Genomic DNA, 144,179 nt, shown 5'->3' with positions numbered 1-144,179 from the left:
TTGTGAATGTAGCCTATGTTATTTTTGTCATTGAATGATGATTTCTTTACTCTACTCAGATGTCATTGCTTGGAAATAATTGAAAGGACATGATGATTTCGAAAACCCTGTAATCAGGGCACTCCTGTTCTTGAGACTAGCGTCAGCTTCAGAACTCAGAAATCCACCCAAGACGATAGGTAAACCAATCCTAGTCCAGACTCCACATTCCATTTTCTTTTTCAATGGCATCCAGTGAGGGGGGTTCAAAAACAACCATGAATTTAGTTCCATTGGTCCAGAGAGTATTTCTATTTCAGAGAACACATATTTATGACAAATTTTTTCACTTGTGAATTGTTCATTTCACTCCCCTTGGACTTTGAATGACATTGTAGAGCTGTGGTTGGAGCGGGCATCGGTGGCACTGCAACAGCTTACTTCGTAAGACAGGAGTTTGGGGCAGTGGTGAAGTTCGACGTGTTTGAGCCAGGCACTGTGGGGGGGCACCCAGAACATCGGGGGCTATGAGTACGAGACGGGGGCGCAGTTCTCCACCCCCTAAACCTGCACATGAAGTACTTCCTTGAAAAACTAGGTGAGACATGTTAGCCTATCAGAAATACACTTGTTTGTTCCTGAAAGAGTGCTGTACACATGCACAGATGGACTAATATGACACCCATCGATATTTCCCCCCTGTTTATCTCAGGTCTTTCCCAGAGATGGGATGTCCCATGGAAAGGAGCTTACCTTTGAAGAGAGTGACTGGTTTATTGTGAACTTCCTGCTTCAGCGGTACAGGTTCAACTTCCTGCGGATGCAGATGTGGGTGGAAAGTGTTCTGGACAAGTTCATGAGGTGAGACTTTAGTTTCTGCTACCTGTTTATTTATAGCACGGCAGTCATAACCTTTATTATGAAATAAACATGTTATTAATGAGAGAATGCTAATTGTAGGTATGTGATGTTTTGATTATTGTTTTTACAGAATCTACCAGCAGTTCAGCTACTCCTTCACCAGTGTGGAGAAGCTTCCTGCATGCAATGGGTGGTGACGGTTTCCTCACACTAGCCAATCAGATGCTGGAGGAGGCCATGTTGGGGGAGGACTTTTCTCAGAGCTTCCTCAACGACGTCGTGGCACCTGTGAAATATGGCCAAAGTGTCCGCATCAGTGTTTTTTTGGGTGCGTTCTTAACAAAAGACTTAAGTGCGATAAGTGGTTTCGAGTGCTCTTATGTGGCCATCCAATGAAAACTAGTGACAGGAAGTTCGGCCCTTTTTACTGACTCAAGTTCTTTCAAATTGTTGAGTCAAAAGAACGACTCTTTTAGTTAATTTGATTCAGTATTGCCCAGAACACGCAGGACCTTCCTGAGACAATCATGATTCTACAAGCCTTGTTCACCATAGCATGGGTTTATTGGAGCTGCCATTTTGGCCTGAGACTTATGAAAGTGTGCTTCTAACAATGTAGGCCTACATTTGTGATTGCTAGCCATACACATACAATATTTATTGATACCTTTGAAATGAAGTCTATAGATGTGTCAGCAACCGGACTAGATTGTGAAGGACTCTTGGCTGAATGCAATTGCTTGACTGCCGCGAGGGATTAGTACAATATCGTTCGCTGCAGCCCCCCCAAACAATGATTTGTTCTCGAGTTCAAGCTTGTTGAGCAGAGAGGCAGGCTCTATGTTTGGTTCTACAAAGTTGTGTCCATCATAACATTCAATAATAAATTAATTGCAGTCATTCTTGCACCATGCAATCAATTATCAGTGTCTTTTTTCTTCTCTATGCTGCCTGCTGCATGATACATTTTCCTGTGCGCAATGATAGACAGTTGGGTGGTCGGAGCACGTCTCTGGAGCCGCTGAGTCGTGGGAGCACTTATTAATCCTGCTGTATTCATTGCAGCCAGCAGGTCAAACAAACAACTAAAATGAACGATGAGTCAGTAAAAAGAGTATTTCAGAAATAACTAATTGTTCACAAACTCACATCTCTATTGAAAACATAAGGGAACTGAACTAATCTTGCGAAATGTGTGGTGTGATGTCTCCAGAGGTGGTGTCTCTAGCAGGGGCAGACCCATGCCTGTGGGCAGTGGATGGAGGTAATAAGGTGTGCTCAGGACTCCTGTACCACAGCAAGGAAGCGCTCATCCCAGCACGAGTCACTGCTTTCTCTGTCAAGCTGCGAACATTTAAAGCAGGTACACACTGTATATGCATATATAAATGCCTCAAATAACTAACAGCACAGTTCATTGTAAAATAAATATGCAAATTGTCTCAAATCTGTTCTGTAGATGCTAAGGCTCTACTCGCTCTCCCTTTTACCACAGCCAGTCTTTAGGAGGTGAACTATGTTTGGGAATCTGGCTTCACCCATTCCCTGATTGACATAGTGATTGTGGCCACACCTCTCCACCAGGGAAAGCGTGCAGGCTTCACCTCTCCACCTTTGCAGGCTTCTTCCCTCCTATCCCCTCCCAGTACCCTGGGCACCTCCACCAGACTGTCACCACCCTGGTCCCCGGCCTCCTTAACGTGCCCTACCTGGGGACCTCTGAGAAGCCCTCTACCTTCAGTGTGTCAGACATTCTCACCACAGACTCCATCATCAACAGTCTGAGCTCCATTGACCCAGTGCACATCCCACCAGGCTACTCATGCCCGCCAGTCAATGAGAGCAAGGTGTGGAAGGTGTTTTCTCCTCCGCCTCTGTCCCAGGAGCAGCTCCAGGACATGTTCCTATCATCGGAGACGAAGTATCCCGCTCACAGTCCACCCCACGGCGGGACCTCTCCGTTCATCCTTCATGAACGCCTGTACTACCTGAACACTGTGGAGTGGGAAGCCAGCACCATGGAGATGAGCACCATCTCAGCCAGGAACTTGGCACTGTTGGCACACCACCACGGGCAGGTTCGACCAGGAGGACCTGCACACGTCTGAGGGGAGAGCTATGAAGAGAGAGAGAGGGATAGCAGAGGCGGAGAAGAGTGAATCATGAGAGATGGCAATAATATAATTCTGATATATTCCACAGTAAAACACTCCTGTCAGGTGAATACTAGTCGGGGGTGTTCTGCCTCATTATGAATCTAACACTGAAGAAATCGTGATGTATTTTTTAATTGAAAAAGTTAACTTAAATAATATCAACTGCAACATTAGCGCACAATTTTCAGCAGATGATATTCTTGTACTGTACTGAATAGAATGATCACTGTGACAACAGCATAGGGAACTATGCTATACTACAGGGTAAAAGTAAAATGATTGAAAAGACAAGGTACTTGGGTTTTCAAATATATAGCTGCTTTAGATACTGCTAACTTTTAGAAATGAGTGTCAAATACATCTATATGTACCCTGTGACGAGTGAACCATCTAAACTAGTTTCTGTATGTCTTCCTGCTGTGTCTCAAGCGCTCTACCTCTGGTATAGTGTTGAAAAGGTTGTAAAGCAAATTGGTTGGTGAAATTTGTGATTTTGAAATTTAATTGGCCAACAGATAATTGGAAAAGTGTTGGTGTTATACAATGATGAAAACACCCATGAAGAACAAACCCCTGTACTTTTTCTAGTTTAAAATGTTTTCATTTTAGAAATGTAATTAAAGCAATTAACTGCATATTCGCATTGATCATTTGATGTCGTTTGAACATGTACTGTAGTGTATTTAGATATTTCAAAATTATGCCTTTGAAATTACTAAGCAATGCTCTTTACATCTGGGAATCAGCCTTTCTACTTGCTTTCAGAAAATATTTAGTCTCTGTTTTTGGAATGTTTTTGTCATGTATGCGATGAGCAAATTGTGCCATAAAACGAGTCTTCCATGGGGACCAAAGTGAAGTATAAGAACACAAAGTACATTTATTTTACTGTGAGTGACAAGTATCCTTCAGAAAATAATTGTCTTCTGTTCTGGGAGGTAAATTACACATTTCTCTGTCATTTGTCTAGAATTAGTTTGAGAATAACCGTAGTTGGTTCAGCCTTTCTAATGCACTTTTAGAAGTTTTTAGGGTTTCTTTGTGATAATGTGTGATACTGTACAACCATAGTAGATAGTGCACTTTGTTAGAATACTTTTACAGCAAAGTCCCTAATGTTTAGACGTGTAAAAACAATATTTGATGGAAGAGGGAGAGTATTTTGAGACCAGTTGATTTGAATCCCCAAAGTTGGCACAGATCAAATGCAAGCGTTTGTAAACAATTTTGAAATTAGAATTTGTAATTGTGATATGTTTTATGCTCTATTTGACATGGTTTTCTATGGCTTCTCAGCTAAAATAAAATTACTTCAATTTTGTTTTGTTCATTTTAAATAATGGGAGACTTGAAATCACTGTTTCCAATCATAATAAAGAGCCAACACACTGAAGAGATGAATGTCATCTGTAATTATTCAATACATGCCCTGCCAGGCCCGAAGATGCAAATCGCCTCTTGTTTTTCAACAAACTGGACATTGAGAGCCCAAACCACATTTTTCTATTTGCAGATGAGGCCATTTCCTCTGTCACATTTGCAGTGCTAGGGAGTAGTTCCACTACATGTAATTCAACCAGTAATTTAACTAAATTCAAAGCTTCGTAGTGTTTTTATTAGTTAACAAAGCCGTGTAGCTTGCTACTACAACTACCCACTAAATCTCTGGCTGTCACACAGGTCGCACTAAACTGTTAACATCTGACTGCAGAGTTATGTGTTCATGCAGTCATGTTTCTTAACTGTGTATTATATTACATTTCAGATTAGACATGATCATTTGTCATGAGGTAGTTTTGATGTAGTGAGCTACTTTTTCAAAGTAACTTTAGTTTAACAAACTAGTATATTTTTTATAAAGGGTAGCTTTGCTGTAGCTCAACTTATTCCAGTGTCAAGTATTTGGTAGCTAGGTAAACTATTTTTTCAGAGTAGCTTTCCCAATACTGGACATTGGTCACTAAAAGCTGGGTCATATTGCTTGATAACACAGATGTGTCACTGTGAAAAAAAGTAGCAATGATACTGCGAGAGATGACAGGGGGATTCAAATGTCATACAGATATCCTTCACTTTTCCCAAACAAATTAGAATAAAAACGGAATGCTCTGTACCAAAATTGACATCATCAGGTCTGTGTGCACAATGGATGAATTGTCTCACTGAGGTGGTCTGTATCCCACACCAGAACACAGCCTCAATGATACACAATAAAATACAAAAATGTTATTCCAGAAAGGAAATTAGATTTTCTTTTGACAACATGGAAAGACCGTCCTACAAACACCCCCCTTTCCAAACAAGCACCAGCACCCCAAATAAAGGGGCACCTGACAGAAGAGCCGACAATGGGTGGCATTCACACCCTGAATAAAGACACGTCTGTGTTGTGGCCGGGATGTGCCACCCAGCTGTCCCTAGGTAGGGAGGGACAATGGTACCATAGCCGCCTGTCCATGCAAAGCATGTGATGAAAGTGAAAGTATAAATGGGCCAATACCGACAAAAACACAATACCCAGTTTGGACTGACACTATAGCACCTTCTATAACCAACCACGGAACCAAGATGAGAGTCGGAGTGCCCATATTCCTCTTTTTGGCTGCAGCAGGATTCCATACTGGTATGAGAATTGTGTGGTCTATTTTCTCAATGTCATAATGTTTTAAACTTCTCCAATATATTTTTGTTTAAATATCAGTCAGCTGTGGCATTCGATGAAGCCCTGTACTGCTGAAACTAGTTGCAATGCTGTTTCATGATGTATTGTGCGATGGTAATGTAAATAAGGCCCTCAGCCTTTTTTATGCGATTGGCGTTCAATTGAATCCTTACATTTAATTGATAACATGGCCAGAGGGAAATGTGAGTTGGCTGGATATAATAGTAAAGAACAATAAGGCCCGCACACTCTTTAAGCTCCCAATTCAGCGCTTTCTTTGGTGGGGGTGTTGGATATAATCACATCTATGTTGTGTTGGCTAATATAATAATCAAATTTGACATTAAATTGCTTCTGACATCCCCAGCTCTGACCGCATCCTTGGAATCGGCAGAAAAAGAAGACACATTTGGTGAGGAAGGTGAGAAAGACCATGATGGATGAAGATGATGATGTTGATGTTTTTGAGCGCAATGCCTCCCTGACAACTCATGAGATAAAATAAGATAAGATAGTACTTTATTAATCCCCCAGAGGGGACATTTTATTGCGCCAGCCAATACATACAGTACATGACCAGTAAATACACCATAAAAACACAACACACAGACATTAAACGCAGCACATTATCAATAGACATAAAAAAGTGTTTGTGTTAACAGAAAACTCATGTAACTTTTTCACTTTTTCCAGTGGGGCTGGAGCAGCTAAGCAACCTGCAAAAGAGAGGTACAATGATCAATGTCTCAGAGACGCTCATAGAAGAGCTTTTGCTCCACGCACAACTGCAATGAATTTGACTGAAATCTAGTCCAACTGGAGTTTCTTTTTATCTACTCTGGGGCACTGATGGCTCATAGTGCTAAAGCTTGCATTAATCGAAATCATTTATCTGCCTTTCTCTGTCCTCAGATCAGGAGGAGTTTGAAGCAGCTCAAATGAGTGGTAAGACACACAGTGACACAGGCAACGATTCTGGTTAATGACCTGTCTAGAACTGTCCCAGCAAATAATTTGTAATCATTTTAAATAACACAATGAAAGAAAATCATTTCCATATTGCCATCCAGCCACAGATGATGCACACAGTGAGGATGTACAGTACTTGGGTAAGGGAATCCTAGCCTTCTAAAAAACGAATTAGGGGCCATTGTATTTTTTTTGCATTTAGCCCATTGATAGTGAAATAATACAATTTCACCTCTTGTTTTCCTTTAACAAATGTAATTTTTCTGTCTATGGTAGAGGCTGTTCAAGACGAAAATACTGGTAAGCACTGAAGTCTGCTGTTGACAAGCATAGTATTAATCAACCATACGTTTTTGTAAATGTAGGCCTATTCATCATTTATTGAATGTATTTTTTACAGAGGAGGAGAATGACACTCTGGAAGAGGGCATGAGTAAGAACAGATGGCACATGATATGACAACACTCACAGGAAAAGATTGGTTACTGACAGGCACGCGTTTTTTCATTGTTTGTTTAAATTACTTATAACTTTACTCGTGTCGTTTTCCAGCAGACAGAGACGGAAACGTTGAGGCAGACCAACATGGTAAGGAAAGGTTGAACGGACAGTGTTTAAAGACACCTGTAGATGGCAATAAAGTGTTAGAAGACCGACATGAGTGTGTCTTAGCAAGACATTCACTTGATGTTTGGTTCTTTAGTTATAACTATTAAAAAAAGTATATATTTTAGATTCATGCAGGTACATGTATAAGCCTAAATTTCCTGTTCTCCAACAGAGTCTGAGTCTGATGAGGATGTAGATTGTGAGTAATTACCTCTGTCTTTTTCTAAATGTCTCATGTAATAACACATACAGGACTTTTCCTAATACACCCTCACAACCTTGGGTTCTCTGTTTCCTTACAGGTATGAGGCAAAAGCGAGGTACGCATAGAACCTTCAGAGTCTCATGTTATCTCAAGTTACATTTGATAGAATCATCTTCTCTGAGTAACACAAAATATCCAAAGAACATTTGAAACTCACATGAAACACAATACCAGCCATTCACTCACTGGTATACAATTTTGTGTTAAAATAAGATGTTAACATCTTCTGTCCCTTCCTAGAACACCTCGAAGCCAACGTTGAAGAAGCAGATGAGACTACGAATTTAGGTAGGATATGAATATCTACTTGTTAGTAAATATTTTGAACAACTGACAATGGTCTTGTTGACTGCCTGTCTTGTTGACTCTGGTAGTAGATACAGTGGGCTCCAAAATTACTGGCACCCCTGACTGGCAATGCACAAACAATGCTTAAACAAATATAAACAATATAATTATAGAGATAAACTCAAAATACCAACATGTGAGAAATACTGTACTTTATTAATGTTTCAATGGAACCAACCAAAATAATTTATTGATTTAATTAAAAATCAATGTCCTCCAAATCAAGGTTTCACAATTAATGGCACCCTTAAAAATTATTGTAAATAACATCTACCAAAATTAAACCACAAATTAAATTCCACTTATTTAAGTTTATCTAAGTCTTAAGCAACTATATTGAGCCATTACATCACTTCCTGTTTCACTAGGGTATAAAAATTAGGTAACACACATGCAATATCCCGCTGTCATCCAACACCATGAAGAAAACAAAAGAACTAGCAGTTCAAAAGAGACAGATGGTCATAGACCTTCATAAATCTGGTAATGGCTACAAGAAGATCCACAAACGATTGAATATACCACTGAGCACTGTCAGGGCAATTATTAGAAAATTCAAAAGATATGGAACAGTTGAAAACCTCACGGGTAGAGGACGCAAATGCATTTTGCCCCCCAGGATAGGGAGGATGGTCAGAGAAGCAACAAAATCCCCAAGAATCACTGTGAAAAAATTGCAGGCCTTGGTGGCATCTTGGGGTCACCAGGTTTCAAAAAGCACCATCAGATGCCACCTCCATATCCACAGGCTCTTTGGAAGGGTTGCCAGAAGAAAGCCCTTTCTTACCCCAAGACACAGACACAAGCGCTTGGAGTTTACCAAACGTCATTTAAATTATGACTGGAAGAAGGTGCTCTGGTCAGATGAGACCAAAATTGAAAGTTTTGGTCAGATACAGCATCGGCATGTTTGGCGTCGAAACCGAGATGCATACAAGGAGAGGCATCTCATACCCACGGTGAAATATGGAGGGGGGGTCAGTGATGTTTGGGGCTGTTTTAATTCCAGAGGTCCAGGGGCACTGGTTAAGATTGATGGCATAATGAATTCTACCAAGTATCAGGCAATTTTGGCTGACAATCTGGTTGCCTCTGCCAGAAGGCTGGGACTTGGTCGTGGGTGGACTTTCCAACAAGACAATGACCCGAAACATACCTCAAGATCCACACTGAAATGGTTCTGTGACAACAAAATCAATGTTCTGCCATGGCCATCTCAGTCGCCCGACCTCAATCCAATCGAAAACCTGTGGGCTGAGTGGAAGAGGGCAGTTGATAAGTGCAAACCCAAGAATGTGAAGGATCTGCATAGAGGATTGGTCCAAAATCCTTCCAAATGTATTCCTTAACCTCGTCAAACATTACAGGAAAAGACTCCATGCTTTTATCCTTGCCAGAGGTGGTTGCACTAAGTACTAGAGTGCCAATAATTATGAAACCTTGATATATAATATCCCCCTTTTTTCTCTTCACAAATGAGCTCGAGGACATAGCTAGAAAGTGATAATTTCTTAATTTTACCCACCTAGTATCCATTTTCCATAAAAATGTGTTTGCTCTAGCTGTTGTTGAAATTGTTGAACATTTTCCATTGCTCATAAAATGTAAAGGAAAGGGCTTCATCAGGGCTTTCCCCTCAACATTTCCATCTGGTAAAACAGGAATCTTACAATACACAATAAACACATAACTTCCTTTACCACAGCTGTATAACAGCAGCCAGGCACATCCTGGCAGTAAAAACATGTTTTTATTACACTCATGCGAACAAGTAATGACATCTTTGTTGTACCAAAAACTATGCTTTGTAGTGAGCATATCAACATAACATGTTGTTTAATCATTTTATAGTTATTAACAAGCTAATTTTATGGACAGACAGCAAAAACACATTTTATGAACTATGCCAGTCAGAGTCTGTGTAAAAATATGAATGTAATACATGTTCATGGTCAATAGTTATTTTTGAGTTGATGAGGACAATCACATCATAGAGCTAGACTTTATTGACTTGACCTCATAACCAAAGCACTCCATGGAGAGACTTTGACCCAGACCATGGAGTCACTGATGTCAAACTAGTTGAACAGGACACCGGCAAAGGCAACGTGATTGATTGTTTGAATGCTGGCACCCTTGCTTTTAGTGTATCTAGGACAGAAATCCAGGGCACTCCAAGACACCTGTCCCCAAATGCTTATCTGTGCTTGATTTATTCTGTATCATCTGCTGTGTCCTGGGTTATTTCTGGACCCGAGATGCGCCGTTCCTTTCCTAGCCAGTATGAGCCAAGGCATGCACATTTTTGACAAACTGTATGACCAAGGTCAATAGTCAAGGTCCTTATCTGCATGTTCAGCACTTCATCTTCATAAGGCTCTGGAACCCTGAACACAAATTAATATTATGTCGTGTAATAATTTACAACTAGTTTCTAGATCACCGGGTTAACCTGAAAATGCACTTCACTGGGCATAAAAGGTGCCCTCGTGTTATTGAATCAATGGTTTTCACAGCCAAAGCAACTCTGTGCTAGAACTGTTTTGAGACTCCTGCGGGGAGTAGGATACTTGTGTGTAATGCTCATAAAACAAAGGAATCAATTCTCACTTTTTCTGCATCACAGCTGAGGTAGAGTGAGCCTGCAGGAGGCATCATGTGAGGAGGCAGCGCTTGCAGACCTACCCCCATCTTCTATTACAGAACCTGAAGAACATTGTGCAGCAGAACAGTTAACTGTCAATAAAGAGAATCATCTCTCCCCATTCTATTTCACTGCTGTGTGACTCCATCCTTATGCAATAGGCCATTGAGGTTGATTTAGAATGTAATGGTTTATGAAAAGTGAGTCTTTCAAGACATCTTGAATACATAAGAAAATACAAAAACGTGATAGCTTTGTATTTTTATTTTCTTCCCTCCAAATGTACTCCGTCTGTGCATAACAAACCAGTATTTTCTTTGGTGCCTAAAAAAAGAAAAAAAGCTATTTTAAGGCAACTATAACTCTAAATGAGTTTAGTAGTGCAGCAGCTCAGTACCGCAACTCTTGGTGGCATCACAGCAGCAATTGATGCCCGCCTCTCTCCAACAGAGCATCTGGGCAAGGTCCACACACACACCACCCAGGCCAAAATCATCCACCAGGTTCAGGGTAGTAACCTGATGTCTCTCACACTAATCTCATCAACCAGACATAAAACATATAGCTGTGAGAGGGTGGCAAGAGCAACCTGATGTGTTGGCAAGTACACATTCCACAAACCAACAGTACAGGCAAATCACAATTCTGCAGCTAAATTTCAAAACAGACTACAGAAGGCTTGAGCAGAAATAACACATTACACCATCTAGTTTAAAACAGGAAATCTAAGGACCTCATTTAAGTGTCTCTCCCCACATTTACCAACATTCCATCAGTACATTTATTCAGATTTACCTTGTTTTCAGGTAAAAGGTCTGCTAACACCATCAATAACACCAAAGCAGACCCAGAATAGATACTTATGGTACTAGATAGTATCATATTTTTCTTGCAGCAAAACAATTGGGAAAAGGTTGAGAAATATAACTTTTTACAATGATCCCATAAAAAAAAAAAATTGTATTTATCAACCTGCCAGATTAAAAATAGACTGTACTGTTTCAGACAACTTATAAACATGTCTTGAATACATTTTAGCCACTTTCCCAATTAAATAATGATGTCCCAAAAGCCAGGGTGGTGGGAGCTCAACTTTGTAAGGTGAGAGGTCAGGTCACCTAGTAACACCATCTATTCTCAAAACAAAAGCATTATGGTAACTGGATAGACAAAGGGGTCTAATCCACAGCCAGGTGTTGTGTTGTTGACCTACAATGAGGAAGGGATAGATTTGCCTGTCAAATGCAGCCTCTACTCAGTCTGGTTTCCTGTTGAGCAGGTTTCAGTTAAGAGGTTGTCTGACACTGCATAAAATTAGTAATTTCTTTAGAATAACTTTCACAAGAGCCAAATAGTGAAAGTACAGAACCTGAGGGATCATTGTAACAAGTTGAGAAAGCGGATGGGAAGCTGAGAGAACTAGCTCTGAGGGGCGTGCACATCATTTCCTGTACTGATCTACAGACCAAGGGCTCTGTAGAATGGCTGAGTAACAGTCAAACTCAGTTCGATCAGCAAATGGCAAGGGGAAAACTGAAACTCCCCTGCACAAAAGGAAAAACAAGGCAACCAGTTCCAAGTACACACAATTCTTAAAATTGTTTAGTGACAAGACAAACACACTCTCTTGACAATGGCATTTAAAGGTAGAGAAAGAACACCAATAACCTCACTTTCAACCTAAAAATATACGGTTTATTCTAAGTTATTCTGAGCATGTGTTATGTATGACAGGCGAAATAGATGCTTCACTAAAGGCTAATACTGCGTTGTAATTGTTGTTTTGTCATCCAAACTTGTAAAATAAGATTAAAAAAAACAGGAACATGGTATATGTACATAATTACACTGTAAAAAAAGTAAGTAGTGGAGTATAAGAAAAAAATTAAATTGTTGATTTGATTAGCTATTTTTACAAGATCATGAGCATTGAAAAAGAAATTCTGCCAAGTCAGAAAAAATACAATTACAAAGAAAACGATGTTCCCATTGGAAGTGATCTGGCGTATAAACGAACACAATCATCACTTAAGGTTGGAAATGATGCAGCCAAGAACCACAGGCCCATATCACAACGTCCTTTCCCCCCCCTTTTAACACGTTTTATGCATTTCCTTCCTTCGTGTGCTGGCATGGGGTTAGCAGGCTATAACCACCTTCCAACCCCTTCTCTTTCCGCCCCCCCCCCCCCGTCACGAGTGGGCACTTGTTCTCTCCTCCCCTCTTATGGGGTGCAGGCAGCCCTGGGCTCACAGGATGACGTAGGTGAAGAGGGCCATGATGGCAGCGCTGATCAGGCCTGAAATGGGCACAGTAACAAACCAGGCCAGAAAGATGTTCCGGAAAAGACGCCAGTCCACACCCTTCCTGGAGCGCAGCCAGCCAACCGCTACCACAGAGCCCACCTGGCAACACACAGACCTTTGTTAACCAATTAGAATCCATGACCCATTAATAAGAAATGGTCAACACTCCCCCTGACAGTAGCAGACTGGATTCAGTTTTTAATCTTTGTGAGTGTGTATAAAAAAATAAATTAAAAAAAGAGGGAAAAAAACGTGGAAATTAGAACCAGTTTGAACCACCAAATTCAGACATCCTGTTTACTGCTCCCTGCCTTCCACATTACTAAGGCATACTCCCCTTCATGTCTCAGCATCAGACCACAGTGTCTGAGTCAGAACAGCTTACCTTACAGTGGGTGGTGGAGACAGGCAAGCCAATGTTGGAGGCAACCACAACGGTCAGGGCTGAGGCAAGTTCAATGCTGAAACCACTATAGGGAACAAAAACCAGGCTTGAGTCACCAGATGGTTCTGCCTGTGTATGTGTCTAATTTCACAGATAGTGTGAAGTCTCATGTCTGTGGGGAATGTTACGCTGTAAGAGTGCCATTTGAATGTTTGATTTAGTAGGTTATGTGATGTCTGGCACATACCTGGAGGGAGTGATGGGGGTGAGGTCCTTGCCCATGGTCTGGATAACCCTGCGACCCCACACCCAGAGCCCGAGGCAGATGCCAACTCCTCCGTACAACAGCAGCCAGATGGGTGTCGGGGCGCTGGAGTTGACCGAACCACTATTGTAAACCAGCCACAGAGCTACCAAGGGACCAATGGCATTGCTGAAGGAGAAAAGGGACTGGGTTACTAAAATACTAAATCAGGTACAAAAAGTCCCTCTACATGAACATACAGAGGCAGCAACCCTATTGCTAGTCGAGAAATATATTTAAAAAAATAATTACTATTCATCCAAGATGGAACATCTCCCTACCTGACGTCATTTCCTCCATGGGCAAAGGAGCCGAAGCAGGCAGTGAGGATCTGGAGAAACCTGAAGAGCTCAGAGACCTCAGGGCGGTCCCGGTCCTGCCTATCCTCCTCCAGAGAGCTGCGGCTGCTGCCAGCGTCCTCCTCTCCCATCTCCAGAGTCACCTCTGCCTCCCCCAGGCCCTCAGGAGCCCCGTGCTCAGCCACAGCGTTGCAGTAGCTGGTGTAGCTGTCCATGCGTACACGCTTCTTCTTCTCCTCTGTACCCTTGTCCTCGCTGGCGTGGAACTCACCCTCTTTGGGCCGGAAGTCCCCGTGCATGCCGATGATGGCCATGGTGTAAGAGGTGTAGCTGTTGTTGCGGCGGATGGGTCTGTCGCCCGCCTCGCCCATGCAGTCGCCTACCTTGGCAAGGTGGAGCTTGTGCAGCAGGTCCTTGTAGAGGCCAGAGTCCTTGTGCACAGTGTGGTACTGGCTGTAACCGTTGCTGGGGACGTGGGCTGGGCCGTTGCTGAACTGCACTTTTTGGACTGAATAAAAATTTGTAAAAGTCAGGAACAATGCAAGCAAGCTCTGTAGTCAGTGAGTCATTGAAAATTAATTACTTAATATTTACATTTAAAAAAATCAAATTCTCACTTTACCAAGGCAGCCATAACCTCACCATGACTCACACTTACCATTGACGTTGCCATTCTCAGACTCCTTGCATTCCTTGTTGTCGCCATCATCAGAATCTCCAATGTCAAAGGTTACCCTGCGCTCCTCTTGGGGAAGCTGGGAGGGGGAGTCTGGGTCAGCAGGGAAGGGGGAGTCTGGGTCAACGGGGGAGGGGGGTGAAGGGGGCTCCTCAGGGACAGGCTTCAGGATGGTACAGGGTACAGGCTCCTCCCTCAGTTCCCTCTTATCCATCAGTGGGCTCTCAGAGGGGCTGGAAGACTTGATTTTTCCTGGAGGGAAAGAAGGTAGAATTAGACTGCCTGGACCAAGTCCAAACACGGTACAGTAAGGGAACATGAGATGGCACTAGGGATGTGCATCCTCCCCTTTCAAGACGATTTGATACATGGGCTCCGATACAGGAACAGTACATTAAGCAATAATTTTGGACTGATTTTGTCAAGAGCGAAACCTCTCGCAACGCCCACTCAGACCAAATCAAAGTTCGTCACATGCACCGAATACAACAACCTTACAGTGAAATGCTTACCTACAGGCCCTAACCAACAGTGCGATTTTAAGTTTAAAAAAAAAAAGGTATTAGGTGAACAATTGATAAGTAAAGAAATAAAAACAAAAGACAGTGAAAAATAAAAGTAGCGAGGCTATGTACAGGCATTGGTTAGTCAGGCTAATTGAGGTAGTATGTACATGTAGGTATGGTTGAAGTGACTATGCATATAAACAGTGTCCGAGCTGGGAAAAACAGGCGCAGTGATTATGGTCATTGTAGTTAATTACCACATTTACACACTGAACTAGGTTGAATATTTGTTTAATGAAAACTACAACTCTTCAGCCCAGCGTCCGAGATAGTTCTGGACTTCTCGTGAATTATTTGATTTCTCTGGAGAAACGGCACTTTGGGCTCACAAAAACAAACTAAATGGAATTCAAGTGAGTGAACAAACATTTACAAAAAATGAAAATGTTTCCCTCAGCACCATGAAATGACCAATTTCCCAATGTATATTGAAAAGAAAAAACAACTTATGCACAGATTGTGTAAATCCAAACTACCAAAATTGCTGCTGGTGAACCTGAACAATCTAAATAAAAATCTATTGTAAGCAGGTATAGCCAGATGAGTAGTCTCCGGTAGCTTACTTCTATTCCAGTAAAACAATTCAACAGCGCATAGATAACAACAAATTACCACTCAACTAATAAAGCACAATATCACACAGGCCATCTTAGTGTTTGAATGCTGAAGGTGCCATGCAGATGTGGAAGACCAGGAACAGGCTGCCTACCTTGCATTAGTAAGCGCGCGAAGCTGGGCGCAGTGCGCAGTCTGACTAGGCTACTGATGGTCCCTAGCGATGTTCGGCACGAAAAATGACTTGTCGATCAATGACTGTCAACACAGTTACATGCTTAGCTTGTCACCAAAGGAGAGGATGCATCAGTTGTCACAAAAGATTAGGTATTTTCGGAAGGTGGGGGGGGGGGGGGGGAAGTAATATGAGCAACAATCGTTAATCGTAACTTGTGTATACATTTTCTGACCGATGCATGCTACATTTGGAACAGTTTGGGGTCCACGGACTGATGCAGTTGTATCTTAAAAAAAGGTTTGAACCGGGGACCAATGCGCACCGTTACATCCCTAGACAGCACATATGGTTCTTATACGCCTCAGCATTTAAGGTTCACATAGGAATTTCACTACACCCGCAATAACATCTGCTAAATAGGTGTATATGACCAATAAAATTTGATGATGTATTTATATTTACATTGTGCTAGCGACTAAAACCTTTACATGTAGGCCTATGTAGAAAAGGTCTGAAATGTAATGTATCCTGCATGACTTTATGGTTTCAGACCAAATCAGATACTCAATGCAAACATATGGCCACCGCGTGGTCATCTGATCATTTGTCTGCTACCTAGCCAGTTGACCTGATTGCATAAGCAAAACTTTCCCAGAGACGCTAGCCGTTTATTTGAGCCACATCTGTCGAGTCACCCGCACAGTCGTAACCCTGTGATGCAGTGTTAACGTCACGTCAATACCTTAAGTCAAACCATGGCTATTCAAGGAGGTAAAGGCCCATTAGTGAATCGCTATGATCCAATTAGGCTGCCTCAGACTGCTGGACTAGAACCATCCCAGACAGTTCATTCATGGTCATCCAGATTGACCTCAGCATCCCATGCATTTCACCTTTCACAAGATGCACCATTGGCCCTTTATAGTGAAGTTAAGATAAAGGGAGGCTATTTAAGAAAGGGTTTTTAACTTCTAAAATCCTGGATTTCAGATCATCATCATGTGATGCAATTGACTTTCACTCTTAATAGAAGGGTCTACTTTTGACCAGCACAACTATCCGCCTGCATTTTAAGCTCATTGTCAATTTAAAGCCGATTAGTATAAAACAGTCTGACTTTAGAAGTTGTCATTTTTTGGGTTCCAAGATAAGTCACCACAAAGAATTAACGTGTAAAAGATAAAAACATCTGCAGCCCTGAATGCATTTGCTGGATTAAACAATTGGCATGAATGATAGAGGCCAGACATGTGCAGTATTAAAAGGAACATTGCAGTTTGTCTGCTTAATCTCCAGCACCACCCCAACATGTGTAAATGGAACATGTTTTGTATAAAAAAAGGACAGGGGAAGGTAAGCATTTCCAATGACATCAAGCAATTAGACAATTAGTAGGCAATGCCTACCCATAATTTGTTAAAAAGCAAACTTGTATTCCACCACCTTTTTTACTAAAAAAACAGGCGAATTTCACATACAGTATATGTTAATGTTGGGGTGACGCTGGAGATGAATATGAAGTTGAAAAATTGTGAAATTTCCCTTGAATCCTTAAAACTTGTTCACTTGTTAATGCAATGCATCAATCGAACCACACTCAAAACTTATTTTCCAGGTAAGACCATGGAATGAAATTCTCTAAAATAAAACACATCAACTTTATAACAAGGGTGCCAAAACAAAACAAAAACAAAATTGAGACTTACGTTCAATCTTCTTCTTGAGGCGTGGGCAGACAATGAACCAGACCAACAGGGCAGTAAGCACACCACAGGCCAAAGAGATGAGCAGTGTGCCCCACCATGGGACCTTGTCAAATCCAAGCACTGGAGTAACCAAGGAGTGACAGAAGGGTAAACGGAGAGAGGAAAGATAGTTTTGAAAAACAAGGCAGCAGGCACTACCTTTCTAAAGATTAAGAAAACAGTTGGCATTGTGACTAAATAGTCTGAATCCTCACCTATAAGTGGTAGAACTACAAAACGCCTGGTCTTATATTTACATTAAAATATTTCTAAATTATACAATAGGATTTTTTGGGGGGGGGGCATTGAGTACAGAGAAAAACAATTTAAATGTAGACGGTAAAATGCTAGAACGATCAATTGGAAGCAAAGTCTTTCATGAATTGCACATGATCATATTTCCAGAGAAAAATTAAGTACTACCTCAAACACATACACCACCACTAGCTACAAGGATGAGCCACAGCAAGTGGCAAATATCCCAGTCAAATATGGTGTGCCCATAGAACAGTTACGCAATGCAGCATGGAAGAGAGCATGTGAATGACAAGGGATGTCGCAGTGACCCAAATGGACCCCTGCCTCCAACTGCACACGCACAGTGAGTGATTGCCTTAGAAGGCTAGATGAGAGGACTTGGGTAGAAAAGAAAAACACAAGGGGGCCTTCAAATTTACTTTAACCGCTGGAGCATAAAGGGCATCTGGTGCCAAGCCTGCAGTAGTGTGAGGGGTTGTCAACGTTGTCTTGTGCATGCTGTTGGCAGGGAGAAGGACCATTACAGATCCCCCTTGGGGAACAGCAGCAAGCGACATGTTGGAGAGTTCGCAACATGGTCAGAGTAAAAAAAAACAAGTGCTGCGTGAAAATTCAAGTTGACCTTGACCACGCGTAATATAAATAAGTAACTCTAGACTGGGATTTGAACAACAAACAAAAGGAAATGAAGGCCAAGGCCCAGAGACAACAGTGAGTCTGTGTTGGTTAAAGGGCAGAGTGCGCAACACACTCTCCTGGGTAGTCTACTGACTCACCCTCACATTCTGCGACAGAAGACCACAGGCCGTGGCACATCAGCAATGTGAATTTAGTTAAGCAACAAACTCGCCCCCCTCCAGGAGGGACGAGGGAATGGGGTGGTATAATTTCTTTCACGAATGGCTGAGGCTTCTTTCATTAGACTAGTCTCGAATGACTGGCTGTTTTGGGACAGCCCAAAACAGGTGCGGCTGGTAGACATTTGTTGGAGGGGGGGCTGGTGCCAAATTAAGAGTGGGCAAAAAATAAGTGACCCCAGAGAGGAGAGAATAGGGTCTATTATTCAGTATGTGCAGAAGAACATTTTCATGTTGATGGCCTTTTGTGAATCACATCTCTACAGAGAATAAAATAAATAAATAGCAACGACCCAGTCATTTTAAAACAGAGCCACACAAAGGGGCGTCTACACCACAGCTTACGCAGTGGGATGAATGAGGGCTCAGGAAGTGGAATTTAACCACGTCTGCGTTCCAAACCCCTCCCTCGTAACCTCTGCATCCCGTGACCTACTTTACACAATAACATGGTTTGTTGTCATTTTCCAGCAGCGGTTCAGCCCCATCCCTCATGGCAGCGACAGTTAAATAACCATTTATGACTCATTGTATATTTGGGCTGGTGGCTTTGGCCAATTATCCTCTTCATTGTCCCCATCTATGTGTCACTCCTACAAACTAGTTGAATAAACCGAATGTTGACAGAGACTAAAAAAAGTAACAATGAAAATACTTCTGTTCAAGGTTAAGCGCTCAGCTTTTCCTAACTGTGCAAAAATAAAAAGTTGCCTACTCAAACTATTTCAGCGGCACTAACTTACTGTTGCTTGCCTATTAGGGTCTAATTAAGCTACAAGGCCTGAGAGGGTGTGGTATACTGGCCATATACCACAAATCCCCAAGGTGCCTTATTGCTATTATAAACTGGTTAAAAACATAATTAGAAGAGTAAAAAATAAAATGTCATACCCCTGATATACGGTCTGATACAGCACAACTTTCAGCATTCAGGGCTCGAACCACCCAGTTTATGAGTAATTTGAAGTACCATATACACCACGTGTATTCTGAATCACAGCTCAGTTTAATAAACCCCTTTCTCCACTGTTATCCGCATTTCTATTTTACTGATTGTTTAGTGTCCCCTAAGCAACCAAGCCACCAGCCGTTTGTTTTTCAAAGGGGAACCGAAGCAGAAAATTTACATTCCAGCTAACGCATACTGAAATGCAGGGACATGGGGGGTGACCACTGGATCACTCTTTTTTTGTTGTTGTTGAATGGATGTTGTTTGAAAGTACGCAGTTGGTAGTGAAGGACAGGCAGGTTATGTAAGTGAAGAAAGAGATTAGATTTTCTGTAACAAAACAGGACCAGTATTTGCTTGGTTTCAAAAAATCAAATGTAGTCAAAATGTTGACATGGTCATATACATGAGTGACATCACCCTTTCCTCTGTTGGCGAAGCTTTTCAATCTATGGCCCTTCTACAGGGATCATCAACTAGATTCAGCCGCGCTCTAATTAGCAGACTACAAATTGACCGCAAGAAGCCCAAACAGATATTGACTAAAACACTTTAAAACCTTGCTTAGATTTGTATACGATCACACGTCGCTATTATGCATGGCTATACTTTGTAACTGATTTCCAAAATTCAAGTCACTTGTAGCTGATGTGGTGTTTTTTTTAAAGTCTTACGTATAACAATACACACGTGTGTAAAATACACAATTTTTGCACAGAAAACATGGGGCACAAATAAGTTATCCACGGGACGAATCGCAAGTTGGGAAACCTTGCGTTACAGCACAGCTGCTGAATGACTAGAGCTTTGCTAAAATGAGGAGTCAGGGTATAAACAAGGTCTCTCCTCAAAATGATCCTCTCTTGACCTATGGCCAGAGTTATTCATTTTTCACTAGTTCCAACTGGGGTCTCTGGCACTAGGATTGGCTATATTGTGTATAGGAAAGTCATGTTATATTGTTTGTGCCTTTAAACCCCCATGTTAAAGTAAAACCAGCGGAACATGGAGTTCTAAAACAGGAGACCAAATGTACAGTTCTGTCTTGACACCACCCCCCTCTTCACCCATTGAATTTCATACTGTATTAGACTAGCAGATCAGTCACCACTAACTACACTGTTTTACAACTTGGGGTAGAAATGCAGCAAAAATATATATTTTTTGGTGTTAACCATTACTTATCCTGTGATTACAGTGGTTCCTCCAAGGACAAAATACTTAGTGAGAGCACACAGCTGAAATGTGTTCTGAAATAGTATAACCCACCGGAATGATCTGTGCCAGAAAATAAAAAAAATGGGGGAAGAGACTAACCATGGACTCCCGTCTCATTTTGAATTCTTAAATTCAGCCACTTGCATTCGTAAAGTACTCAGACCTTGACTTTTCCCACAATTTGTTACATTACAGCCTTATTCTAAAAATTTTGTAAATTGTTCTGTTTCGCTTCTCATCAATCTACACACAACACCCCATAATGACAAAGCAAAAACAGGTTTAGAAATTGTTGCACAAAAGAATAATCTGAAATAAGTATTCAGACCCTTTACTCAGTACATTGTTGAAGCACCTTTGACAACGATTACATACTTGAGTCTTCTTGGGTATGACGCTACAAGCTTGGCACCCCTGTATTTGGGGAGTTTCTCCCATTCTTCTCTGAAGATCCTCTCAAGCTCTGTCAGGTTGGAAGGGGAGCGTCGCTGCACAGCTATTTTCAGGTGTCACCAGAGATGTTCGATGGGGTTTGAGTCCGGGCCACTCAGAGACTTGTCCCGAAGCCACTCCTGCGTTGTCTTGGCCGTGTGCTTAGGGTCGTTGTCCTGTTGGAAGGTGAACCTTCGCCCCAGTCTGAGGTCCTGAGCAGGTTTTCATCAAGGCTCTCTCTATACTTTGCTCCACTCACCTTTCCCTTGACCCGGACTAGTCTCCCACTCCCTGCCGCTGAAAAACATCCCCACAGCATGATGCTGCCACCAGGCTTCACCGTAGGGATGGTGCCAGGCTTCCTCCAGATGTGACGCTTGGCATTCAGGCCAAAGAATTCAATCTTGGTTTCAACAGACCAGAGAATCTTGTTTCACATGGTCAGTCCTTTAGGCACCTTTTGACAAACTCCAAGCGGGATGTCATGTGCCTTTTACTGAGAAGTGGCTTCAGTCTGGCCACTCTACCATAAAGGCCTAATTGGTGGAGTGCTGCAGAGATGGGGAGAACCTTCTAGTAGGACAACCATCTCCACAGAGGAACTCTGTCAGAGTGACCACAGTGTTTTCGGTCACCTCCCTAACCAAAGCCCCCCCCCTCCCAATTGCTCAGTTTGGCCGGGCGGCCAGCTCTAGGAAGTCTCGGTGGTTCCAAACTTATTCCATTTAAGAATGATGGCAGCGATTCTGTTCTAGGGGACCTTCAATGCTGCAGAAATGTTTTGGTACCCTTCCCCAGATCTGTGCCTCGACAAAATCCTGTCTCAGAGCTCTACGGACAATACCTTCGACGTCATGGCTTGGTTTTTGCTCTGACATGCTCTGTCAACTGTGGGATCTTATATAGACACGTGTGTGCCTTTCCAAATCATATCCAAACAATTTAATTTATAACAGGTGGACTCCAATCAAGTTGCAGAAACACATCAAGGATGATCAATGGAAACCGGATGCACCTGAGCTCAATTTCAAGTCACACAGCAAAGGGTCTGAATACTTACGTAAATAAGGTATCTTTTAAATGTTTTAATAAATTAGCAAACATTTCTTTAGAAAACTTGTTTTCACTTTGTCATTGAGGGATTGAGGGAAAAAGTATTTAATCCATTTTAGAATAAGGCTGTAACGTAACAAAATGTGGAAAATTTAAGGGCTCTGAATACTTTCTGAATGCATTGTATAACATGAGGAAGTGACTGACCAAGTGTGGCTAAAGATCAGGATTAGCCTCGTAATAAGCTGGCTCCAGTTACAGGCAGTGACCAGAGTCTAAAAGTGTGCCAGTACGTGTAAGGATGCACGTCCTCCTCAGTGTGTGTGAATACCGTAGGCCAAAATGTTAGTATGTAATATCTGGTTCTACAATTAAATCACTCCCTGATCTCTTCTCAGTTGTGTGGGAATTCATTGAACAGCAGGATTCCTGCAATGCAATTGCTGTATGAAACTTCATGTGAGGTACCCCAGACTAAAATGTCCCCACGTACAGGACACTCACACGTAGGTGTGACTGACATAACAGTACAGTATGTGACTGATTGCATGTGGTTTCCTCTGAGTGTGCATTTATACATAGTGCATACTCTGGCCTATAGCCTTCATTTAATGGCCCAGGCCAGTTGACTTCTTGAACCGTTCGGTCCTGTAGGTAGAAGAAAACAAAAAGGAGCAAAAGTTGCTCATTTAATAAGAGTTACAAAACCTAAAAAGTGAACAATACAGCAGACCTAAACATTTGCAGTGCTCTCAATGACACTACTGAGACTCAAAAGACTGCCAATGGACGATTTAACGCCCTCTTAACTTCCATTTTCCTCCTCCGTGTGGGAAAGGGACAGACATTGAAGTAAGAGAAAACCTATTTCCAGCTCTGTTGTGCAGTGCTCCTCTCTGCAATTTCATTCTGTTATGACCCACACCACACTCAAGAAAAGTGCCAAAACACAACAGGTTAAAATAAACAGGCCTTCTCTGAGAACAGTAAACAGTTTGGAAAAAGTGTGGGGATCCGGTTGGCTGGCTGAGGGAGGAGTTTATTTTAGGCCGTGGCTGCAGGCAGGCATGCAAGGTGAAGGCAGAGTGTGCCAACGATACTCACTTGGAGCTCCAGTGAAGATGATGGAGAACATGTTGATCATCATGGTGACAGCATAGAAGACAGGCAGGGCCTTCAGACCGTTGGGCACTGGGTCTTTCTGCAAGGGGACAAACAGAACAGTCAGAAACACTATGCTCTCTATTGTACTGTCAGGTTACATTTGATGGCAGAAAAGGGGTGTCTGTAAATTTGATATGAATTGATGGCCCGTGAGATTACATGGAGTGACTTCTTTCCAAAGAACAAGGAATGGCTTTATTCTAATGACCTTGCTTGGGACATCATTTAAGGTCTGGCACATAGCCAACAACAATTTCCAAAAGGAAGCTTCATACAATTTGTAAGGACAACTAGATTTAGATAAGTGGATTTTACTCAGCTTACCTTGTGCAAGATGAACATACGTACAAAGTAGAAAAGGACGCCTGACATGATGCCAGACAGAAGGGGGGAGAGGAACCAGGAGGCAACTGCGGAGATTAGAACAATTAGCATTGCACCGTGCTCTCAGGAAGAACACCAGACACTAGCACCGAGCGATTAGTGTTTTAAACATTAAATGCATTATGAAACTAAAAAGAGATTATTAAAGGGAATTCCAAAGCCAAGAGTGAACATTCAATTGCTATAACTTTGAAAATATTCCATTATCTCTGTCAGGTCCACATTGGGTAGACATCAATAGAAATATTACTATGAAATAACAATATTTCTTGTAATTATTTCATTTTTAACTGGTACTCTATATAGCTCTATTCTGTGTACTTTATTTTATTCCTCATGTTTGTTACTATTACATTTTTTGAACTGCATTGTTGGGAAGGTTCATAAGCAAGCATTTCACTGTAAAATGGCACACACATACATTTGTTCATTCCTTAAAGTCATCATCTCACCTCTGCTTAGGCTGGAGCAACCAGCAAGACAACGTCATCTCTGCTCCACATACGTTACGTACTTTAGTCATCCTATTTAGCTAGGCTAGCCTGCCTAAGTATGCTGCAGAGCAGTCTGACAAATTCATTTGACTAGTTCTTCAAAATGTATAAGGCATACTTTGCAAACTGTCTATCCACCTCTCATCATTGTGTACATTCCTCTCTCATGCGGTCTGTGTGTATTCAACCTAACGTAGCAGGTGCCTCGGCAGAAACGGCACGTTGGGCTCACAAAAAAAAACGAAATAAAGTGGACTTGGTCAATTATTTAACTGAAACAAAACTACATTTTGGTTAATCGCTCAGCACTACCAGACACTGGCATTACTTGTACAAACATGTCTGACTGGAAAGCATGCGACATAACGCAGCGGTTTATTTTACTTAGACAATAATGTCAAAGTAAGCTGCGGACTCACCAATCCGGAGGAGTTCCAGCCACCTGACCCCATGTTGACCTTTGGCCACCAGAGAGAAGCCAATGGTAGCACCCACAATGCAGTGGGTACCTGAGATCGGCAGCTTGAGAAAAGAGGCCACCAACTGCCATACTGCAGAACCTGAGAATCAGCGACAAAGCATTGTTTCAACATTACATCCAAGTAAAATCATACAAGAAATCCAGATGGAATAAAACCCATGTTCTTACATACAAATGTATTACAAGACCCCTTTTGTAACACTCACCAAACATGGCACTGACAGAGCCAGCCATCAGCACGTGTTCAGAGCCGTTGTACATGCCAACATCAATGATGCCCTTGCGGATGGTCTCGCTGACCTTGGCTCCCAGAAGCACAGAGCCAACGGTCTCAAAGATAGTGGCCAGGATGCATGCCTGCCGCAAGGTGACCACTCCAGAGCCCACTGCCGTGCCAAATGAGTTCGCCACGTCATTGGCCCCCACAGAAAAGGCTAGGATGAAGGCGATGATAAAGCCAACTATGAGGAGCCACATGTAGTCTGTCAGTTGTCCACCAGTGACCTGGGCCATTATTCCTAGTGTGGTGCCCATCAGGGTGAGGGTGGCGAGAGTTGTCGAAACCATTGTGCGTGATTGATTTCTCTAAAGACTGATTTGCTTCACAATATAAGGGAATGTATATGAAAATAGATGTGATGTTTACTAACAGCAAAATTAAAAGAGGTATGATGTGTGTATACAGTAACTTCTCTTCAAGACCCGAACCCGTAGGGATATGAGGGTTAACTAAACTCACTGGGAGTAGCTTATGAGTTGTCCCTGACTGAACAGAAATAAATTATGGTGAGGTAAAGTGTGGGCGTATTGCTATCCTGTAATTTTACTATCTTTGTTAGGGTTTCTTTGGCTCTGGGCTATCATGCAGACTAAACGGTCACCCATTGTTCAACAGTCAATGTAGGTGAATGGCAGAACATCCTGAAAGACAACAGTTGGAGAAAGTCTTAGTTATGTAAACACTTCCAATCTAAAACAAACAAAATTAGTTCTTCCAACTTTAGCACATCAGTGTGCCTCAGAACACATCCATTCATGGCTATACAATAGGAGTCAGACCTGCTGCTGGTCAATGTATGATAGTCAAATCCCACAACGGCAACTACGGTTCAACTCTCGTGAAAAAAAAAGCAGAACTTAACTACACCACTCCACGCTTGGTTAACATTTTAGCAAAACTACTCAAAATAGCAGTCTGACCATGTCCTCCCTTTTATAGAAGTTAAAAGGGTGGCCAGGCCATTTAATTATGGGCAATCAATAAGAATTTCAGTATGAAAACAAAATCATTTTTAACGTCAACCCTTGCCCTGTAATGCATAAATACAACACTTGCTGTTGTCAAGCATAAATACAACTACATAGTTAGCAAGCTATGAGCTGCCGGTGTTTCACATTTTGTATTAACTACGTTACGACACTGAGCCAACTTCCTTCCCATAATCATGTCTCGCTGTGCAATGACAATGGTTACCGTACTTGCCTGACAAGATAAGCCAATAAAGGAAGCCATTTTGGGGATGCACTCGTAGGAAGAGAATCACCAAAGCTAACTTTAGCGAGATCACATAACAGAAATTGCCAACGTAACGTAGCAGAACATTGATATACGACGATGCAATACACACACAAGTTCGCTAGATATACATTTCACATGGTTAACAGTCATCCAAAGTTTGCCAGCTACCGAGAAATCTAACGTTAAACGACGTATACCACGTGTCATTCATTCAATCTTGACTTGCATTAGCAACATGACCAACGTCTAACGTTAGCTAGCTATCCACATTGATGTGTCTATGCGCTAGTTCACACATGTAATAGTCAATACGCGCCATACAAGTCATGCTAGCTAGCCATATTAACAAGCCATGTTTCGTAATTGCTATATATTGTTTACGTCACTGCGTTAATTATTCTAATGAATGATATTAGCTTTGCTAGCCAAGCTAGTAACGTTACAGCTAACGTTAGCTAGTCAGCGCTTGCTATCTGATTTCATAATCATCACGATGTAAAGTTAGCCAACCTACTGTCAATGTGATGGAAATATTCCCATAGTAACTTAGACATTTTGTTAACGTTAGTTATAGGGATGTTTATCATGAACTAACATTAGTAAGTTACCTAGTAATAAGTCAGTCAAAGTACTTAATACGAGCAAACGTTAGTTACAAATTGAAACCGCACTGTTTTTACAAACGTAACATACATAATAATTTGTGAATTTGAAAATAATGACAAGTTTAACTTACCACACGTCGCAAAAGTTGTCAATGATGAAAAGGAAGACTAACAAATATCTAACCCGCGCACAATTTCCTCAGTAGCGCGCGCGGGATCATGAAATATACAGTCACTGGAAACGATTAGTTTGAACTTTAACAAATTTAGCTAGCTATGTAAAGCTAAATAACTATATGAACGTAGCTACTCTTTCCGTTTAGTTATATTCCTATAAATTCAGAGTAAAAAACAGGCGCATCAGCTCTTGATAGTTCCGGTAAAAGCTAGTTTTGATTGAGTCACGAGCCGGTGCTTGTCTTTATGGAGAATCAGAGGGTGGTGCTTTGGTTACACCCTTTATGCCCATACTGGATATACCTGTCAATCATCGAGCTACAACGTATCCTTATTATTCATTGATGACAATTTTCACTATTGCACATTCCCACACAAAATGTAATGTCATAGATTGTAAAAACTCACAAACAGGCAAGCAGCACATTTTCCAGTAGCACGTGGTAGGCCTAGTTGAACTAATTTCATCTTGCAGTGAGTGGAGTATCTTTTTCAAAGCTACATCCCAAGAATTTTCGTTAAGATTTTTTGTATTCCGAGTAAACAATGCATTATTTCCCGTGACTGCGGATTGATAGGCTGATTTTGTTATGAATTCTCAATAAATTGTGTTGTGTTTTTAAAAAATGAAATAAACAAATTTTCCTCCGGGTTGATCTCTATTGGAGTCACATACCTTCTTTATCGTCTTATATTTAAGCTCTGACTAATATTTATTCAAATCTTACAGTATTTGTCATTAAGTGTACAGTATAGTGGGATGGCTAAACAGAAATTTCCACAATGACCAGTCATTTGATGATAAAAGCACCAAATGTTGCATCAAGGTTAATATGCCCCTTCCATTATGTATTTTTTTTTTATTCACCCTTTATTATGTGGGCCCAAAACAAGGGAGGGGATGTTCTGATCAGTGATATAGTGGATAAACAAATGTAAACACTGTTTATACAACTTTTGTTTTGCGCAAGCGTTTACTCAGCAATCGTAGGAAATGAATTGAAAATATAGGAAGCGTTACTTCATTCATAGTGAACGCCAGACATTGGCACTGCACTAGCTAAAGCATGTGGGCATAAATGCAGTTCACCAGAACTTGCTGCAAATATTGTGCATTGACAAATTTTCCCCTACAGTGGTGTAAAGTACTTCAGTGAAAATACTTTAAAGTACTACTTAAGTCATTTTTTGGGTATCTGTACGTTACTATTTATATTTGACTACTTTTACTATTTTTTGTGATTGAAACTTTATTTAACTAGGCAAGTCAATTAAGAACAAATTCTTATTTACAATGACGGCCTACACAGGCCAAACCCGAACGACGCTGAGCCAATTTTGCACCGCTCTATGGGACTCCCAATCACGGCCGGTTGTGATACAGCCTGGATACATTCCTGAAGAAAATAATGTACTTTTTACTCCATACATTTTCCCTGACACCCAAAAGTACTAGTTACATTTTGAATGCTTAACAGGACAGGAAAATGGTCCAATTCACACACTTATCAAGAGAACATCTCTGGTCATCCCTACTGCCTTTGTAAATTATGTCTCAGTGTTGGAGTGTGCCCCTGGCTAACCGTACATTTTTTTTTTTACTCAAATAGTTGGTGCCATCTGGTTTGCTTAATATAAGGAATTTGAAATTATTCATACTTGTACTTTTGATACTTAAGTATATTTGAGCAATTACATTTACTTTTGATACTTAAATATATTTAAAACCAAATACTTTTAGACTTCTACTCAAGTAGATTTTTCCTGGATGACTTTCACTTTTATTTAAGTAATTTTCTATGAAGGTATCTTTACTTTTACTCAAGTATGACAAATGGGTGCTTTTTCCACGACTGTTCCCCTCTGCGTTCCCAGAGGGATGTCCAGAAACACCCCTACTGCTTTCCAGTGTAAACATGGTTCTCCTGCCTTCCCAGTCTGACTCTAGTGACATTTTATCAGAACAGTCTGACATTTAGAAAATCTAAACAACTTGTGGGAGTTTGCATAATTCTTTATAATTATTAATAAAGGGATAGTTCACCCAAATTACATTGGTTTCCTTACCCTGTAAGCAGTCTATGAACAAGGTATGACAGCAATCCATGCTTGGATTGTCATACTGTAAAGGAGTGTGCGTTCACTGTATGTTGCTAGTCGTACAAAACGTATGATGTTTAATGGGAAATTATGTTGAACACCGTAAGTGTGTGGTTTCTGAAAGTACAGAATAAAGAGGAATGATTAGTAATTACAACAAAATATCTGGATATAACAATAAAACAATATTACAATAATGCAAAATAATAACACTGCCATAAGAATAGTAAGTAACTGGAAAGCTCCAATAGGGGGCAGAGTATAGCTATAGAATGAACAGGCCTAAGGCTTTAAGTGTAACAGTATAACTTTAAACCGTCCCCTCGCCCATACCCGGGCGCGAACCAGGGACCCTCTGCACACATCAACAACGGTCGCCCATGAAGCATCGTTATCCATCGCTCCACAAAGGCCGCGGCCCTTGCAGAGCAAGGGGCAACACTACTTCTAGGTTTCAGAGCAAGTGACGTAACTGATTGAAACGCTAGTAGCGCGTACCCGCTAACTAGCTAGCCATTTCACATCCGTTACATAAGCAAGAGGCCAAAAAGGCGTCCATGTTAGAGGTCGACCGACTATGATTTTTCAACGCCGATACCGATTGGAGGACCAAAAAAAAGCCAATACCGATTAAATCGGCCGATTTTTATATATTTGTAATAATTACAACAATACTGAATGACCACTTTTATTTTAACTTAATATAACACATCAATAAAATCAATTTAGTGTCAAATAAAGAAAGAAACATGTTCAATTTGGTTTAAATAATGCAAAAACAAAGTGTTGGAGAAGAAAGTAAAAGTTCAATATTTGCCATGTAAAAAAGCTAACGTTTAAGTTCCTTGCTCAGAACATGAGAACATATGAAACCTGGTGGTTCCTTTTAGCATGAGTCTTAAATATACCCAGGTAAGAAGTTTTAGGTTGTAGTTATTATAGGTCTATTTCTCTCTATACCATTTGTATTTCATATACCTTTGACTATTGTATGTTCTTATAGGCACTATAGTATTGCCAGCCTAATCTCAGGAGTTGATAGGCTTGAAGTCATAAACAGCGCAATGCTTGAAGCACAGCAAAAAGCTGCTGGCAAATGCAGGAAAGTGCTGTTTGAATGAATGCTTACGAGCCTGCTGCTGCCTACCACCGCTCAGTCAGACTGCTCTATCACATATCAAATCATAGACTTAATTATAATATAATAACACACAGAAATATGAGCCTTAGGTCATTAATATGGTCAAATACAGAAATTATCATTTCGAAAACAAAATGTTTATTCTTCAAGTGAAATACGGAACCATTCCATATTTTATCTAACAGGTGGCATCCCTAAGTCTAAATATTGCTGTTACATTTCACAACCTTCAATGTTATGTCATAATTATGTACAATTCTGGCAAATTAATTAGTCTTTGTTAGGAAGAAATGGTCTTCACACAGTTCGCAACGAGCTAGGCAGCCCAAACTGCTGCATATACCGACTCTGCTTGCACAGAATGCAAGAGAAATGACACAATTTCCCTAGTTAAAAGAAATTCATGTCAGCAGGCAATATTAACTAAATATGCAGGTTTAAAAATATATACTTGTGTATTGATTTTAAGAAAGGCATTGATGTTTATGGTTAGGTACACATTAGTGCAAAGACAGTGCTTTTTTCACAAATGCGCTTGTTAAATCACCCGTTTGGCAAATAGGTTGTGATTCGATGATAAATTAACAGGCACCGCATCAATTTATGCAACGCAGGACAAGCTAGATAAGCTAGTATTAACAACCATGTGTAGTTAACTAGTGATTATGTTAAGATTGTTTTTTATAAGATAAGTTTAATGCTAGCTAGCAACTCACCTTGGCTCCTTGCTGCACTCACGTAACAGGTAGTCAGCCTACCACACAGTTTCCTCGTGGAGTGCAATGTAATCGGACATAATCGGTGTCCAAAAATGCAGATTACCGATTGTTTTGAAAACTTGAAATCGGCCCCAATTAATCAGCCATTCCAATTAATCGGTCGACCTATAGTCCATATGCTTCCCAGTCGAAACAGTTCGGAAGAGTTTGTGCATATATAACATTTTGTGATGTTTGTTAGTTTTGGACTTCGTTAAGGGTTTTGTCAGCTGTTCGTGCAAACATGTTTTTTCCTCAAGGCCAGCCGAAATTCAGGAGCCTAAATCTATGCCCCTTTGTTGGTGATTGGTCAACAGGGATTCTTCAATAAAGTCTGTCTTCATTCAACGAGAGAACTCTTTCTCATACACATTTTTTCATTGAGAAATACATCACCAAACATCTTAGCTGTAAAATTGAGTGACTAATATCGCGTACGCCTCTAGGAAGAGGGAACGGAACACCCTGCTACAACAAAACTCCCCGTGGAGTGAAAGAGGTATGGGACTGTAGGTGCGAGTAAGGATGACAAAGGCAGAGAATTTATTCCTTCACATGGTAAATTTGGGGAGAAGGGGCTGGACAGAACCAAAGCAAAGAAAGTAAATGTCAAAGCCCCCTCTCCTACCTACCTAACTAACTAGCATCACCTGGAGCACTAACAAAAATACAAGGGGTGGTCCACCCAGGTCTTACCTAGTGTGCATAGACAGCAAACTACAACGGGTTATGTATGCCCGCAGCCCTCTTGCCTAAGCACTCCCTAGGTCCCTTCCCCCCTGGGAACAAATGAAACAAACATAAGTAAGCAATTTCAAGAATCAAAAACACTGCATCCTATTGACACACACATACCTCAGAAGTAGCAGCTACACAATACTTACCAAAAACTCTGAGCAACAACTAACACATCATTTACCCATCAGCTGTCTCTCGCTCAGCAACAACCAGCATAGGACATAACAAATCACTCTCTCTACAACAACCAACACAGGACATATCAATCATCTCTTAACAACAACCAACACAGGATATCACCCTCAGCTCCCTTCTGAGCAACAGAACACTGGCTTATATAGCTGGAGAAGGAGTTGGTAATTGAAGACAGCTGTTTCTGACGAGAGGGCGGGGTCAGCTACAATCATCAATGGGGCCGACCAATCAGCTGCTTGGGGGAATTTCAGGAAGCCATCCTGAAACACACACATACAAAACCACAACACAGAAACTGGGGAACGTAACAGACACCAATTACCGGGCATAGGGCCACCATGTGCAAGTCCATTAGCAATGGAAAATTGTCAATGGAACTCGGGTATGCTGAAGTTGAAAACATAACATAATATACAATAAAGGAAATATCATAATGCAAATGAATAAGGTACTTACTGTTGCATGAATGCACTCATGTACACAGGTATTATTGTTAAGGAGACAAGAGGCAGGGGGAAATGCACTGCTGCACTAACAAGTTATGGCAGGTTCTGACTGGAGAATATGCAGATGTATGCATGTGCAGAACAAGTGAGTGACATAGCAGAATGGCAGGGTTTTTGTAAACATAGTGTAACAACCCTGGGTTTATAAGCACGGATATCTCGAGCATGCTTTTGTTGCACAGTCGATAGCGCGCTGGACTTAGGGCTAGAAGGTCGAGGGTTCGAGGCCTGCTCCCTGCCCGTTTCATTACATTGGTGTCAGAAGTGGGATCGGACCTTGCATCCATGACAGTGCGTGTGCTTGGCCGGTGAGCGCGTTCCTATAAGACGTTGAGTCGCAAGCTAGTAGGAGGACAAGCTCTTTGAAAGGAGGGAGTAATGTAACGACCCTGGATTTATAAGGTGGCTAAAAACAGACCTCCGTCCTATGCTAGCTTGCTACCGATGGCCCGGCTAGCAGTCTGAATCGCCGTTACCCCAACCAACCTCACTACTCACTGGACCCTTATGATCACTCGACTAAGCATGCCTGTCCTTAACGTCAATGTGCCTTGTCCATTGCTGTTCTGGTTAATGTTTATTGGCTTATTTCACTGTAGAGCCTCTAGCCCTGCTCATTATACCTTATCCAACCTTTCAGTTCCACCACCCACACATGCGATGACATCACCTGGTTTCAATGATGTTTCTAGAGACAATATCTCTCTCATCATCACTCAATACCTAGGTTTACCTCCACAGTATTCACATCCTACCATACCTTTGTCTGTACATTACACCTTGCAGCTATTTTATCGCCCCCAGAAACCTCCTTTTACTCTCTGTTCCGGACGTTCTAGACAACCAATTCTCATAGCTTTTAGCCGTACCCTTATCCTATTCCTCCTCTGTTCCTCTGGTGATGTAGAGGTGAATCCAGGCCCTGCAGTGCCAAGCTCCACTCCTATTCCCCAGGCGCTCTCTTTTGATGACTTCTGTAACCGTAATAAACTTGGTTTCATGCATGTTAACATTAGAAGCCTCCTCCCTAAGTTTGATTTATTCACTGCTTTAGCACACTCCGCCAACCCGGATGTTCTAGCTGTGTCTGAATCCTGGCTTAGGAAGACCACCAAAAATTCTGAAACCTCCATTCCTAACTACAACATTTTCAGACAAGATAGAACGGCCAAAGGGGGCGGTGTTGCAATCTACTGCAAAGATAGCCTGCAGAGTTCTGTCCTACTATCCAGGTCTGTACCCAAGCAATTTGAACTTCTACTTTTAAAAATCCACCTCTCTAAAAACAAGTCTCTCACCGTTGCCGCCTGCTATAGACCACCCTCTGCCCCCAGCTGTGCTCTGGACACCATATGTGAACTGATTGCCCCCCATCTATCTTCAGAGCTCGTGCTGCTAGGCGACCTAAACTGGAACATGCTTAACACCCCAGCCATCCTACAATCTAAGCTTGATGCCCTCAATCTCACACAAATTATCAATGAACCTACCAGGTACCACCCCAAAGCCGTAAACACGGGCACCCACATAGATATCATCCTAACCAACTTGCCCTCTAAATACACCTCTGCTGTTATCATCCAAGATCTCAGCGATCACTGCCTCATTGCCTGCATCCGTAATGGGTCAGCGGTCAAACGACCTCCACTCATCACTGTCAAACGCTCCCTGAAACACTTCAGCAAGCAGGCCTTTCTAATCGACCTGGCCGGGGTATCCTGGAAGGATATTGGTCTCATCCCGTCAGTAGAGGATGCCTGGTTATTTTTTTTAAATGCCTTCCTCACCATCTCAAATAAGCATGCCCCATTCAACAAATTTAGAACCAGGAACAGATATAGCCCTTGGTTCTCTCCAGACCTGACTGCCCTTAACCAACACAAAAACATCCTTTTGCATTAGCATCGAACAGCCCCCGTGATATGCAACTTTTCAGGGAAGCTAGAAACCAATATACACAGGCAGTTAGAAAAGCCAAGGCTAGCTTTTTCAAGCAGAAATTTGCTTCCTGCAACACAAACTCAAAAAAGTTCTGGGACACTGTAAAGTCAATGGAGAATAAGAACACCTCCCAGCTGCCCACTGCGCTGAGGACAGGAAACACTGTCACCACCGATAAATCCACTATAATTGAGAATTTCAATAAGCATTTTTCTACGGCTGGCCATGCTTTCCACCTGGCTACCCCTACCCCGGTCAACAGCACTGCAGCCCCACAGCAACTCGCCCAAGCCTTCCCCATTTCTCCTTCTCCCAGTCAGCTGATGTTCTGAAAGAGCTGCAAAATCTGGACCCCTACAAATCAGACAATCTGGACCCTTTCTTTCTAAAATTATCTGCCGAAATTGTTGCAACCCCTATTACTAGCCTGTTCAATCTCTCTTTCGTGTCATCTGAGATTCCCAAAGATTGGAAAGCAGCTGCGGTCATCCCCCTCTTCAACGGGGGGGACACTCTTGACCCAAACTGCTACAGACCTATATCTATCCTACCCTGCCTTTCTAAGGTCTTCGAAAGCCAAGTCAACAAACAGATTACCGACCATTTCGAATCCCACCATACCTTCTCCGCTATGCAATCTGGTTTCAGAGCTGGTCATGGGTGCACCTCAGCCACGCTCAAGGTCCTAAACGATATCCTAACCGCCATCGATAAGAAACAAGTATATCTCTCTGGTCACCCCCAAAACCAATTCTTCCTTTGGCCGCCTCTCCTTCCAGTTCTCTGCTGCCAATGACTGGAATGAACTACAAAAATCTCTGAAACTGGAAACACTTATCTCCCTCACTAGCTTTAAGCACCAGCTGTCAGAGCAGCTCACAGATTACTGCACCTGTACATAGCCCATCTATAATTTAGCCCAAACAACTACCTCTCCCCCTACTGTATATATTTATTTTGCTCCTTTGCACCCCATTATTTCTATCTCTACTTTGCACATTCTTCCACTGCAAATCTACCATTCCAGTGTTTTACTTGCTATATTGTATTTACTTCGCCACCATGGCCTTTTTTTTGCCTTTACCTCCCTTATCTCACCTCATTTGCTCACATTGTATATAGACTTATTTTTCTACTGTATTATTGACTGTATGTTTGTTTTACTCCATGTGTAACTCTGTGTTGTTGTATGTGTCGAACTGCTTTGCTTTATTTTGGCCAGGTCGCAATTGTAAATGAGAACTTGTTCTCAACTTGCCTACCTGGTTAAATAATGGTGAATAATATATATATATATAAGCACAGATATCGACTCTGCTGCTCGAGCATGCTTTTGGGGCACAGTCGATAGCGCGCTGGAATTCGGGCTAGAAGGTTGAGGGTTCGAGGCCTGCTCCCTGCCTGTTTCATTACAATACTTTGTCCATAGACTGCTTACAGGGTAAGGAAACCAATATGTCCTTTTGGAATTTGGGTGAAATATCCTGTTTACATCTAATTCTTTTCATTATACACAAATCTATCTGTGCCACATTTGGTGCTTTTGTTAAAAACTGAACAATTATTATGCTTAGCCACCTAACTAGTTTCAAAGTAGTCAGCTACTTTCCTTTGTAGTGTAGTTTAGCAACTTTCATCTCAAGGATGGCTGTTCATCCCCTGCTCCACCTGGCGGACAATGGCTGTCGTTTCAATTTGATCTATCGTTGACTGCAAATATAATTGCTGTCCATATTACATTTCGCTTTCATTGACAGTATTTGTTTAATGATTCAACTGTATTATTTTTTTCGTTTAGCATTATTTCGGATTACCTTGCTAATGCAACTGTGCATTTGCATAGACTCCTTTTCACCTTTATCGTGGTCCTTCAAGGCAGAATGACGTCAGGATCACAACTTAACATGCTAGTTGCTAATCAAAATATTGACACCAACTACTGCCAATGAAAATTGCACCCCAACGATGAATGACCAATAATAATTGTGTTATCCAAATAAGGAGGGTCCTCTCGAGGGGCGTGGAAGCTAGGGATCAGGTCGACTGACTGCGATGTGCAAGAAAAACGTGAAATTGGTGAGCTAGTAATTTAACCGAATTGAGCACAATTAAAAGTAATAGCGGCTTATACAACTATTCAAAAAAACTGTACGTAATCTGCCCGCTGTGCAAAGGTAATCTGTTCCATGGTAGATAGTGCTTGGCTCGTGCTCTTGTCTTGCGTAGTTTACGTTAGCTAGCTAACGTCATAAATGTATTAAGAGCATGGGACCTTGATACTTTGTTAGGCCTGTAAAGGAACAACCTAGCTGTATAACCAGCTAACGTTGGCACAATCTGCATATTTGTCAGTGTGGTTTGCTTCTTATAGTTATGTAAATTATTCGTAGTTTGCCGTCAATATTGACAGCGTCACAACGTGACATTGTTGGTAACAAGTGTTCCAATCCAACCACTTGCTTTAATTAGCGGCCACTTCTAGTTGTTGAACTTGCACAACCTGCAGCATGTTTCAGTCTATACAATGGCGTCCTATAGCGTTATGTGAAATCAGTGTATGTGCTGTTAGGTTTCAAAGCAGTAATGCACTGAGACAGGGAATTGGCAAGGGCAAATCCGTAACCACCTCGTGGATGGGACGACGCATTGGCCTGTTGTTGTCATGGCTCCAGAGATCGGGGGTGGGCACGAGTGAAAAAGCGAGATCTGACAAGAAGAAGCAAGGCCTGCTGTCAATTTTTGCCAACCATTGTAGCTTTGTGACCGGCCAGAGGCTTCGACGCGCTCATCAGATTGGAGAGCTCTACTCAAACCTGTACTCGGAGCGAACCAGGTGGACTCTGGTAGGAAGCATATGGCGTCGACTCCAGAGCAAGCACGCCTCCACGGGGAAGCTTGTGGCTGCACTGGCTGGTGTATTTATGTGGGAGGACGAGAAGGTTCGAGATGAAGAACTACACAGGTACATGCTGTTACTTACAATTAAGCAATAAGGCCAAAGGGGGTGTGGTATATGGACAATATAACACTGCAAGGGCAGCTCATAAAGACGACGCAACGCGGAGTGCCTGGATACAGACCTTAGCCGTAGTATATTGGAGATATACCACAAACCCCGAGGTGCCTTATTGCTATTATAAACTGGTTACCAACGGAAAAATACATGTTTTGTCATACCCCTGCGGCAGTCTGGCAACTAACATTCAGTGAATCATGTGAAACATTGTGTGCATATTGTACTGTGCCAAATTGTACACTTGATTTTCCCCAATTGTTTAATGCAGGTGTGGAATATTAGGCCTATCTTTGCTTCAACCTTGTCCTGCAATGTGAAAGCGGGCAATATGCTTTGTTTCAAATACAATTTTATTTGTCACATGCGCTGAATACAACAGGTGTAAATGGGTGCTTACTCACGAACCCTTTCCCAACAATGCAGAGTTAGCAAAAAAGGTAATAGTAACACAATAAAATGACAATAACAAGACTATATACAAGGAGTACCGAGTCAATGTGCAGGGGTATGTGGAGGTAATTATGTAGGGGGGGGGGGGGGGGGGGGGTGGCCTTGTGTTAATGGTTGGAGCGGAATTGATGGAATGGTATCAAACGCATGTTAGATGCCGGTCCATTGGCTCTGTTCCAGCCATTATGAGCCGTCCTCCCCTCAGCAGCCTCCACTGCAATCAACGTGTAATAAACAGCGTAGCAGCAGCGTGTGAGTGGCGTCAATATGCGTGTATGTATGAGCATATGTCGTTTACAGTACCTTGAAAGTATTCATACCCTTTTGATTCATTCCACATTTTGTTACAACCGGATTTCAAAATTGATTAAATACAATTGTTTTCTCACCCATCTACACACAATACTCCATAATGACAAAGTGAAAACATGTTGAATATTAAATACAGATCTAATTTACATAAGTTTTCACACCCCTGAGTCAATACTTTGTATAAGCACCTTTGGCACCGATTACAGCTGTGTCTTTCTGAGTAAGGCTCTAACAGCTTTCCACACCTGGATTGTGCAACATTTGGCCGTTTTTTTATTTTCAAAATTCTAAAAGCGCTGTCAAATTGGTTGTTGATCATTGCTAGACAACCATTTTCAGGTGTTGCCATAGATTTTCAAGTAGATTTAAGTCAAATCTGTAAATGAGACACTCAGGAACATTCACTCTCTTGGTAAGCAACTCCAGTGGATTTGGCCTGTTTTAGGTTATTGTCCTGCTGAAAGGTGAATTAATCTCCCAGTGTCTGGTGGAAAGCAGACTGAGCAAGGTTTTCCTCTAGGATTATGCCTGTGCTTAGCTCCATTCTGTAATTTTTTTTATCCTGAAAAACTCCCTACTCCTTTAACAATTACAAGCATGCCCATAACATGATGCAGCCACGACTATGCTTGAAAATATGGAGAGTGGTACTCAGTAGTGTGTTGTATTGGTTTTGCCCCAAACACAACACTTTGTATTCAGGACAAAAAGTAAATTGCTTTGCCACATTTTTTTGCAGTATTACTTTAGTGCCTTATTGCAAACAGAATGCATGTTTTGGAGTCTTTTTATTCTGTACCTGCTATCTTCTTTTCACTGTGTCAATTAGGTTAGTATTGTGGAGTAACTACAACGTTGATCCATCTTCAGTTTTCTCCTATCACATCCTTAATGGATGCTTAACTGTTTTAAAGTTACTATTGGCCTCATGGTGAAATCTCTGAGCAGTTTCCTTCCTATCCGGCAACTGAGTGAGAATGTGTGTGTGTGTGTGTGTGTGTGTGTGTGTGTATATATATATATATATATATATATATATATATATTATAGAGTTAAAAAATAATTATATATATAAATTATTTTTTACCCATCTATCAATGAAATTTGACCTTATAGATAATTGTTATAGATAATTGTGTAAATTCAGGCTTTTCCAACAATGTGGAAAAAGTAAAGGGGTGTGAATACTTTCTGAAAGGTGTGTATTGGAGTGTCAGTGTAGTATGTATGGGTAGATTCCAGTGAGTGTTCATAGAGTCAGTGCAAATAAAAAGGGGGTCAATTCAAATTGTCAGGGTAGCCATTTGATTAATGACAGTTAGTTTTATGGTTTGGGGGTAGAAGCTGTTCAGGAGCCTTTTGGTCCCAGACTTGGCGCTTGGGTACCGCTTGACATGCGATAGCAGAGATAACGGTCTATAGCTGTGTTGAATACCCATACTTAATGAGTATATACTACATACTATTAGTTCATTTTAGTATACTGTAAACAAATGGTAATCTTTCAGTTGTGCATACTAGTGCTTCGGCAACTTCTTGCTAGCTTGTTAGCATAACAAATGACTAGCTAGACATTTTACGATTTTGGGTGTGTTTGTAAGTGCCAGAGTGCGCTCTAGGCGTTTGTAATTGCAGACCGTTGTTTGTCAGATTTTCCATTCATAAATTCGGAGTGTTTCGCTCTCGGAGTGCGTCTCTGGCCGAGGAGTAGAGGTGAGGTCAGAACGCTCGGCTCAAAACGACAGTCAAGCACCCAAGCTAACAGCTCCTCGTGCCTTTTGCACACACTGTATATAGACTTTCTTTTTTCTACTGTGTCATTGACTTGTTTATTGTGTTATTGGCTTGTTTATTGTTTACTCTATGTGTAACTCTGTGTTGTTGTCTGTGTCACACTGCTTTGCTTTCTTGGCCAGGTCGCAGTTGCAAATGAGAACTTGTTCTCAACTAGCCTACCTGGTTAAATAAAGGTGAAATAAATTAAAAAGTTGGCTAGCTTGCTAGCTAATTCCTGACACAAATGAGAGAAGGCCTCAATCTGACCATTTTAATTGCCCTAGCAGAGCTGGTTAGGCTGTTTTCATGTTATCCAGAGCATTTGTGATTGTAACTGTGCTGCTGGCAACAATTTAATTCCACTTTTTTTGCAGATGTTTACTGACACCGGCCATATATTCAATGGGGTTTTTAGCGTTTGTAAATTCATCAGGTATTCTGCGCTCAGGCACACTCTGAAATCGGAGAAGATAGCCAGAATGAACAATGTCCTTTGTGGACGCACAACGACTATACATTGCTCAACATTTTCTTAACATTTGTCATAAAGCAATGAGTTTGTATACGCTCTCGTCGGACTTCGGCTGCATATTTTCCACTATTTTCTTAAAATCTGAAAACGTTGTGAAGCCACGCCCATTTTCTGAATTGCATTACTTGCCCTGAAAGCAAGGAAATATATTGTGCACTGCTTATATACTTCGTATTTTGGCTAATTTAGTACGACATCTGGGAACTTTTGGCACACTAACTATGACCAATAAGCATACTACATACTAAATTTGTCAGAAATAGTACGGTTAGTGCGGTTTAGTATGAGTATTCGAACACAGCTTATGACTTGGGTGGCTGGAGTGTTTGACACATTTTAGGGCATTCCTCTGACACCGCCTGGTATAGACATCCTGGATGTCAGGGAGCTTGACCCTGTGATTTACTGGTCCGTACGCATTACCCTCTGTAGCGCCTAACGGTCAAATGCTAAGCAATTGCAATACCAATCTGGGATGCAACCAGTCAAGCTGCTCACAGTGGTGCAGCTGTTGGACTTTTTGAGGATCTGAGTGCCCATGTCAAATCTTTTTAGCCTGCTGAGGGAGTAGAGGTGTTGTCGTGCCCTCTTCACGACTTTGTTGGTGTGTTTTGGAACATGATAGGTCCTTATTGATGCGGACACCGAGAAACTTCAAGCTCTTGACCCGCTCCACTACAGCCCCGTCGATGTGAATGGGGGGCATGCTAGGCCCTCCTGTAGTCTACAATCTTTTGTCTTTTTTGACGTTGAGGGAGAGGTTTTTGTCTTTGCACCACACTGCCAGGCCTCTGACCTCCCTATAGGATTTCTCATCTTTGGTGATCAAGCCTACCAGCATGCCTTTATATGCTGTATATCGGGGTATTTGGAAATAGCCACAGGATGATTTTTCAGTACCGTTAAACTTAAAAAAAAATATATATATCGTTTTCAATAAATGTATTTTCTAAGTTTATACTAGGGTTGAAGGGTGGGAACCTGGTTACTGAGATTTACTGCCCCAAACCACTCCCTGTTCCCAGGATAAATAACTGTGAGAAACTGGTAAATTTATAATTCATTATTTATATGAACATTATGGTGTGAAATGGAACTGTTAAATTTTATGCAATAATATAATTCTGGCTTCTCTACGGCCTCTGCATGATGAATAAACACTCAGGGTGGGCACAGACAGCCCATCCCAGTATGGAGCTGAGTTCACAATGCATGTAGACCTCATGTTAACTTTTTTTTTTATTGTGACTGGTAGGCCTACATTTGCTGCAGCATAGCCTATACTACAGTAATATAAAGACTGAATGCACTTCTAATTTACACATCTCCATCTGGCTTTCGGAGGTCACCTTGTTTTTTTTAATTGTAAAGATTTTTTAAATAAAACAGCCTATTATAAGAATATCGTTGCTTTAAATAAGTGCACATGCAAGCACTCTCTCGCAATCTTCCTATCGTTCCATCAACTCCATTGAAATTGCATCCAAAATAGATAATCCTGTTCTAGATTGAGATATAGACGCATGCATGCATGCATACAGTACCGGTCAAAAGTTTGTACACACCTACTCATTCCAGGTTATTCTTTATTTTTACTATTTTCTACATTGTAGTATAATAGTGAAGACATCAAAACTATGAAATAACACATATGGAATCATGTAGTAACCAAAAAAGTGTTAAACAATTCAAAATATATTTTATATTTGAGCTTCTTGAAAGTAGCCACCCCTTGCATTGATGACAGCTTTGCACACTCTTGGCATTCTCTCAACCAGCTTCATGTTGTAGTCACCTGAAACGCATTTCAATTAACAGGTATGCCATGTTAATTTCCGAAAAGGAAAGAAATTCCGATGTTGTGACAAGGTAGGGTAGGTATACAGAAGATGGCCCTATTTAGTAAAAGACCAAGTCCATATTATGGCAAGAACAGCTCAAATAAGCAAAGAGAAATGACAGTCCATCATTACTTTAAGACATGAAGGTCAGTCAATCCAGAAAATGTCTGTTTCTTTCCAAGTGCAGTCGCAAAAACTATCAAGCGCTATGATAAAACTGTCTCTCATGAGGACCGCCACAGGAAAGGAAAACCCAGAGTTACCTCTGCTGCAGAGGATAAGTTCATTAGAGTTACCAGCCTCAGAAATGGCAGCGCAAATTAATGCTTCAGAGTTCAAGTAACAGTTACATCTCAACATCAACTGTTCAGAGGAGACTGCATGAATCAGGCCTTCATGGTCGAATCGCTTCAAAGAAACCACTACTAAAGGACACCAATAAGAAGAGACTTGCTTGGGCCAAGAAACACGAGCAATGAACATTAGACCGGTGGAAATCTGTCCTTTTGGTCTGATGAGTCCAAATTGGAGATTTTTGGTTCTGTGTACCACTCTCCGTGTCTTTGTGAGACGCAGAGTAGGTGAACGGATGATCTCTGCATGTGTGGTTCCCACCATGAAGCATGGAGGAGGTGTGATGGTGTGGGGGTGCTTTGCTGGTAACACTGATTTATTAAGAATTCAAGGCACACTTACGCCATACCATCTGGTTTGCGCTTAGTGGGACTATAATTTGTTTTTCAACAGGACAATGACCCAACACACCTCCAGGCTGTGTAAGGGCTATTTGACCAAGGAGAGTGATGGAGTACTGCATCAAATTACCTGGCCTCCACAATCACCCAACCTCAATCTAATTGAGATGGTATGGGATGAGTTTGACTTTGGGTTCAAGTCCGGGCTCTGGCTGGACCACTCAAGGACATTGAGACTTGTCCCGAAGTCGCTCCTGCGTTGTCTTGGCTGTGTGCTTAGGGTCGTTGTCCTGTTGGAAGGTGACCCTTTGCGCCAGTCTGAGGTCCTGAGCGCTCTGGAGCAGGTTTTCATCAAGGATCTCTCTGTACTTTGCTACGTTGATCTTTCCCTCGAGCCTGACTAGTCTCCCAGTCCCTACCGCTGAAAGACATCCCCACAGCATGATGCTGCCACCACCATGCTTCACCATAGGGATGGTGCCTGTTGCCTCCAGATGTAACGCTTGACATTCAGGACAAAGAGTTCAATCTTGGTTTCATCAGACCAGATAATCTTGTTGTCATGGTCTAAGTCCTTTTAGATGTAAACAATTGTTGGAAAAATTACTTGTCATGCACAAAGTAGATGTTCTAACCGACTTGCCAAAACTAGTTTGTTAACAAGAAATTTGTGGAGTGGTTGATTATTATTATTATTTTTTTAATGACTCCAACCTAAGTATTTAAACTTCTGACTTCAACTGTAGTTTAGGCTTAGATTAGGCGTATGATTCCTACCTTTTTGAGTAGCATACCCTTTTCCTTTCTTCCTGTGCCAATTACATTTGCCTAAACCTACTGTCAAGTTACCAGGTTGTTAGCTAGCTAGGTAACATGACTGAACAGTCTTATCAAACCAATAATTAGCGACCCGGGATTAGTATAACACGGCCTGCGACATGTTTGTAAAATTATATCAAATGTGCATGAATCCCATTTTAAAGTAGGTATCTCCAGTAGTATGGTTCACTTTTTAACCATTTAGGCTCTGAGACAAGCCGTTTTCTTTGCTGTGAAGCTGCAAGTAGGCCTGTAGCCAAGCAGTGCTCCATTTTACCCCTCTGACACTGAGGCTGCATGACAGTGAACTTCAAACTCAGACTGGTCTGTGCTCTTAGTTATAACAGGCTATTTGAAATCATACAATGTATCAACATTGCTCGCTTTGCGCGCTGCTCCAATGTAACAAATGTACAAATCTAACAGACTCATCTGGGTCTGCATCCCTGCTCTCCATCACTGCTAAATATGTAGATTTTTTTTTAACTGACTGAGGATGCGCATGAAGAGCAGAAGGAGAGAAGCATGTGAGGGAGGGCTGGTAGGGGGTTATGCTGGCTGATTACAGCTGCTACACGTTATGTGAGCATGGAAGTGAATATGATTGGACCTGTGCATACCAGAGACAGTTGCTTCAATTCAACTGAATTTATAAACATTTTGTAGCAGGTTTTTTAGATTGCTAGGGCTGGAAAAAGTATCATATGAAATGGTGCTACGGTATTCTAAAATGTTGGTATCATGACATTTTGGTACTGTGATATTACCGTGTTAAGATCTCTATCCCTGCACACTTCCCCAGATGTGGACTAGAGCTCCAAGCTTTGGAGAAGGTGAAGAATCTGAGTGCATCTTCAGAAAAGGAGAAGGCTGCAGGGCAGGTGGAGACCGGCTGGGAGGTTGTCATGGAGAAGAATAACTTCAAAGTGTGGAGGCGGCCCATTGAGGGAAGCCACTTGTGGGAATACAGAGGTCAGCCTGCATTGTCACTTATAGCTTTGTGTTGTGCTTCTACACCTGCATTGCTTGCTGTTTGGGGTTTTAGGCTGGGTTTCTGTACAGCACTTTGTGACATCAGCTGATGTAAGAAGGGCTTTATAAATACATTTTATTGATTGTTGACACTCAGAATGAGTATTCAGACCCCTTCACTTTTCCCACATCTTTTACAGCCTTAATCTAAAATGATGAGGAAATGTTTATTTAATCCAATCTACACACAATACAACATAATGACAGGTTTTTAGACATTTTTGCTAATGAATAGAAAACTTTACAAAAGTATTCAGACCCTTTGCTATGAGACTCCAAATTGAGCTCAGGTGCATCCTGTTTCCATTGATTGGACATGATTTGGAAAGGCACACACCTGTCAATATGAGGTCCCACAGTTGACAGTACATGTCAGAGCAAAAACCAAGCCATGAGGTTGAAGGAATTGTAGGTAGGGCTCCGAGACAGGATTGTGTCAAGGCACAAATCTGGAGAAGGGTACCAGAAAGTATCTGCAACATTGAAGGTCCGGTGGCCTCCATTCTTAAATGGAAGAAGTTTGTTACCGCCAAGACTCTTCGTAAAGCTGGCCACCCAGCGAAACTGAGCAGCATTACACACTCCTGCCACCATTAGTACTCCTGCCTTTCCCCGTCATGCGCATCAGCGTATTATTGGACTCACCTGGACTCAATCATCTGATTATTACCTCCCCTATATTTGTCAGTTCCCCATCTCTGTTCCCTGCTGCTGCAGTGATTGTTGAATGTCGTTGTTTTGCCTGTGTGCTGACGCTGTGCCTGTCTTGTTTCATGTCTGTTCCTTATTAAATGTTGACTACCCGTACCTACTTCTGATCTCTGGCGTCAGTCCTTATGTAACAGTTTAACTTTATGGCGTCCCCTCGCCCGAACCAGGGACCCTCTGCACACATCAACAACAGTCACCCACGAAGCATCGTTACCCATCGCTCCACAAAAGCCGCGGCCCTTGCAGAGCAAGGGGGACCACTACTTCAAGGTCTCAGAGCAAGTGACGTCACCGACTGAAAGGCTGCTAGCGCACACCACCGCTAACTAGCTAGCCATTTCACATCGGTTACACTTACACAGGGGAGAAGGGCCTTGGTCAGGGAGGTGACCAAGAACCTGAAGATCACTCTGACAAAGCACCAGAGTTCCTCTGTAGAGATGGGAGACCTTCCAGAAGGACAACATCTCTGCAGCACTCCACCAATCAGGCCTTTATGGTAGAGTGGGCAGAAGGAAGCCACTCCTCAGTAAAAGACACGACAGCCCGCTTGGAGTTGGCCAAAAGGCAACTAAAAACTAAAAACTCTTAAAAACTCTCCATGAGAAACAAGATTCTCTGGTCTGATGAAACCAAGAATGAACTCTTTGGCCTTAATGCCAAGCATCATGTCTGGAGGGAACCTGGCACCATCCCTACGGTGAAGCATGGTGGTGGCAGCATCATGTTGTAGGGATGTCTTTCAGCGGCAGGGACTGGGAGACTAGTCAGGATCGAGGCAAAGTACAGAGATCCTTGATGATAACCTGCTCAAGAGCGCTCAGGATGAAGGTTCACCTTCCCAACAGGACAATGACCCTAAGCAGACAGCCAAGACAACCCAGGAGTGGCTTCGGGACAAGTCTCAATGTCCTTGAGTGGCCCAGCCAGAGCCAAACTTGAACCCGATCGAACATCTCTGGAGAGACCTGAAAATACCTGTGCAGAGACACTACCCATCCAACCTGACCGAGCTTGAGAGGATTTGCAGAGCGAATGGGAGAAACCCAAATACAAGTGAGCCAAGCTTGTAGCGTCATACCAAAGAAGACTCGAGGCTGTAATAGCTGCCAAAGGTGCTTCAACAAAGTACTGAGTAAAGGGTCTGAATACTTAGGTAAATGTGATATTTCCGTTTTTTTTTAAAATATATATATATATACTGTACGTTCGCAAAAAAAATCTAAACTTCTTTTTGCTTTGTCATTATGGGCTATTGTGTGGATTGAGAAATTATTTAATACATTTTTAAATAAGGCTGTAACTTAACAAAATGTGGAAAGTCAAGGGCTCTGAATTAGAGATCGACCGATTAATCGGAATGGCCGATTTTAATTAGGGCCGATTTCAAGTTTTCATAACAATCGGTAATCGGTATTTTTGGACACCGATTTAGCTGATTTTTATTTATTTTTTTACACCTTTTTATTTAACTAGGGAAGTCAGTTAACCTCTCTTGGGTACGTGAGACGTTAGCGTCCCACCTCTTCAACAGCCAGTGAAACTGCTGGGCGCCAAATTTAAATACAGAAATACTCATTATAAAAATTCAGAAAACAAAACATATTTTACATGGGTTTAACGATTAACTTCTTGTGAATCCAACCACGGTGTCAGATTTAAAAAATGCTTTACGGCGAAAGCATACCTTACGATTATTTGAGAACATAGCCCAGCAGACAAATCATTACAAACAGTAACCAGCCAAGTAGAAGAGTTACACAAGTCAGAAATAGAGATAAAATGAATCCCTTTGATCTTCATATGGTTGCACTCAGCAGACATTCATTTACTCAAATGTTCCTTTTGTTCGATAAAGTCTCTTTATATCCAAAAAACTCAGTTTTGTTCGCGTTTACTTCAGTAATCCACAGGCTCAAACGCAGTCAAAACAGGCAGACAAAAAAATCCAAATTGTATCCGTGAAGTTCATAGAAACATGTCAAACGATGTTTATATTCAATTCTCAGGTTGTTTTTAGCCTAAATAATCGCTAATATTTCAAAGGAAAGGCTATCTCTCGGTCGCGCACATGAAAAAGCTCTGACACTTTAGGGTACACTCATTGACTGCTCTTACTTCCTCATTTTTCAGAATACAAGCCTGAAACAATTTCTAAAGACTGTTGACATCTAGTGGAAGGCATAGGAACTGCAATTTGAGTCCTAAGTCAATGGATACTGTAATGGCATTGAATAGAAAACTACAAAACCAACAAAAAAAACTACTTCCCGAATAAATTTCTCAGGTTTTCACCTGCCGAATCAGTTCTGTTGTACTCACAGACACTATTTTAACAGTTTTGGAAACTTTAGAGTGTTTTCTATCCAAATCTACCAGTTATATGCATCTCATATCTTCTGAGCCCGAGAAGCAGGCAGTTTAATTTGAGCATGCTTTTCATCCAAAATTCCGAATGCTGCCCCCTACCCTAGAGAAGGTAAGAACACATTCTTATTTTCAATGACGGCCAAGGAACGGTGGGTTAACAGCCTCGTTCAGGGGCAGAACGACAGATTTTTTCGGGGGATTCAATCTTGCAACCTTACAGTTAACTAGTCCAAGGCTCTAACCACCTGATTACATTGCACTCCACGAGGAGCCTGCCTGTTACGCGAATGCAGTAAGCCAAGGTAAGTTGCTAGCTAACATTAAACTTATCTTATAAAAAACAATCAATCATAATCACTAGTTAACTACACATGGTTGATGATATTACTAGTTTATCTAGTGTGTCCTGCGTTGCATATAATCGATGCGGTGCGTATCGTTGCTCCAATGTGTACCTAACCATAAACATCAATGCCTTTCTTAAAATCAATACACAGAAGTATATATTTTTAAACCTGCATATTTAGCTAAAAGAAATCCAGGTTAGCAGGCAATATTAACCAGGTGAAATTGTCACTTCTCTTGCGTTCATTGCACGCAGAGTCAGTGTATATGCAACAGTTTGGACCGCCTAATTTGCCAGAATTTTAAGTAATTATGACATAACGTTGAAGGTTGTGCAATGTAACAGGAATATTTACACTTATGGATGCCACCCGTTAGATAAAATACGGAACGGTTCCGTATTTCACTGAAAGAATAAACGTCTTGTTTTCGAGATGATAGTTTCCGGATTCGACCATATTAATGACCTAAGGCTCGTATTTCTCTGTGTTATTATGTTATAACTAAATCTATGATTTGATAGAGCAGTCTGACTGAGCGGTGGTAGGCACCAGCAGGCTCGTAAGCATTCCTTCAAACAGCACTTTCGTGCGTTTTGCCAGCAGCTCTTCGTTGTGCTTCAAGCATTGCGCTGTTTATGACTTCAAGCCTATCAACTCCCGAGATTAGGCTGGCGTAACCGATGTGAAATGGCTAGCTAGTTAGCGGAGTGCGCGCTAATAGCGTTTCAAACGTCACTCGCTCTGAGACTTGGAGTAGTTGTCAAGGGTAACGCTGCTTCGAGGGTGGCTGTTGTCGATGTGTTCCTGGTTCGAGCCCAGGTAGGAGCGAGGAGAGGTACGGAAGCTATACTGTCACACTGGCAATACTAAAGTGCCTATAAGAACATCCAATAGTCAAAGGTTAATGAAATACAAATGGTATAGAGAGAAATAGTCCTATAATTCCTATAATAACTACAACCTAAAACTTCTTACCTGGGAATATTGAAGACTGATGTTAAAAGGAACCACCAGCTTTCTTATGTTCTGAGCAAGGAACTTAAATGTTAGCTTTCTTTTTATTTATTTTTTTAATAAATACATTTTACCCCCTCTTCTCCCCAATTTTCGTGGAATCCAATCGCTAGTAATTACTATCTTGTCTCATCGCTACAACTCCCGTACGGGCTCGGGAGAGACGAAGGTCGAAAGCCATGCGTCCTCCGAAGCACAACCCAACCAAGCCGCACTGCTTCTTAACACAGCGCGCCTCCAACCCGGAAGCCAGCCGCACCAATGTGTCGGAGGAAACACCGTGCACCTGTCCCCCTTGGTTAGCGCGCACTGCGCCCGGCCCGCCACAGGAGTCGCTGGAGCGCGATGAGACAAGGATATCCCTACCGGCCAAACCCTCCCTAACCCGGACGACGCTAGGCCAATTGTGCGTCGCCCCACGGACCTCCCGGTCGCGGCCGGCTGCGACAGAGCCTGGGCGCGAACCCAGAGACTCTGCGCCACCCGGGAGGCCAAATGTTAGCTTTCTTACATGGCACATATGGCACTTATACTTTCTTCTCCAACACTTTTGTTTTTGCATTATTTAAACCAAATTTACCATGTTTCATTATTTATTTGATGCTAAATTTATTTTATTGATGTATTATATTAAGTTAAAATAAGTGTTCATTCAGTATTGTTGTAATTGTCATTATTACAAATAAAGAAATAAAATCGGCCGATTTTAATCGGCTTTTTTGGTCCTCCAATAATCGGTATTGGCGCTGAAAAATCATAATCGGTCGACCTCTAGTCTGAATACTTTACGAATGCACTGTACCTTTTCTATCTGGCATGTCATAATTTCATCAACCTTTTTGATGTACATTTGCACTCTTTTCCCTCCTTCTTATTGCCATGATCATCATCTACATGTCTGAGTGTCATTATTAACACTCAACACCTTTTTCCCTCTAATCTTTTCACAGTTTTGGGTTCTTACAACGATGTCACCCCCAGACAGTTCTTCAATGTTCAGGTACTATGCAGGTTTATTTTATGCTAACTGTCTTGACTTGGTATAATAGTTTAATTTTGAATGTTAAAATGTGTGCAAGAGAACTTGTACCTTCACTAACCAAGTTTCCATCCCAACTTTTTATGCGAGTATAGTATATGTCGGATTTTAAAAATGTAATGTCGCGCCTGATGAAAACAGAACATTTGTCTGTAAACTTTCCAAATGTCGACAATACAAAGTACGTTAGACAAGGTGGGATACTTTTGATGTCGATAAAATAAATATTATGCGTGAAACACTTGTGCCAATATTTATATAATAACCATCATCATGCGCCAATATTTATATAATAACCATCATAACTTGGTGACATGTATTGTGGTCCACCCACTACAACTTGTCAGGAAAGAATGTGGTTTAGTAGGGTACAGATTAAACAAGTGATGAACTTCACAGGGTGGTGAAAGTTCAAGGTTATGAGCTTGATGCTTCTTTCCAATAAATATGAAGGTTCTTATTCTGGTGACAGGATCATTGATGCTTGGCTGCCATTTGACAAATAGAAATAATATCGCTCTTTTGTCCATAATAATCTCACTGTATCTGCGAGCTGTTGGCTAGAGTGCATGTGCCAATAACAGAGTGGGCGAACTCTATTTAACGCAAAAAAAAATGTGTGAGCAAACCATCAGTGTTAAAGGCAATGTTTCATTGCCTTTAATTTCATTTGTATTATTCGGTACATGGAAATGTAAGTGCAAAAGGTATTTATGTGCACTGTCACACACAGCCTTTTATCCCCAACAAGTCAATTTAACGGAAAAGCATCTCTGTGGGGAAAATGTGCATATTGTTATGCGGATTTTAGAATATTCACATGAAAATCTGTCGCCAATTGGATGGAAACCTAGCTAATGAACCTGTTAAGAAATGATTCAGTAGAAAATGTGCAAGTGGCTTGTGTGTACATTCAGCACCTGAAGTCCTGTATGTTCATACACTCCCTTTGCGTGTCTGTGCTTATCGCCGTTCGTGTCTGTCTACCCAAATGCCCTTGTTGGAGTGTAAGGTTTGTGTGGAGATATGTAGCTCTACGTGTTGTATGTGTGTGCTAAATTTAAACCTCTGTTCCTCTCGTCTCACGCACTGCCCTTTGCCGCAGTTGGACACTGAGTACAGGAAAAAGTGGGATGCTCTAGTTCTTAAGCTGGAGGTGGTGGACAGGGACGTCAACACAGGCTCAGAGGTTGTACACTGGGCCACGCATTTCCCTGTAAGTTCCCCCTGCCAACTCACATACTAGAAATGCAGAACTCGTGCTTATCAAAGTCATGCACTTACGATATGCTTTCATTTCCTCGGTGGTTTCTCTGTTACATTGTAACATTTCTAGACTGAGTGCTGCATGTTTTTGCCTTGTTCATGTGTTCTCGATTTGATTATTACAGATATGCAAGCATAGTGTTGTATTTTATGGAAGAAAGCAATGTTTTTCCTGAAATAAGGGCTGTGTCATAGTCCACAGATGACAACAATTAGTTATCCTACGTTTTGGTTTTTTGATTTGTTGTATTATCTTCCCACAGTATCCCATGTACTCAAGAGACTATGTTTATGTGCGTCGCTATGACGTTGATGTGGAGAATAATCTGATGGTCCTGATCTCCAGGTGAGTGACTTCATGTCAAGTAGTTATATTGAAATGAAGGCTGTCAAAAATGATACAAATAGTTAATCGTATGGTTTTCTGTTGGTAACTAAGATTAATCACATTTGTGATTGTTCAAATATGACCCTAATTAAAGATGTTTCAATTTTAAACCATATTGGGTTGTAGGTATAATATATTTTGATTATAAGGGAAGAAAACCCCAAATAAACTCCAATAACATCAGCCAGGTTCATGTAAAATAGCATACAGCTAGCTACTAAATTTAGCCTAGGCTTCTTCTAATCTGTTCTTCAAAATTAACTAGTCAAGCTTCTACCTACTAGCGAATGAGGATAATTTGCTTAAATCTTTTGACCTGAGAACTATAACAAAAACAGTAGCTGAATGGTAGTTCTGTTCTGATTTTAAAATCTGTGTGAAATCGAGTTGAATCTAGAGGCATTCAGCCATGGCATTCTACATTTTCTCATTTGGTTAGCTTGGGGATTTTGGCAATGAAGCCATTTTTCTACTTCCCCAGAGTCCGATTTAACTCATGGATACCATTTTTATCTTTGCATCCAGTATGAGAAGGTAGTGAGGTAGTTTGTGAGCCAATGCTAACTAGCATTAGCGCAACGACAATCTGTGGCATCTACTAGTGTACTAGCAGTTACTATAGACTTCCAGTCATTGTGCTAATGCTAGTTAGCAATTTAATTTAAACTGCACGCAGAGACATAACAATGGTATCCACGAGTTCATCGGAGTCTGGGGAAGAAGATAAAGGGCTTCATTGACAAAATCCTGAACTATCCCTTTAACTAGCTCGCTACTTCTGTGCAAATGTTTTTTTTCTTGTTATCTAAAACGCTTGGGAATGTGTTTATGTTTGAAATTTCTGTACGTTTTCTTTCAAATGTGTTGGGTGAACAGACGTCCACGATTTTGGTGGTCTGTCCCCGAAATTGTCCCCAATTAGCCCTAAATAAACATTTGAAAGGGCTAGCAAAAATTGATAGTTAAAAAACGATGTCATGGAACTATATTTATTTATTTATTTCCACACATCTAATCCCCCATCGCCCTCTAATAAAAATAAACAAATCATAGATTTTTATTTCCAAATTCTGGTCACCTAAGCATAGTTGTTTGAGTTTCATGAGACTTCTAGCTGCTGTCCGAGAGGACAAGAACGTGTTGTTGCACAAAAGTGTCTGTGCGGAAACAGACTTTTGGGTAAAAAAAAATGTAACTTTGTTAAATGCATCAAATGTACAGCGTTACTCAACTTAACTAACGTATTAACTTTGACAGCCCTAATTCAAATAAACTCTGCAAAAAAATAAACGTCCCTTTTTCAGGATAATTCGTAAAAATCCAAATAACTTTACAGATCTTCATTGTAAAGGGTTTTAAACAATTAATGAACATGCACCTGTGGAACAGTCGTTTAGACACTAACAGCTTACAGACGGTAGGCAATTTAAGGTCACAGTTATGAAAACCTAGGACACTAAAGAGGCCTTTTACTGACTCTGAAAAACACCAAAAGAAAGATGCCCAGGGTCCCTGCTCATCTGCGTGAATGTGCCTTAGGCATGATGCAAGGAGGCATGAGGACTACAGATGTGGCCAGGGCAATAAATTGCAATGTCCGTACTGTGAGACGCCTAAGACAGCGATACATGGAGACAGGGTGGACAGCTGATCGTCCTCGCAGTGACAGACCACGTGTAACACCTGCACAGGATCGGTACATCCGAACATCACACCTGTGGGACAGGTACAGGATGGCAACAACAACTGCCCTAGTTACACTAGGAACGCACAATCCCTCCATCGGTGCTCAGACTGTCCGCAATAGGCTGAGAGAGGCTGGACTGAGGGCCTGTAGGCCTGTTGTAAGGCAGGTCCTCACCAGACATCACCGGCAACAATGTCGCCTATGGGCACAAACCCACCGTCGCTGGACCAGACAGGACTGGCAAAAAGTGCTCTTCTCTGACGAGTTGCGGTTTTGTCTCACCAGGGGTGATGGTTGGATTCGTGTTTATTGTCGAAGGAATGAGCGTTACACCGAGGCCTGTACCTTGGAGCGGGATCGATGTGGAGGGTCCGTCATGGTCTGGGGCGGTGTGTCACAGCATCATCGGACTGAGCTTGTTGTCATTGCAGGCAATCTCCACGCTGTACGTTACAGGGAAGACATCCTCCTCCCTCATGTGGTACCCTTCCTGTAGGCTCATCCTGACATGACCCTCCAGCTTGACAATGCCACCCGCCATACTGCTCGTTCTGTGTGTGATTTCCTGCAAGACAGGACTGTCAGTGTTCTGCCATGGCCAGCGAAGAGGGCCTTATGTTCATACAAATATTTACACATGTTAAGTTTGCTGAAAATAAACGCCATTGACAGTGAGAGGACATTTCTTTTTTTGTTGAGTTTACATGTGTGCATTACATGAGGCAATATTTCGTTAAGGCTGGGCGGTTTACCGTATTTTACTATATACCTGCAATGATGCAGGGACTGGTTTGGGTTTTTACTTTACCTTCTATAACAGTATTTTGAATATTTGGGGTTTGTTAAATGTGATATGCTGTGTGTAATGTCCATTTTTATAGTTTACACCGCTACTTGAGTTTTAACTCTCCTCTCTCTCCATGCCTCTTTCCACACAGACCTAGCCCTGCCCCGTCACTCAAGTAGCGCATTTTTTATTCCTTGACCACGAGACACTTGCATTCAGTCTGCATGGTCAATGTAGCACATGCAACAATGTTGATGACAACAATGTTTCTGCTTTGCTGCTTAATATAAATCCACAAGCGTTATATATAAATCTGCAAACAGCTAGTTTTGTCTTAGCAAGTTTTAGCTAAATCATGTTAGCTTCTTATGCTAATTGCTCGTTAGCTGGCTAGCTAATAAATATACTGAGTCAGCACAAACGTAGATAGCTAGTACTGCCTGATACCAGTGCTGGTGTAGACTTAACTCAGCATGTTTTCTGTGCAACAGTATCTTCTAAATCAAAGGGGAATAGGCAAAGCATTAATATGTTGGCTACACGAAGAAACATTTAATGTAGCCAAAGGTTATAGGGTCCCCTAAGAAACACTGACAATCACTTTGTTTCCTACCCTGTCACAATAACTCATCCCTGGCATTTTCATTCGTTGTCATGTCAAACAACACTGTATTCAAAGTGGCCACTATTATTTATATGGTGGTAATTCACATCGACGGGGCTGTAGTGGAGCGGGTCGAGAGGTTCAAGTTCCTGGGTGTCCACATCACCAACAAACTATCATGGTCCAAACACACCAAAAAAGTTGTGACGAGGGCATGGCAACACCTTTTCCCCCTCAGTAGAAAGAAAAGATTTGGCATGGGTCCCCAGATCCTCAAAGTTTTACAGCTGCACCATCAAGAGCATCCTGACCGGTTGCATCACCGCATGGTATGGCAACTCCTCAGCATCGAGGGTAGTACGTACAGCCCAGTACATCACTGGGGCCAAGCTTCCTGCCATCCAGGACCTAATATACTAGGCGGTGTCAGGAAGGCCCAAACAATTCAGACTCCAGTCACCCTAGTCATAGACTGTTCTCTCTGCTACCGCATGGCAAGCGGTACTGGAGTGCCAAGTCTAGGTCCAAAAGGCTCCTTAACAGCTTTTACCCCCAAGCCATAAGACTGCTGACCAATTAATCAAATGGCCACCCAGGCTATTTACATTGCCCCCCCCCCCCCCCCCCCATTTAGTTTTTATGCTGCTGCTATTCGCTGTTTATTATCTATGCATAGTCACTTTACCCCTACCTACAGTTGAAGTTGGAAGTTTACATACACTTAGGTTGGAGTCATTAAATTTTTTTTGTTAAACTATGGTTTTGGCAAGTCAGTTAGGACATCTACTTTGTATGACACAAGTCATTATTCCAACAATTGTTTACAGGCAGATTATTTCACTTATAATTCACTGTATCACAATTCCGGTGGGTCAGAAGTTTACATACACTAAGTTGACTGTGCCTTTAAACAGCTTGGAAAATTCCAGCAAATGATGTAATGGCTTTAGAAGCTTCTGATAGGCTAATTTCCGAACGCCTGAAGGTACCACATTCATCTGTACGAAAAATAGTACGCAAGTATAAACACCATGGGACCATGCAGCCTTCATACCGCTCAGGAAGGAGACGCGTTCTGTCTCCTAGAGATGAACGTACTTTGGTGCGAAAAGTGCAAATCAATCCCAGAAGAACAGCAAAGGATCTTGTGAAGATGCTGGAGGAAAGAGGTACAAAAGTATCTATATCCACAGTAAAACGAGTCCTACATTGACATAACCTGAAAGGCCGCTCAGCAAGGAAGAAGCCACAGCTCCAAAACTGCCATAAACAAGCCAGACTACGGTTTGCAACTGCACATGGGGACAAAGATCGTACTTTTTGGAGAAACGTCCTCTGGTCTGATGAATCAAAAATAGAACTGTTTGGCTATAATGACCATCGTTATGTTGGAGGAAAAAGGGGGACGCTTGCAAGCCAAAGAACACCATCCAAACCGTGAAGCAGGGGGGTGGCAGCATGTTTTGGGGGTGCTTTGCTGCAGGAGGGACTGGTGCACTTCACAAAATAGATGGCATCATGAGGATGGATATTATGTGGATATATTGAAACAACATCTCAAGACATCAGTCGGGAAGTTAAAGCTTGGTCGCAAATGGCCCCAAGCATACTTCCAAAGTTGTGACAAAATGCCTTAACGACAACAAAGTCAAGGTATTGGAGTGGCCATCACAAAGCCCTGATCTCAATCCTATAGAACATTTGTGGGCTGAACTGAAAAAGCATGTGCGAGCAAGGAGGCCTACAAACCTGACTCGGTTACACCAGCTCTGTCAGGAGGAATGGGCCAAAATTCAACCAACCTATTGTGGGAAGCTTGTGGAAGGCTACCTGAAACATTTGACCCAAGTTAAACAATGTAAAGGCAATGCTACCAAATACTAATTAAGTGTATGTTAACTTCTGACCCACTGAGAATGTGATGAAAGAAATAAAAGATGAAATAAATCACACTCTACTATTATTCTGACATTTTCACATTCTTAAAATAAAGTGGTGATCCCAACTGACCTGAGACAGGGAATTTCTACTATGATTAAATGTCAGGAATTGTGAAACTGAGTTTAAATGTATTTCGCTAAGGTGTATAAACTTCCGACTTCCTAACTGTTAAAGGCACAGTCAATTTAGTGTATGTAAACTTCTGACTCACTGGAATTGTGACACAGTGAATTATAAGTGAAATAATCTGTCTGTAAACAATTGTTGGAAAAATTACTTGTCATACACAAAATAGATGTCCAAACCGACTTGCCAAAACTATAGTTTGTTAACAATTAATTTGTGGAGTGGTTGAAAAACGAGTTTTAATGACTCCAACCGAAGTGTATGTAAACTTCTGACTTCAACTGTAGCCTCATTATTGTCTTGTTACTTTAATTTTTGTTTTATAACTTTAGTTAATTTTGTAAATATTTTCATAACTCTATTTCTTGAGCTGCATTGTTGGTAAGCATTTCACGGTAAGGTCGGTCGGTACCTGTTGTATTCGGTGCATGTGACAAATCAAATTTGATTTGAAATGCAGGAAATTATTTTGGGTTGAACTGAACAGTATAAAACAATCAGAATGGAGAAAGACCCATTGAAATCACTTTGAAGGCATGTTGCCACCATAGGGTCACAAACTACTCATAAAGCAAATGTAGAACTTTTAATTTTTCAAAAACAAAATACTGTCAAATTTAGAAAAATACCATGATATATTTTGGCCATATTGCCCAGCGCTACTTTTTGTATCAATTTTATTTTTTATGCTTGGAATACAATTTATTTATCTCCCGTCCTTTTTTTTTGTGCCATTTTAGAGCGGTTCAACATCCTGGAGTCCCGGAAACTCAGGACTACGTCCGAGTCCACTCATACCAGTCCAAGATGGTCATCCGACCTCACAAGACCTTTGATGAGGTGAATAGAGTTTATCATAAAACATAGATAATGTCATAATTGGGCAATATTTAGTTATATGCGTGCATGTGTGTGCATGTTGGATTACAGTATCTGACCTTATTTCGTCCTGTCCCACAGAATGGTTTTGACTACCTTCTGACCTACAGCGACGACCCTCAGACCGCCTTTCCCCGCTACTGTGTGAGCTGGATGGTGTCTAGTGGTGAGCTCTCGTTTCTTTTCATGGAGCTTAATGATTATACCCAGGTGTAAACTGGATGTAGTCATTGTTGGAATATCAACAATAAAAAAATATATTTATCTGAATAGACACAGAATTGCTTCACTGAAGGGCAGTAGGGCACAAAAGTAAGTCAAATCCTGATCTTTCCATCAAATGCAGCCACTAACTATGCACAATTATTGAGACCTAACTCAATGGGCCAGGGATCATTTTATTTTTAGCTTGAGGTAGCTGGGGTATAGTAATTGGCTGATTCAACATGCCCAACAAGCTGAATCTGCTGGTATTGTAGCTCAGTGCTTTGTTTCTTGGTCTGATTTACTTTTATCTGGATGGAAAGTCACCTTGGGGCCTATTCAATCAAACCCTTTTCTTTTAATATAAATAGGTCATTGTGGTCTACAGTCTGTTATCAGATGATGGTGGTTTTCCATGTGGTTGTATGTTATCCTCAGTCCTGGTTATCAACTGTTGCCCTCCTCCCTCATAGGTATGCCTGACTTTCTGGAGAAACTGCATACTGCAGCCCTTAGGGCTAAGAACCTGGAGGTAGGGATCTACGACTATGCCAGTGTCATAAAGTCCAATGACACCAAGCACCAGCCCAGCCAGGACCGCCTTGGGGACAACACTCGCCCTGGGCAAATCTACGCTTAAGGGACCATGTCTTTTTAGCAGTGGTGGGGAGTTTGATTTAACCTGCACCTGCTCACATACAACAACCACCCCCAAACTCACAAGCTTTTGGACACAAGGGTGGATGGGATATAATGAAACTGGAATATACATTTGTTGAAGATATTCAGTACTTGTTCCACAGACTGGTTATTGATAACAGAATTGTAATGAACAGCATGGACTGTACCAACAAGCAGTTGAGCCCTTCGGAGAAAGGTCTCCGCTTTTGCTGCCAGGAGGATTTCCACTGGGACTTCCTGCCTTGCGACACTTGTGCTAGACAGCCAACATCCTCATGCCTCATTTTGCTAAATAGCTGCTTCACCAACTAGTGAGACTGAGCCAAAAATACTACCCCTATAGAGATGTTGCCAAAGCATTTTCTCCCTCCATCCACCATGTCTACTAGTTTCTTCCAGCTACTTTGTTTGGATCCCTTATCTGGTCACATCAGCACTTAAATATCTTACTGTAAAGGCTTCGCTACATAAATACATACCTATAGTTATTTCATACAACAGAGAAAGAAGAACATCAATAATTAAACCCGCTGTGATATCAGGAACATGAGGAACACGCTTTGGAGCTGAATGCCCTGGTATATTGACTTCCACAGACAAGTGTATTTCAGGGCTCTTGTGGTCTTTCACATTTTGGGATTTTGATGTTTTGCTCTCTGCAGAACTGGGGTTCTAACTTTTATTTGTCTGTCACTCCTTGTGTTTTAAACTGCCAGGTCACCACACTTCTAACAGCCTTCTGAAGACTACCAGTGTCTTCCTGTCCACAAGGTGTCTTATGGTAACTGCAAAAGTCCTCAGTAACTATGGTACAAATGCTTGATGTTTTTTATTTCACTTGCATTGCAGTTCCCCTCCACCTGTCCATGTTAAAATGCCCTTATCAAATAAACTATATATATAAAAAAAAAATGTAATAAAAGTGTGTGTTTTCTTGTGCCACCTAAATATCTGTATTTCAATTGAATGGATATGACTGAAATACTGTTACTTACTGAGAACTAAGTTCAAAGTTATGGAACAGACATGATTAAAACCGACTGCTCGCTAGTTTGCGCTACAGAGGAATATGTTTGCTAAACTCTTACTGTACCTTAACAGTGAAAGTAGTGCAACAATTGTTCTATTACTGATGAGCTTTGGAAGGCAAGGGTTTAGTAAGATCATGCGTTTATGTGTAATCTTTATTGCGTTTTATTTTTCTTCAGTCTTGATGTGTAAATGGTTCTGCAAACTACTTAGACCTAATCTTATTAACTGTTTGACTCACTGGAGTAAGGGGCATGTGTGAATTCTCTGCTCGGCCTGACAATCTGGTACAATTGAAGGAGCACCTTTTTCTGTATGTCATTTTTTTTTTCTGTTACTGATATTGGTATAAACAGAGAATTTTCCAGGCAAAGTTTCATTAATTTATGGTACCAGTATACATGCATGACTACAGTTCCATGAAAACCGATTGTTGGTAGGTCACAAATACTGAGAAATTTAAAAGTTCATTGAAGTTGCATTGAAAAGATACCATAGTTCAATACATTTAAATGCAAAGGGGCAGTTTTGTAATTTCTTGGGTCCCACATGTATTAAAGGTCCAATGGAGCAGTTTCTATATGAATATCAAATCATTTCTGGGTAACAACTGTACCTTACTATAATAGATTATATTAAAATGGGCAAAAAAACTCAGAATTTCGATAAATTCTATCTGGGAGTAGTCTAGCTGCTATTGGCAGACACATGCATAACAGAGTTCCTAACCTATTTACCGCATGGTGATCTCACTAAGGAAATCTGACACTCCCACTCATGCAAACCTGATTAGAAGGCCCCGTGTAGATTGTATTTTCAACCAGCAACTATCAGGAAATAACTCATATTTTTATTTTTATTTTTTTTTAACATTTGCTAGTTTCATCAGCTGCTGTACTGTATGCTATAAAACACACCTTTGACTCAACTGGGCCTTTAAGATAACTTACTCCCATGAAGTCTGAAATAACAAAAGATCGTTTACCTACTCTTTGTGATAAACACACAGGTGAAAATTGTTTTACTGTCCGCAGTATATGATTGTCAGCATATGGTGTGTTTTGAGATATTGTACATGTGAGAGGAAATTAATTACCTTTAGTTGAGCTTTTGTTTAATGATGGTCAAAGCTATGTGTATGCAGAGCATAAAACTGATTTCTATATTGAACTACTGTATGCAATGTTTGAGAATGTAATTCTGGCGATTGTAACGTTTTGGTGTGCTATCCCTTTCTAGACTACAATTGTGTGTTCAATATACTGTTTATATATTTTTTTCAACATGCAGTTTAACACCTTGGATATGATTTCCAGAAGTTGATTCCTTTAGAAATTGTGTAAAATATATTAATTGAAAAGAGTTGGGAAAATATATGGAACCTGGCAAGAAGTTAGTTGTCATTGTATGATTCTATGTTGAAATTGAGCAACTAATATGATTCAATAAACCAATTTGAAGTATACTGTATGTTGCCTTAATCTTTGGTTACACTATAACTAGTGAAAAATTATTTAAAAATAGTTTATAAAGGGTCATTATCTAGTTCACCTGCTTTAGCAAGTGTAGTGCCAATGTCTTCATCAAATGCCATCTGAGCATCCTGTTTTGGGGCTGCATAACAGGAATTTGACCCAGGAGTCATTCCTGTAAGTTGTGTGGTTTTTACTCTTTCAATACCAAGCTGCTCCTTCCTGGATGTGTTATTTTGTTTTTGTACAATGGCTTCAACGCCCCCTGAAAAACAACTGATGGGTTATGAACAGGGCATAAAACTATTTGATTCACTAGTCACTCAGATTTTTTTTACAGGCAAAAATATTACTAGTAGTAATGTGGTATATTGTTAATTTCATTACCAAAATAGCTCAAAAGAGACCCAATGTTCACCTGCCACTTTAAGGGTGGGAGGAGACCGTGGTAATGCGACTCGGGTCATGTTTGTGCCTGTGAGATTGACCTAGCTTGTGAACAAAATCATGTAAATAGCCAAGAAACCCAAGGACAAAGTCTCACTTCAGTAGAGTTTCGTGTCATATAAATCTGACATTTGACACGTGAAGAGCTGAGTGAAAGATTCATTTTTAGAAGCGCTGCGCACAGACATAATTTGTCAAATTCTAATGAATTTCCTCCTCCCTATAGACTGTCTCGTCATTGTTGGTAATCAGGCCTACTACTGTTGTGTCCTCTGCAAACTTGATTGAATTGGAGGTTTGCGTGGCCACGCAGTCATGGGTGAACAGGGAGTACAGGAGGGGGCTGAGCACGCACCCCTGTGGGGCCCCTGTGTTGAGGATCAGCATTGTGTAGGTGCTGTTTCCTACCTTCATCACCTGGGGGCGGCCAATCAGGAAGTCAAGGACCAAGTTGCACATGGTGGGGTTCAGACCAAGGGCCCCGAGCTTAATGATGATCTTGGAGGGTACCAAACCAACCAGGGAATGTGCTCAGTACTGTTTTTGGAGGGGGAAAACAATATCCTAAAAGTCTGAAGAACATGATCAAATCAAATTTTATTGGTCCCATACACATATTTAGTAGATGTTATTGCGGGTGTAGCCAAATGCTTGTGTTCCTAGCTCCAACAGCGCAGTAGTATCTAACAATTCACAACAATATACACATCTAAAAGTAAAATAATGGAATTAAGAAATATATAAATATTAGGATGAGCAATGTCGGAATGGCATTGACTAAAATACAGTATAATAATGTATATACATATGAAATGAGTGAAGCAGTATGTGATCATTATTAAAGTGACAAGTGATTCCATGTCTATGTACATAGGACAGCAGCCTCTAAGGTGCAGGGTTGAGTAACCAGGGGGTAGCCAGCTAGTGGTGGCTATTTAACAGTCTGATGGCCTTGAGATATAAGCTGTTTTTCAGTCTCGGTCCCAGCTTTGATGCACCTGCACTGACCTCATCTTCTGGATGATCGTGGGGTGAACAGGCCGTGTCTCGGGTGGTTGATTTTCTTGAATATCTTTTTGGCCTTCATGTGAAATCGGGTGCTGTAGGTGTCCTGGAGGGCAGGCAGTGTGCCCCCGGTGATGTGTTGGGCATACCGCACCACCCTCTGGAGAGCCCTGCGGTTGCGGGCGGTGCAGTTGCCATACCAGGTGGTGATACAGCCCGACAGGATGCTTTCAATTGTGCATCTGTAAAAGTTTTTGAGGTTCTTAAGGGCCAAGTCAAATTTCTTCAGCCTCCTGAGGTTGAAGAGGCGCTGATGCGCCTTCTTCACTACACTGTCTGTGTGGGTGGACCATTTCAGATTGTCAGTGAAGTGTACTCAGAGGAACTTGAAGCTTCCACCTTCTCCAATGCGGTCCGTCGATGTGGATAGGGGCGTGCTCCCTCTGCTGTCCCCTGAAGTCCACCATCAGCTCCTTCGTTTTGTTGACGTTGAGGGAGGTTATTTTCCTGTCACCACTCCGCCAGGGCCCCTCACCTCCTCTCTGTAGGCTGTCTCGTCATTGTTGGTAATCAGGCCTACTACTGTTGTGTCGTCTGCAAACTTGATGATTGAGTTGGAGGCGTGCGTGGCCACGCAGTCATGGATGAACAGGGAGTACAGGAGGGGGCTGAGCACGCACCCTTTTGGGGCCCCTGTGTTGAGGGTCAGCATTGTGGAGGTGCTGTTTCCTACCTTCACCACCTGGGGGCGGCCAATCAGGAAGTCAAGGACCAAGTTGCACAGGGCGGGGTTCAGACCAAGGGCCCCGAGCTTAATGATGATCTTGGGGGGTACTATGGTGTTGAAGGCTGAGCTATAGTCAATGAACAACATTCTTACATAGGTATTCCTCTTGTCCAGATGGGATAGGGCAGTGCGATTGCAATTACATTCTGTGGATCTATTGGGTCGGTATGCAAATTGAAGTGGGTCTAGGGTGTCAGTTAAGGTGGAGGCACTTCATGATGACAGAAGTCAGTGCTACTGGGCGATAGTGATTTAGTTCAGTTACCTTCGCTTTCTTGGGTACAGGAACAATGGTGGACATCTTGAAGCAAGTGGGGACAGCAGACTGGGATAGGGAGAATTTGAATCTGTCCGTAAACACTCCATACAGCTGGTCTGCGCATGCTCTGAGGACACGGCTAGGGATGTCGTGGCACTGTCTTATCCTCACTGACGTTTTGCCTGTTTGCCTTACGGAGAGAATAACTACACTGTTTGTATTAGACCATATTCCAGGTCAATTTGCTGGTGGTTAAATACGGTGGTTCGAGCTTTCAGTTTTGCGCAAATGCTGCCATCTATCCACATATGTACACACATGTATCCTTTAGATTAGAACGTCTTTGAACATTTAACATCAGAGGCTGACAATATTATTCAAGCATATCTGGGTCAATGTATTTGATTTAGTGAATGTGATCTAGAGAATGTAATTGCACCACCCAGAGAATGTAATAAATGCCATTCATTGTGAATTCAGGATAAAAAGAAAGCGTAATATACATATTTGAAAGTAGCCTATATGCCCATTATCTCTGGGATTGAAAACTTGATGGTGAAAGCAACATTGTGCCTGATTTCATGTGGTAAATTAATGTCTCAGCAGTATGATTTTTAGAGCCAATATGTCCACAGTCTTAATTGAGTACTTAGATTCTGTAACATCTGACATCTACTAGTGGCGATTAAGTGCCTCAGTCAAACGCGGGGAGCACTTACACTAATTGATTGTGGCCATAAATCTGTCACGTTGCAGCCAGCTTGTGGGAAACCACAAAACTGCTTCATGCACAATAATTTTTCTCCCGCTCCTTTTGTCTTTACTCTCATCGAATCCCGGCCTATACAACAATGACGTTGTCAAATACATTTCAAAGATTTACAATCTTTAAGAAACATTTATTTGGATGCCCAGAATCACTGTACTAGTCAGAAGATAACCAATGAAGTGAAAAAATTGGCCTTGGAATCATCACATCATCAACAATGTATTGAGATCTTACCAAATGGGCAGTTGTGACCTTTGACCTAACACTAGACTGGAGCATCAACGGAGCCAAATTACAATTCTCCTTCTCTTTAAAGTTTGCACTCGTTCACCCTCAAGGACTCAAAAACATCCAATGGGTGTGAGAAACATGAAACTCTGACTCGACACCAGTCCAATCCTTTTAAATCCATGAGGAGGGGTGAACGAGTGCACACCTCAGGAAAAAGGTGTGAGAATCAGAATTGGGCAAATCTCTGTGAAAACTATAGATAAATACAGTGCCTTCAGAAACTATTCAGACTCCTGGACCTTTCCACATTTTGTAACGTTACAGCCTTAGTTTAAAATGGAATAAAACATTTTTTTTAAATCCTCAGCAATCTACACACAATACCCCATAATGACAAAGCGAAACAGATTTTTGAAATGTTTGCAAATTTATTCAAAATAAAAAAACAGAAATACCTTATTTACATCATTATTCACACCCTTTGCTATGAGACTCAAACTTGAGCTCAGGTGCATCCTGTTTCCATTGATCCTCTTTGAGATGTTTCTACAACTTGATTGGAGTAAACCTGTGGTAAATTCAATTGATTGGACACTATTTGAAAAGGCACACACCTGTCTATATAAGGTCCCACAGTTGACAGTGCATGTCAGAGCAATCGGAGGAGAAGGGCCTTGGTCAGGGAGGTGACCAAGAACCTGATGATCACTCTGACAGAGCTCCAGAGTTCCTCTGTAGAGATGAGAAAACCTTCCAGAAGGACAACCATCTCTGCAGCACTCCACCAATCAGGCCTTTATGGTAGAGTGGTCAGACGGAAGCCACTCCTCAGGAAAAGGCAGATGACAGCCCGCGTAGAGTTGCCAAAAGGCACCTAAAGGACTCTCGTAGCATGAGAAACAAGATTCTCTGGTCTGATAACCAAGATTGAACTCTTTGTCCTGAATGCCAAGCGTCACGTCTGGAGGAAACCTGGCCCTATCCCTAAGGTGAAGCATGGTGGTGGCAGCATCATGCTGTGGGGATGTTTTTCAGCGGCAGGGACTGGGAGACTTGTTAGGATCGAGGGAAAGATGAACGGAGCAAAGTCCAGAGAGATCCTTGATGAAAACCTGCTGCAGAGCGCTCCGGACCTCAGACGGGGATGAAGGTTCACCTTCCAACAGGACAACGACCCTAAGCACACAGCCAAGACAATGCAAGAGTGGCTTCGGGACAAGTCCAGCCGGAGCCTGGACTTGAACCTGATCGAACATCTCTGGAAAGACCTGAAAATAGCTGTGCAGCGACACTCCCCAACCAACCTGACAAAGCTTTAGAGGATTTGCAGAGAAGAATGGGAGAAACTCCCCAAATACAGGTGTGTCAAGCTTGTAGCGTCATATCCAAGAAGACTTGATGCTGTAATCGCTGCCAAAGGTGCTTCAACAAAGTACTGAGTAAAGGGTCTGAATACTTATGTAAATGTAATATTTCATTTTATTATTTTATATAAATTATGAAAAAATCGAAAAACACGTTTTTGCTTTGTCATCATGGGCTATTATGTGTAGATTGATGAGGGGGGGAAATTAAATGTAATCAATTTTAGAATAAAGCTGTAACGTAACAAAATGTGGAAAAAGTCAATGGGTCTGAATACTTTTCGAAGGCACTGCATGTAGGGATCTTTTACATCCAATTAAGGATGCAGTGTGGAGAGTGCTCGCAAGCCTCCAAAGTGCTTGGCACCACCATGGACAGGAGAAGTACTGCATGGTTAGATCAAGCACAATGGGGTCCTGGGCAGAGATATCCAGCCATTGGAGGTTTTGTTGGACCAGGATCAATCTGGTCGATTTAGGTGGGATGGTAGAACTCAATTATCTTAACTACATGATTAGAATCCTGTAAAAAAAAAAAAAAATGATCCCCCCAAAAATCATGGAGAATATGGTAATCAGCTCTAAAATCATGAAAGGAAAACTGCGCCACCAGAATATGCTATTTCTTGATGCTTTGGTCTTCCAACTCCATTTGTGATTCAAGGACAACACCAAAGCTCTACGGCATTGATAGCCCAGGAGGAGAAGTGGTGGATGTCCACTGGCATCAGGGAGGGTTGCAGACCTGGGGAGGGATGGACCCAAATGACACCGCCTTACATACTATTGAGACATAAGGGCAGTGTTCGTTATATAGTGCGGCTATCTGCAAAATTACAAAAAAGGATTAGTCATAGGTCACACTCTCACTGCGGTGAAAAGTGGGCACCGCCCTTCCTGCGCATAAACTGCGACAAAACTCCGCCCTCCCATCCTTCGCACCCCACCCCATCAGATACCTTCGTACAAAAAAAGCATAAAACACATACAATTCCACAGTTCAAACGGTGAAAGATTAGAACATTTACATAATATGAATAAAAACAGGCCAACAAGAAGAGTTTGTTAATGAAATTACTACTGCGTTACGGGGAATCAATGAAAACAGAGTTGGGAAGAAAGATGGTCATCTTGTTAAAGAACATCAATATCTCCTAAAGAGGACCAGCTCTTAGGTCTTCCAGCTAATGGACAAAGAATAGTCTAAGCGTCCAAGGGCAGATGGAACAGCTCGGGAACAGCAGATACAGCCATATCACGGGTGTCCATCTGTAGAAATTTGCTAACTCATCAGACCTGAGACTCAACTGCTTTTGAAATGATGGTCCAAACCTGGTTATTTGTCACCTGGACTCAAAGTCAGCGGTCAGTCAGTAAGAAATAATGACCTCCACAGATGGAGAACGAATGATTTCTCTGAAAGACCTGTGAGGACAGTCCCATCAGTGGGTTTGGAAATCTTGTTACTTCCATCCTTTCCATATCCCCTTATTGAAATGGGAAGAGTTTCAGTGATAATGAAGTTAAGCTCTGACAACTGAACCACTTTGTGTGATGAAATGAGAAAAGATATGTGTGCATGGGAGAATGACTGACAACTAGTGTATAGAGCGATGAGCAATGGGGTTTGGTTTACAGACTAGTAGTGAAAATATAGGGAACAATTGTCTATGGAATGTTGACGTGTGCAGGGAAAACATCCCTACAAATACAGAGGTGTCCTTGCAGGTATTTGATGATGTTTCAGATGGACAAAGGTGGCGGGATGGTATCATGGTTGGTGGGATGGTGTTGTGGTTATTATCCATGGACATTTGATTTATACATGCTATCTTACCTTAGTTTGGTGGATTTTTGTTGTTTTAATAATGTCAATGTATCTGTGTCCTAAACTAAGGTCTTTAAAACTAAGCTATAGCTCTAAAACCTCACCATTTATAGAATACACTGTATATGAGATAGGAGAAAGTTTAATTTGTCTCCCTCCGTTCACAGGACTTGCATGAACTATCATCTTTGTCCTCTTCCATTGAAGGCATGACAGAAATCTCAAATAGCTGTCAACCCAGGGGTACTGTGGACCAAGAGTCAGGAAGTCAACTTAGAGGATATCAAGAAAATTAAGCAAATATAAAACTAAAACATTCTGAATTTCAATAAACCTCACCCGTTATACTTCACCCATCCATTATAGCTCAGCCGTCTTTGAAGCATTCCGACTGCTGTCACTGGAAAGTCACTCCCTCCAAACTGGTCTGTCCATGAATCCTCTCGCCCCATAGCCGATGGTGGGACGCCCAGCTTGGTGGGGTAGTTGAGGGTCGTGAGGAAGAGCGGGTGCTCCTCTGAGCTGGGTGTCTCGCCTCTAGTACCACCAAGCTCAACTGGAGACAGACTGTCTTGACTACGTCTCCTCCAACACCCCCCAAGCCCGTACCTCCGGCCCCTCCTTCAAGTTAGGAGGGGTTAGTGATTTTCTCCTGGGATAGGTGGATTGGCGAGAACGACTTGGGCAGGGTTGGATTGGATGTGGTATGAGGGGGGGCATGTTTCCGCATTTCATAAATATTAATACAGAGTCCGCCCCTCTCCGAAGGGGCAGATTCTTTAATTTCGTTTGAGGGGGAAGTGCTTTATTCACTTAATGGCTTTTATTAGTGCCCAGTCTTCAACTCTTTCATTAGCTAAAGTGCTGCTATAATTTAAAGGGGGAATGGGGTGGGGGAGGGGCGTTGTCCTGAGAAACGTCGCTCCTGCCGCTGCAGCCAGCCACTGCTGTCTAAACCTCTGCAGAAAGTGGCCATTCTGTCTCAAAAAAGATTGGAGACCCCAACATCGAATACAGTGTAGATAAAGTAATATTCAAGCCATTAGAGTGGTTACAGGAAGTGTTGAGGGCAAATGCCAGGTTTCCCTTTATGTGGCAGATTTGTCCTTCATCTGAACATTAGTCAAATTCGAAAATAATACTTTCTTGCAAATACACCCTAATTCCACAAAAACATTGATCAAGCAGGTGTTATTGGTTAGATCTGTTATCATTGGATGTGTTCAGTCCCCTGTTATAAAAATTCAGTTAAAGCAATATATTGATTGCTTTCATTTTAGAAATGCTACTGTGGAGTGAACACATTGTTATCAAATACGCTAAATAATAATCAAACGTGGAAACATTTCAATTTAAAAAGTAAATATTTTGTGTGAGCAATAAGGGTATGCCTTGTCATAATGTATGCCTTGATAATAATGGTGTTCAGTTCATGACTTTACTCTGGCCAAATGTTTTAAAAGGCAGTGATCAATTCAAAATTCACAATTACCGGTTGCTGAGCAGGCTATACCATGCCCATACCACCCTACATCATAGACAGATATCGTATGCTTATAGGTTCAGATAAAAGGCTAGAACGTGACATGTAGCCTAAATTAGGTTATAAAAAGCTATTTTGAAATCAAATTTGATCAGATGTGTTCTGTCCTGTGAAATGTTCTGTGATCATTAACACATGGCAACACTTTATTGAGTGTCCTGAGCAAATTTCCCACCTGACCCTATCATGCTATCCATCTAACCCCCTCCGCCCCCCCTCCCCCCAAATGCTAACGTGGCGACTTCTGACACAAAATGGCTGATCCATCTCATACAGCTGGGTTGCTACACATCGGCATGACATAATCCATACACACCAAAGTGCTTCAAGATCTGATGAAACGCTATTCACTACTGTGGGTTATCTGTGTTTCTGAACAGCTGGGGTAGAATGTCCCCAGACTGCGTCTGAGTGAATGAACTGATTAACCTTAGAGACTGTCCGTGCTGGAGAGAAAGGGTTGGATGCCAGCCTGACTGACTGTATCATCAATGTTATATAAATCAGTGGCCAACAGGACTTTCAAATAAAGCCGTTGTATTGGACACCGTGAGACGGTGTCTGGGTAAGGGGTATGGCTTGACTTCCAGAAGAGATGGAGCTAGAATACACCCACTTTAGGATGTATTTCATAAGAACTGTCTCACCAGTGAAAGTATAGACAGATGGAGCAGGACACACCCATGTCACTTGGACAGGATTTGGATGTATTTCAAATGAAGGGAAATATGAATGTTATGAAGTTATGTTAAGTCAGTGTTGTTCAACATTAATAACATTGCATCTTTCCAGGCATAAACCCAATGACCTTTATAATGATCTAAAATAAAAGACGATGACTTCATATAAAAAAGTCAGTCATTTTTATGGTGTTTATTTGATATTATTTTTGATTCAAGGCTCATACCTCTTCGATGGATGTTATGAATCACATACGAGCGTAAATGAGGGAGGTAAATGTAACATTGACATTCATCTAATTTTTATTTTCAGTTTGAAAACTCCAACATAAAATTGAGAACAACGAAGACAGATGTTCTCGTGGATATGCTTGAGGGGGGGTTTCATGAGCAGCAGACTATTTCCTGTGATGCAGAGTCAGGAGACTTTTACTTTTTCACCAGCTGGATTACATCCTCATCTTCCATGACATGGTCTTTTCCCACCTTCTGGGGGTTGTGTTTCACTGAAGCACCCCACACCAGAGCACTGAAAGGACAGGAAGACTGAGTGTTAGAAAAATGCCAGGCAGGTGCAACATTGTGTCATATGTGTCTGCGTGCTGTGCTCTCCCTTGTAGGGTAATTCAACCGTTAACATTGGACACCTAGTGGCAGCTAAGTGCATTTGGTGAATTTTATTTTATTTTAAGTGCATTATTTCTTACAGATTGTTGCTTTAATCGGTTAAATACTGGGGTGGGTATACCTCAGTCTTTTCCAAAACATCAACAAGAAGCACAAAAGCCATTAGCTAATAGTATAGTACTCACTATTTTAATTCTTTGAGGAGGCTTTTATGAATCTTCAGACAGAAGTCCTCCACTGCAGTATGTTCAGTAGGTAGAACGACTGGAGATGTGTAGTCAGGAAGCTGGCCTTTGGGTTTGGTGTATCTGGGGGACAACACATTCAAATAATTTATTAATTTAGACACAAACCACACATTTATCCAAGCAGTGTAATATGGATTCCAATAACCCTATATGTCTCTTCTAGGGGCTGTTAGGTTGAGAGAGTGCCTCCTTACATGCGCACTAGGTGCAGGTAGTCCCACATCTTCTCCAGTAGGTCATCAAAGTTCCAGCGGGAATGGGCAGAGATGGGCACGCAGTGGGGTACCTTGTAGATGATGTCCAGCTCTTCAATGGAGATCTGGTCGATTTTGTTGAGCACATAAATGCAGGGGATGTACACTCTGGTGGGATTAAACAGAGCATGTATGTCAGCAGGTCTGTAGGGGAACGTTGACCATACTTTGGAATGGGGTATAGAAGTATTTTTGGCTAAGGGGTATAGGTCAAACCCAATTCTAGATGAATGGAGGATTATGTCAGAAAAACAGGAATTCCTGCTTAATCAGGAAGATTACATCCCTGAGTTTGTAGAAGTGCTCAGCTGCTTACCGGTTTCCCTCCACCACGTCGATGAGGTCATCGGCAGTGGAGTCGCTGCGCAGGGTGATGTCAGCGTTGTGGATCTTGTACTCGGCCAGGATGCTCTTCACTGCGTCACCGTCCAGCTCATTCTGTGGACACTGGAGAGAAGGAGAGAGACAGGAAGAACACCAGAGTAAGCCCATAGAAATTGAAAGGGAGAGACAAATTATCAATCAACCTCCATAGATAGACAGACAGCTCTAAAAAGAGACAGACACAGAGAGAAATGGGTACAGATTGAGCTGGACGTGAAACCTTTGTGTTAAACACACGTACTGTGACGGTGAAGTTGATGCCTCCTTTGTCCTTCTTCTTGAAGCCGATGTTGGGCGGCTGCTTGTTGAGGCGGATTCCGAAGCCCTCCAGCTCGTGTTCAATCAGCTTCTTGTGGCCCAGAGGCTTCAGAACATCCAACACTATGAGGATCAGGTTGCAGGTTCGAGCCACTGGGAAGAGAAAGACCACAGTTACAAACTACCTTCAAGGTATGTGAGTGTGGCACGTGTGTGCTCTAAACTATCACATGTAGTTTGTGTATGGTTCTGATGCTTCACTGATGGTTATCACCTGCGATGACCTGTCGTCCTCTGCCCTTGCCATCTTTGGCCCCCTCGATGATACCTGGAAGATCCAGGAGCTTGGAGACACAAAAGTAGAATACGCATCCTAATACTAAAACATCTTAAATAGAAAAATAAAAACAATTGTTACAGATTGGCCTCTGTTGGCCTTAAGGTGCCGTGTGAAAGGTATAAGAGGCATGTAAAGTACCTGTATTTTGGCACCCTTGTAGCGGATCACTCCTGGTACTGTGGTGAGGGTGGTGAACTCATAGGCCGCCACCTCTGAGTACACCCCTGCCAGGTTACTTAGTAAAGTAGACTTGCCTACTGAGGGGAAGCCTACAAACCCGATACGGGCATCACCTGTTTTTGCCACATCAAAGCCTATACAACAGAGTGACACATTAGTATTCATTACAATGTGACATGAGCTTGTAAATCTCAACTTGCTACATCTCCACTGCACTGTTGTGTAGCAAAGGGACACATTCTAAAAGTGAACGATGATCAGGAGTCAGGACTCACCTTCCCCTGTGCCTCCTCCACTGCCTCCCTTTGGTGTGATAAGTTCTCTCCTCATCTTGGCCAGGCGAGCTTTGAGCAGCCCCAAGTGGTTAGATGTGGCTTTGTTCTTCTGAGTCCGAGCCATCTACCCAACACAGAGAGGATGCTTTAAACCATTCATATTCTACACAATACAACAATCGGAACTAGAATATTAGCTCGGCCTACTTGTTCAGAGCCAAGTTGTGTGATGGCTGGATATCGACTGATCACTAATAAAGAAAACATATTGTCATCATGACACCAACACTACCATTACACTTGTTTATACTGAGCTGCACTGAGGTAGGAACGTAATCATGGTTGCATTAAGACACCGTGGAGCCGGCGCCATACATGGGTCGAAAAACGTACCTCAATGCAGGGATGGGATATGCCACTGTAGTGCAAATTTTACCTTTATCCACAATGCTCCATTTAGAAGATTTAAATACTACCATATATACACTGCTCAAAAAAATAAAGGGAACACTAAAATAACACATCCTAGATCTGAATGAATGAACTATTCTTATTAAATACTTTTTTCTTTACATAGTTGAATGTGTTGACAACAAAATCACACAAAAATTATCAATGGAAATCAAATTTATCAACCCATGGAGGTCTGGATTTGGAGTCACACTCAAAATTAAAGTGGAAAACCACACTACAGGCTGATCCAACTTTGATGTAATGTCCTTAAAACAAGTCAAAATGAGGCTCAGTAGTGTGTGTGGCCTCCACGTGCCTGTATGACCTCCCTACAACGCCTGGGCATGCTCCTGATGAGGTGGCGGATGGTCTCCTGAGGGATCTCCTCCCAGACCTGGACTAAAGCATTCGCCAACTCCTGGACAGTCTGTGGTGCAACGTGGCGTTGGTGGATGGAGCGAGACATGATGTCCCAGATGTGCTCAATTGGATTCAGGTCTGGGGAACGGGCGGGCCAGTCCATAGCATCAACGCCTTCCTCTTGCAGGAACTGCTGACACACTCCAGCCACATGAGGTCTAGCATTGTCTTGCATTAGGAGGAACCCAGGGCCAACCGCACCAGCATATGGTCTCACAAGGGGTCTGAGGATCTCATCTCGGTACCTAATGGCAGTCAGGCTACCTCTGGCGAGCCCATGGAGGGCTGTGCGGCCCCACAAAGAAATGCCACCCCACACCATGACTGACCCACCGCCAAATCGGTCATGCTGGAGGATGTTGCAGGCAGCAGAACGTTCTCCACGGCGTCTCCAGACTCTGTCACGTGCTCTGTGTGAACCTGCTTTCATCTGTGAAGAGCACAGGGCGCCAGTGGCGAATTTGCCAATCTTGGTGTTCTCTGGCAAATGCCAAACGTCCTGCACGATGTTGGGCTGTAAGCACAACCCCCACCTGTGGATGTCGGGCCCTCATACCACCCTCATGGAGTCTGTTTCTGACCGTTTGAGCAGACACATGCACATTTGTGGCCTGCTGGAGGTAATTTTGCAGGGCTCTGGCAGTGCTCCACCTGCTCCTCCTTGCACAAAGGCGGAGGTAGCGGTCCTGCTGCTGGGTTGTTGCCCTCCTACGGCCTCCTCCACGTCTCCTGATGTACTGGCCTGTCTCCTGGTAGCGCCTCCATGCTCTGGACACTACGCTGACAGACACAGCAAACCTTCTTGCCACAGCTCGCATTGATGTGCCATCCTGGATGAGCTGCACTACCTGAGCCACTTGTGTGGGTTGTAGACTCCGTCTCATGCTACCACTAGAGTGAAAGCACCACCAGCATTCAAAAGTGACCAAAACATCAGCCAGGAAGCATAGGAACTGAGAAGTGGTCTGTGGTCACCACCTGCAGAACCACTCCTTTATTGGGGGTGTCTTGCTAATTGCCTATAATTTCCACCTTTTGTCTATTCCATTTGCACAACAGCATGTGAAATTTATTGTCAATCAGTGTTGCTTCCTAAGTGGACAGTTTGATTTCACAGAAGTGTGATTGACTTGGAGTTACATTGTGTTGTTTAAGTGTTCCCTTTATTTTTTTGAGCAGTGTATATATATATATATATATATATATATATATATATATATATATACATATATATATATATATATATATATACACACACATACACACACAAACACACAACCATTCAAAAGTTTGGGGTCACTTTGAAATGTCCTTGTTTTTGAAAGAAAAGTAAATACATTTTTTGTCCATTAAAATAACATCAAATGTATCAGAAATACAGTGTAGACATTGTTAATGTTGTAAATGACTATTGTAGCTGGAAACGGCTGATTTTTTTAATGGAATATCTACATAGGCGTACAGAGGCCCATTATCAGCAACCATCACTCCTGTGTTCCAATGGCACGTTGTGTTAGCTAATCCAAGTTTATAATTTTAAAAGGCTAATTGATCATTAGAAAACCCTTTTGCAATTATGGTAGCACAGCTGAAAAATGTTGTTCTGATTAAAGAAGCAATAAAACTGGCCTTCTTTAGACTAGTTGAGTATCTGGTGCATCAGCATTTGTGGGTTCGATTACAGGCCCAAAATGACCAGAATAGAAAGAGGAGTGGGAGGTCCCGGTGCACAACTGGGCAAGAGGACAAGAACATTAGAGTGTCTATTTTGAGAAACAGATGCCTCACAAGTCCTCAACTGGCAGCTTCATTAAATAGTACCAGCAAAACACCAGTCTCAATGTCAAAAGGGAAGAGGCGACTCCGGGATACCTTAACGGTAGTATATATACAGTTGAAGTCGGAAGTTTACATACACCTTAGCCAAACACATTTAAAGTACGTTTTTCACAATTCCTGACATTTAATCCTAGTAAAAATGACCTGTCTTAGGTCAGTTAGGATCACCACTTTATTTTAAGAATGTGAAATGTCAGAATAATACTAGAGTGATTTTATTTCAGCTTTTATTTCTTTCATCACATTCCCAGTGGGTCAGAAGTTTACATACACTCAATTAGTATTTGGTAGCATTGCCTTTACATTGTTTAACTTGGGTCAAGCATTTCAGGTAGCCTTCCACAAGCTTCCCACAATAAGTTGGGTGAATTTTGGCCCCTTCCTCCTGACAGAGCTGGTGTAACTGAGTCAGGTTTGTAGGCCTCCTTGCTCGCACACGCTTTTTCAGTTCTGCCCACAAATTTTGTATCGGATTGAGGTCAGGGCTTTGTGATGGCCACTCCAATACCTTGACTTTGTTGTCCTTAAGCCATTTTGCCACAACTTTGGAAGTATGCTTGGGGTCATTGTCCATTTGGAAGACCCATTTGCGACCAAGCTTTAACTTCCCGACTGATGTCTTGAGATGTTGTTTCAATATATCCACATAATTTTCCATCCTCATGATGCCATCTATTTTGTGAAGTGCAACAGTTCCTTCTTCAGCAAAGCACCCCCACAACATGATGCTGCCACCCCCATGCTTCACAGTTGGGATGGTATTCTTTGGCTTGCAAGCCTCCCTCTTTTTCCTCCAAACATAACGATGGTCATTATGGCCAAAAAGTTATATTTTTGTTTCATCAGACCAGAGGACATTTCTACAAAAAAACGTAGTCTGGCTTTTTTTATAGCGGTTTTGGAGCAGTGGCTTCTTCCTTGCTGAGCGGCCTTTCAGGTTATGTCGATATAGGACTTGTTTAACTGGTGATATAGATACTTTTGTACCTGTTTCCTTCAGCATCTTCACAAGGTCCTTTGCTGTTGTTCTGGGATTTATTTGCACTTTTCGCACCAAAGTACGTTCATCTCTAGGAGACAGAACGTGTCTCCTTCCTGAGCGGTATGACGGCTGCGTGGTCCCACGGTGTTTATACTTGCGTACTATTGTTTGTACAGATGAACGTGGTCCCTTCAGGCGTATGGAAATTGCTCCCAAGGATGAACCAGACTTGTGGAGGTCTAGGCAGATTTCTTTTGATTTTCCCATAATGTCAAGCAAAGAGGCACTGAGTTTGAAGGTAGGCCTTGAAATACATCCACAGGTACACCTCCAATTGACTCAAATGATGTCAATTAGCCTATCAGAAGCTTCTAAAGCCATGACATAATTTTCTGGAATTTTCCAAGCTGTTTAAAAGGCACAGTCAACTTAGTGTATGTAAACTTCTGACCCACTGGAATTGTGATACAGTGAATTATAAGTGAAATAATCTGTCTGTAAACAACTGTTGGAAAAATGACTTGTGTCATGCACAAAGTAGATGTCCTAACCGACTTGCCAAAACCATAGTATGTTAACAAGAAAGTTGTGGAGTGGTTGAAAAACGAGTTTTAATGACTCCAACCTAAGTGTATGTAAACTTCCGACTTCAGCTGTATATATATATACACATACATATACAGTACCAGTCAGAAGTTTGTACACACCTACTCATTCCAGGGTTTTTCTTTATTTTTACTATTTTCTACATTGTAGAATAATAGTTAAGACATCAAAACTATGAAATAACACGTGGAATCATGTAGTAATCAAAAAAGTGTTAAACAAATCAAAACATATTTAATATTTGAGATTCTTCAAATAGCCACCCTTTGCCTTGATGACAGCTTTGCACACTCTTGGCATTCTTTCATCCAGCTTCATGAAGTAGTCACCTGGAATGCATTTCAATTAACAGGTGTGCCTTGTTAAAAGTTAATTTGTGGTATTTCTTTCCTTCTTAAATCGTTTGAGCCAATTTATTGAAACCACATTATTTTATAATCGTGTAACACAATCTTCAAAAAGGCAGGAACCTAAGCAGTGGCACTTTCGTCCTAAAATTTATTTTTCTTAATTCCATTCTTTTACTTTTTAGATTCATGTGTATTGCTGTGTATTGTTAGCTATTACTGCACTGTTGGAGCAAGGAACACAAGCATTTCGCTACAACCGCAATAACATCTGCAAAATATGTTTGCGACCAATACAATTTGATCTGATTTGCTTGGGTAATGGCATAGCCTTGCTTATTTAATTTAGCAGACAAGACGCTCTTATTTCCAGAACCCTTACAGTCAAGACACCTATTTTATAGTAAACAAATATGTAATATAACAGAATAAAATATAACAGAATATTTTTCCAAATTAAAAGAGTTGCCACTGCGAAGTGATGCGCATCTGGCGAAAATAAGTTATTTAAAAAAGTGATCATTTGAAACAGGGCTCAATTTGACAAAGACACATTTTTCAGGATTACAAAACAAAATCTGTCTTCTTTTCGCCATACAGACGTTCAATGTAGTTTATTCTGCCTGTTCTTTTGAATTTTCTAAATGGATGAACAATTCCACATTGAACACTTGCAAGGTGATGAGTTACGGCCACTACATCTGTTTGGTGAGTAGGCCTAGGCTTAATGATTCTGATGGAAACACGCTGTCTTTATCAAACAAATGTTATTGCATATTTTCCGTGTGGAACATGGCTATGTTTAGGGGAGTTAAAGACTAACCAAGTATAAGGGAAAGGGAATTTAGGGAGAAGAACTGAGATGTTTGGCTTAGTTTCTTTGTTGTTGTGCCCCGCAAATGCACAGGTACAAATAATATATGTAGTCTTCAAGACAAAATGTTATTGTTTTCCGGGACAAAATTTCACTTGCCAGTTCGGGCACCCACAATGCACATTCCACCAAATAGTTTTACAGTATTTGAAAAAATTTGATCTCTGGTTAACCCTCAGTCCCGAGACCCCCTAAAAATATCGGCTTTTCATTTATCTGACTTTAACTTAGATGCATTCTCCAGCCCTTATATTTAGCCTCACAATGAAGTGTTTAACCATTTTCTTTGTTTATCTGATAAATAGTTGCATTCATGAGATTTATTGCCAAATTATACTGAACTAAAATATAATGGCAACATTTAAAGTGTTTGTCCCATGTTTCATGAGCTGAAATAAAAGACCCCAGAAATGTTCCATACGCAGAAAAAGCTTATTTCTCTCAAGTTTTGTGCACAAATTTGTTTACATCCCTGTTAGTGAGCATTTCTCCTTTGCCATGATAAACCATCCACCTGTATGGCATATCAAGAAGCTGATTAAATAGCCCACTCTAAAATGTGAAGTTGTGTCACACAACACCACAGATGTCTTAAGTTGAGGGAGCATGCAATTGGCATAATGACTGCAGGAATGTCCACCAGAGCTATTGCCAGAGAATGTAATGTTCATGTCTTTACTATAAGCCACCTCCAACGTAATTTTAGAGAACTCGTTAGTACGTCCAACTGGACAACCGCAGACCACGTGGAACTACGCCAGCCCAGGACGTCAACATCCGGCTGTTTCACCTGCTGGATTGTCTGAGACCAGCCACCTGGACAGCTTATGAAACTATGGGTTTGCACAATCAAAGAATTTCTGCACAAGCTGTTAGAAACCGTCTCAGGGAAGCTCATCTGCGTGCTCGTAGTCCTCACCATGTTCTTGACCTGACTGCAGTTCAGCATCGTAACCAACTTCAGTGTGCAAATGCTCACCTCCTATGGCCACTGGCACGCTGGAGAAGTGTGCTCTTCACAGATGAATCCCAGTTTCAACTGTACCGGGCAGATGGTGTCGTGTGTGGACGAGCGGTTTGCTAATGTCAACGTTGTGAACAGAGTGCCCCATGGTTGCAGTGGGGTTATGGTATGGGCAAGCATAGGCTACAGACAACAAACACAATTGCATTTTATCGATGGCAATTTGAATGCAGCACTGAGATAGTGTGACGAGATCCTGAGGTCTATTGTCGTGCCATTCATCCACCGCCATCACCTCATGTTTCAGCATGATAATGCTGGGTGGCAGTGTAGCCTAGTGGTTAGAGCGTTGGGCTAGTAACCGAAAGGTTGCAAGTTTGAATCCCCGAGCTGACAAGGTACAAATCTGTCGTTCTGCCCCTGAACAAGGCACTGTTCCTAGGCCGTCATTGAAAATAAGAATTTGTTCTTAACTGACTTGCCTAGTTAAATAAAGGTTAAAAAAAATGCACGGCCCCATTTTGCAAGGATCTGTACACAATTCCTGGAATCTAAAAATGTCCCAGTTCTTCCATGGCCCGCATACTTACCAGACATGTCACGCATTGAGCATGTTTGGGATGCTCTGGATCAACGTAAACAACACCGTGTTCCAGTTCCGGCCAATATCCACAAACTTCGCACAGCCATTGAAGTTGAGTGGGACAACATTCCACAGGCCACAATCAACAGCCTGATCAGCTCTATGTGAAGGAGATGTGTCGTGCTGCATGAGGCAAATTGTAATGAATACTCAGGGAGAAAAAGGTGTAGATTCACACGCAGAGTGCGGCAGGTGTTTATTTCACCTTCGCAGAAGGCAGGAATCGTGGTCACAGGCAGGCAATGGTCATATACAGGTAGGCAAACAGGCAGGTTAATCAAAACTAGGACTGAAGGCTATAACTGGTTCTCACAAACGAGCTAGGAAAAGACTTAGGAGAGTCAAAATGAACAATACCTCACAAAGGCATAAACAGAATGAACTGAACTAAATAAGGAGCTGATGAGACCAGGTAAGTAACTAACACAGGTGAAATCAATGAACAAAAATGAAAGACAGGGCTACGTTCAAGAACACAACGAAACAGAACACAAGGTTGACTAAGAAAATAAATACAGAACCTTACACAACCACAGGGCTCTCCAAAGAGTGGTGCAATCAGTCCATCGCATCACTGGGGGCACACTGCCTGCCCCCCAGAACATCTACACAACCCGGTGTCACAGGAAGAACAAGAAGATCATCCAAGACCTCAGCCACCCGAGCCACGGCCTGTTCACCCCGCTACCATCTAGAAGGCGGAGAATGGGACAGAGAGACTGATAAACATCTTCTATCTCTAGGCCATCAGACTGTTAAACAGTCACCATTAGCCGGCATCCGCCCAGTACCCTGCCCTGAACCTTAATCACTGTTAGTAGCCAGATACCACTAGGTACTCTACCCTACACCTTAGAAACTGCCCTATGTACATAGTCATTGAACACTGGTGACTTTAATAATGTTTACATACTGTTTACCCACTTTATATGTATATACTGTATTCTAGTCATGGCTCATCCTATATAACTACTGCTGTACATTAGATTTTTTATTTAACCTTTATTTAACTAGTTAAGAACAAATTATTATTTGCAATGATGGCCTACCCCGGCCAAACCCTAACCCGGACGCCGCCCTATGGGAATCCCAATCACGGCCGGTTGTGATACAGCCTGGAGTTGAACCAGGGTCTGTAGTGACACCTCCAGCACTGGGATGCAGTGCCTTAGACCGCTGCGCCACTCGGGAGCCAAAAAACATGCCTTTTCTATTCATATACTGTCCATACACCATTTTTTATATATACATACTTGCCTCCCTTGCCTCCAGAACAGCCTGAATTATTTGGGGTATTCCACAAGGTGTCAGAAACGTTCCACAGGGATGTTGGTCCATGCTGACGCAATGGCATCATGCAGTTGCTGCAGATTGGACGGTGGTACACTCATGCTGCGATCAGCCGGTTCCATCTCATCTCAAAGATGCTCTATTGGGTTGAGGTCTGGGGACTGTGCAGGCCACTCAAGTAAACAAAACTTACTGTCATGTTCCAGGCAATGTTTTTCCACTCCTCAATTGTCCAGTGTTGGTGATCACGTGCCCACTGGAGCCGCTCATTTTTGTTTTTAGCTGATAGGAGTGGAACCCGGTGTGGTCATCTGCTGCAATAGCCCATCCGTGACAAGGATCGACGAGTTATGCGTTCCAAGATGCTGTTCTGTACACCACTGTTGTACTGAGCTGTTACTTGTCTGTTTGTGGCCCGCCTGTTAGTTTGCATGATTTTTACCATTCTCCTTCGACCTCTCTGAGATCCTGGATCTGGCGAGCTTGGCACTGACGATCATACCACATTCAAAGTCGCTTAGGTCACTCGTTTTGCTCATTCTAACATTCAATCGAACAGTAACTGAATGCCTCGATGCCAGTCTGCCTGCTTCACATAACAAGCCACGTGACTCACTGTCTGTAGTTATGATCCATTTTCGTGATTTTTATATATATATATTTTTTACCTTTATTTAACTAGGCAAGTCAGTTAAGGACAAATTCTTATTTTCAATGACGGCCTAGGAACAGTGGGTTAACTGCCTTGTTCAGGGGCAGAACGACAGATTTTTTTTGTCAGCTCAGGGATTCGATCTTGCAACCTTTCGGTTACTAGTCCAATGCTCTAACCACTAGGCTACCTGCCGTTCCACAATGGGGTGGTGTACGTAATAAACTGGCCGGTATACAAAACATTTCAAACACCTTTATTTCCATGACAGACTGACCAGGAGAAAGCTATGATCCCTTATTGATGTCACCTGTGAAATCCACTTCAATCAGTGCAGATGAAGGGGAGGAGACAGGTTAAAGAAGGATTTTCAAGCATTGAGACAAGGATTGTGTATGTGTGCCATTCAGAGGGTAATGGGTAAGACAAAATATTTAAGTGCCTTTGAACGGGGTATGGTAGTAGGTGTCAGGCACACCGGTTTGAGTGTATCAAGAACTGCAACGCTGCTGGGTTTTTACGGTCAACAGTTTCCTGTGTGTATCAAGAATGGTCCACCACCCAAAGTACATCCAGCCAACTTGACACAACCATGGGAAGCATTGGAGTCAACATGGGCCCGTATCCCTGTGGAACGCTTTTGACACCTTGTAGTGTCCATGTCCTCACGAATTGAGGCTGTTCTGAGGGCAAAAGGGGTGTTGCTAATGTTTTGTACACTCAGTGTATATCTATTTATGTTCCGGACTCTGACATTGCTCATTCTTGGATTATGTGTGTATCACTGCACTGTTGGAGCTAGAAACACAAGCATTTTGCTGCACCTGCAACATCTTCAAATCTGTGTACATGACCAATAAACTTTGAATAGATTGGAAGGTGAAATTTGCAGTACAGTGGCATGTCCTATCCCTGCATTGAGGTACATTTTCCAACCCATATCTTGACGACACAAATAATGTAACCATGATTGCGTTCTGAACCCAGTGCAGGTTGTCATGTAAAAAATCTTCCCAGCATGAAATAGTTCTCAATCGTTCTGATTGTGACGTCATGCTGTAAAATTTCTCCCAGCGTGAAAATGTTCCCCTTCGATAATTGCACACGCATCTCTTTATGTGGATGGCTAAGCTTGTTTCTCTCAAATCGTCCCTCGACATTGAAAAACTGTTCTGTGGGCACGCGCATTTGCTTCACACATCTGCCAATCAATGGTGGCCAGGAGTATTGACTCTGACCAATCAGAAGCTTGTGAAGCGTGAGGTCAGCATATAAATACCCAGACTTGCGCGTCAAAGTGCTGAGGGTTGATGTGAGGAGATTTGTTTTTGAGATTGCAAAGACTTGGGAGCTACGGTTTCGATTGACAGTGCTTGTTTGTTAGTTAGCTATACATACAAGTTAAAACTGCACACCTCTGAGAACAAGCCATCTTGACCAGTTCACAGCTAGTTATGCTAGTTAGCTAGCTAAATCAGAGAGAAACATCTGCACGAGCTCAGCCATCCACACAGACGTGTGTGAAATTATTTCACGCTGAACATTTTTACAACAAAACGTCACAATCAGAACGATTGGGAACAATTTCAGGCTGGGAAGATTTTTACATGACACAGGTCAGTGTAAACAAGTAACCAAAGATTTTTTATAACTAACCAAAGATAGACCACTGCATGTCATTTCCAGAACAACCAAGGTGGGCAGAGCCAAGCGCAAGCTAGCGAGTGAGTCATTCCAATTAAAAAACATTTAAATAAAATAGGGTTGACACACACTGTCTCCGATAAGATTAGCATTCCTGAAACATTATTTTGTTTGAATATTAAGCTAATTGATTGCGCTCAAATTTGCCATAATAGGTTTCATATAATCTAAAATAAATATAGTACCCAGCATCTGATTTGGGCCATAATTCTTCCTAACAATTAGTAAGACATGAGGAATCCAATAAAATTATAAAAACGTCACCAAAACATATAAATGTTTTCTAATAATTGTATTGAACAACATGACTGCAATGCAAAGGTTTATAATTGTATTATTTTATTAGGGTTGTGACAAGATTTTAGTCACCATCCCATTTCTCCATCAAAGTTTTGGGTTTGTAGGAAAAGTCTTCATATGAGAATTGCACCATACAGATAGCCCTCTGAGAGCTGCTATTTGTTGGACTTTTCAAGGAGAGTTGGGTTGACGCATTAGGTTGAAAAGAGAAGGACAAACTGAATTGCTTCAGAGGACTGGCTTGACCACCACATTTATTTTCATCAGGCGCAAAGGGTAATAGTTTTCTACACAAACTTGCAAAGAAAATGTTGTGATCCCTTAAATAAACACAAGACAATAAAAATTGATAGAAGGGTGTGGCGACAGTAGCAGGAAAAGCGGCATCTAGTGGGTAAAACATGGTACTTTAACATGAATTCATGGTAAATAATGCAAAATGACTTCAATGGCTAATTTATCTAAACAGGGGGGGAAAAAGATAATCAGATTCACAGGAAATACATTACAAAGGACGAAGAAGCAATACTCCAAGCCGCAGCTCCATACCAGTTGTTAGACATAGAAAACCGATTCTGTATACTGGTTGATGGGATAGTATTGGCGGGTGGGGGTTCTGGAGCTGGCCTTTGACCATTTTATTGGATTCCTCATGTCTTACTCAATGGTAGGAATAAGTTTGGATTTAATCGGATGTTGGGTACTATATTTGTGGAATATTATGTGAATCCTATAAATTAAAAGGGCCAATTTGGGTGAAATCAATTTTCTTAATTTCTCAGAGATCAAATGAAATTAACAAAATTACGTTTCACGAACGCTAATCTTATGTTTCTAACTTCAGAAACTATTTCAGAACAATCTGAGATGGTGGGTGTCATGGCTTGCTGAAATGACATGGAATGACCCATGTATTTGCATATTTCAGTTAGGGAGCCTCCTCTGAAGTGCACGTGTGCGTGCAATAACTCAATTTGCCCTTGCAGTCCAAAACAACAAAAATTGAAACTATGGCAACGGGTAAAGTATACAAAACTTTGTCCATAACGGTTTTGGGAACAGGAAACTGTATTGAGATCAAATGTTTCATCGATGAGCAGAATTTCGGTCAAAATCCATCTTCTCCCACTGCCGGCCACAGCTGGACTTCCTCTCATCACCATATTTGGTGGTGAGTGGAAACGCCAACCAAATGCTTCAGATTTATACATCCGGTGAAACATCTGGCTCACTGTTCCATCTGTGGCGTAAAGGTAAGGTTGGTATCTTCAGACAACTAGTTACCCTGCCAATAATAACACATAGCCAGCTAAAGTTAACTACTGTAGCCAACTACGTTAAAAGTATAGACTAACGTAGAGTTGAGAATTCTTAGCTAAATAACACCCAGCTATGCGCAGACTCGGGTGTCTGCCATCATATTATGTTATATAATATTTGGGGGGGAAGAGATCCATTGTAACGTTACATCCTCAATTAGCCAAGTTAACTTTAGCCAACTATAGTTCCTCGCTCCCTTAACGTTAGTCAAGTGGCCAAGCTAAAACGTGAATCACAGCTAACGTCAGTTAGCATTCCCTACCGTTGGCTAACTTACCTCGGCCTCAATTTCTGCTATTTTGGCGAGTAAACTCATCTTGTAGCTGGTCCTTAGATGATATCACATATAACGATTAAACACGTGTAATAGCTAAATTGTTGCGTTTTTATCACGCAAGCATACAATGGCAAACTAGCAAAAGCTAACACTCATGTGTTCAACCTGCGGCTCTCGCTAGGAGGAAGAGGCAGCCGGCCAACCAAAGAAACTCGATGGCAAACCGAGAACTCAAAAAACGGCGACGCCGTTGGCGCTACCTACTGGTATTAAGTTGTTTGCAGGTTTATGTAAGTTTGCTGACTTTACATATTCCATGTAACAGCAATGACATACACTTTTCAGAAATTATGTAACACATTTCAGGCTTGGATTTCACAAATCAAACGAATGTATCTGACACTGCATAACTAATCACATTAAAAGGCTACTGCATGCTCTCTCTCAATTCAATTTCAACTCAAGGGGCTTTATTGGCATGGGAAACATATGTTTACATTGCCAAAGCAAGTGAAATAGATAATAAACAATACCGAATTTACAGTAAACATTACACTTACAAAAGTTCCAAAATAATAAAGACATTTCAACTGTCATCTGTTTATATACAGTGTTGTAATGTGCAAATAGTTAATGTACAAAAGGAAAAATAAATAAACATAAATATAGGTTGTATTTACAATGGTGTTTGTTCTTCACTGGTTGCCTTTTTCTTGTGGCAACAGGTCTCTCTCTCCCCAGTCAAATGGAGGTATTAGTAATGCACACACATCTGGTAAATATGCTTTTTTTTATTGTTTCATATTTTGTTTGCATACAGTACATAATCTCTCAAAAGTTTCTATGTTGCTAAAATTTCTGGATTGATTGCCAATGTTTGAAAGCTCTAAAACCAGCAACAGTACATTCAACACTGTAGATGGGATTGAGCTTTTGTTTGGTTGGACAATGTCATTGCAGGAAGTTGACTAGATAAATGCCCATCGGATGAATATGGCACACTCATCTAACTTGTGAAAACCTTGCAGAGGGAGGGTGCATATTGCCAAAATGTGTAGAACTGGTGGAATGTTACCTTTCCCTTTATGACTGGCTAGTGGCCAAGCTATTGCTGTTTTAAACAAAGGGACAAAGCTTTGTTGAAATCTAATTCTATAATCTTGAGCACATACAATATTTGCACAATTATGTGTGTCAGAGATAATTTTTTTGCAGTTAGGTTTTGACATTTTAGTGACCAGGCCCAGCCCTCTAATACAGTAAGTTGCTATACCATCTTTTATACATTCCTTTTGAACTAACAATGTGTATTCCCAGGATTTTCAACATGATATCTTAACCTTGGTCCTGGAGGTTTAATGGAAGATATGTTAAATATGCTGGATTTCACCTCAACCAATGAATGTTTTACATCATTTATTCTGTTCATATCTCTCTGTCATTATTTGTGTTGAAGACGTATGCTGGAAGAGGTGTGTGGAGGTGTGCTTATCCTCATGAAAATATAAAAATATGAATTTACTTTTAAAAGTGGCTCCAGTTCTTGTGAATTATTGGTTTGCATTGCATCCAACTATTGTTGCTCAACTGAGGCAAAAACCATCATAAATACTAAGTGCTTCCAGGACAAGGGTTGAGATATGTTGAGGAAATAGCAACCTGTGTTTGTGATAATTGAAAGTATTAATTTCAGTAGCCTATCAGTTTTAAATTGAGGTCCCTTTGTGGTACATAGCATGAGGGCTTTGACTTGAGTCCTCTTCACTAATAATACTAATTGATAATTGACCATAAGTCCATGCCCAAACATCTACATTTCTTATTTTAATGAGCAACACAGATTTATATCATACGTCAGTCAGCATTGAAGTGCAATGATTAAAAAGTAAGTGCAAGTACAGATTTAGATGCATTCATTTTGATACGAGGATTCAATTGTTTGCAGTGTGGCCCCAAAAATAGTCATTCTACAGGGGCACTCTGCAAAAGAAAAAACTCCATAGTTGATGCTGTTTCTAACCTAAAAGATATATTTCAAGCTCTATATGGTACCTCTGAGTGACAGTATGTGGGTGCATTCTTGTGCTGCCCTCTGTCTTCATTTCAGTCATGTCCATGAAAAATAACTTTTTCCTCAATAAAAAGTATTACTGTTATGCCTGCTGATTGATAGGTCCCATGAGTTCTCAGCTTGCTTTAAGGAACATGGTAACTGAATCAAGCCAGCAAAAGCACAAAGTCAGTGAGAAGAAGCACTATTTTAGTGCATTATCTTCACACCCGGCCGGTAACCATACTGTCCTAAAACTGGCTACCTCTGCATAGAGATGGAGTATAGTTCTGATCACCGCCCCCATCGATAGGCCTAATAGTTTTTACTGAGGAAAGCATAATTTTCTATGGTCATGTCACCAGAGCAAGGATAACATCTTTTGAGGTAATAAAAAATAAACAGCATCCCTTTAAAACCCATTGTCCCGATAGCTCGGATTCTGTCATCAGAATTTGGATAATACTTATTGAAACCATAAGGCTTTACAATAAATGCAATTTGGCCATATGATGGCAAAAGTCTTCTCTGTAGGTGTTCCCCTTGGACTCTAGCTGCTCTCGGAGGAGGTGGGTGGTGCAGTGGAGGATGACCTCCGTCTGGACACAGACTGCGATCGCTCAGGGCTGTGTTTGTTGTACGGCTGAAGCTGCACCTCCAGGAAGTCCCTGTGCTGCTGGCTGATGACCTGGCTGATGAGTCCTGGCAGGGCCTGCAGGTTCCCCAGCAAAGTCTCCAGCTTGGTCTCCAGCAGGGCGATCCTCTTCTCCATGTCCTCCCCTCTCTCGTTCAGGTCTGAGATCAGGTCATACATGATGTTCTGAGTCTGGAGGAGGAAAGACACTCGGTCATAGTAAGAGGGCAAGACCCTTCCAGAGCATGTGGTGCTTTAGGCTAGAAGTTGCAGGCAATTGTAAAATTATTTGTTTTATTTACCTTATTTTGTATATTTTAATAACCTTTATTTACACAGGCAAGTCAATAAATAAGAACAAATTCTTATTTACAATGGCAATCTGTCCAGAGCCATTTGAGGGGCAAATCGTAATTTAGTCACATTTTAATTTAGTCATGGATGTCAAAAGGCTAAGTGGAAGTTTGACTGAAATGGAAGTTATGAGTTGCCCCTTAGTTGAAAAGAACCAGCATGAAATGTATACTTCTTAAAAGGAACAGCTTGTGAATAATTTGATTATCGGTTGCATCATTCTAAGTATCTAATCATGCCACTGTTTCCCACTACAACACTAAACTGTTCCCTGGAGATGTTGCTTTTTTCTCAGATTATTAGTCTGCCCTCCATGGCAGAACTGAACTCAGTCTGCAGCTATTCTTTTCAACCATCTTGAAAAAGTGTTAACGCACAGCTGAGTCAATGTAGACATAAATATAATAAAAAGTGTCTGGATACGGGCAATTCAAATTTCACAGATCTCCATCACAACAAACAAAACCTGATGCTGTAGATAAGCAAATAAAATATTAATTGATAATTTGCAGAGAAATTCTGCTGTATACACTTACTAACTTCTGCACCAGGAAGTTGATCTTCTTCCTCTCGACACATGGCATGTTATCAAACAGTGAGAGATCCAGTTCCAAGGGGGCTGGAGAGTGGGAGAGGGCTGCTGTGTACTGAGCTAATGTTCACTATGAGAACAATCGCTGCCAGCATGTGGCCAATGCCATCCATCCATCCATCCATCACTTACCTTGTCCTTTCCTCATTTGGGGTAGGAATAATGGGCTGGGTGGCTTGTTTAGAATCACAGCGATCCACCTCAGGCCAAAACAACACTGACAGCTTTTCACCACCCTGGCGCTCCAACTTGGGCGGGCAGATAGGGTTTCACTACGTTGCATCACTACCAGAGCCACTCATCACTTCCTATGATATTTTAAAAGGCAATTTCCACAGATGATCAAGGAATTTAGAATTGACATGGTTAGAGGCTTTAAATTTATCTTGGAACTTTATGAAAATAAGGATGGAACCTTGAGGCAATAGCAAAATGCAACATGATATAGAACTGCCTAAATTCGAGATTTTCTGGAGGTAACAAGTGAATTTTGGATAGACACATAGATGAACTGACTCGAGTTTGCCTCAGTTAATCATGAAAAATTCAACTGCAAATTAATTAAATCTTTATAACACAGCACTAATAAAATAAGACCAGAACTCTGTCAAGAGTAGACTGGGACTGTAAGTATATTCAGTTAAGGCACAAAAACGCTTGTGTAAGCATACACGACTGCATTGTGGGCTGATTTCAGACTCTGATTAAGCCGACTCTGGATGCAGGAAATGACCTGTGGGTATACATAGGCCTTTGATGTACTAAAACCCTGTTACTGAAACCCAATACCACAAGTAGCTGAAATTATAATGGCTCCAAACTCAGTAAAAAGATAAGTGTAGAAAATTACAATAAATCATAAAGAAAAATAATATCCTGCATTTTCATTTTCAATAATAAAAGGCTTATTCAAGGTGAGGACAAATGCTGAAAAAGGAGTTTGATACTCCTTAATACTATTAATATATTCTGACTCAAATGATAGCCTGCTTTATGTTACGCCCCAAATAGAGTTTTTTTTTTTTTTACCACTGCTATGTGAGGGATTTTTCATAGCTTTGCAGAGGCTATGCAGCTGCCAAAGTTATTTTAAGCTCCATTATACAGCTCTATCGATCCACAGGGAGCTCATGTACTGTGATTTGTAATGCTATGCTGCCCTCTGGTGGCGAAAGCCACTTATGACAATGATTAAAGATGGCTGAATGAGCTGTATGAGTCATCTTCCCAAATGTCAACCACCTTTCTAACTCACCGTGAGCCACTTGTTTCACAGCCATGGGTGACTGTAATATTAACTAGCTAATGTCTTCCGTGGCATGGTGTCATGAAACTGATTTGACCGTGGTGGATATTTTAATGTCAAAGCCCTCTAACTCTCTTTCTCCCTTCTATATTTCTGGCTGAATCATCACATCACACTCACAGCGTGTTTCCCTTCCCTTAATGTTTTTTTTTGCTGCGTCAGGCTGGCTCTGTGACAGGTCTTTCCCTAAGGTTTGTCAACTTCTGTTTAGTGCATCACAAGATAAACACCACAGAGAGATTTGCTGAAACATAGCAATGTGTTAATTACCATCAAGGGGCGGTTTCCCAGACACAGATTAAGATAACTCCTGGACTAAAAAGCCCTTTCAAGATTCTCCTTGACCATGCATTTTAATCCAGGACTAGGCTTAATCTCAGTCTGGAAAACCGAACCTTAAGGTATTTGACAAACTGATGACATATAAATTACAGTTTTACTTACCTATCAGGGTGGGGATCCTGATCTCATAAAATAATATGCATACCTTTTATATAATCTTTAAAACCAAGATATTGTAGGTTTCCACTAACAACCAGGGTTGGAAATGCTGGGGGAAATGGGTTCCCCTGGGAGATCGTTTTGACATGCAGAAATGTGCATCTTTAAATTTTCCTCTATCATTTTGGCATGCACTGAATTCAAGGATTTTACATTGGAGGGTTCGCATAGTGATTTTTTTCTCCTTTTTCACCCCTTATAATATGCATATCTTTTTATAATCTTTGAAACCAAGATACTGTATGTTTCCACCAACAACAGTCCTGCATCTACCCTGAGTGCCAGTCTGTTTAATATGCTATCATGCCAACTCCTTGTTAACACTCATTGTCATGCCAATGACAGCAATGGAGTTGGCAAGAGCTCAAACAGATCTGGGACCAGGCTATCCTGCACCCAGTTCAAGAAGTGGAAATATATTGTGTATTTTCTTCCAATGACAGTACATAACTGGTTCTTCTTAACATTCATATGAAAAAGTCTGTTTATTTGACACCTGTAGACTTTGTTTGTTTATATGAAAAGGTGTTACTAATCGACCCGATGCGTTGATATCACATGTATCAAATGGAATCCTTCAAATCAAAAAGTGGGTTAGATAGAGATCAATCCAAATGCACAACCAAACTTCACAACCAAAATAAACTGGAATATGTGACGTTTGTCAGTCCAGCTTACCTTTGCAAGGTCCACTAGTGAGTTTGCTTGGTCATTCAGCTTGCGTTGCTCCATTTTAACACTTCTCAATCTGAACAGAAGACCATTCAGAACCCAATAAATGTATCTATTTGGTAAAGATGGGTTTAACAGATGTGTGCACACAGAAGGAATACACATAGAGAGCACTCACTCCTAGGACATGCACAGGATGTGTGTAGAAAATGCAGGAATTGGTTTAAGACAGTTTGATTGGTTGAGCTGCATGCAAGTGAAGACCAGAGTATAGAAGCTGCCAGAGAGGAGAATGTCTACTACTGCAGTAAATCTTCAGCCCCTGATCTCTACAACAAAGTAACATACAAGGGCTCAACTAGGGAGATAAAATCGCTTGCAATGGGATTTTGCTGAATTATAGGATTAAAGCAGTGTATATAAACTATAATAATAAAAGCTTAATCCAAACACTTTGAGGTTTCTCCATTTCATTCTAGTGAATTATTTAATCCCTAAAAAAGCTGCAGATAGTTCAAGTGACAGTGTTTTTCTATTTTGAGAATCAAAACTGTCAATCAGCAATTCCACCTGAAGTGCCATGATAGCCAAACTCTATATAAAAGGGGATACTAATTAATTTTAAATTAAAATTAGTTGAAAAACAAATACAGCATTGTAAAATATAATTAAATGATCCAAAAAAATAAGATTATATTACTGAGCTTTATATCTTTGGACTGTGTGAGTGTGTTATTGATAAAAGAGAAAATACATCTGGTATATTATGTAAAATCACCTTAGTTACTGAGTACTGACAGTGATGTGCTGAATTGTTACATAGTGGCAAACTCATCCAGCTGGCATGATGCTTGTCTGTGTTGGTGACGCAGACTGGTTAAAAAAAATACCCCTCTTCAAGAGCCAGAGTGAAATGAGTAACTTTCTTTAATCCATACAGCTGTCTTAAATAATTCACATTTCCTGTTTAATTAGGGTACTAAGCAAGTGATTTTCACCCACACTCACTGGCACGTCGAAAACAGCAAATGTGCAGTACTCAGGACCACACTCGATCTTTCAAGATAACAGGAGAGCTTTTTTTCCTGCAACCACCCGTGCTGCATGCTAAATCAGAATGAGACCAACACACAGTACGAGCTGGAGGTAGAACTGTAATATAGCCCTTGTGGTCAGCTTTTTTTATCTTTCAGATAAAACCCCATGCTCTCAGACTAGCTGATGAGATAGGCTTTTGAGTTAGCGGGTCTAATTGGACTGTGTGAATTTGATGGTGTACAGCACAGTAGATCAAGGGGAAGAATATGAGGGGTCTGTAGTGACTGCTAGATGAATCTATTCTCATGCAATGGTGCATCATTGTTAGTCATTCCAGTTCACAGGCAAAGATGTGTGGAGCTAGATGACAGGTTAGACCAACAGGGGGCACTACAAGAGCCACTGAAGGATCCTACAGGCAAAATACGATGCCTCAGCAGCTAGTGACGGGGTAGCCGTATGGTCCAGAAGAAGCACATTCTAAAACAAGTAGCCAATGTTATTGCAAAAACAGCACTTTTATTGTTCAAGTAATCTGGCAAATTGAAAATAAAAAATTTACTAAAGTGTGAAAGACATCAGCATTAAAACGTTTGTGCAGCTGAGATGTTAGACTTGTCAGAATTCTCAATTTCACGGTTGGATGACCAAAAGCTGTCAAATGGTGTTGATGAACAAGGCAGGCAGGAAGCTGGGGTCAGAATATAAAAGCATCCTGCCCCCTCATACTCAATATTCTATGTCCTTCTGTGATTCAATGCTCCTGTGCGGTCCTGAATTTTCAATAGTTTCTTATTTGCTTTGCTATTCATCAGGGGGAAAACAGCTATGCTAAGCTTTTCAATACCCCTTTGAATTCTTTAAAGGAAGAATCTGCTGTTCAAACAATAACAAAGTGTGACCCCTCCACTGTTTAAAAAGCTGAGGGATGGGGTTGGAGAAATGTAACCAGTCAAATTCATAGACAGCGCTATGGATTCAAGGACTGACCATCCATGATATCAAAATTATAGTTTTGAGGCTATACAGTGTTGGCTTACAATTACATTGTTTGAAAACAATGGTGGGTCGTTCTACCTCAAAGCACAAGAAAGAGGATTTCCACTTCCACCAACTCAGATTGTTCTGAAATCATTTATGTAGTTAGTAACAGATACGATTAGCATTCCTGACAGATTGTCTTGTTGAAATATAATTTCATCTCTTAAAAAAGCTAATTGTTTGCATCCAAATTGGCCATTCAATAACTATAGTACCCAACATTTGGACCAAACTTCTTCCTACCAATGAGTAAGACACAAGGAATCCCCCCCCCCCAAAAAAAGAAATCATGCCAATCCCACACCAACAACCAGTATACAGTATCAGTTCTCTATGTTTGACAAGTAGCATGAAGCTGTGGCTTGGAGTATTACTTTTCCATACTATGTAATGTATTCACTGGTTATGTTTTTGTCCCCTTTTCAGAGAAATTAGTAATTGAAGTTGCTTGCATTATTTACCATAACGTAATAGGAAAGTACTAGGCTTTGACCACTAAATTCCGCTGTTCCTGTTATACCACCACACATCAATTTTGCTGGTCTCTTGTGTTTATTAAATAGATCACATTTCCTTTGCAACTTTGGGTAGAAAACCTATATGTAACGGATGTGAAATGGCTAGCTAGTTAGCGGGTGCGCGCTAGTAGCATTTCAATCAGTTACGTCACTTGCTCTGAGACATTAAGTAGGGTTGCCCCTTGCTCTGCAAGGGCCGCGGCTTTTGTGGAGCGATGGGTAACGCTGCTTCGTGGGTGACTGTTGTCGATGTGTGCAGAGCGTCCCTGGTTCGCGCCCGTGTCGGGGCGAGGGGACGACGTAAAGTTAGACTGTTACATTGATGCTGTTGACCCGGATCACTGGTTGCTGCGGAAAAGGAGGAGGTTGAAAGGGGGGTGAGTGTAACGGATGTGAAATGGCTAGCTAGTTAGCGGGTACGCGCTACTAGCGTTTCAATCAGTTACGTCACTTGCTCTGAAACCTATTAGTAGTGTTGCCCCTTGCTCTGCAAGGGCCGCGGCTTTTGTGGAGCGATGGGTAACGACGCTTCGTGGGTGTCAGTTGTTGATGTGTGCAGAGGGTCCCTGGTTCGCGCCCGTGTCGGGGCGAGGGGACGTACTAAAGTTATACTGTTACATATATATTTGGCTCATTATGAAAATAAATTGTCTGGTCAACCTCACAATTCAAGCCAGCCCTCCAAAAACGCAATTCAGTTTGCCCTTCTTTTAGCAACCTAATGCTTCAACCCAACTCTCCTTGAATAGTCCAACAAGTGGCATCTATCTGAGAGGGCTATCTGTATGGCGCAATTCTCATATGAAGACTTTTCCAACAAGCCCAGAACCTTGATGGAGAAATGGGCTAGTGACTAAAATGTTGTGACAATCCTAATAAAATAATACATTGCATGGCAGTCTTATGTTTATCAATACAGTTATCAGGAAACAGCTCTATATGTATTGTGATTAGTGGCATTGCCATTTAACCCAATACTATTACCATTGCAAAACACTATACAGTGTGTGTTTGGGACTGTTACCCATGAAGACCATTAGAGACCATAACATTGAAGCCATCAGAAATGCTGTAGCCTAATGGTTTGCTTGTTCACAAGGACTGGTCTAACAGTAACGAATCCAGAATTTTTTCAAAGGGAATAAACCACATACAAAGGGGCCATTTCCTGGACACAGATTAAGCGTAAAAGAAGGATAAACTGAATTGTTTTCATGGAGGACTGGCTTGAATTGTGACGATGACTGCAATGTATTTTCATCATAAGCCAAATCTATTGGTTTTCTACCCAAAGTTGCAAAGGAAATGTTGTGATATACAGTATTTAATAAACACAAGAGACCAGCAAAATGAATAAAAGGGTGTGGCGGGATAGCAGGAACCACAGCATCTAGTGGTCAAATCCCTATACTTTCATACTACTTTATGTGAAATGATGCAAGTGACTTTAATAACTAATTCCTCTGAACAGAGGAGAAAAACATGACCAGATTCACAATGAATACATTACATATTATGGAGAAGCAATACTCCATGCTGCAGCGTGATACTACTTGTCAATCATAGAAAACTGATACTGTACACTGGTCATTGGAGTGGGATTGGCATGGGGTGTGGGGTGTCAATGGGTGGCTTTTGGCATTTTGGGGGGATTCCTCATGTCTTACTCATCAGTAGAAGTTAGGTCCAAATCGGATGTTGCGTACTATTATTATTGAAAATTATATATTTTTTATTTAACAAGGCAAGTCAGTTAAGAACAAATTCTTATTTACAATGACGGCCTACTCCGGCCAAACCTGGGGGACGCTGGGCCAATTGTGCACCGCCCTATGGCACTCCCAATCACGTCCGGATGTGATACAGCCTGGATTCGATGCAGTGCCTTAGACCGCTTCGCCACTCTGAATCCTATACATTTAAATGGCCAATTTGGGTGCAATCAATTTGCTTAATTGCTCTGCAATCAAATTACATTTCAACAAGATAATGTTTCAGGAATGCTAATCTTACCTGTTTCTAACTACAGAAACGATTTCAAGAACAATCTGAGATGGTGGGTATCATGGCTTGCTGAAATGACATGGAGCAAATCTGTAGTAAAACAAGCTTATATTTTGGGTTCTAATGGGGTACGACAGTTAACTTATCAATGCCTCATGGGATTAGTTGATGTTCTTCAAGAATCAATGGGAATATTTAATTCATTTAAAAGTTTAAAAAATTGATGTAGCAATCACAGATGACCCCTTTAAGGCAATATCAACTGTGCTGCACCATATATTTTTTTGCGGTTGCTATCTTTGTCTTGACCTGTTTACCTCGCTGTAGGAAGACTGATGCTAATTAGTCTTCAGTGTAATGTGCAGGCCGTTCTGCTGCCTGACTCTGCTCTGCCCTGCCTGTCTTACTACTGGGATTTGTGCTGAGGAGGAGAGAGTCTCACGCTGTGTCAGTTACAGCACAGAGTCTCTAAAGCAGGAGGAGTTCTCGGGGGCTTACCCCGACCTTTGCCTCTAAGGTCGTGTCCCTGTTTCACACCCCCACTGAGTCACCAAGCTAACGGACACATGCTGCTTCCTGTCCCGCTTCCTCCTGTACCACAACCTTCCTCCCTGCCTCCATCTCTTCCTCCTGTACCACAACCTTCCTCCCTGCCTCCATCTCTTCCTCCTGTACCACAACCTTCCTCCCTGCCTCCATCTCTTCCTCCTGTACCACAACCTTCCTCCCTGCCTCCATCTCTTCCTCCTGTACCACAACCTTCCTCCCTGCCTCCATCTCTTCCTCCTGTACCACAACCTTCCTCCCTGCCTCCATCTCTTCCTCCTGTACCACAACCTTCCTCCCTGCCTCCATTTACATTTACATTTAAGTCATTTAGCAGACGCTCTTATCCAGAGCGACTTACAAATTGGAAAGTTCATACATATTCATCCTGGTCCCCCCGTGGGAATTGAACCCTGGTCCCCCCGTGGGAATTGAACCCACAACCCTGGCGTTGCAAGCGCCATGCTCTACCAACTGAGCCACACGGGACCACTCCATCTCTTCCTCCTGTACCACAACCTTCCTCCCTGCCTCCATCTCTTCCTCCTGTACCACAACCTTCCTCCCTGCCTCCATCTCTTCCTCATGTACCACAACCTTCCTCCCTGCCTCTAAGAGTGCAAGGGTGATGTCATTATAAAGAGGACGATCTGTGTGCCTGCAAAAAAATCTTCTCCAACATATTGGAAGACATCTGGTTGTGTACATGCATCATGCTAGTTGTAGGCAAATGCATCACACCACTAAGGGTGTTACGAGCCATTACGCTAGACTAATGAGTGTGGATAGCTCAGTGCATGTCAAATGCGTCTTCCTAAAATCGGTGAATTCTGCTGGTAGTCATAATGGCCACTGTCTTTATTGCTACCAGTCATCCAAGAGAAAAATGGAGGAAATGCAAATGTTACAGGCGTCACAATGGTTTCACAAGCCGAAAGATGACCCCTAGCCCTGGTTAATGTAGCTAAGGCAGATTGATGGGGGAGTAAGCATTAACCTGGACATATATGTTCTATTCTGTAGTTATTACAGCAAGCTTCTCATCTCCTCAAGCACCAGTGGTCATCCTTCGGTTCATGAAAGCACAGATTATTAGAGTTTAATCAGTGGATTTCTGATTAAAGATCAAATTCTCATCACATTCATGCAACAATGGAAAGAAAAACACCTTCCATCACTGATAATTGAAATTCATCAAGGGAAAGTTACATGGGGACATTAGCAGTGTATGTGTCTTCTCATTAATTAGGTGCACAGGGAAGGGGTTGGCATTGATGCTTAATTGGCAGATGTGTAATGCTTTGATAGATAAAAAGTAGGGCAGAATTGATCAAGAGGTCTTTGGTTTCTCTAAAGAGACCATGCTGAGTTTCTGTAGGCTAGTGCACTATATTAACTTATTTTGGCCTTATCATCATGCTGTTCAGCTAAAGATCTAAAAGAGAAATTAAAATCTTGACAACGGTGTTGTAACTGGCTATATAAATTGAAATATAGCGTTACAGACAAATGTACATTATGTGACATTATCTAATCAGTCATTGCTCGATGGGAAATCAAAATGTGTAGCTGTGGTATGAATTTCACTTATCAAATGAGGGAGTGAAATTTTTAGTCACATCATTGAGTCAAAAAGACAAGCTCTCATTTGCATGCACACACCATATCTGTAGCTACATGTTAGGCGAAGACTTACTTTCGAGCTCTATTGCATTGTGTCGACACAAACAGGAAAAAAAGGAAACATAAAATAGACAAAATAATTATTACAACATCAGATAAATGTGTCCAGATGGCAGGATCAGTCTCCTGCTCAGGCCTGGGTACTGCAACCCCAATCCCACTGCTGACATTTTGAATAACAACAATAACACATAAAAATCACAACACTAACATCAACTTCAGACCATCATCACTATCACCATCAGCAGCACCTCACAGCTATGCCTCACCTCAGGCCATCACAGATGGAATCATCGGGTTTAAAACTTCAATTTTCCTGTCACATTATTCTGGTCCGGCCCCTGCTAGCTACTCCCCGAGGTCCTGTCCTAACCCTCCAGCCGGCCAAGCTTATCAGGCATGCAGTACTGTATGTAAGACCAGCCTCACTGAGAGAACCAATGACCAGACAGGCAGCCGTGGCAGGCTGACAAGTTCTCTAGCTAACATTTACCTAGGTTTTCCCCAGGATCACACCATTGAAAAAGCCTCACTTCAGAAGAACAAAGTTACCTCCTCCTCCCCTCAGATCTGTCCCCTACATTGGTGGAAGATCTTACAGGGTGATTGATCCAGCTCAGGCATAGGAACTATTCTTACTTTTCCCACCGCAATTGCCTCAAGACAGGTCACTGACCCCTCTCCAGCCCTCCACTTGAGGGATGAGCGTGCTCCCAGGCAGACCCTGTATGTGGCCACTGACTCATCCCAACACACGGTGTGAGTACATCCACTCAGGCAACCCACACTTGGAGCTGAACCCTGCAGCTGAGGCCACAGGCATCACTTGACTTAGCACACACCAGGAGGTGCTCTCTGAACCACAACTTCTCTGCTAAGACCGACTCCCTCTTAATACAGCTTACTGAGCCTGTACAAAGGGGGAGATGGATATGCCCTTGAACAAAGTGGTGGAAGTGGCGTTTTACAGCTGAATCTGGTCCTGTGGAGATTCTGCCTAAACTCTGAGGGTTTCCTATTATTTGCTCGTCCTAGAGAAGAGGAGGTCGACATGATATGCTGTCATTACCACAAATAGCCTGAGGACATAATAACCCTGCCCGAGCAACTATGACAGAAGCCTATAAAACAGCTGCATTTTGGATGGGGGTTGCAGAAGCCAATACTCCCTTTCAAGAATCAAATATTTTAATGTCGTCATTGCATATCATTTTTTTTATCATGAGCAAATTAAAAGCTGCACACAGGAGACCACACAGTTCAGTTAACACAGATAAAACATACAACACAGAAAAATATATCAAAACAAAGAACAGTTTCACTAGAGCATATGAATATAATCTGACCCTAATCATAATAATAATTTCAACCAAACCTGATCTCAAAAAGAAGAAATATCTCATTGAGTTTCATATGATAGTCAGTCGCTTAGTTAAAAGGTGGGAAATAGTGGTAAAAGTAGGCTTAGGTTTATAAAAAGTGAAGAACATTAACATCAATAGGGTTTTGGAGATAGAGAGCAGAGACTGTCTAAGAGACTCCCTGACAAGTAACTGACTGATCATACAGGACTAAAGGAACCACACGGATGTGTAGGCCAAGAGGTCAGCATGACATCTGACTCCGATCTTAGATACACAACAGTCATGTTGACATGCAATAGAACTGGCAGGCCCTTACATCATGGTGATGCGGGATGAGATAGGGGGTGGGCAGAGAGAAGTTTTCCTGTCATCACTGAGAAGGCAGGAGAATGAAAATGGTCCCCAAGAGTTTAGTTTAGGTTGTGGTTAAAATGGTTTAGAGTTGTTTTGAAGATACTGGATTGCACAAGCAGTAATTAAATGCAGATAAGTTATCTGCAATTGAGAGAGAGCTCCCAGTCCTTTTACATTCTTCTGATCTAATAAGTACATTTCTTTCAATAAAAAGATTGAATGACTACTATTCCTACCACATTTGAGCTAGTAACACCACTATGACACCATTATATTATAACATAGAATTTAACAGTTAGTATCAGAATTCTCTTGCTACCAAGTCAACTTTGATGTTAAATAATTGACCTATGAGGGTTGGTTTCTAGACATTCTTGTGAATACTAATATAGCTAGCATGACTGCTACTATAATTAATTCCTTCTCAAGAGCTGTTAGGGCACTACTGACATGTTTTGGGACTAAATATTTCCCGACTCCATTCCAACTTATCAATATTACAAAACAATGGGGTGAAATGAGAAACAACAAAAGAAAAAAGGTCAACATTCCACATTGTAAATACAGATTTGGGCTACAGGTGTCAAACAATTCAGATCTCAGGTTCGTATTAGTATCTATGATACTGTATGTAGGACAAAGTGTGGGACTGTAGATACCAGTGTGTAATAAGTATTTACCACACTGCCAGCAGCGTTTCAGGCAGGGTACCTACTGATGAATGGCTTGGAGGAATTTCCTCTGGTGCTTCCTGACTCTGGCATGGTCCATCTTCCTCACGAGTTTGGTGTTCTTGTAGATGAGCCAGGTCTCCCTCAGTACATTTGCAGCTGTGTTTTTCACCTGGCACACAAAGAGTAGGGTTAGAAACACTGTTCACGGTAAACAAAATACTACTCATGTAATCGAAAACATACTGTACTCATTTTCAACCATGCTTGGTCTTCCTGAAATAGAACACAACGGAGAAACGGGGGAGCTGAGATTATTCTTTCAAATGTTTACACTTAAAACGACATGCAAGTGAAGTATTTACTCACTCTTTTTGTCAGCTGGGTGTCCATCATAAAATTATGAACATGTTTTTCAGCTTTGGTTAACTCCAGTTTCTTTGCAACCACAGCCACTACCAAGGCTGTGCAGCCGGCTCCCTGGGAGGAACAACAAACAGACTGTTACAGGTTGCCTGTATTTAGTCAGTTCAATTTACCTTATTGGAATAATAGGAAATTATGCTATAAACAAAAAGGAAATCACAGATTCTGACTTCTGATATCCTCTGAATATGAATGTATCCACACTGCCACCCCACCAGAGATTTAAAAAATAAATATTGGCAGGTTTAAAAAAAGTCATAAGACACATAAGGGCTGGATTTAAAGATAAAACCTCATAAGCAGCACTGCAAAAGAGAGCACAGCTGTGGCATGAGAATGTAATATCATTTCTGCAGTAGGGCTCACCATAATACCAGTGAGGAGACAGACTCCTTTTCCACAGTAAGTGTTGGGTACCATATCCCCATATCCAATGGTTAGAAAAGTGATTGATATCAACCACATGGCTCCTAGAAAGTTGCTGGTTATGTCCATGTTGTCATGGTATCTGGAATGGAAGGTTCCAGATAAGTGTCAGACTGGAGTCAGCTTGCCAAATACTTAAACGTCTTATACATTATGGAAACATCTGTGCCTAATTCATGTGCAATATAAATAAGGTGTAAACAGATTGTCATATCTTCTAACAATATGTAAACTATGGGCCATGATTGTCTATCCCTTGACATTTCCATGCAGAGAATCAGAATTAAATGCAAAATGGTGGTATTGCTGGGAATGTGTGAGGGAGCACTACATCTGGATGGAAGCCTAAAGTATGACGCATAACGAGTTAACGCCTGTTTCCCCAGCAAACCATGAAGCCTTATTTATGGTTCATGCAGTGTTTTGTGCAGCATAGCGTGACAGCGATAGGGCAGCAGGTCCAGACCTCTCGCAGGCCCTCACGGTCCACGCAGCGATGATCCACAACGAGATGGTAAAGACCAGCAACACGGTGCCAGGGCAGATGGTCATCAGGGTCTTCATGACGAAGCGTGTGTTGAAGTTGATCTTGTTAAGCGCCCCGATGCTGCGGGACGAGGCGTCTGTGAAGAGCTTGCTGTGGAGCAGCATGACTCGGGCGATGAGATACAGCCGTAAGAACATGGGAATGGACAGGATGATGTCCACGTCTGCGTCCGTCTTGGACGGGGTGTAGGAGAAGGCCAGGCGCGCTGTCCAGGTGAAGGTGTAGTTCCCTGGGATGGGGTGGATGGCGCACACCAGGATCTCCAGGCAGATGAAGAAGATCCGCTCGTAGGTCATGGCTATCCTCCAGTCATCTGCTGCATTGTCCACCATGAATAACTGAATAACAACATGGATGGAGGGTGAGAGGGAAGCTGACAGAGGTTACTGAACAAGCTCTGGTTAGATGCAGCCTTGCATTTTAATCATGGTGGCATCAGACTAAATTGATCAAAACCATAAACTTTACTACCACACTCAGTCAATGGAAATTCAATAACTCAAGTTTCTGTCATGGCTGATTGGCATTCAGTGATTCCAATTATTAACTGTCAGCGTTCGCTACACTCTTCACAACATCTGTCACACAAGTCAATGGAACCTCCTGCATGTGGCTATCATTTCCGATTCCAATGCATTAGACTGATGAGAACATCTGCCACCTCCCACATTAGTATAGGTCTCGTATTGCCTGGCCACAGAGCAGAAGATAGGCCACTCTACTGGGAGCTTCGATGTGGACGGATTTCAACACCTTTAATGATTCTCCTCTATTCTAACTCTTACACACTCACTCATGCATGCTGTACCCCTTATCCATCTCATCCTTTCCCACTTTTCTCCCCTGACACACCCTTCATCTCTCTCACTCCAATCTAAAGCTCTCCACCATGCTAGATTACGGAGACGTAATTTATAGATCGGCAGGTAAGGGTGTCTGGAGCGGCTAGAGGTTCTTTACCTTTCGGCCATCAGATTTGCCACCAATGCTCCTTATAGGACACATCACTGCACTCTATACTCCTCTGTAAACTGGTCATCTCTGTATACCCGTCACAAGACCCACTAGTTGATGCTTATTTATAAAACCCTCTTAGGCCTCACTCCCCCCTATCTGAGATATCTACGGCAGCCCTCATCCTCCACATACAACACCCGTTCTGCCAGTCATATTCTGTTAAAGGTCCCCAAAGTACACACATCCCTGGGTCGATTCTCTTTTCAGTTCGCTGCAGCTAGCGACTGGAACGAGCTGCAAAAAACACTTAAACTGGACAGTTTTATCTCCATCTCTTCATTCAAAGACTTAATCATGGACACTCTTACTGACAGTTGTGGCTGCTTCGGGTGATGTATTGTTATCTCTACCTTCTTGCCTTTGTGCTGTTGTCTATGTCCAATAATGTTTTTACCATGTTTTGTGCTGCTACCATGTTGTGTTGCTACCATGTTGTTGTCATGTGGTGTTGCTACCATGCTTTATTGTCATGTGTTGCTGCCATGCTATGTTGTTGTGTTAGGTCTCTCTTTATGTAGTGTTGTGTTGTCTCTCTTGCCATGATGTGTGTTTTGTCCTATATTTTTAATCCCAGCACCCATCCCCGCAGGCCTTTTGGTAGGTCGTCATTGTAAATATGAATTTGTTCGTAACTGACGTGCCTATATAAATAAATAAAAATATATTTTTTAAAACAGTCCCACGATTCAAAGCTTCCATCTACCCTGAACTAATGACCTTATTGCCCCATACCAACAGATCCACCTACCTCTCGGTGCCATTCAGTCAGAGTGATCTCTGACTGTGTTTGTGATCTAGATAAACTACTACTACCCTCCGTCTCTAGGTATGGCGTTCCCTTCTGCCCCTCATCCTTTTAAATACTTCTTTGCAGATGGACTAAATGCAATCGAGCCTCTCTAATGTTCCTCTCTAGAGTTGTCAAATTATTCCCCTCTCTGACACGCAATGCCGATAGTCCAAAATATACACTCAGCCGCTCCCTCCCTGCACTCAATCACCTCGATTTTTGGGTTGTGTATGGGGCCGTCACAACTGGCGGGAGATATTTCACAAAACGTTGCCGTCAACAAATTTCAGAGAGCTTTCTTTCACTAGGGTATATCCATCGTGCCTATATGCCATTCAATATGAAGGAAAATACAACAAATGACAAACCACATTTTAACTGAAGCCATCATATGATGCTTTGTGATTAAATGAATGGTGCTGCGTCTAGAGACATCTGGCCCTCCGGTGTGTGGGGAATAAGATTATGCAAATATGTTTTTGATCTTTCTTCTGACTTTTCAAACAGCGTTTTCTTTCTGGTTCTGTTTGAGTATCTGTAATTGGTCCTGTAAAGTATGTGCTTCTCATGGCTCCTCTCTATGCAACACATTAGTGATCTGAACCACTAAATAAGAATTAAAGAACATTTTAAATTCAGGATTAATTAATATCAAACAAAAAAAGAAGAAGTCTGAAATCCATCACATATCAGCCAAATGTGTTAGCAGATCAGTCAAAAACATCAGAATGTTTAATCATTCAGATTTCCTGATGAACACAAAAAATTGGGAGATAAATAAGTGAAGTCGCACATTATGACTTGACATCCTGCCAATTAACCCCCATTTAGTATAACTCCGGGATCCTTGATGGTGGAAAAAAGTGCTGTCCCATTCCTGGATGCGTAAATGGGATCGATGAGATGTATTTAGAGATAATAATACATGACAAAATCTTGAATCTTGAATCATTCAACTATCTATATATATATATATATATATATATATATATATATATATATATATATATATTCCACTGCCAAAGAAAGCTTTTATTCCACATCTTTAGCTCAAGGACACCCTGAAAATAACAAATGTACACCTCCAGGAATTTGCGTTATAGTGCCACCCACACCAGACACACACACACACCCGCGTGCACTGCACATACTACAGCCCTCCAATCCCACAGGCACACTGACACTACAGCCACCTACACCACATTGCCACACAAAGAACATTCCACTTGAACATCCGGGCAAATTTCACACTCTCATTAAAGCTAACCTGCAGGCCAAACGCTTCCCACAGACAGCTACAGGAAATTCCAAGCAGTTACGTGTACAAAACACTCCCACGCAACATCTCTACCCAATTCATTCATCAAAGCAACACATTTAAAGGTTCCCCCACAAAGATCATTTTAAAGCACACAACTAAAGAACCTTTTGCCCATACGTAACAACATCTAGCTCCTTGAGAGCACTGACATCTGTCAGACTGAGGCTGAGAGACGCTGTAACACTAACCAGGTTCTCTGTTGGTATAGCCCTGCTTGTTAAGCCGTTCCAAGTGAATGTAATTTAGACATGGAAACGCAAGCTGTTACTCCAATGTGTTGTGACAGACGCTATCTTACTCACAGACCTAAGCCATCAAAACAGCTCAAACACAATATCGTCTGCACACAGCACAAAAAGCTCTCATTTTAATAAATAATAATGGCAACAACTTCATGTGACAAAAGTGTTTTGAAAGTTTGTTGCTTTAAAACAATTGTAATTAAACATTTAAAACTCGGTTACATAAGGAAAGCCTACTTGGTTGGTAAAAGCAATTATGGTAATGGAGGACCTGAAATACAATACTCGAGCTCTTTACCTCTCAGCATTAAATATTCCATGCCAGTAGCAGAAGCACTAGTTATGAGAGGGGGGTGGTGTATAACTTACATCTGCAGCTGATAACCTGGAATTATGTATGTGGCATAAGGGACAGCATTCATGTCTCTTTCTACAGTATATCATATGCACATAATTGATAACTTGTCCAGGTTATATCCTGCTAGAATAAACTAGATTGAAGGGGTTTATGGCTTACGAAGTTTAAAAGACCCTCAATGCTACAACAATAGTCCGTCCTATGATCCATGGCCTAATAAAGAGCATACCAGAGAAGGGCCAGAGAGGGACAGAGGAATAGAAAAGCCCCGTTGATGAGCCAAACAAACTCTCAGGTCACTCAGCTCAAATCCTGCAGGGCTAAGAGTCATTTCACCCACATGGACCAGTGGACCACACACACAAAAGCACATTAGAAAATTATATTTATAGGAGAGGGCAACAAAGCACACATGCACGCGCACACACACACACACACACACACACACACACACACACACACACACACACACACACACACACACACACACACACACACACACACACACACACACACACACACACACACACATTGTATAACAGAGAGAAAGAGCGGTGTCGCTACACATGGTGTCCTACAAGCCGAGCCCATGCAATGTACAATGGTGGTTGGAAACAGAGAGCCAGAGTGACCGATTCTAACCAAGGCCAATCGCTCTTTAAATATAGCCTCCTGCCACAGTCCAGTGGCTGCTCTCAGACGGATGACTTGTCATCTGATGGATACAAATAGTGTTTAATCATTAAGGGAGCATTCCTCTGCTCATCATGGGGAAGTTTCACCCGTGCCGGCCAAGGTGAGCCTGTGCCACTGTGCTGACATTTTTGCCCAGACGACACCATTAAGGAGGCCCTGAGGTCATCCCATTCCTCAGTCGGTCTTCTTTCCTATAGAAGTGGTGTAATTTGGGGGTCGGAATACAATGCACATTTGTATCCTATTTCTCCCAAACCTTCAGTACACGTCTTCCAACATACAGTATGTCAGGTAGACATACTGTATACAGTATATAACTCACACACTTTGTTTGTATTGCATATTTGAAATATTTACCTGAGTACCTTACCACCCCACTAAATGTAATAGTAAAAGGTTGCAATAAAGGGATAAACCGATTAATTACAGATTAATTTTTGACATTTTATTTGGATACCAAATTAACAAAGTAGTAAAAACATGCTTTTAACCAGATTTTCAAAAGCTTTAAATTGGAATTTAGAGAAATATAATCTCTATTGTTCTCTGTAAAATGTTCAATGTTGATTGTATGAATCTGAAACTTGTTGATTCATTGAATAACTTATGCAACTAATGAATTATGTTGTTAGATGTTTAAATGAACACTTTACCTATCTTTATTTGGGCAAAATAACAGGCGTCTCAGTATCAAGTGTCAATCATTGAGATATATAGGGATATCTAGATGGAAATCATTTGTTTTGTTATAGACATTGCCATTGAGGGCTTCCACCATTTAAAAGTAGTCAACTGGGTGGGGATTCCTATGAGTTGGGAGAAATCAGCCAATGAAGAATAAGAAAATGGAATACTTTAAAATAGGGGTTGGAACCGGTTTAGGGAACAGAACCGAAAACCAGAAAATAACTACATTTTTAGAGGAACAGAATCAGAACCACAAATCAAAATTATATATACTTCCGGAACAGAACCATTATTTTAAAAGCATGGGAACTGGTTAATAACGTTATTTTATGTCCCAGGCATTTTTTTCCAGTCCCACAAAAAATGCAACAAAGCGCCAAGGCAAAGCCCTCACTCTGTCACGCAGAAACGTATTCTTGTGTCTGCCTACCTGCCGACTGAAAATCTTTGGCTGTGTGTGTGTGTGTGTGTAGGCAACCCACCCCTCCCCTCTGAAGCATAGTCTAGTAGCCTACTGACGTTACAAGCGTGATTCAGAAATTAGGGGGAAAGATTTTTTATTAGAGAAGAATGGATTAACCTTTCAATGCTAGTTAAGGATACTATAGACACCACGTTTCATATTGGATTTATTAGCTACTAAAAGGTAAGACGTGTTTTTATTTTAATTCTGGTGCCGCTCTGCATACACAAGCTTATTAGCTAGCTAAACTCAGCAAAAAAATAAACGTCCCTTTTTCAGTACCCTGTCTTTCAAAGATAATTCGTAAAAATCCAAATAACTTTAAAGATCTTCATTGTAAAGTGTTTAAACACTGTTTCCCATGCTTGTTCAATGAACCATAAACAATTAATGAACATGCACCTGTGGAACGGTCGTTAAGACACTAACAGCTTACAGACGGTTGGCAATTTAAGGTCACAGTTATGAAAATCTAGGACACCAAAGAGGCCTTTCTAATGACTCTGAAGAACAACAAAAGAAAGATGCCCAGGGTCCCTGCTCATCTGCGTTAACGTGCCTTAGGCATGCTGCAAGGAGGCATGAGGACTGCAGATGTGGCCAGGGCAATAAATTGCAATGACCATACTCTGAGACGCCTAAGACAGAGCTACAGGGAGACAGGACGGACAGCTGATCGTCCTCACAGTGGCAGACCACGTGTAACAACACCTGCACAGGATCGGTACATCCGAACATCACACCTGTGGGACAGGTACAGGATGGCAACAACAACTGCCCGAGTACACCAGGAATGCACAATCCCTCCATCAGTGCTCAGACTGTCCGCAATAGGCTGAGAGAGGCAGGACTGAGGGCTTGTAGGCCTGTTGTAACGCAGGTCCTCACCAGACATCACCGGCAACAACGTCGCCTATGGGCACAAACCCACCGTCGCTGGACCAGACAGGACTAGCAAAAAGTGCTCTTCACTGACGAGTCGCGGTTTTGTCTCACCAGGGGTGATGGTCGGATTTGTGTTTATCTTCGAAGGAATGAGTGTTACACTGAGGCCTGTACCTTGGAGCGGGATCGATTTGGAGGTGGATGTCTTCCCTGTAACCCATAGCATTGAGATTGCCTGCAATGACAAGAAGCTCAGTCCGATGATGCTGTGACACACTGCCCCAGACCATGGCACACTGCCCCGGACCCTCCACCTCCAAATCGATCCTGCTCCAAGGTACAGGCCTCGGTGTAATGCTCAGATAGATAAACGCGAATCCGACCATCACCCCTGGTGAGACAAAACCGCGACTCATCTGGGGCAGTGTGTCTCACAGCATCATCGGACTGAGCTTCTTGTCATTGCAGGCAATCTCAACGCTATGCGTTACAGGGAAGACATCCTCCTCCCTCATGTGGTACCCTTCCTGCAGGCTCATCCTGAGATGACCCTCCAGCATGACAATGCCACCAGCCATTCTGCTCTTTCTGTGCGTGATTTCCTGCAAGACATGAATGTCAGTGTTCTGCCATGGCCAGCAAAGAGCCCGGATCTCAATCCCATTGAGCACGTCTGGGACCTGTTGGATCAGAGGGTGAGGGCTAGGGCCATTCCCCCCAGAAATGTCCAGGAACTTGAAGGTGTCTTGGTGGAAGTGTGGGGTAACATCTCACAACAATAACTGGCAAATCTGGTGCAGTCCATGAGGAGGAGATGCACTGCAGTACTTAATGCAGCTGGTGGCCACACCAGATACTGACTGTTAGTTTTGATTTTGACCCCCCCTTTGTTCAGGGACACATTATTCCATTTCTGTTAGTCACATGTCTGTGGAACTTGTTCAGTTTGTCTCAGTTGTTGAGTCTTGTTATGTTCATACAAATATTTACACATGTTAAGTTTGCTGAAAATGAACACAGTTGACAGTGAGAGGACATTTATTTATTTTTTGCTGAGTTTACCTAGCTAGTTGGTTCAACGTTAAGCCAGCTCTGAAGTTCAAAGATACAGAACTGGTCCTCAGTAGGTATAATTATGTGGGCCTAATTCATATAAGATGCCCAGCGCTTCAAGCCAAGCCGCCTCCTCCACCCTCTGTTGCTCTCTCGTCTGTCCAATGCATGTAAATAGCTTGCCCCCTCCAAAGCAAGCTGCTCTATCGGAAGTAATTTAATGTGGAGCTAAATGTTTTTAATAAAAAATATTTCAGAGGTTTAAAAAGGAACAGAAAGGAATTATATAAACCAATAATTTTGATTCCAACTCCTGCTTTAAAATGTAGATAGCTTCAATGGTGCTGCCCATGCTGCCACAGATGCTATAATGGCACAGATACAAAGATGAGTCTTCTATCTATCTCTGTGGCCTGTTGTTCACACGTGTATCTGCCCTCTTATTGGCTAGAATGGTCCCACCTGATCTTGCCTCCTCCCATCTACGTTCCATCTCTAAGGACATATATTTACATTGTTAGAGCGGTCACTCAAATATCTTGTCAATATAATAGACAATCTTTGCTTTAGTTTGTAAACCAAGGAGTAAGTTCATATCCAGGAGCCAAGATTTATACCAGGATATTGGTCCCAAGATCCAGGCCCATGAGAACATGACAAGTTAAAGACTGAATTTATGTGGTCTTGAGTGGTCTCAAGATCACGACCACTGGATAAAGAGTCCATGGGCCCTTTCTTCAATTGTAAGAAACTCAAGTAGAGTAAAGTAGAGCACAGTACAGTAGAGTACAGTACGAGTACAATAAATTAGAGCACAATGTAGTGGAGCACACTACACTACAGTACAGTAGGTTACAGTAAAGCACAGTACAGTAGAAACCATAGAGTAGGGTACAGTAGAGTACAGTATAGCACATTATAGATGTCAATATGTTTTGGCCAAATAGATGTCAATGTTTGAGCTGTTGGATGGTTGGAGCCCCACTGCTGGCTATGCATCTCAATACTCTACACCTTTTCCTGAAGTGTGCACTTGTCCACTACACACATGGTGGTCCTCTGTAGATCAGTTGGTAGAGCATGCAACTTTAAATTGGAGACAGCACAGGCACTTCATTGAGGCTGTCAACAGAATCCATCATCTCTATGGTGTCAATTGTTTCGAATGTAACCATTTCATTTTGGACAATTTTGTCTTATTTTGGACATTAAAGAATCCCTATAGCTAACATACGGCTGGTGATCTTTAATTTGAAAAGATGTACAGTGCATTCGGAAAGTATTCAGACCCCTTGACTTTTTCTACATTTTGTTACGTTACAGCTTTATTCTAAAATTGATTAAATTCTTTTTTTCCTCATCAATCTACACACAATCCCTAATAATGACAAAGCAAAAACTGTTTTTTATAAATTATAAAATAAAAAGCAGAAATACTTTTATTTACATAGGTATTCAGACCCTTTGCTATGAGACTCGAAATTGAGCTGAGGTGCATCCTGTTTCCAATGATCATCCTTGAGATGTTTCTGTCACGTTCCTGACCTGTTTTCTGTTAGTTTTGTATGTGTTAGTTGGTCAGGACGTGAGTTTGGGTGGGCAGTCTATGTTTTGTGTTTCTATGTTGGTTTAATGGGTACCTGATATGGTTCTCAATTAGAGGCAGGTGGTTTTCATCTCCTCTGATTGAGAATCATATTAAGGTAGGTGGTGTCACATTGTTTGTTTGTGGGTGGTTGTCTCCTGTGTCAGTGTCTGTATGTTACGCCACACGGGACTGTTTCGGTATCGTTCGTTCGTTCGTTTTGTATGTAGTCTGTTTCCTGTTCATGCGTTCTTCACGTTATATGTAAGTTCGTGTCCAGGTCTGTCTACATCGTTTATTTGTTTTGTAGTTTATCAAGTGTATTTCGTTTCGTCTTCGTCTTGTTTAATAAATCATTATGTCACATAACCACGCTGCATTTTGGTCGAATCACTACTCCTCCTCTTCGTATGAAGAGGAGGAGGAATATCGTTACAGTTTCTACAACTTGATTGGAGTCCACCTGTGGTAAATTCAATTGATTGGACATGATTCGGAAAGGCACACACCTGTCTATAAGGTCTCACAGTTGACAGTGCATGTCAGAGCAAAAACCAAGCCATGAGGTCGAAAGAATTGTCATAGAGCTCTGAGACAGGATTGTGTCAAGGCGCAGATCTGGGGAAGGGTACCAAAAGTCCCCAAGAACACAGTGGCCTCCATCATTATTAAATGGAAGAAGTTTGGAACCACCAAGACTCTTCCTAGAGCTGGCCACCCGGCCAAACTGAGCAATTGGGGGAGAAGGGCCTTAGTCAGGGAGGTGACCAAGAACCAGATGGTCACTCTGGCAGAGCTCCAGACTTCCTTTGTGGGGATGGGAGGATCTTCCAGAAGGACGACCATCTCTGCAGCACTCAACCAATCAGGCCTTTATGGTAGAGTGGCCAGACAGAAGCCACTCTTCAGTAAAAGGCACATGACAGCCCGCTTGGAGTTTGTCAAAAGGCAACGAGGACTCTCAGACCATGAGAAACAAGATTCTCTGGTCCAATGAAACCAAGATTGAACTCTTTGGCTTGAATGCCAAGCATCACATCTGGAGGAAACTTGGCACCATCCCTACGGTGAAGCATGGTAGTGGCAGCATCATGCTGTGGGGATGTTTTTCAGCGGCAGGGACTGGGAGACTAGTCAGGCTTGAGGGAAAGATGAACAGAGCAAAGTCCAGAGAGATCCTTGATGAAAACCTGCTCCAGAGCGCTCAGGACCTCAGACTGGGGCGAAGGTTCACCTTCCAACAGGACAACGACCCTAAGCACACAGCCAAGACAACGCTGGAGTGGATTCGGGACAAGTCTATGAATGTACTTGAGTGACCCAGCCAGAGCCCAGACTTGAACCTGATCGAACATCTCTGGAGAGACCTGAAAATAGCTGTGCAGTGACGCTCCCCATCCAACCTGACAGAGCTTGAGAGGATCTGCAGAGAAGAATGGGAGAAACTACCCAAATACAGGTGTGCCAAGCTTGTAGCGCCATACCCAAGTAGACTTGAGGCTGTAATCGCTGCCAAAGGTGCTTCAACAAATTACTAAGTAAAGGGTCTGAATACTTATGTAAATGTGTGTTTTTAATTTTTTTTATACATTTGCAAAAAATGGGTATTGTGTGTAGATTGTTGAGGAAATAAAAATGCTTAAATCAATTTTAGAATAAGGATGTAACGTAACAAAATGTGGAAAAAGTCCAGGGGTCTCAATACTTTCAGAATGCAGTGTACAGCAAACATATTTGAGTCCTAAAATCATACTTTACATATTTCTTGATATACAGTTGAAGTCGGAAGTTACATAACCTTAGGTTGGAGTCATTAAAACTCGTTTTTCAACCACTCTACAAATTTCTTGTTAACAAACTATAGTTTTGGCAAGTCGGTTAGGACATCTACTTTGTGCATGACACTAGTAATTTTTCCAACAACAGTTTATAGACAGATTATTTCACTGTATCACAATTCCAGTGGGTCAGAAGTTTACATACACTATGTTGACTGTGCTTTTAAACAGCTTGGAAAATTCCAGAAAATTATGTCATGGCTTTAGAAGCTTCTGATAGGCTAATTGACATCATTTGAATCAATTGGAGGTGTACCTGTGGATGTATTTCAAGGCCTACCTTCAAACTCAGTGCCTCTTTGCTTGACATCATGGGAAAATCAAAAGAAATCTACCATAAATTATAGACCTCCACAAGTCTGGTTCATCCTTGGGAGCAATTTCCAAATGGCTGAAGGTACCACATTCATCTGTACAAACAATAGTACGCAAGTATAAACACCATGGGACCAGACAGCCGTCATACCGCTCAGGAAGGAGACGCGTTCTGTCTCCTAGAGATGAACGTACTTTGGTGCGAAAAGTGCAAATCAATCCCTTGTGAAGATGCTGGGGAAAACAGGTACAAAAATATCTATATCCACAGTAAAACGAGTCCTATATCGACATAACCTGAAAGGCCGCTCAGCAAGGAAGAAGCCACTGCTCCAAAACTGCCATAACAAAGCCAGACTACGGTTTGCCACTGCACATGGGGACAAAGATCGTACTTGTTGGGGAAATGTCCTCTGGTCTGATGAAACAAAAATAGAACTGTTTGGCCATAATGACCATCGTTATGTTTGAAGGGAAAAGGGGGAGGCTTGCAAGCCGAAGAACACCATCCCAACCGTGAAGCATGGGGGTGGCAGCATCATGTCGTGGGGGTGCTTTGCTGCAGGAGGGACTGGTGCACTTCACAAAATAGATGGCATCATGAGGATGGAAAATTATGTGGATATATTGAAGCAACATCTCAAGACATCAGTCGGGAAGTTAAAGCTTGGTCGCAAATGGGTCTTCCAAATGGACAATGACCCCAAGCATATGTCCAAAGTTGTGACAAAATGGCTTAAGAACAACAAAGTCAAGGTATTGGAGTGGCCATCACAAAGCCCTGACCTCAATTTTTTTTCTATAGAACATTTGTGGGCAGAACTGAAAAAGCGTGTGTGAGCAAGGAGGCCTACAAACCTGACTCGGTTACACCAGCTCTGTCAGGAGGAATGGGCCAAAATTCATCCAACTTATTGTGGGAAGCTTGTGGAAGGCTAGCCAAAACGTTTGACCCACGTTAAACAATTTAAAGGCAATGCTACCAAATACTAATTGAGTGTATGTAAACTTCTGACCCACTGGGAATGTGATCAAAGAAATAAAAGCTGAAATAAATCATTCTCTGTACTATTATTCTAACATTTCACATTCTTAAAATAAAGTGGTGATCCTAACTGACCTAAAACAGGGAATTTTTAGTAGGACTAAATGTCAGGAATTGTGAAAAACTGAGTATAAATGCATTTGGCTAAGGTGTATGTAAACTTCCGACTTCAACTGTATTAGATATTTGGTAGTGACCCCTCTTAAAAACACATTAAGATTCATCCAATTTGCTCATTTATTTTCTAAAAATGTTTGCAGACCGACTACTCACCATGTGGCCATAATGGAGAGGGTTGCAATCCCATCTCCTTGTGATGTTTGTAGTGTTGTCTCTTCAGGCACATTCATTCTACTGTCTTTTAAAGTGTGTGCTTCGGTAGTGACATCCAAAGTGGAGACAGCATTTTTCAGCGATGTTTTTGAAAAATTAAATAAACAAAATGAATAATTAGATCAGTATCTTTCAGTGTAATCATAGATAAACTCAAGATGTTCTATTAAAATAAGTGTTAAAAAGAATCACTGATTGCTTTATTTTCAAACATTAAGTTTTTGGAGTCACGGATTGGGACAGCCACCTCTCAATAGAAATAGGTGTATAAACACTGACTTTGAACTATATTAATTTAACAATATGTTTGTTATTGCCTTGGATAGAACTAGAACATATCATGGTGTAAATAAATGTTCTAAGTTTGGAGACGTAACTGTTTTTTTAAATAGTTTTTTGGGGGGTGGGACAGCAATATACACCACTTACATTGAATCACCGATATACTGTATAATAATAATAATTAGGTGGGTGCTTATATTTGTCCAATTTCACACACGTACAACTGTGTATTATACACATGTGTGAATTGGTAATGTGTTTTTTGCATATCCCAACTCCCCAAGACACCCTCGGAGAGTGATGTCATGGCCAGGGTCAGCCATTATCAACAGCGACCCTGGAGCAATTAGGGTTAAGTGCCTTGCTCAAGGGCAAATCAACGAGCAACCTTTCGATTAATGACGCAACACTCTAACTGCTAGGCTACCTGCCACTCCTATAGGAGTTCAAGCAGCCTGGGTTGGTTACTGGTTTCAGAATGCTCAATATAACTAATGGAGTCCAGCTCAATATTTAATCTGTGTAATGTGGAGATAGGAACATATATCTTGTAACTGAGACAAACAAATCGCTCAATCTCATTAGGGAATTAGGTTGAGAGGTTCAGCCCAATAAGAAATGAATGCAATGGTTTATTTATGATATCAAAGTGAGGCACTAAGAGGCCACTTTGCTGAGTAAATCTCAAGCTATAGGTTACATTTTCTTTACATCTGAAATCAAGTGAATACTTGATAACATAGTTTCTCTAAGTGTAGCATTCAATTGAAATTCAAAAATATGCACCACTATATGAAAAGAGAATGTCATAAGTAAATCTCTCTTTGTTTGGATTGCTCTAGCTGGAGACATGTTTCTCATATAAATTATATAACATCTATGTTTCTGATCATATATAGTGCATGGGGTAGCAAACATGATCAACCCGTTCAGACAGAGAGACAGAGTACAGTTGAAGTCGGAAGTTTACATATACTTAGGTTGGAGTCATTAAAACTTGTTTTTCAACCACTCCACAAATTTCTTGTTAACAAACTATAGTTTTGGCAAGTCGGTTAGGACATCTACTTTGTGCATGACACAAGTCATTTTTCCAAGAATTGTTTACAGACAGATTATTTAACTTATAATTCACTGTATCACAATTCCAGTGGGTCAGAAGTTTACATACACTATGTTGACTGTGCTTTTAAACAGCTTGGAAAATTCCAGAAAATTATGTCATGGCTTTAGAAGCTTCTGATAGGCTAATTGACATTATTTGAGCCAATTGGAGGTGTACCTGTGGATGTATTTCAAGGCCTACCTTCAAACTCAGTGCCTCTTTGCTTGACATCATGGGAAAATCAAAAGAATTCAGCCAAGACCTCAGAATTTTTTTGTTGTTGACCTCCACAAGTCTGGTTCATCATTGGGAGCAATTTTCAAATGCCTGAAGGTACCACATTCATCTGTACAAACAATAGTACGCAAGTATAAACACCATGGGACCACACAGCCATCATACCGCTCAGGAAGGAGACGCGTTCTGTCTCCTAGAGATGAATGTACTTTGGTGCGAAAAGTGCAAATCAAGTGCAAATCAATCCCAGAACAACAGCAAAGGACCTTGTGAAGATGCTGGAGGCAACATGTGCAAAAGTATCTATATCCACAGTAAAACGAGTCCTATATCGACATAACCTGAAAGGCCGCTTAGCAAGGAAGAAGCCACTGCTCCAAAACTGCCATAACAAAGCCAGACTACGGTTTGCCACTGCACATGGGGACAAAGATCGTACTTGTTGGGGAAATGTCCTCTGGTCTGATGAAACAAAAATAGAACTGTTTGGCCATAATGACCATCGTTATGTTTGAAGGGAAAAGGGGGAGGCTTGCAAGCCGAAGAACACCATCCCAACCGTGAAGCATGGGGGTGGCAGCATCATGTCGTGGGGGTGCTTTGCTGCAGGAGGGACTGGTGCACTTCACAAAATAGATGGCATCATGAGGATGGAAAATTATGTGGATATATTGAAGCAACATCTCAAGACATCAGTCGGGAAGTTAAAGCTTGGTCGCAAATGGGTCTTCCAAATGGACAATGACCCCAAGCATACTTCCAAAGTTGTGGCAAAATGGCTTAAGGACAACAAAGTCAAGGTATTGGAGTGGCCATCACAAAGCCCTGACCTCAATCCGATAGAAAATTTGTGGGCAGAACTGAAAAAGCTTGTGCGAGCAAGGAGGCCTACAAACATGATTCAGTTACACCAGCTCTGTCAGGAGGAATTGGCCAAAATTCATCCAACTTATTGTGGGAAGCTTGTGGAAGGCTACCCAAAACGTTTGACCCAAGTTAAACAATTTAAAGGCAATGCTACCAAATACTAATTGAGTGTATGTAAACTTCTGACCCACTGGGAATGTGATCAAAGAAATAAAAGCTGAAATAAATATTTCTCTCAACTATTATTCTGACATTTCACATTCTTAAAATAAAGTGGTGATTCTAACTGACCTAAGAGAGGGAATTTTTACTAGGATTAAATGTCAGAAATGGTGAAAAACTGAGTTTAAATGTATTTGGCTAAGGTGTATGTAAACTTCCGACTTCAACTGTATCTGTGCCCTTGAAAGCCTGTTTGTTCAGTGAAAGCATTGAGGTCACCAGCCAGCAATGGCTATCTGATTCCAGTCTGGCGTCTCAGGTTGAGGACAGATTTCACTGTGAGTAACGCATAGCATCTCCTGAAGTAACACAATGGTGTCTCTAATACACACACAGGACACACACACACACACTAAGCTAGGCAAGGCTGACTTTAGTCACGACAGATCGACAGCTGGGACTCAACCTATTATTATGACAACCAATTGAAGGAAGGGTAGATTTCTGTGATTACATAAAACTGTACATGGCCATTGTATTTGCCTTTACATAAAAGCCTCTTGGCAAATAAACATTAACTCAAGGAGAAACCAAAGTCACATTTCAAAGTGTCCCTCACAGTCCTTTTAAAGTATCAAACATCTTAGAGAGAGCAAACGACATGCTTCGAGCATTTCTCTTGATAATATGAATCCTTAATAGTGACAGTGACAAATCTAAATCAGAGTACAAACCCAGCTTCCAAGCTGAGCTAAGTACACACACCACCCTAGTCGGCTGCCTGCCACCAGAGGAAACAAAGGACACAATTATTATAGATTACTAGCTGTCACCAAAAGACATATGACATCTGTATCATACCTTGCACAGATTGTATTACCTGAAATAGCATATCCTACAACATTTGTCGATGCTTGCTGACGTTTAAATCCAGAATAGTGGATAGAAAAACAGAGGATGGCTTCTAATTGCATAGAGAAGTCTGGAGGGTCTCTGAACCTTGAGACATCACACTGAGAAGATGGAGTGAAATCCTTTTAAATGTACCATGTCACCAATCCTTGCCATCATGTACAAGGTGTGTCCCCTAAGCCTGCCTGTGACAGTCTGTGTCCAAGAGATGTCCTCTGACTGACCTTGGGACATTTCAGACACTGAAAACAAAAGGGGTGTCCCTGTACTGTCAAAGCAGCCCAGAAAGGTGTGGAAGTCAACTCTTTCCTGCTTATACAGTTGGGACAAGTAGATGACTTTCAAGAAGCTAGTGTAGAGTGTGGGCACCTCTCTTCAGTCTGAACTATGCATCTATATTTGACAGACATCTGTGAGTACAGATGGATGCGCATGCATAATCTATCTCACTGAGGATGGAAAATAGCCCATACAAAGAGCAGGATAGGGTGCAAGCTCTGCGCTAGAGCAATATACCAATACTACTACTACTGATACAGCTGCAAGCAGCAATAAAAGAGCCATTGAGGGGAGCCACAACCTGGGTGACTAGGGATAGTGTTGAGTAATAATATAGCTGCAAACAGTAGATATGGAATTTAAGTGAGAATCACTAGCCAAGGTGAGAATAGCGATATTGAGTCATATACCAGTCTGAATAAGACTGAAGGATATGAAAATCTAATAACTGAATGTAAACTACACGTATCAGTCTGAAGTTTCTAATATAAACAAACATATTGCAACCCATTTTACTTTGAAAATAATATCACTGAGCCAAAACAACCCTCAGCATATTTGTGCTTTTCTATAACCACAATAGTCATTCACAATACTGCCTTCCCTTTGATGTTGTCAGGAAAATTGTTTGATTCATGAAATCTCAAACTGGTGTCTAGAAATACAAAGGGCTGACAACTAAGTAAGAACCATGGAAATCATCCATCTTGGAAGTTTACACTTCACACTATAGAGAACCATTTCTGAGGAAATGTAAATGGTTTTGTTATGAATCAAAATATGGTAATGATCAATACATGTTTCTATCATCCCATGCAGAAAAGAAAGCTTTACAGTAGGCCATTTGAAAGGTAGACATGTTTTACTGTTGAGCAATTTCAATGATTGACATCCCTCTGGGTGCTTTAAAATCCTAATTATAAACTGGTTGGTTCGAGCCCTGAATGCTGATTGGCTGACAGCCGTGGTATATCAGACCGTATACCACGGGTATGACAAAATATTTATTTTACTGCTCGAATTAAGTTGGTAACCAGTTTATAATAGCAATAAGGCACCTCAGGGGTTTGTGGTAAATGCGTTGTGCGTAAGAACAGCCCTTAGGCGTGGTATATTGGCCATATACCACACCTCCTTAGTCATTATTGCTTAAATATACATTTAGGCTAATGGATACAGGCAATTAGCCTAGTGGGATTCGAACTCGGGACCTACCAGTTACTAGCCCAACACTTTAACCGCTAGGCTACCTCCCGCCCAATGCAGCCTCAGCAAGGTTAAAGAAAATGCCTGGCATTGGCAAATACATTTCTTCTCTGGTCAATTTCATTCACGTGGAGAAACATAATGGATTCCTGAACAGACTATACCTCTTGATGAGGAACACCATTGAGGGCGCACCATTTAATTTTTTTTATAACATGGTTCTACAACAAAGACATAAGTGCTGAATTGCAGGAAGAAAACTCATAAGTGATTCAACAATGCTTTGACGCAAGGTCATAAAATGTAGTTTTGTCCAAGTGCTGGAACTATTCAATGAAGCTGACAATCCAGACCAGTTAACCGCTGGAGGTTTGGAAGATGCAGGACACAATCTTGAGATGCAAGTGCCAGCCACTATCATAGTAAAATATTGATATGGCTAAGAGTGGGAAAGGAATGACATTCCATAAGAGCAAAATAAAAATGCATTATTTGTTTATAAAGTCTTCAATGACAAGAAAAATATAAACAATGGAGCAATAGTGTTTTGGTTATGATAAGGTAAGACACTTTTCCTGACCTCATGAAGGTGTTTATAAATCCTATACTTCAAGAGCTATATTTTAGTACTTTAAATCACCAGAAGTCTTAAAGCTTTACAGCTTAAGTTTTCAAGGTATGGGTCAAGATGTCAGTAAAATGATTTCATGCCATAATTAGATTATGTCACCCGTTAAAGAGGAAATGTAGGCCTACTTAATCTGGAAATAATCCACTTCATTTCAGAGTAATTGCACTCATTGAAGTCACTGAAGGCACTGCACTAAACCTGTATATAAGACCTGTATATAAGACCTGTATATAAGACCTGTATATAAGACCTGTATATAAACTGTATTCTCATGTTTCTTTCCTTTTTTTCTTTCACGTTTCACATGTTTTCATCCCATCTACATTACTACCTTTATTGTGCATTGTTGGGAAAGAGCTCGCTAATTAAGCATTTAACTGTACTCTTTTATACCTGCTGTATCCTGTGCATGTGACAATAACACTTGAAACTTAAGTCGGTTGAGCACATCAATGTCTTGAATACAATTATTCTGCAAACTCGCACGCATACTAACAGGCAATGACAGCACTGTGCACTTAAATAGCAAATGTGTAATAACACGTATGGCACTATTATAACCATAGTTAATGTCTGGGGATGTGAATGACAATGGCGTGAAAAATAACCATGTTACCTGAATCTCCCTTGCGTGGTATATGATAACCAGACCAAGAAGAATGATTGTAGAAAGGCTTATCAGGCATTTTAGAGCTAATGAATACAAGGACTCCTGCAAAAAGAAAAATAGCAATATTAATACAACAACACATGTAATCATACAACAAACAGTAGTAATCTTTAAAAAAAGAAAACAAAAGAAGCTATATTAGTAAACCCTGTCTAAATGCTCTTTACGCTTGGGATACCATGTGTCACTATGTCAATGGAGCATGTAAGACTACCTGGACTAAATGATCGAGAGCCTATCCAGCCATGTAAGGTATAGCTGATTGCATGGTTTACGGGATACATCTTCAGTCTTCACTACCTAAATATTTGATTTGTAAATAAAACAAGGCGACTATACTACTACTGGTTTAATGCACTTTAAAATCAAACTTTCTGTTTTTCCTGGTCCACTCAACATGCCAGTCAATTAATTTGCCCGACCTAGATATTACTGCACGGTACCGGGATTGAGTTGAATACGTACCTTTCCATATGCCCCCCATGAGAGTTCAGTCTCTATAACCATAACAACGATCCCAAACATCCCAAAGATCAAAGCATAGTCGCTGAGGCGCTTCCTTTTCTCAAACAAGGCCCTTCTATGTCCAAGCTTTTGCCCAATGTTCTGGTTCTTCTTTTTACCCGATTTACTGCCACTGTTGTTACATCCACCCCCTCCGTCTCCCGATGCGTAAGGCATCAGGGTGGTCGAATTGTTCTCCGGTTTAGATGCTAGGGTGTCCGACGCATCTGCGGTGGAAATTGGTTGTAAAGGCTGGGACTCTGAATCAAACTCGTGTAGGTTTCTGCGGGACGAGCTCAAGTTGCTCAGCGGCCGCATTACGCCGCCGTTGTATCTGCAGCTGCTCATGGCTATTTCGTTATACGAGTTACTCTCTTTGTGGCTGCTGCTCGGGCTGCCCCGCTGCCGATTGTGGCAGTGCTGATGGTGGTGATGTCTGGATGAACTACCATGACTGGAGGGCTTGAACTCACAGACGCTAAATTGACAACCTTGTCTCGAAGACGTTACGGATGGCGTCCTTAAAGTTCCTTGAGTGGTCGCCGACGTCCCGCGAAAAACTAGGCTTTTTCTTGCATCACAGGTACAGTTCTTGCAGGTGCAGCATTGGTTGCGCTGCTTAGTGAAGCGTTCCTCTCGTCCGCAGTAGTGCTGATACTTACAGTGATGCTGGAACTGCTGCTCTTGAAATAAATCGTTCTTCAACTGCAATGGGGTTTCCATGTCAGTGCTGCTGTTTAAAGCAGCAGTCGAGTACCACCATGCACCCGCCGAAGGGCGTTGTGGTGGGTAAAGGAGGACAGCTACAGAGCAAGATTAGACCCATTTCGGCTCCTGTAGAATGTAAGCGATGCCTCGGATTGGATAGACAGAACCAACACAACTGTTTTGACGTCATTGAAAAGGTTGCAACATCTTTTCGAATGTTCACCCAAGGATGTAGCTTAAAATCGTTTTTCCATCATCCAATATTCTTCTGGTTTAAAATGCCTTTTATCAGCATGCACTATTTTAGGCTGGTATTGAAGGTAAGAGATAATAATCATGAAAACAAGTTGTGTGCATTTTATGTAGCCTAGCCTACTGACACAGATAAGTCACCAGAGGATTTTGGCGGTGTGGGTTTGAATGGGCTCATTGGCTGCCGCACTGACTACCGCAGTCGAAAGCACGTCACGGCTCTATAAAGATGTTGATGGTAAACACGCAACGTCAACACCATAGGAACAAAAGAAATGTCACCATGAATGACCCATGCCAATGTCTGTGTTTTTTCTAATGAACAGCTAAATTGTGTTAGTGTCTCTCTCATTATCTACAAAAAATCTACTGCACTTGGACACATTTGGGAGCCAAAAAATATAGCCCCACTCCTGTGATAGGATAGGCACACTCGATTCCGACAGGAACCCTCTATTGGAGATAATATATTGGAGATAATATAGCCTATTATTTTTAAGCAGTTTATGTTTTAACAACCAAACCTCTCAATGTATCAAGTGTATGTTACTAGGGCTAATCATGTAGCCTACTCTTGAACATGGACAGTGATAGGTTTACTAGTTGCTTAGTCCAGATGAGTTACAATTACATTATTCAGGATACAATACATTGTTCATGGTCAGAATAGAGCACATGCTATGGTATCACTCAAAATCATTGTCTATTGTTTTATCAATCGGTAGTAGGCAGCCTATGCGTTGCGGATGTGCTGATTGATCCACTCAAGATGTTGGATGTGGATATTAAATTCACAAGGTATGTGCCTGTTCATCTTGGTTACAATTATTGGTCAGAGACCATGTGACTTGCCATCCAGCATGACTGCGGGTAGCCGTCTGAAACCTCAGACTGATGTGATCGCTGGTGGCGGTGTTATTAATGGAGTGGAGGAGTTATGTCACCCATGAGGAAATATAGGTAAGTGCTCCATATTGAGCATCTGGGGAGCCATAAAGCAAAACCTGAACACAATCATCCACAAGTCTCGGGTGCCGCTGTAACTAAAAAGTATATTTTAAACATCCAAAATCTTTCTCTCAAACTAGGCCTAATATTTTTAAATCCTGAATTAGAATCCTGCATGTTCTGGTTGAGATATACTATTTAAATAATTATAGAGCTCAATATACAGTAGACTACGTGGTTAATAAAACTCCAATCCCCTCTAATTATGAAGGGATCTCCAGGTTAGAACAATTAACCTATGCACCAGTGACTCCAAACCTTCAAAATGTCATTTAATGAGGGGAGCTGTCCAAGGTCCTGAAGAAGAGTAACCAACGTCTGTCACCTACCTCAGTGTTGCCCCTTTAAATCCTTTCTTTTTTTACACGAGATCGCAATGCGCACTTGTCTCTGATTGGCTGGTCTGACTGCCCACGTGTCGTTTTCGGAATTCGTCAGAAACAAAGTTGCTAGCTAGTTAGCTATTTTAAGCAATGAAACGTTACGAAGTGTTGTAAATATGTTTCTATAATCGGTAAAGAGGACGCCCGATGGCAATAATGTAGGTAGCTATTTTACGAGTATAAGTCAGAGGTAGAATCATTCACGTTGCAGAACGCATCTTACATGCATGAATTAGCGTCGTTAGCAACATCTATCTCCATACACGGAATGCAAGGCAGCTAGCTAGCTAATACGCGTCAATTGAAAAACAGAATAACGTTTAATATCCTCTCTGGTGAAGGATCCATTAGCTAGATTGCTATTCTTGCCGACAGCGAACGGTCATTGAGGCCGGCTTGTTTGATTTCACGATGATGCTTGTTAGGTCGAACACATATTTTTAACACTCAACTGCAGCTACCGTGGTCAATTGTTGTGAGCTCATTTTGAGTAGGATAATACTGTAGCAGCTAGCAGAATCAAATAATATTACAACGATGAATCAAAGAAGATGTATCAACCATAACACAGACTCAGTGAATGAAGATCTCACGGGGCAACAAACACATGGTAATAGAGCACACTTACGGTTTTGTCTAGGACACAGCTTTGGTCAACATTGACTTTTCGTAGCAGGTTAGGATAATTAGGAAAAGGGTTAGGGTTACCTAACATATACATTTTACGTCAATTTGACAAAAGCTGTATCCCTTCTAGACATGACCCTTGCTTACATAGACCACACACTTATCTGAAAACGTTCGATTTCCGGTTGGCAAAGGTGGTCCATGTAGTGCCTGATCCCAGACCCAGTATTGACACTGGAATGTAAACCAAGACATGTTTGGACATTTTTTACCCATATAGAAACCCCAACCAAGACTAACTATCAAAATAAGGCCTTTTTGACAAGTAGTCAACATGCCCATCCAGCTCCCACAGTAGGCACTTTTGTGTTGATTATTTTTGCTTTGACATTTTTCACTTGCAGATACTGTTGTCCCGGAGACCCCAGAGCTCAAACGTCCCCCAGGGCCCGGCTCAGTGAGAGGCATGGAAAGCGTGGTACTAGACTCTGATTCAGATGAGGAGATATCAGGGTCTTCCATGATGTTGTCGGGGAAGTAAGTTAGTTGCTACCAAACTCATCTAAATAATGTAAATCAGACTACACCACTCTAGGTTTATACAGGGTCGAGGAAAGCATGTGTATTAATATATATCATCAAGATTCTACTAAAGTTAACCTGCCACAGGTCACATGGCTCCATCCGTCTTACCTGCACCAGGCCTTCAACACAAGGCATGTACAAGTGATTGGGGGGGATTTGTCACACCTGTGACATACTAATAGGCAGGTGGATGTACTGGTGCCATACACACATTTTCTACTGCTTGAGCTCCTTTCAGGGACCTATTTCAGTCCAAGTTAAGTACTGGACACACACTAATCAAAATCGTGAGGATTTCTTTTTTTATGATTCAAGACTCATGCTTTCTTTGATAAAGGAGTCTGGAAAAGGAAGCAGTTACGGGTGCTGTTATCATACTGTCAGATGAGGAGGGAGAGGAGATGAGAACCTCTCTACAGAGAAATGGCAGCCAGCTCCCCAAAAACATATCGGGGAGTCAAGGTGAGGGTTCATTAATCCTATCCCTGGCCTTAATACTTGCTGTTGCACAATTACATGCACAGTGATGCAATCTATACTATTGAATGGAATGGAATCTTCTGTTTCATGTTCTGTAGCCTGCTCTGTGACATGGAGGTCAATGAGTTAGTGAAACGTTAGCCCATTCATAGAGGCTAACTACCTTTAGCGCCAATTGATGATAGTATCTTCTGGCCGAGGGAGTTTTGTTAAGAGCCCTGACACTTGCTCTAAATATTAACACGCATCGCTTGCGGTACAGTTTTGGAAACATAAGGTTCAATTACTGCACACCTTTTTATAGGGTTAGGGTTTCCACATGGCCATAATTCCATGTTGCAGCGCTTGTTTACAGAAAACAGAAGGAAGACAGTCAACTACTTGTGTTAATTAGCTATCTCTGAACACCTGTGTGTGTTACAGAAGAAGGACGTCAGAAACGTGTTGTAACTGTGTTAAAACTGTGTATATTTTCCATTTGTGAAATGACTTTGCTGTGCTATGAAAGTAGAGGGCTTTATGTTTCTAGAACCGTACCAATGAGAATCGATTCACTTTTTAGATGGCTATTTTGGATGCCAGAGCCAGTTTACCTCTGAATATAACATAAGGTCCTTGGATGTTAAAGGAGTAGGCTTTAACAGTACATTCTTGGGTTAGAGAAACATGAAAAGTACATTTAACTGAGACTTCTATTCCCAGCAGCACAAACTAGATAGAGTGTGGTGATGTTCACGCTGTGTTAACCCCTTAATGTCCTGCTTTAGACCCAGACCGGAAGAGGAGACTAGAGGTTTGTGACAGCTCCCAGCAGAGTGGGGCATCAAACTCCAGCAAGAAACCAGCCCTTGAGGAGGATTCAGTGGTGAGTCCAGCTGTCTGCACTCCTATCGCTTCCCTGACACCCCAAACCGGGGAGGGGGGGTGCATATTCAGTTTACACCTGACATGTGAGATCTGTGTTGAGCTAGAGATTTACTAAAGCAATTTAGCAACAGTGCCACGCTCATGGGTACAAGAGCTGCATGGCCCACCTGAGATTCTGACCTCCAGGTTATCAGGTTATTACCCTGACCAAGATGATGTACTACCACCCTGCTTGTTCATGTATTATCTGTCTTCTCCAGTAGAGAGGGGGTAGGCTTGCATGGGGAGGAGCTCTCAGTCTAATTGGTCTGCCTGCCTTGGGACTTCATGCTCCAGTGTGTTTCTGTCCCGCCAGACAGATGATTCTGAGGATGAGGGTCCAGAGCCCAGCTGGAAGAGCCAGGAGGACATGGTGAGGAAACTGCAGACTAAGTTTCCCCGTCTGGTCAAGGAGGTGAGGCTTCCATCGGCTGTAGAATCCCACTCTGCCAACAACAGGCCCTGTGTTCTCCCTCACTGCAGTTCCACAACACATTCATCAGTGCCTTAAATGTTTGGCAAATGTGAACTAATATTGTTTGAAATGAGTGGGAGTTGCATATTAATAATTTATTTTGACAAAAGGTGTTTTGTTTACGACTATCTGTTTGTCTTATCCTGCATACACACAGGAGCTTAGAGAAGTGCTTCTCGAGCATGATTGGCACTTTGAGGACACCCTAGAAGCACTGCACATGTTTTCAGAGGAGGGTGAGAGTTTTGTGTTTCATGGTGTGTCTCTCTGTCTGCGTGTGTTTCATGGTGTCTCTCTGTCTGCGTGTGTTTCATGGTGTCTCTCTCTGTCTCTGTGTGTTTCATGGTGTCTCTCTCTGTCTCCGTGTGTTTCATGGTGTGTCTCTCTGTCTCCGTGTGTTTCATGGTGTCTCTCTCTGTCTCCGTGTGTTTCATGGTGTCTCTCTCTGTCTCCGTGTGTTTCATGGTGTCTCTCTCTGTCTCCGTGTGTTTCATGGTGTCTCTCTCTGTCTCCGTGTGTTTCATGGTGTGTCTCTCTGTCTCCGTGTGTTTCATGGTGTGTCTCTCTGTCTGCGTGTGTTTCATGGTGTGTCTCTCTGTCTGCGTGTGTTTCATGGTGTGTCTCTCTGTCTCCGTGTGTTTCATGGTGTGTCTCTGTCTGCGTGTGTTTCATGGTGTGTCTCTCTGTCTGCGTGTGTTTCATGGTGTGTCTCTCTGTCTGCGTGTGTTTCATGGTGTGTCTCTCTGTCTGCGTGTGTTTCATGGTGTGTCTCTCTCTGTCTGCGTGTGTGTGTGTCTCCGTGTGTTTCATGGTGTGTCTCTCTCTGTCTGCGTGTGTTTCATGGTGTGTCTCTCTGTCTCTGTGTGTTTTATGGTGTGTCTCTCTCTGTCTCTGTGTGTTTCATGGTGTGTCTCTCTCTGTCTGCGTGTGTGTGTGTCTCTGTGTGTTTCATGGTGTATTTCTCTCTGTCTGCGTGTGTTTCATGGTGTGTATTTCTCTCTGTCTGCGTGTGTTTCATGGTGTCTCTCTCTCTGTCTGCGTGTGTTTCATGGTGTCTCTCTCTCTGTCTCCGTGTGTTTCATGGTGTCTCTCTCTCTGTCTGTGTGTTTCATGGTGTCTCTCTATCTGTCTCCGTGTGTTTCATGGTGTCTCTCTCTCTGTCTGTGTGTGTTTCATGGTGTCTCTCTATCTGTCTCCGTGTGTTTCATGGTGTGTATTTCTCTCTGTCTGCGTGTGTTTCATGGTGTGTCTTTCTCTCTGTCTCTGTCTGCGTGTGTTTCATGGTGTCTCTCTCTGTCTCCGTGTATTTCATGGTGTCTCTCTCTCTGTCTGCGTGTTTCATGGTGTGTCTCTCTGTCTCCGTGTATTTCATGGTGTCTCTCTCTCTGTCTGCGTGTTTCATGGTGTGTCTCTCTGTCTGCGTGTTTCATGGTGTGTATTTCTCTCTGTCTGCGTGTTTCATGGTGTGTATTTCTCTCTGTCTGTGTGTTTCATGGTGTCTCTCTGTCTGCGTGTGTTTCATGGTGTGTCTCTCTCTCTGTCTGCGTGTGTTTCATGGTGTGTGTTACTGTCTGTGTGTGTCTCTCTCTCTCTCTCTCTCTCTCTGTATGCGCGTCTCTCTCTCTCTCTCTCTCTCTCTCTGTCTGCGTGTGTTTCATGGTGTCTCTCTCTCTCTCTGTCTGCGTGTGTTTCATGGTGTGTGTTACTGTCTGTGTGTGTGTCTCTCTCTCTCTCTCTCTGTATGCGCGTCTCTCTCTCTCTCTCTGTATGCGCGTCTCTCTCTCTCTCTGTATGCGCGTCTCTCTCTCTCTCTCTGTATGCGCGTCTCTCTCTCTGTATGCGCGTCTCTCTCTCTGTATGCGCGTCTCTCTCTCTCTCTGTATGCGCGTCTCTCTCTCTCTGTATGTGTGTGTCTCTCTCTCTCTCTTTCTGTGTGCGTGTGTCTCTCTCTCTGTATGCGCGTCTCTCTCTCTCTCTCTCTCTCTCTCTATGCGCGTCTCTCTCTCTCTGTATGCGCGTCTCTCTCTCTCTGTATGTGTGTGTCTCTCTCTCTTTCTGTATGCGTGTGTCTCTCTCTCTCTCTCTCTTTCTGTGTGCATATGTCTCTCTCTCTCTCTTTCTGTATGCGTGTGTCTCTCTCTCTCTCTCTCTCTATGCGCGTCTCTCTCTCTGTATGCGCGTCTCTCTCTCTCTGTATGTGTGTGTCTCTCTCTCTTTCTGTATGCGTGTCTCTCTCTCTCTCTCTCTCTTTCTGTATGCGTGTCTCTCTCTCTCTCTCTCTCTTTCTGTATGCGTGTCTCTCTCTCTCTCTCTCTCTTTCTGTATGCGCGTGTGTCTCTCTCTCTCTCTCTCTTTCTGTATGCGTGTGTCTCTCTCTCTCTCTCTCTTTCTGTATGCGTGTGTCTCTCTCTCTCTCTCTCTCTCTCTCTCTCTCTTTCTGTATGCGTGTGTCTCTCTCTCTCTCTTTCTGTATGCGTGTGTCTCTCTCTCTCTTTCTGTATGCGTGTGTGTCTCTCTCTCTTTCTCTTTCTGTATGCGTGTGTCTCTCAAATTCAAATTCAAATTCAAGCTGCTTTATTGGCATGAAAAACATTGTGTCAATATTGCCAAAGCAACAATGTATACAATATACATTGTAATAAAATTATAAACAATGACAAATAATAATATAGAATGGCAGTAAATAATAATACAAAATTAAATATAAAAATAGTAACAATAAAATGGTAACAGTCAATAATCGAATGTAATGTAATAAAAAAATAACTATAACTAATAACTAAATAACGGTCATTTTCACCATTACATTGGTACTACAACTACTATCATCATTACCACTACTACCACCACCACCATCATTAAACTGCTATCATTACCATTACCACCCATACCATTACTACTCGGAATGATAAACAACAATAATAATAGTAATAACAATAACAGTAATAACAATAACAGTCATAATAAGTAACAGTCATAATACTGCTTACTATGCAGATGTTATTATTCAGTGTCCCTCAGGCTATGGCAGGCAAATACATATTTGGCTGCAAGAGGAGCCATTGCTCCTTCGCCCATGAGTATTTTTAGTTTTTCCTCTGGGTTTAATAAGTTAAAATTTGGAATAAATGTAGATATTTCTGTGAATAATGAATCTCTTGGTGAGGAATATTTATCACAGTAAAGGAGAAAGTGCATCTCTGTTTCTACATCCCCTGTCGTGCAGTGACCACATACACGCTCCTCTTTGGGTAGCCATGTCTTTTTATGTCTGCCGGTTTCTATTGCCAATCTCTCTCTCTCTTTCTGTATGCGTGTGTCTATCTCTCTCTCTCTCTCTCTTTCTGTATGCGTGTGTCTCTCTCTCTCGCTCTCTTTCTGTATGCGTGTCTCTCTCTCTCTCTCTCTCTTTCTGTATGCGTGTCTCTCTCTCTCTTTCTGTATGCGTGTCTCTCTCTCTCTCTCTCTCTTTCTGTATGCGTGTCTCTCTCTCTCTCTCTCTTTCTGTATGCGTGTCTCTCTCTCTCTCTCTCTCTTTCTGTATGCGTGTCTCTCTCTCTCTCTCTCTCTCTCTTTCTGTATGCGTGTCTCTCTCTCTCTCTCTCTCTCTCTCTTTCTGTATGCGTGTCTCTCTCTCTCTCTCTTTCTGTATGCGTGTGTCTCTCTCTCTCTCTCTCTCTCTCTGTATGCGTGTCTCTCTCTCTCTCTCTCTCTCTGTATGCGTGTGTCTCTCTCTCTCTCTGTATGCGTGTGTCTCTCTCTCTCTCTCTGTATGCGTGTGTCTCTCTCTCTCTCTCTCTGTATGCGTGTCTCTCTCTCTCTCTCTCTGTATGTGTGTGTCTCTCTCTCTCTCTCTGTATGCGTGTGTCTCTCTCTCTCTCTGTATGCGCGTGTGTGTGTCTCTCTCTGTATGCGTGTGTCTCTCTCTCTCTCTCTGTATGCGTGTGTCTCTCTCTGTATGCGTGTGTCTCTCTCTGTATGCATGTGTCTCTCTCTCTCTCTGTATGCGCGTGTGTGTGTCTCTCTCTGTATGCGTGTGTCTCTCTCTGTATGCGTGCCTCTCTCTCTCTCTGTATGCGTGTGTGTCTCTCTCTGCGTGTGTTTCATGGTGTGTGTGTGTGTGTCTCTCTCTGTCTGTGTGTGTTTCATGGTGTGTGTGTGTATGTGTCTCTCTCTGTCTCCGTGTGTGTGTCTCTCTCTGTCTCCGTGTGTTTCATGGTGTGTGTGTGTGTATCTCCTTGTGTTTCGTGGTGTGTGTCTCTCTCTGTCTCCGTGTGTTTCATGGTGTGTGTGTGTGTGTGTCTCCGTGTGTTTCATGGTGTGTGTGTGTCTCCGTGTATTTTGTGGTGTGTGTCTGTGTGTCTCTCTCTGTGTCCGTGTGTTTCATGGTGTGTGTCTCCGTGTGTTTCATGGTGTGTGTGTGTGTGTGTGTGTGTCTTTCTCTGTCTCCGTGTGTTTCATGGTGTGTGTGTGTGTGTGTCTCTGTCTCTGTGTGTTTCATGGTGTGTGTGTGTGTGTGTGTGTGTCTCTCTCTGTCTCCGTGTGTTTCATGGTGTGCCTGTTCTTGAGTGAATCCTTGTATATAAAACCAAAACATTAACTTAGGGAGCTAGATAAGTCCCTTGCTGTCTTGCAGCCATAGTTTCCTGTGTTGTTTTAAGTCAATGTATGTAGGTAGCCCAACATCCCTCCCAGGAACTGCAGACTGATTCTGTTTCCTTCATCAGGGGGGAGGTCCAGTCAAGGGGATACCCAGGCATCATCATCAGCTAGTTCAGCCCCCCAAGCCTCAGCACATCAGGCAGGCCCAGCAGCCGAACCCCCTGGTTGTCCCACATCACTACCTCACAAGTCTCCCAGTGGGACCGGAGAGAAGACCATCAGTAGGCCGACCAAAGGAACAGACAGAAGGAGGAGGGTGATTCCAGAGCCAGGCACCAGCTCTGAAGACGAGGCCAGTGATGACTTTGATGAATCTGCTGAGGGCGTGGAGCTGAACTCTGATGGCTCAGATCAGGAGGTTGGAACAAGGTCTCTTGTGAAGGGCCAGATCCTCAGGTTCTTCCAGGAGGCATCGCTGGATGAGCTGTCTCTCATCTCTGGCTGCTCTGTGAAGAAGGCCCAGAGGATTGTCGAGCTGCGCCCATTTAACGAGTGGGAGGATCTGGTGAGGGGCATAATGAACTTGTGTGCATGGATATGAACACACACTGACATCTCTGGGTTCCAATTGAAGGCTGACTGGGCTACATCAGAACAACCGGAGTGTAACCTTGTGGGTAATTGATTGTGTGTTTCCCCCAGTTGGATGCTCTTGACAGAGGGAACGGCCTCTCCACTGATCTGGTGCAGGGCTGCCGTGTGGTCCTGAGAGAACGGGACGTTGTGCGCAGCCTCATGACCAAGTGTGAGAAAATCGCCAACAAGATGATGCAGGATGTGACCCAAGTGGTGGAGAGGGACAAGGGCTCCCAGAAACAGCCTGAGATCCTCAACGGGAAGTGGGTTGAGCTGCTGTTTTTATACTAATCTCACTGACATACACACGTTCAGGTAGTTATGTAGAATGATTTTTGTCAACAACATGATCTCATACATGTACACAGGCAGTCTTGAACAGTCTTTTTGTCATTACTGAGTTTCCTGTGTTACTATGTCCTCTCCAGATACCAGTTGAAGCCTTATCAGCTCATTGGTCAAAATTGGCTGACCCTGCTCCATCAGAACAACCTGAGTGGAATCCTTGCTGATGAGATGGTGAGTTGTTATTCCTGACTAGTCTCCAACAGCTTATCTCAGATCCTCTTAATCGTGTGTTAATGTGACTGGGAAGCAGGCAAAACTTTTTGTTGTGCCAAGTCGGTCTCTGAAAGGTAGAGCTTCTGTAATGCATCACCTCCTGTCTTTTGTTGGCAGGGTTTGGGGAAGACCATCCAGGCCATCTCGTTCCTGGCCAGCCTGTACCAGGAGGGCAATAAGGGCCCACATCTCCTCACTGTACCTGCCTCCACACTGGGTGAGCTTTAGCAGTAGTGCTGCACACACAGATTGCATGGTGCCTTGAGATCTGCATAGAAAAAATATTCAAGTGTAACTTTCCTATCCTTTTAAGATGTTTTTTTTTTTAACAGATTTTTCTTCTCTGTTGCAGATAATTGGGTGCGGGAGCTGAATCTGTGGTGTCCCAGGCTCAAAGTCCTGGTGTACTATGGTGAGTGAATCTTCTATTCATTCTGAATGGCGTGACTCATCAGACTGGTTGTCATGGTTCAGGCTTTTTGTTTGTTTGATTATACAGACTTCAACCCGTTGGTTTTAGTCACCATGAGTGACAGAATGACTAAATATAGATAGTCATATTTATATTGTGTGTGTGTGTGTGTGTCTAGGGTCTGTGGAGGATCGCAAGTACCTTCGATATGATATTCTCAACAGACAGGTCGACTACAACATCATCATTTCCACGTAAGTCTAAAATCTGAGAAATGACTGTTATGCAAGAATGACGGGGGCGGCGAGGTGAAAGAAATCTGTCTGTGCCCTTGAGCAAGACCCCTAACTCTAATTGCTCTGGATAACAGTGTCTGCTAAGTGTTATTTAGTTTTCTATTTTATACTTGGAACTGCACTTGAGTCTAGTATTCTACAGGTTCACATCCTACTGTCTTAGCTACTGTGTGTCTTCTGAGCAAGACACTTAGCCCTAAGTGCCTCAGGTAATATCCAGCAGAATTAGTGGCGATCTTGTAAAACCATCAGCCGTGTAAGTCACCCCGGCTGGGCTTCTGCTAACATGATCATATATTCAGCGTTTGACTAAACCTGAAAAGTTCTGTGTTAGCTGTACCTGTGACTCGTTCATACTTCATGGTAATCAAGCGGTTGTCATGCCTCACAGACCACTGAGGACCTTGTGTGTTTGGCATGGCTCCTTGAGCTGCTGTGTTTCTGCTGCCAGGTACGCTCTGACCACCAGCAACGACAACGACCGCAGCCTGTTCCGAAAGCTCAAACTGGAGTACGCTGTGTTCGATGAGGGCCACATGCTGAAGAACATGAGCTCGCTGCGCTACCGCCACCTCATGGCCATCAACGTAAGTACATTGCAGGGGTGGGGGTCACCTTGGCTGATAACAGCCATTAATGATTGGCGTGATAATGATTTTAAGATACATTTTAATGTTAGCCTCTAAACTGTTCCGCTTCCTGCCTGAGCAATGTCTTGTTTGTCTCCTGTGACTCACCCCACTTTCTTCCTTTTCACTGCAGTGCATTCTGACACTTTTTGTCATGGTGCTATACAATGTACTATATTCATCTAATCAGTTTTGATGGGATCTCAGGCTAAGTACCGTCTGCTGCTGACTGGGACTCCAGTGCAGAACAACCTCCTGGAGCTCATGTCCCTGCTCAACTTCATCATGCCCGATATGTTCTCCAGCAGCACTTCACAGCTCGCCAATATGTTTGCCATGGTGAGGCTAGAACACATGCTATACGGGATCACTCCAGATATATTTGTCTTAGTATGCAGCAAATTTGACTCATCCGGTCAAAAAGTCTAGCTAATATAAGCCCACTGGCTATGCTAAGATTTCCTTTGGAGAGATGTCATCTTTTATTTCCTGTCAGAAATCATCAGAGGAGCAGAGCAGCTTTGAGATGGAGAGGATCTCTCATGCCAAACTGATCATGAAACCCTTCATCCTCAGACGTGTCAAGAGTGAGGTACGGAACCGCTCGGTCTAAACTCATTACCAGATAGGGTTATGGCATGACTTGGGACAGTGATATATCCTCTACCACGGTACTTCATACTTGTATACTATTGTGCATTGTTTTCATGGTTCATTTAGAGTTCTACTGTGCTATTTTCTTAGGGGCTAATCTATAACTTCAGATTTCCCCGTAGTCTCCCATTGACATCAATGCATGACTAAGGGAAAATTCTATTTAAGTGGAAGTTAGGATTCGTCCCAAAGAGACGTTTGGTTGACGTATGACTGGATCGACTTGCGTCTCTGCCTCAGGTGCTGAAGCAGCTCCCAGCCAAAGAGGAGAAGGTGGAATTCTGTGCCATGAGTGACCAGCAGCAGCAGCTCTACAATGCCTTAATGCAGAAGCTCAAGGGATCCACCAATGGAGAGAGTATGTTAGGGAGAGGAGGAAGGCATCTGGTTCATTTGAAAAGTGATGGAAGGCCTAAGAGAACATTAAATAGCAACACAAGTAGAATTTTAAGGAGCATCGATTATCTGATTTAAAACCATATGTTGCCCATGTGTCCTCCACAGAGAGAGAACTGACCAATGTGATGATGCAGTTGAGGAAGATGGCAAATCATCCATTGCTGCACCGGGAGCATTATACCACTACCAAACTGGCTGCTATGAGTCAACTCATGCTCAAGGTCAGACCTGAAAACTTACTGGTGTTTGAAGAGAATGTTTTGAATGGGTTTGTAACTGCTATTGACAGCTCCCCTCCACTAATATGATAGCTACTGCTGTTTTGTCTGCTGTTGATGGGGCTGTCGGAAAGCTAAGGGCATTACATTGGGTATTTTCGTCAGTCTGTGATTGCTTTGACTCGGTTTGACCCTTAACCCCATCAGGAGCCGACCCACTGTGAAGCAGACCCAGCACTGATCAAGGAGGACATGGAGGTCATGACAGACTTTGAGCTGCATCGACTTTGTCTTCAGTACCCGTCCGTACAAGACTATCAGCTGGACACAGACATGCTCCTGGACTCAGGAAAACTCAGCCTGCTCACACAGCTTCTGGCCTCTCTCAAAACCAAGGTTTGAAAGCTACAGTGGAAGTGGCTCAATTGGAGACAGCATTTTTATTATGCACTATTAAGCCTTGCCCGTAGTGATCCAGCTCCAGTCTTCTCCATCTCTCTCCCTGGTGGTTTCTTCACCCCCCCCCATAAAACCAGTCACCCTTTTATTCCCCATTCCTCTACCTGTCAGACACTTCATCTCTTCCCTGCTCTCAATTACAATCACTCTTTTCTTGGCTTTCCCCCTTCCAACATGCAGTCAACCACATCTCTATATTTCTCGCTCTCTCTGATCCCTCTGGTCCTGTAGTTATTAATCACAGTGACTGTGTTTCTGTGTCAGGGGGATAGAGTGGTGCTCTTCAGCCAGTTCACCATGATGCTGGACATTCTAGAGGTGTTCCTGAAGCACTTGAAGCATCACTACATTCGACTGGATGGATCAACGCCCATGTCTGACAGGTAGGACGTTGAACTCTGTCCATACAGCCGCAAGGCAATTTTTTCCCCCCTGTACTTACCATTCTGTTCAATGAGTGTCTATAGCACAGGCTGTAATTTATCTCCTAATAGGATATGACAGGCCTTAGTCATTTGGGAATGGATTGATACGTAGTAGAGACTGAAAATGGTCACAACCAGGGTTTTTTCCAAGGACTCTGAACATTATGTAAATTAAACTGTTAATCACAATTTTGTTTTATTATACTTATTAATAGAAATGTCTTAATGTCCATAAATACCTTTATGGACATTAATAGATCTGTTAATTCTCCCATCCTCTTGTAGAATCGTGCTGATTGACCAGTACAACACAGAGTTGGACATCTTTGTGTTCTTGATGTCTACTAAGGCTGGTGGCCTGGGCATCAACCTGACCTCAGCCAATGTGGTCATCTTGCACGACATTGACTGCAACCCCTACAACGATAAGCAGGCCGAGGACCGCTGTCACCGTGTCGGACAGACAAGGTCAGTGAGGATCGGGAAACTATGTTTTCCCACAAGCAGTTTGCTAACGTTACCCGCCATACCCAGGCTATGCGCTTCCTTTGAGCTTGTGTTGCTCATACAGTAGATGTGAGTGTATATACCCTGTAGTAAAATTCTGGCATCTTTATGTTGCAGGACTGTGAAGGTGATCAAGCTGATCAGTAAGGACTCTATAGAGGATGGCATGCTCCGCATCGGTCAGAAGAAACTCAAACTGGAGCAGGATATGACTGCTTCCGAGTCCCAGGACGGTGAGCTCATTATTCCCTCCTATCTCTCACATTAACCACCATATACTGTACCGCGCATGCCGATACCAACACATACCAACATTAATTTTCATATAGCCTGCCAATGAACATATTCCCTGACAGTCAATTGATAGATATTACTGGCTAAAACTAGATGCATTTCCTTTGTCAGGAGATGAGGACTCAATACCAGAAGACATGGCCTCCCTTCTGAAGGCATCACTGGGGCTGTGAGGATGCATCTATTTGTCTGGAGGGGTCCTCAAGGTTGTCAATTGTCAGGGCATTCAGAGCCATGGATGCCGCATGTCTCCTCTTATCTTCACTGTACTGTATGTACAAATAGTTTCTTAAGTTCAATGCCTTATGATGTTTCTAAGAAATTTTGTGTCACTGTTGCAACAATTTCTAATAAAAGATTACAAGCAGTGATGTTCAATTTTCCATGATTTTATGTGGGCTACATTTTGAAGCGCAGGCGCAGTCTGGATGGCTGAGCAACTGCATTGCAGTGATGATCATTCTAAACACAGCGGGAAGATTCGAATAGTGCTAGCTACCAAGACGGAGGTCGTAGAAAACAATAGGCAGAACATTACATTAGCCAACTAGCCTAGCTGTTTTCCACGTCTAAAAGTAGCCAACTCGGAAACGTAATGTAAGTTACTCTCAATATGACTGCGATTTTTTTAACGTCAGAACATGTTTTACAAACCGGTGATCTTGTGTAGATTCAGATAAACTAACGTTAGCTAATTTAGCTAGTTAGCCAGCGTTGTGAATGGTTCTCGAAATTCATAACTTACTTGATTGAACTAGTATGGATAGACGGTCTATGAGATTGGCTTGATTAACTAACCTAGATGGCTAGCTATGTATTTTCACTTAGTAATCTTGTTCCAAAATCTTTGCATAACTACTGTAACAAAGTTGACAAGAACGAACACAAGACAAAGCTTCATAGCTACTATATGCTTTAAAAAAAACGATATTGTCAATTTTGTTACTTCCGTTTTATTTGTAACTAGCAAGCTATCTAACATGTGCCCTAGTATAAACTGTATCGTGAAATTGATACATGTATAGCTACATATATTAATCTATACATTCATCCGGTAAAGTCCAGCTAAGTCATTACGAAAGGAATAATAATTCTAAGGTTATACCGTTATGTACCTAAAGCATCGTAAAAAAAAAAAAAAAAAGAAGATAAATGACAAACATCATTGTAATCAACTCTTATATTTTCGGCTATTTAATTTATTTGGGGTAACAGACATTTACAACAAAATGTACAATGTGGACCCAGAGGATATCACTTGAAAGTATGAATTAAAACGCTTGTTTCCAAAGTGGTCCTCGATGGTAAAAACAATAACACATATAATGATAAAAAGGCAAAACAAAATTACAAACAACCATAAATACATTAATTTATATTGACTTCCTAAAAAGTGGAACTATTCAATGCACTTTAACCTAAACTTAAAAATCAACCATATTAATTTCACATTAAAACAATCTATTCATTGCACACCATACCTATCATTCAAATAAATACTCCTGATCAGCAGTAGGGGGCACAAGGGGCAGTGATAAGTGAAGACGTATAGTATCCTAAATGATAGGGGAAGACGTGTAGTGGCCTAAACGGTAGGGGAAGACGTGTAGTGGCCTAAATGATAGGGGAAGACGTGTAGTGGCCTAAACGGTAGGGGAAGACGTGTAGTGGCCTAAATGATAGGGGAAGACGTGTAGTGGCCTAAACGATAGGGGGAGACGTGTAGTGGCCTAAACGGTAGGGGAAGACGTGTAGTGGCCTAAACGGTAGGGGAAGACGTGTAGTGGCCTAAACGGTAGGGGAAGACGTGTAGTGGCCTAAACGGTAGGGGGAGACGTGTAGTGGCCTAAACGATAGGGGGAGACGTGTAGTGGCCTAAACGATAGGGGGAGACGTGTAGTGGCCTAAACGATAGGGGGAGACGTGTAGTGGCCTAAACGATAGGGGGAGACGTGTAGTGGCCTAAACGGTAGGGGGAGACGTGTAGTGGCCTAAACGGTAGGGGGAGACGTGTAGTGGCCTAAACGGTAGGGGGAGACGTGTAGTGGCCTAAACGGTAGGGGGAGACGTGTAGTGGCCTAAACGGTAGGGGGAGACGTGTAGTGGCCTAAACGGTAGGGGGAGACGTGTAGTGGCCTAAACGGTAGGGGGAGACGTGTAGTGGCCTAAACGGTAGGGGGAGACGTGTAGTGGCCTAATTGCCTGAGCTTAAGGTACAGTGCCTTCAGAAAGTATTCATACCCCATGATTTATTCCACATTTTGTTGTTACAACCTCGATTCAAAATTGATGTTGATTTTTTTTCTCACACATGTAAACACAATACCCCACAATGACTGTGAAAACATGTTTTTATAATTTTTTGAAATTGTATTGAAAATTAAATAAAGAGCTTTAATTTACATAAGTATTCACACCCCTTTGCTATGACACTCCAAATTGAGCTCAGGTGCATCCAATTTCCATTGATCACACTTGAGATGTGATTACAACTTGGTTGGAGTCCACCTGTGAACAATTCAATTGTTTCGACATGATTTAGAAAGAAACACACCAGTCTATATAAGGTCCCACAGTTGACAGTGCATGTCGGGCCCGAGGGGTTCGTGCTGATTGTACAGCGATTGTGACAGCCGGTTAAATGGCTTTCCTTTGGAAGGCAAGAACAATATGTTTGTCAGGAGAGGTGCAGTATTATCATAAGGAGACATATACTTGGAATACGGAGGAGGAATTGAGGGAGAAAGAGGCAGATGAGATCTAAGAGGGAGGAAGAGGGTGAGCTTGAGTCGGTTAAAAATGTCAGGAAAATAAATGGAAGTGAATGAGGTCAAAGTATCGTAAGTGGTAGGTGTGGGGAAGTTCTCGGAGCCCAGTTTCAGGGTGGGTGACGAGTTGGGTGCTGTGGAATCGGTGAGGGTAATCAGAAGTGGTCTTGTGATAATTGTTTGTATTTCTGCTGGTCAGAGGGAGATGGTGCTCCGTGTTAAATGAATGGGGGCAAGAAATGTGAATTGTTTTGCTCTCAAGAAAAGGGTGCGATTTGAAAGGAGTGATTTACTGGGGTAGCAGCAAATGTTATGGAACTAACCAAACTGCCTAGAGCTGGCCGTCCAACCCAACTGAGCAACTGGGAAGAAGGACCTTGGTCAGGGAGGTGACCAAGAACCCAATGACCACTCTGACAGAACTACAGAGTTCCTTGGCTGAGATGGAAGAACTTGCCAGAAGGACAACAGTCTTTTTGCTGTGGAATTATTAGATTACATGTTAGATATTGTTGGAACTAGAAGCACAAGCATTAAACTACACTCGCAATAACATCTGCTAACCATGTGTATGTGACCAATAAGATTTGATTTGACCAATCTGGGCTTCATGGGAGAGTGGCCAGACGGGAGCCACTCCTGAGAAAAAAGCACATGACAGCACGCCTAGAGTTTGCAAAAATGCACGTGAAAGACTGAGAAGACAAAATATTCTATTGGTCTGATTAGACAAAAATTTAACTCTTTGGCCTGAATGCAAAACGCTATGTCTGGCGAAAACCAGGCACAGCTCATCACCTGTCTATCACCATCCCTACCGTAAAGCATGGCAGTGTCAGCGTCATGCTATGGGGATGCTTTTCCGCGGTCAGGGACTGGGAGACTGGTAAGGAACAATGAATGGCGCCGAATACAGGCACATCCTTGATGAGAACCTGCTTCAGAGTGCAAATGACCTTAGACTGGGGGCGAAGATTTACATTCCAACAGGACAATGAGCCAAAGCAATGCTGGAATGGCTTCAGAACGTGGACGTTTTTGAGTGGCCCAGCCAAAGCCCATACTTGAATCCCATTTGTAAATCTGTGTAAAGACTTGAAGATTGCAGTTTACCGCTGCTCCCCATCTAACTTAACAGAGCTTGAGAAAATCTGCAAGGAAGAATAGAAGAAAATCCCCAAAACCAGATTTGCAAAGCTGATAGACACCGTTGACGACTCAAAGCTGTAATCGCTACTAAAGATGCTTCTACAAAGTATCGACTCGGGTGTGAATACTTCTATATTTAATTTTCTACATATTTGAAACAATTTCTAAACATGTTTTCACTTTGTCATTATGAGTTAATGTGTGTAGAAGGGTAAACATTTTTTTTAATCCATTTTGAATTTGGGCTGTAACACAACAAAATGTGGAGTAAGACTTTATGAATACTTTATGAAGGCACTTTATTCAAGATTCATATGTCAAAATGGCCATTGAATGAACAGCAGGAAATCTTCCAGATTTATTTCATTTTATTGAGCAGCACAGTCTTTACCATATTCTTCTTTTTCAGCAATATGAGTCATTGCGGGTTTGAGGATATAATCCTGCATTTGAACGACAGGATTTCATCCATCAGACAGGTCTTGGAGCTGCGGGCAATTGGTATGATGATCTGGTGCATACGGGGCATGTCTCTTGTCGAAGGGATAACTTTTATCTTATGTAGTTAGTGTTTCAGCTAACAGAGAAGAGAGCTCACCTCATCAAACAGAAACTCAGTGGTTTTCTGACAGCATCAGGTAATACATCACCTTCTTGAAACGTAACTTAAAATGTAAGGCTTATATTCAGCAAAATATCATGACAAGCGGATCATTCTAGGGAAGATGGGACAAATGTCCTTTCAATAGATGGACTCCTTGATCAGTTTGAATAATGTGTTGGCTGCCAAAAAGACCTACTGAAGAATTTAAAGGTATTGCATACATGCTTCACATTCTTTCTAGACAGGTCCTTTTTAGCTTGTCTGGATTGCAATATCTTAAAGTATGCTATTTGTCCTTTATGTCAGTTGTGAAATCTGAGTTGTAATTGTAACCCTGGACTGATGGTGATTGACTTATTTTTGTCACAGGAACTAGAGGAGTGCTTCCTGAAGGAGGTGCAGGATGGAAAGCAGCTTAGGGTCAACATGCCAAGGAAAGGGACAGCCAGCTGTCCAGTAAGGATACTGTGTGTGTTGTAACAGGAGAAGCTACAGAGTACCAACCAAATGAATTGTAAATGTTTTGTCCTATATATATTTTTTAATCTCCTTTGATACCCCAGTGGAAGAGGGCCTGTGAGACAGAGTGGATGTGCAACCAACCCAGCAGGAGCACCTCAGGAAAACCTCCAAGAACCAGATCAGAGAGATGGAATTCATCAACTACCCAGAGTTTAAGACCATCCCTCAGTGAGTCCCCCTCAGTAACACATGGTCATCCATATACTTTAGTGCAGTTTTATTTAAGATGTTACTGCAGATCTGGCAGTTTTACCAGTAAAATAAATACATGTTTATAATATCTCTTTCCTCTATCACTCTTTTCCTTTGTATCACTCACTCTTTTCTCTTGGTACATGAAAGGCCGTGTGACATATGTCCAGCTGAATGCTTCTGTGGAAAGCATTAACACAGCCGTAACAGGGAAGTAAAAAGTCCTGCACCTGCCAGTAAAAACCCTGAATAATGCCACACGCAAGCTTCATCAGCGATTTTAAGGAGGATGACACAAAAGGTACCTCACTCAAACTACAGTTCTAAAGAAGGGTTTGTACTTTCCTTCCCTATGACACAAAACACGGTTGATCATTGCTGTTGTAGGAGTTGTGTTAATTCTTCCAAGAAAGGGATATTATGTTCTGATCCAGATATTGTTTTGACAACATTTGGTCAAGGATGGCTGCCTGGGTACTGATGGGAACTAACTTACTTCCTGTCTCAATACTCCTGTGTTCCCCTACAGGTCTACTTTTCATTGTAGAGGCGGACATTAAAGAGTTCACTTGGATGAAAGTGGACAAGCGCTTCCAGGGCATCCTCAACATGCTACGTCACGGCCAGCATCTGCCAGGAGGTTTACACGCTACGTCCTGCTGTGAAAAGAGCTGAAATGGAGTTTGTCATTGAGCTTGCCTTGAAGATGTTGATTTGTCCTCTGTCCTCAACATACAGTCAGGTCCATAATTATTGGCACCCTTGATAAAGGGTGGTGTTGTTTGTGTCGAACTGCTATGCTTTATCTTGGCCAGGTCGCAGTTGTAAATGTGAACTTGTTCTCAACTAGCCTACCTGGTTAAATAAAGGTGAAATAAATAAAAAAAGATGAGCAAAAAATAAATTTTGTGTAAAGGGGAATTGCAGTTAATGTGATTGTCCTGCTTTCTGTTTATATTTCAACACTGAGGTGGAAATTACACCTGGTTGCCTCGGCCAGGTGGCTGAAACTTGGCCGCAAGTGGTTCTTCCAGTTAAACCATAACCCCAAGCATTAATCAATGTCCACAAGGAAATTGTTAATTGACCACAAAATCATTATATTGCAATGGCCATCTCAATGTCCAGACTTGAACCCCCATTGGAAACCTGTGGTTGGAATTGAAGAGGACAGTCTATAACAGCAGACAAAGGATATCAAGGATCTGGAAATATTCTGTATGGAGGAATGGTCTAAGATTCCCCCCCCAAACATGTTCTCCAATCTCATAAAATATTTTAGAAAAAGGCTGTGTTATCCTCGCAAGGGGAGGGTGCTAGAGTATTGAAAACAGATGGCAATAATTTTTACCCTTTGTTTAACAAAAAATAGTTGTTAAACAAAATCTCTTATTCGGAGCAATTGTATAAAATATAATTTCCCCTAAAAAAATTGAGCACACACTAATATACAGTTGAAGTCAGAAGTTTATATACACCTTAGCCAAATACATTTTTCACAATTCCTGACATTTAATCCTAGTAAAAATTCCCTGTCTTAGGTGAGTTAGGATCACCACTTTATTTTAAGAAT

At 41.9% G+C, this 144,179-nt stretch overlaps 5 protein-coding genes, 1 long non-coding RNA gene and 2 pseudogenes across 9 annotated transcripts; 5 read left to right on the top strand and 3 right to left on the bottom strand.

Moving 5' to 3' along the window:
- The first annotated feature begins 92 nt into the window (after positions 1–92).
- LOC120021022 lies at positions 93–4,389 on the top strand (annotated as a pseudogene).
- A 6,350-nt stretch (positions 4,390–10,739) lies between these two features.
- LOC120021308 (sodium-dependent phosphate transporter 1-B-like) lies at positions 10,740–27,328 on the bottom strand. Of its 2 annotated transcripts, XM_038965007.1 has the most exons (11): positions 27,053–27,328; positions 25,004–25,718; positions 24,736–24,876; positions 23,763–23,848; positions 23,379–23,475; positions 17,469–17,588; positions 14,446–14,715; positions 13,770–14,295; positions 13,432–13,617; positions 13,185–13,269; positions 10,740–12,898 (listed from the first exon to the last, which is right to left on the bottom strand). In XM_038965007.1, the coding sequence occupies exons 2-11, from the start codon at positions 25,362–25,364 to the stop codon at positions 12,743–12,745; spliced, it is 2,028 nt and encodes a 675-aa protein (XP_038820935.1). In that variant the 5' UTR covers positions 25,365–25,718; positions 27,053–27,328; the 3' UTR covers positions 10,740–12,742. The 2 variants fall into 2 exon arrangements, with proteins under 2 accessions (XP_038820935.1, XP_038820936.1); XM_038965008.1 differs by lacking the exon at positions 17,469–17,588.
- A 9,169-nt stretch (positions 27,329–36,497) lies between these two features.
- Positions 36,498–61,493, top strand: stard7 (StAR-related lipid transfer (START) domain containing 7). Of its 2 annotated transcripts, XM_038965006.1 has the most exons (9): positions 36,500–36,553; positions 37,047–37,439; positions 44,721–44,890; positions 50,343–50,392; positions 51,537–51,647; positions 51,961–52,043; positions 57,971–58,070; positions 58,191–58,275; positions 58,787–61,493. In XM_038965006.1, exons 2-9 carry the CDS (start codon positions 37,111–37,113, stop codon positions 58,951–58,953), a joined length of 1,095 nt encoding a protein of 364 aa, XP_038820934.1. In that variant the 5' UTR covers positions 36,500–36,553; positions 37,047–37,110; the 3' UTR covers positions 58,954–61,493. The 2 variants fall into 2 exon arrangements, with proteins under 2 accessions (XP_038820933.1, XP_038820934.1); XM_038965005.1 differs by having other exon boundaries at positions 36,498–37,439.
- A 9,098-nt stretch (positions 61,494–70,591) lies between these two features.
- LOC120021302 (developmentally-regulated GTP-binding protein 1-like) lies at positions 70,592–85,866 on the bottom strand. Its single transcript, XM_038965002.1, has 9 exons — positions 85,646–85,866; positions 72,975–73,098; positions 72,658–72,833; positions 72,454–72,523; positions 72,163–72,332; positions 71,854–71,984; positions 71,478–71,645; positions 71,221–71,343; positions 70,592–70,937 (listed from the first exon to the last, which is right to left on the bottom strand). Exons 1-9 carry the CDS (start codon positions 85,682–85,684, stop codon positions 70,838–70,840), a joined length of 1,101 nt encoding a protein of 366 aa, XP_038820930.1. The 5' UTR covers positions 85,685–85,866; the 3' UTR covers positions 70,592–70,837.
- LOC120021304 lies at positions 83,341–92,199 on the top strand. The gene is made up of 3 exons (XR_005472494.1): positions 83,341–85,935; positions 86,371–86,420; positions 88,218–92,199. It is a non-coding gene; the product is annotated as an uncharacterized LOC120021304 (long non-coding RNA).
- On the bottom strand, positions 88,246–122,227 carry LOC120021303 (small conductance calcium-activated potassium channel protein 2-like). Its single transcript, XM_038965003.1, has 8 exons — positions 121,817–122,227; positions 121,298–121,393; positions 102,292–102,710; positions 101,766–101,907; positions 101,343–101,453; positions 101,018–101,145; positions 91,761–91,830; positions 88,246–88,521 (listed from the first exon to the last, which is right to left on the bottom strand). The coding sequence occupies exons 1-8, from the start codon at positions 122,201–122,203 to the stop codon at positions 88,246–88,248; spliced, it is 1,629 nt and encodes a 542-aa protein (XP_038820931.1). The 5' UTR covers positions 122,204–122,227.
- A 2,035-nt stretch (positions 122,228–124,262) lies between these two features.
- Positions 124,263–137,729, top strand: LOC120021301 (SWI/SNF-related matrix-associated actin-dependent regulator of chromatin subfamily A containing DEAD/H box 1B-like). 2 transcript variants are annotated; one of them, XM_038965001.1, is made up of 22 exons: positions 124,263–124,364; positions 125,238–125,370; positions 125,756–125,880; positions 126,666–126,763; positions 127,121–127,219; positions 127,437–127,515; positions 132,007–132,446; positions 132,584–132,780; positions 132,946–133,036; positions 133,196–133,295; positions 133,431–133,490; positions 133,669–133,744; positions 134,238–134,373; positions 134,623–134,754; positions 134,912–135,007; positions 135,310–135,427; positions 135,574–135,689; positions 135,894–136,082; positions 136,410–136,528; positions 136,856–137,038; positions 137,195–137,310; positions 137,483–137,729. In XM_038965001.1, the coding sequence occupies exons 2-22, from the start codon at positions 125,300–125,302 to the stop codon at positions 137,542–137,544; spliced, it is 2,703 nt and encodes a 900-aa protein (XP_038820929.1). In that variant the 5' UTR covers positions 124,263–124,364; positions 125,238–125,299; the 3' UTR covers positions 137,545–137,729. The 2 variants fall into 2 exon arrangements, with proteins under 2 accessions (XP_038820929.1, XP_038820928.1); XM_038965000.1 differs by having other exon boundaries at positions 124,263–124,816.
- A 3,972-nt stretch (positions 137,730–141,701) lies between these two features.
- Positions 141,702–143,390, top strand: LOC120020905 (annotated as a pseudogene).
- The last annotated feature ends 789 nt before the right edge of the window (positions 143,391–144,179 follow it).

Source organism: Salvelinus namaycush, chromosome 26 (assembly GCF_016432855.1).
Source record: "Salvelinus namaycush isolate Seneca chromosome 26, SaNama_1.0, whole genome shotgun sequence".
In the NCBI taxonomy this organism is placed as follows: Eukaryota; Metazoa; Chordata; class Actinopteri; order Salmoniformes; family Salmonidae; genus Salvelinus; species Salvelinus namaycush.
Note: the sequence above shows the minus strand (reverse complement) of the source record. Positions and strands in the feature narration are given on the sequence as shown.

What these genes read in the sequence shown, in the direction of transcription:
- stard7 (XM_038965005.1), top strand. Translation starts at nt 36,985, where the DNA reads ATGTTTCAGTCTATACAATGGCGTCCTATAGCGTTATGTGAAATCAGT. An exon ending in CGAGATGAAGAACTACACAG is followed by an intron (nt 37,440 to 44,720) that starts GTACATGCTGTT and finishes ACACTTCCCCAG; the next exon opens with ATGTGGACTAGAGCTCCAAG. An exon ending in GACAGTTCTTCAATGTTCAG is followed by an intron (nt 50,393 to 51,536) that starts GTACTATGCAGG and finishes CCTTTGCCGCAG; the next exon opens with TTGGACACTGAGTACAGGAA.
- LOC120021302 (XM_038965002.1), bottom strand. Translation starts at nt 85,684, where the DNA reads ATGAGTTTACTCGCCAAAATAGCAGAAATTGAGGCCGAG. An exon ending in TGGAGGAGGCACAGGGGAAG is followed by an intron (nt 72,834 to 72,974) that starts GTGAGTCCTGAC and finishes TCTGTTGTATAG; the next exon opens with GCTTTGATGTGGCAAAAACA. An exon ending in GCATCAACTTCACCGTCACA is followed by an intron (nt 71,985 to 72,162) that starts GTACGTGTGTTT and finishes CCTTCTCTCCAG; the next exon opens with TGTCCACAGAATGAGCTGGA.
- LOC120021308 (XM_038965007.1), bottom strand. Translation starts at nt 25,364, where the DNA reads ATGGTTTCGACAACTCTCGCCACCCTCACCCTGATGGGCACCACACTA. An exon ending in CATCTTCACTGGAGCTCCAA is followed by an intron (nt 17,589 to 23,378) that starts GTGAGTATCGTT and finishes TGGTTACTCCAG; the next exon opens with TGCTTGGATTTGACAAGGTC. An exon ending in TCTCCACCACCCACTGTAAG is followed by an intron (nt 12,899 to 13,184) that starts GTAAGCTGTTCT and finishes GTGTGTTGCCAG; the next exon opens with GTGGGCTCTGTGGTAGCGGT.
- LOC120021301 (XM_038965000.1), top strand. Translation starts at nt 124,744, where the DNA reads ATGAATCAAAGAAGATGTATCAACCATAACACAGACTCAGTGAATGAA. An exon ending in TGTACCTGCCTCCACACTGG is followed by an intron (nt 133,296 to 133,430) that starts GTGAGCTTTAGC and finishes TCTCTGTTGCAG; the next exon opens with ATAATTGGGTGCGGGAGCTG. An exon ending in GCCACCTCATGGCCATCAAC is followed by an intron (nt 134,374 to 134,622) that starts GTAAGTACATTG and finishes ATGGGATCTCAG; the next exon opens with GCTAAGTACCGTCTGCTGCT.
- LOC120021303 (XM_038965003.1), bottom strand. Translation starts at nt 122,203, where the DNA reads ATGAGCAGCTGCAGATACAACGGCGGCGTAATGCGGCCGCTGAGCAAC. An exon ending in ACCACGCAAGGGAGATTCAG is followed by an intron (nt 102,711 to 121,297) that starts GTAACATGGTTA and finishes GTTGTTATTCAG; the next exon opens with TTATTCATGGTGGACAATGC. An exon ending in CACTAGTGGACCTTGCAAAG is followed by an intron (nt 88,522 to 91,760) that starts GTAAGCTGGACT and finishes TTCCTCCTCCAG; the next exon opens with ACTCAGAACATCATGTATGA.